The sequence below is a fragment of the Ovis canadensis genome, chromosome 24 (genome assembly GCF_042477335.2).
Source record: "Ovis canadensis isolate MfBH-ARS-UI-01 breed Bighorn chromosome 24, ARS-UI_OviCan_v2, whole genome shotgun sequence".
In the NCBI taxonomy this organism is placed as follows: Eukaryota; Metazoa; Chordata; class Mammalia; order Artiodactyla; family Bovidae; genus Ovis; species Ovis canadensis.
Genome location: NC_091268.1, coordinates 35,740,481 through 35,884,659, shown reverse-complemented (window position 1 = coordinate 35,884,659; position 144,179 = coordinate 35,740,481). Strand labels below are relative to the sequence as shown.

Genomic DNA, 144,179 nt, shown 5'->3' with positions numbered 1-144,179 from the left:
GTGGTATCATCTGCATTATCTGAGGTTGTGGATATTTCTCCTGGCAATCCTGATTCCAGCTTATAATTCATCCAGCATGCTATTTCACATGATGTACTCTGCGTAGAAGTTAAATCTGCAAGGTGACAATATACAGCCTTGACATACTCCTTTCCCAATTTTTAATGAGTCTGTTGTTCCATGTCCAGTTGTTGCTTCTTGACCTGCAAACAGGTTTCTCAGGAGGCAGGTAAGTGGTCTGGGATTCCCATCTCTTTAAGAATTTTCCACAGTTTGTTGTGATCCACGGAGTCAAAGGCTTTAGCATAATCAATGAAGCAGAGTAGATGTTTTTCAGGAATTCTCTTGCTTTTTCTATGACCCAACAGATGTTGGCAATTTGATCTCTGGTTTCTCTGCCTTTTCTAAATCCAGCTTGTACATCCGGAAGTTTGGTTCACATACCACTGAAGCCCAGCTTGAAGGATTTTGAGCATTATCTTGTCAGCATGTAAAATGAGCGCAATTGTGTGGTAGTTTGAATATTCTTTGGCATTGCCTTTTTTGGGGTTTGGAATGAAAACTGACCTTTTCCAGTCCTGTGGCCACTCTTGAGTTTCCCAAATTTGCTGACATATTGAGTTCAGCACTTTAACAGCATCATCTTTTTGGATTTTAAATAGCTCAGCTGGAATTCCATCACCTCAACTAGCTTTGTTTGTTGTAATGCTTTCTAAGACCCACTTGACTTCATACGCCAAAATGTCTGGGTCCAGGTTTGTGACCACACCATCGTGATTGTCCAGGTCCGACATTTTGTGTATAGTTCTGTGTGTTCTTGCCACCTCTTCATAATCTCTTTTGCTTCTGTTAGGTCCTTACTGTTTCTTTATTGTGCCCATCTTTGCAGGAAATGTTCCCTTGATATCTCCAGTTTTGTCAAAGAGACCTTTAGTCTTTCCCATTCTGTTGGTTTCTTCTATTTCTTTGCATTGTTCATTTAAGAAGGCATTATCTTTCCTTGCTATTCTCTGGAATTCTGCATTCAGTTGGGTATATCTTTCCCTTTCTCCTTTGCCTTTTGCTTCTCTTCTTTTCTCAGCTATTTGTAAGGCCTCCTCAGACAAAGGATGAGGCCTCCCCCTCCTTGCCGTCTTGTATTTCTTTTTCTTTGGGGTGGTTCTGGTCACTGCCTCCTATACAATGTCAGATCCCTCTGTTACAACAATTTTCAGGCGCTGCCCTCATCCTTTAGTTCACCTACAATTTCCAGGCTCAGGCCTTGTACACGATTACCAAGAACACCTGCACACTTTCTGAACTACACAAGTTCAGAGGGTATCATTCCCATAGTCTAATACAAATGTTATACCCTGGAATTATGTGATGTGGTGATACTAACCCTGTTTTTACTTGCATTTTGGATGTCTGCATTAGGAGTTTTGACATCTAATGGGAAATCTACACAAAAGCTGTATTTAAGAAAATCAAAGATCACTTGCATCTCCATATATTAGCTGTGCTTATTTTCGGCCGGTGGCATTATGATTCATTTCTATCCTCTTTGTGATTTTTCATATTTTCTGATTTTTCTGCAAGAAACATTATTCTGTCTTTAATCAGAGAACCGGGGAGACAACAATAAATGTTACATTAAGAAAAAAGTAAACGAAGTGTCTTGAGATTCTGGCAGGAAGGAGAGCAGACACCAGCATTTACTTGCAAGTGAGAGGCTGGAAGCAAGTGATGAGAGGATTTCTAATGAGGCCAGGAGTCCAGGGAATGTGTTAGAAGGGGACTGTGATTACCATCTGAATCTAACAATCTTCTTTAGAAATTACTAAGTGCATGGTGTCCTGGGAACACAGGGAGATGTGGAAACCAGCACAAGAGCAGGGTACATTGCCCTAGGAATGAGGATTGAGGTTTTGTTCCTTTTTTTTCCTCTTTCTTGGTGAAAGGAAGTGAACATAGGCTCTGAGCTTGGGAGAAGCTTGATTAATTGCCAAGTTGTGGGTAGTGAATAAAAGTTCAATTAGAATTGTGCTTGCTAATGAAATCCAAATGCTGAAGCAGGAAACTGGCAGAAGCAGCCTTGTTTTCTGAAAGTACAGACCAGGAAGCTGGAGAGGGTGGTGCTGGAGAGAGCGAACAGCTGTTCCCCAGGGCTGGAAGTGCTGTGGGTGAGAGTGCTTTCACTTTAGCCAGGGCAGAAACAAATTGCATTCAAGCCTGTGAGCTGTAAACCTTTTGGTACTTCCAAGACCTCATCTGCAAAATGAAGGTAAAACACCGTCTTCACAGAGTTACTGTAAGAATGAAGTGGTATGACATAAACTTCGTTTGTTTTTCCTTTTTCTCAAGCTAATTCAACATGTCAAGCACTTGTAGAGAAAGTACCTGCAGAAGGCAGGGCATTACGTGGGTTCTGTAGGGAGCAGTAGACAGATTGTACAATATAGCACCATGTTCTTTACGTGTATAATCTCTTTTAACATCACCATGATCCCATGAGATGAACATCTTTATAATAACTTTGTTTTTAACTTTTCATTTGGAAACAATTTTAAATTCACAGAAAGTTGAAAAAAAAATAGTGTAGAAAATTCCTATGTACCCTTCATCCAGTTTCACCTAACATTAACATCCTACATAATCACAGTTTGAGTCTCAAAACCAGGAAATTAACATCAGTATGGTTCTGTCAAATTTCCCCTAATGTTAGTCAAAGTGAAAGTGAAAGTTCCTCTGTCATGTCCAACTCTTTGCGACCCCATGGACTGAATTCTCCAGGACAGAATACTGGAGTGGGGTAGCCTTTCCCTTCTGCAGGGGATCTTCCCAACCCAGGGATCAAACCCAGGTCTCCCACATTGCAGGTGGATTTTTTTTACCAGCTGAGCCACAAGGGAAGCGCAGTGTTAGTCAATGTTTCTCCGAATGCCCTTTTCCTGTTTCAGAATCTAGTCCAGGAATTCCACATCGCGTGTAGTTGTTGTGTCTCTTAAATTTCTAAGTTACAGATATTCTGAGGGATTTTGGTTGTATCCATCTTGAGCAAGGAGTGAGGAAAGGTCATTTGATATGAGAAGGATCCACATAGCAAGTTTCATCTGAGATTAGATCAGTGTTGCTCAAAATGCTCCTCCTACCACTAGACATTCAGTTTACCTGTAGGGACCATGCAGATCCCAGAGGACCAGTTCAGACCTTCAAAATCAGCTTCTTTGGAGGTAGATTTCAGAAATCTGCACTGTAACTCGTTTCCCAGTGGTTTTATGCACATTAAAATTTGTAACCTAAAAGGAGGAATGTATAGGGAGGAGAGGAAGGAAATAGTGTTAACCATTTGCACGTTGGCATGCTCAGTCACTCAGCTGTGTCTGACTCTTTGAAACCCCATGGACTGTAGCCTGCCAGGCTCTTCCGTCCATGGGATTTCCCAGGCTAGAATACTGGAGTGGGTTGCCATTTCCTCCGCTAGAGGATCTTCCCAACGCAGGGATCGAACCCGTGTCTCCTGCTTGGCAGGCAGATTTCTTACCACTGAGCCACCTGGGAAACCCAGGTGGGATTCCCATTTACCTAAATCCAGTTTGTCTGAGCTCAGGGGTTATGTGCAACCTTCCCTGCAGGAGAGTTATACATGCCTGTTCTGAGTTCAGATAAAGCAGTATGTGCTTCTGGCAGTCAAATGTGAGCGGAAGTGACATCTGCCATTCCTCTTGATGTTAGGTACATGGTTTACCACATCTCAATAATATCCCAAGTAGAAGCTGTATTATCAGTCTGGGTCCTGGAATAAAGATAACTTGGAGCAGAGCTTCACTCAACCCAGGTTGAAAGTGTGGAGTGAGCAAGTGTGGAGTGTGCCCTTTGCTGTGTTAAGCCTCTGAGAACTGAGGGTTGTTACTGCAGCGGAACCTAACCCATTCTGATTGGTGGCAACTAATGTGAAACTAATTCACCTGGTTGCCTGTACATATAACTATCAGGAGATTTCCTTTGATTTGCCTAAGAGAATTTTTGACATAATTTTTAGTTTCTTTGAAATATTTTCTGAATGTGTATTAGTTTATTCTCATGAATATCTTTTTTCCTTCTGTCTGCTGAATAATCTTTCTTTAATGTGTATGTTTATCCCAATAAATATTTTCAGACTTGCATTATTTAATACAGGACTTACCAGATTCATCCCTTTTGATTATTTGTCTCCTTCTTGATTTTTTTTTTTTTTTTTTTGTGCTGTGCATGCCTGAGTGTACTCCAGGAGCTAAACCAAATTAATATGTAGCCTGCATTCTCTCCTGTTTAAGAAGGCACTGGCATTTTGACAGCAAGGATGAAGACACAAGATAGATGGGTTGAGAATTATATTGAATTCCACTCTATTTTATTTTTCAAAATACTTAATTCATAAAGGAATCCAGGGACTCTGAGACACAATGATACATATAACCTTACTACCAAATGTATGTATTACTAAATTATAAAATTTTGCAGAAAATATCATTAATGGCAAAAGTCATTAAAGGGTTTGAACATCTATTCATTTAACAAATATTTATCAAGTGCCTCAAACCTACCAGGGGGTACAGTAGGGAATGATGAGCGGCTGTCCCCATGGAGAGTTCATTAAACCTAGATGGTTAGAGGCAGGATTTGAGGCCAGTGGTATAACTGAGCCATTTATTTCACCCTCTTTCTAGAGCCTCAGATCTCCATTTGCAAGATAAGGCTGATCATAATTCACACGACTGTTAGAAATGGCTGAACTCATGCATGTAAAATGACACACAGCTGGCAGACAGCAAAATGCTTAAAGAGGGGTAGCCTTGTTGGCATTAGACACATTGGCTTAGAGTGAGGATACAGGGGCTTTGCACAGAGGTTACTTTTTGCGGAGAAGTGTAGCAGTGAAAAAGATGGTGGCACGGCCAAGGGTCCTTTGTTTAGCTCAGGGCACTGAATTATGCTTAGGGGCAGAGGGAGAATGAAAAAATATTGATGATTCAAGAGATGGGACCATCTGTGCAGCTAACTCTTAGAAAACCCAGGCTGGTGTGGAACCCAGGTTATAGGCAGACAAGTTAGATTCAGCCCAAGAGGAGGAGCTGCTTCTTCTAAGGACCAATCGATCTAGAACGAGAGCAGGAAGGGTTCCGCTAAGGATCACTAAGGGTCCTGAGCGCCAGGCGGAATTTGAGGGCTCTCAGTCGAAGGGCCCCTTGGTCTCTCTGGTGGGATGACACCGATGTAGCAGCTCAAGGCGTCTGGGGAGAGGTTGGCTGAGTAAGGGCAGCCCTCCTCTGGCAGCGCTCCTTTGCTTCTCTCCCCTTTCACTATCCGTCTGTCTTGCATAATTGCCTGTTTAAATGTCTGTCTCCCTGCTAGACTGTAAGTACCTGTGACCCGCGGCCTCCAGCCCAGTTCCGTGTTCCTGGCACAGAGCAAAAATCAATAAATGTCTGTGGAAAAACGCGCTGAATGAAAGTAAATTTCTTTTGGTGGCCCCAAAGAAACAGTGACCAACTCCACCTGCAGGTGGCGCTAGCTGAACAGGCAGAGGAGAGTGGGAAGGGCATTTAGGAGCCAACATACCTGAGAAACAGGAATAGCCTGAAACGCACTGGGGGCGGGGCTGGGGCTGGGACTGGCGCTGGGGCTGGGGCTGGGGCTGGGGCTGGGGCTGGCGCTGGGGTGATGTTAATGGCTCCCTACCTATGACCGAAGGTTCTTTCACTTCAGCTGGTGGTAAACCAAGTCGTCCTTATGCAGCTGGCTTTTGAGGCTGAAGTGATGGCTTTTATCACAGTGTGGGTAAGACAAAAGTCTTTAGGTGATTAAGACCATTGGCTTTGGAGGTGGACTATCCGAGTTTAAATCCAGGCTGTGAAATCCTGAGCAAGTCACTTAACTTCCTGGAGCCTCAGTTTTCCCTCTGAGACGTGGGCATGATGATACTTGTACAGACTCCCTTCCAGAGAGGCTACAGGGGCGGAAGGGGGAGCAAGGGGCACTGGGCTGCATGGCACAGAGCAGGGCGCAGGCACCTAGCGGTGATCAGAGGGTTAGGGTCGGGCTTTGTGATCTGACTTACAAAGATCAGTGGGCATCCTGCTCTGGCCCTGCCCACTCGGGCGGCGTGCGGGGCGGTTCCCCTGGGGCCCTGCCTCGCAGCTCCTGCAGCCTCTTCCGAAGATGGGGGAGCGGGCAGAAAAGATTCTGGGGCTTTCCAGAACCTTCACACACACACACACACACACACACACACACACACACACACACACCCACCCCGCCCTGATTGCGGGCTCGAAAGGAGGCTTCAGGGCTTGTGGGTCCGCGGCTTCCGCTGCTTCGCTCCTCCTCCTCCGCGCTGTGGCTCACAAAGTGGCCCTTTAAATGGTTTTTATAGCAGCGTAAAAGCGCCTGTGGGCGGTTGGGCCCCTCCCGTGACCGCGTAGTTGGTGGTAAATTGCCTCTCTTGGCAGAGGCAGCTGCGGGGAGCGGGCCAGGATCAATAGCTGAGCCCTGGGTCTGGGGAGGGGAGCGCTGGCACGCTGGGCCACCAACTCCCTGACTGCTGGCGCTGCCATGATTGAGGAGGGTGGGAAGGGTAGAGGGGTACGGGGGGAGTGAGCCAAGGCAAAGACATGCCCTGGACTGCTGGACTGGACAGGCAGGGCTGAAGCCAGGCATCCTCAAAGCCTGCTTGTCCTCCAGGAGGCTGGGACCCCTGTACCCAGGAGCACTGGGGTTGGCAGGAGTGTGTTGTGTTAGGGTTGGTAGGAATGGAACTTGGATCTTGGGTCTAAAGGCAGCAGTAATCCCCGTTATGCCCTGTTCCCTGAAGGCAGGCAGGGGCTGGTGTCAAGTTAGGAGACTGTCAGAATACCACAGTGGTTGCCAGCATGCGCCCTGGACTCAACAAGCTTAGGTGTAGGTGTATGATCCAAGCTTTGTCTCTCACTGCAGTTTTGGGTAAATGACTCATTTGGGTCTCAGGTTGCTCATCTGCAAAATGAAATTATTAGAGTAAGCTTCCTCAAGGTGACGTGCTCTTACAGGTTTGGCACATACAGTTCATTCCCAGTCTGCCCTGGTCTGCATACTGTGCCCCACCCCCCTCCCCACCAAATTCATTTGTTGAAACTGAATGCCCAGCATGGTGATACTGGGAGATGAGACCTTGGGAAGGGTGATTAGGTCATGAGGAGGGAGCCCATGTGACTGGGATAAAAGAGATCCCAGAGAACTCTCTCATCCCTTCTGCCATGTGAGGACAGAGCGAGAAGAGGACTGGCTATGAACTGAGAAGCTGGTCTTCAGCAGACACATAATGTGCTGGGTGCCTTGACCTTAAACTTCCCAGCCTCCAGAGCCATGAGGAATGAATTTCTATTTTTTATAAGTCACTCCGTTTATGGTATTTTTGTTATAGCAGCTAAAGGGACTAAGACAGTGACAGAGGAGCTTAGAGTCCGTTGGGTCACAAGAGTCGGAGGAGACTTAGTGACTAATCCAGCACCATAACCATGCAGGCGTGATCACGGCAGTCTATTCTGCTAAGCCTAGATAACCTCGACTATTTTTCCAAGTACCAGCTATTCAATCAAGGTTTGGTGCTCAGGATGAAACCTCCAGGCTGCCACTGACCTTGGGCCTTGCCAGAGCAAGTGCTTCAAGCTCCATCACAATTACACATTGCCTCACTTAAGAATGAATAACCCTGCAGTTATTGCAGATAAACATGTCCCAGGTTTCATTGCACTAGAGAAGTTTGCATCACCCAACACGTTGATAAATAAATGTGCATGTCTTCTCAGCCATTATTTAGAGGAAGATAATACGTCTTGGAGACTTTTCATCTGTAGAATTTAGTAAATTAAACATTATCAGTGCGTGCTCATTCACTCAGTCATGTCCAGCTCCTTTCAACTCCGTGGACTGTAGCCTGCCAAGCTCCTCTGTCCATAGGATTCTCCAGGCAAGAATACTGGAGTCGGTTGTCATGACCTTCTCCAGGGGATCTTCCCAACCCAGGGACTGAAGCCGGGACTACTGCACTGCAGGCAGATGCGTTACCATCTGAGCCACCTGGGAAGCCCCAAACATCATCAGACATTTATTTAAATGGAAACTCTGGTGTATCATTTGCCTGTTAGTATCAATTGTGATAATGTGATAGCTCATCAGATCTTGAGAATCAGATGAGATAAACTACGGTAAGTACTTGGCACAGTACCTAGAACAATGGCATTTGCTCAGTAAAACTTAGCTCTCACTAAGCCTGCAGCACATGCACTGTGAAGGTGTATCGTCTGCCTACAGTTAGGTTGTGCTACATAAACAGAAACTACTCTGCCCGATGCCATGCCCACACTCAGACCCTTCCCTTCCCAGGCCCACATTCCTGCCTCCCACAGGGTGCTTCTGAGAGCGTCTCTGGTAAATGACTTTCATGTGAATCCTCGTTTCAAGGCCTGCTTCTAGGACACCCAGTCTAGGGCAACCACCATCACTGGCAAATCCTGGAACCAGTCAGACTCCAAGCCAATTCAGCCTTAGAACTCAGCAGTGCCCTGCTCCCTGCTGGGCACACTCTCATCAATAATAGCTACACTTGTGCCAGATACTACACCAGCTACTTGATACATATTAAGTCAGTCCTCACAGTAACTCTATGAGGTAGATACTCTTACTTGCATTTCCAGATGAAGAAACAGAGAACCAGAGAGGTCAAGCAACTTGTCCAAGGTCCCACATAGAGTAAATAGCAGAGTGAATTCAAACCTAGGCAGTTTGACCCTTGTGTGTGTGTGTGCTTAGTTGCTCGGTCATGTCTGACTCTTTGTGACCCCATGGACTGTAGCCTGCCAGGCTCCTCTGTCCATGGGGATTCACCAGGCAAGAGTGGGTTGCCATGCCCTCCTCCAGGGGATCTTCCCAACTCAGGGATCAAACTCAGATCTCCTGCATTGCAGGTGGAGAGTTTGGCTTTTAACGGTACGCTAGTAGCCTGTCACTACAAAGCACCTGGGAGAATTCAGTAACTAAAAGACAGGAGTTATTTATTAAGCAACAAATCAGTTGGAAAGTGAATTATCCATGGCTTAGAAAATGATTTGTTTGGAGAGCAACCAAAATAGCCTTAAGAAATTTTGAATAAGATCAGGCAAAAAATAAAATACAATGAAACTTAGGGATTTTGAACAGTGAGTTTATGTATAATGTTTTTCTGGGGCCTTGCTGACCCTCAATTGGGGTCATCTCTGACCTCTGGATATCCTGGCTCTGGGATCCTGTAACCTAAATCAGAAATAATTCCTGTTAGGGCCTCCTGCCTAAAGATCCAGGTGACAGGTGGGAGGGCAAAGATGTGTATGTGTAACATCACCATCACACACACACACACACACACACACACACACACACACACACACCTGGGGGTGTCAGCTTTAGAAAACTAAAGGGGTCTGAGCTGTTTCCATGAGGCTTTGTTGTCTGCATTTCTCTTCACAGTGGCTGGGGTCATCTCATCTGGGTGATGGTCAAGAAGGATGGTGTTGTGGAGGTCACTCGGAGCTTGAGCTAAGGTGAGGTGGGCAGGCATAGAATGGGACTGGAATGTTCACGATGGCGTCTTCATTCACATGTTGATGCTAGGGTGGCTGACACATCTGGGTAGTGGGCAGCACCCCCCTCTCTGACTCTCTTTTTCCCATGTGACCTCTCTTCATGCCAGCTTTGGCTTCCTCACAGCATGGCAAATTCAGAATAATCTGACTTCTTATATGGTATCAGGCTTCCGCACAAGAGTACAAGCAGAGACTGTGCAGCCTCTTTAAAGGTTGCACTGTGAACTGGCATAGCATCACTTCTGCCAAGTTCCACTGGTCAAACCAGTCATAAGGGCCAGTTCAGATTTAAATTAAGGGGAAAATTCTCCAGCTTTCAACTGGAGGAGTGGCAAAGAATTTACCCTGCCACAATTATGTTGTAAAAAAGACATAAAGTTTTATCATTAAACTACTGGACTGTTGGGGTTGTTTGTTACAGCAGCAGGCTTATACTGACTGATACACTCTGTCATAAAGCAAGTGTAGGAGCTCACTGACATCTTTCCTCAAAAAGGAGTCCCTTCTCCAAAGATCATTTAGTAAATGAAGCAAAAATGAGAGAAAATGGAAGATACTGCACCAGGAATCATCTCTGATTCTTGTTAAGACATTTATTTTCTAAATTTCCAACTCTTTTTGCATTAAAGGAAAATACATTCAAGTGAGAGATATATAGACTCTTCTATTTGGTTTAAAGATAGTTTTCTTAGGGAAAAGTTAGTAGTCATAGTTGACTGTCCAAAGATAACCAAAATTGACTGTCTTAGAAGTAATAAATTTCTCATTACCTAGAGGGAACTGAGCAGAAGCTGGTATCACTGGGGTGCTGGGTGGGGAATCCAGTCAACACTTCCACCTCCGAGACTGGCTTTACTCAGATCCAGGGAGAATTTGGAGAGTTTGGTGGAATCTTTGCCCTCCCAAGAGACCTGTTAGAAACCTAAGCTCGAGCTCATCCTGAGAAGACAGCTAGGAAGTGTAGGCATTCATCTTTCTAGAAAGTTCCTACACCAGGCAATAGAAACTGGTGCTTGGCATTTGATAGAAATAATGCCAGTCTGCAGTGTGGTGGCTTTATTCTTTCAAGGAGTCTCTGAAATGCAAGAGAGAATGATGTGGGAAAGAAGCTGCAGGATGAGGTCAGCCCGTGAGGGTCCTGCCCAACTGTCTTGAGCTTCCAAAGAATCTACAATTTACCTCCTCCCTGGACCGCTTCACACTCCAGCACCGACAACCTGATCCAGCAGCGGGTGGGCGAGCGACCATCTTCAAGTCTTAGTTAAAACAAGCCATCAACCCTCAGAATGTCTAGGTGTGTTCCTGGAAGGAGAGACTGCCTGGGTGGATAGAACATGTAGACAGAGATTCTTAAATGGCTTTGGATGTCTTTGGATGGCTTCCCAAGAGGCAGTAGTGGTAAAGAACCTGCCTGCCAATGCAGGAGACATAAGAGACGTGGGTTTGATCCCTGGGTTGGGCGGATCCTCTGGAGGAGGGCATGACAAGCCATTCCAGTATATTTGTCTGGAGAATCCCACAGACGGGAGCCTGGCGGGCTATGGTCCAGAAGGTCGCAAAGAGTCAGACATGACTGAAGGGACTTCACACAGTGTTTGGATAATATTGTGGACAAGTATTTGCATTTTCTCCCTTTTCTTTCCTCCCAGGCAGGCAGGTAGCAAATTTGGCGTTTGGTTGCCTCTGGAGAGGAATGTGTCAGGGCTAAGGCCGAAGTATCCCCTGAGATTTCTGCCATTGTTCTGAAAACCTAAACAAGTTAAGGATGGGTTTGTGGAAGGAAGCAGAGCGGCTTGAGAGGCTCAGGAAAGACAGAGGGGGTTTTCCTCAGATTAAGAAAGAAAGATATCCCCCAGGCTGGAGTATGAGAGTGGCTAGCAGACCCGTGGAGCAGTGGGAAGACAGAATGACCCCGGGGAGAAATGGTTACATAATATGTCCAAGGAAATAAGACCAAAGGGACCTGGGCTCCCAGCATTGCCAGAGACCCCTGTGTCCTATGCCTGGGGAGAAAGCAGCAGGGCAAACTCCCTGCAGAAGGAACACACAGATGGAACAAGAGAGCTCTCGGAGGTGACTGATACCGGAAGATCCTGTGCCCCCAGCCTTGGCACTGTGTCCGACCCCAGATCCTTGACAGCATAGCCTGGGGTGAGCTGGGGGAGGGCTGAGAATCAGAGATGGAGGTCCCTTCCTGAACCATGAAGCTCAGAATGGGGAATACAGCTGAGCCTTATTAAGGGTTATTAAACCTTACTAAGGTTTTTTTAATAGGAGAAAATTAAACAAAAGTTTAATAACATGTATACATAGGAGAGATCCAGGAAAATGAATAACTCACCAACGTGGCTGAAACTCTCACCTTAAATTACTGTCTTCAGCTAAAGACAAAAGAGGATGTTGGGGGTAGTTGGGATTTTAAAGGGGAGGAAGGCAAGTCACATGAAGATGGAAAAGCAAATGTTTGGTAAACAAATGTTTCCTGGGATATGCAGAGACAGTGGAACACAGAGAACTTCTCTGTCTATCCCACCTGGTTCACACTATCGTTATCTTTGGTGACAGGATCCTTCCTGGACTAGCTCCTTCCTCTAAATTCTCTAAGGCAGTTAAGGAAAGGTCAAAGTTTCTTCCTGAGTCATCTTTTGGGCTAAAACAATCAAATGACCCACATGCCAAAGAGACTTTGGGGATGGCAAAGTTTGCTCCCCTTACAGCTTTTTCATACCCTCCTCATTAATGGATGTTAGTGAGCATGCAGCCTTCACACAAGAAGCAAACACTAGTTTCTACATTCAAGTGCTCTAAACTGTAAGAGATGTCTACTGCCCAGTTAGTGCAAAATGAAAATGCAGGATATCTTGTTAAAAAGCTATGAAGAAACATCCACAGCCACAGCAGAGTATTAAACCAACTTTCTTCTGAGCATTGGGCACTGTTGGGGCTGTACAGGTAACAGATTGATTACACTAGCCGTGCCAGTAAGGCTGGTTATTAAGAATAGAAAGGTGTGATCATTCTTGCAATCCTGACTTTTGATTCAGAGATTCGTATCAACTCTATATGTGTTATTGGTGAGTGGAGAACTTGGTGGTGGGGGTGATGATTAAGGGGGTGATGAGGGCATTTCCAGTTGACTCCGGGGCTACTGAGTCTGTGCCTGGCTTCCCTGGTGTCCTTGAGGACTTCTAGAGTGGTCGCCTCCCCCTGGGCTTCTGTATTCACAGTTAAGGAAGTAATCCATGCCTAATGATGCCATAAGCACCATCACACCTTCTTTTGTGTAAATAATGTCTGATAAAATGAGGTGTGAGCCTGCTGTTGCAAAGCACACTTAGCTGTTAAATGCTTTTCTTTCCACTCCATTGACTTTCCCTATTTATAGCTATTCCAGCAGAGCGTTTGTGTCATATTCGTTTCCTGCCAGCTGCTGGTTTCCTCATCTTAGTTCTGAAGGGAAGGACCTCCCTAGGACCACCCACTCCCCACGGCACTGACCTCTGCTTGGGTCAGAAGTCAAGAGAGAAAATGTTGGGTGAGGTCTCTTCTCTCTTCCCCTCTGGACCTGGCCCTGGAGCTTCTTTGCCAGCTGAGACAGAAACAGTTCCCTGACCTGGGTTTACCTGAAAGGAGAGTATTAAACAGCCTGGGATGGGAGGAAGTTTTTGTCTTGCAGAGAAGACATAGGGTGAGGGGGTAACAACTGATGTAAAGATGGGTGGCTTCTAAGGAGGATGGTTACAGACTAATACTGACACTAATATTAACAGTTATAGTAACACTGGCCATTAATCTTTATTGAGTCGTTTGCTATGTACTGAGTACCATACTGAGCATCTAAATGCATTATCCATTTAACCCCAACCCCACGAGGCAGGTCTTGAGTAGGCAGTATTGATCAGAGGGGAATCTGCTTATAGGAGGAGATAAGATATTGTGGCTGTTGAGTAGAAGTAAAATGAATTATATTTTGTGCATTTGGAGTGCATTTGGGAGAAACCATAGAGGTCAGCTAAGTTCTGTCTGGATAGAGACAAAATCAAGAAATAAGACATGTGAAACTGGGATGTTTTTTGTTCTTTGACCTCAAGAGTGCTTTTTAATCAAGTGGAGAGTTTAGGTTTCAGTCAAGACTGAATCCACACTGGCAACACTTCTGGTTGCCCAGGTAATAAGACTCACGCATTAGGATATTAACATTATAATGGGGAAAGTGCAAAAGAAATAAGTAGTAATTAAGGAAGGAGCTGTATGTGGCCGAGTTAGGACCACCTTGAGGGGAAATAGACAGTAGTTGAGGGCAGCAGGGAAACATTTGTGGATGTACCAAAGTTACCTTGAGAAAACGAGACTTGGAGCATGCTTCTGGCTTCTCCCCCAGCCCTTGGTGAAAATGGACTGGATAGAAAATCATGCACTTGCTTGTCCACATTGACTTCCGTTTTGATTGTTGGGATAGCTTCCTGGAGAACCATTTTCTTGGGAAAGAGTGAAAGGCCACCTCCTGATGACCGTGGCTCTGGACACTGAGGCCATGGCTGACCTGGGATCTGAGAAGGACAGCATAGAGTATCAGTCCTTGCCCTTGTAGGGCAGGCAGGCTCAGGGCCACCACCAGAAGTGATTTTGACAATCTGCTACTTAGATTTTTCTTCCTGTTCTTAGTAACAGAGGGTTGGGGATGTCCCAAAGAATCAGGGGACTAGACTAAGGTTCTGCAGTTCTTACTGTTGACATCACTGTGTAGATGAGGAAACTGAGGTTCAGCAAGGCTAACACAGGAGGTAGAACCCAAATGTTTCTGACCCTAGTCCAAGCATATCATTCCTTCTAGTCTTTTATCCCCCTTCTCAAAAGCAAAGAGACTGAAGAAGGGCCAAAAGGTGTAGTGGATTCATTACCAAAAGTGGTCACAGTCCTTCTCTCCTCTGGATTCTTTTCCCTTGCAAGATGGCTCTGAGGTTCCCCCTATCAAGAGGCAGAGTTTGTGCCCCTGCTCTGGAAACTGGGCTGGCCTTGTTACTCACTATGGAAGTGGTCGTGTGTCGGGTCTGAGCCCAGGCCTCAGGGGCTCCTCTGGGCTGCCATTCATTTCTTGCAAGCCTGCCACTGCCATGTGAAGTAGCCCAGGCCAGCCTTCCAGAGGGTGAGACACCTCACAGAGTAGAACTGAGGGTCCCAGGGGACTGCAGACACGTCAGATCACGTGTTAGCTGATGACCCAGATGGACGGATGGGCTCAGCCAACCCAGGGATTCACGAGCAACAATAAATGCTTATTGCCGTACACCCCTGAAGTTTTGTGGTTGTTTGTTATGCAGCCCTGCTGTGGCATTAGATGTCTAATACAGGAAGCTATGGAGCCTCCACCCTGAACTGATGCACAGCAGAAAGCTGGGCAGCAGGATGGTGAAGCAGATTCGGTGAGTCACAAGGACTCTAGGAATCTGAAACCCTCTGAGGATTCTGCACTCCGTGATGAATAGAACGGAAAGATATTGTCTAGTACTGGCCTCGGAGACATTGCCCCTGGAGAAAAAAAAGGAAACCGACATTCTATGCCAGGTGGTTTTTATAGTGTTGTTTTTTTTTTTTTCCATTTTTCCCTCACGTTATTTCACAGCAGAGTGAGGGCAAGGGACCTGCTCGCAGTCACACAGCTAAGATGTGGCAGAGTAGGCATTCTCATCCAGGTCTGATGGACTCAAAGATCACCTTCTTTTTAACTGACTCCATGTTCCATCTAGTCATTGAGCAAACATGTATTACACTGGGCCCTCTGCTGAAGTTGGGATTTCCTAGTTGAATGGTAGACAACCTCAGTCCCCAGAGAATTATGGTGTTGGGGAGCTATGAGACAAATCTATTCAGAGTACAATTCCCTTTCAGCAGAGAATTGCTAGGTCAGAGAGCTCTAGATTCAGGAATGTTTAATGGATGATGGTTTCCAGTAATGTGATGTCTTTGACTCCCCATCTTTTTCCTCATCCAGCCATGTACTTGGGATTTGGGCCCTGGTTATGGACTTCCAGCAAGACTGAATTCAGGGCTACTGTTCCAGAGGGTTTGGCAGTGCTCGAGAATGGACTATGGAGAGGGCTCTAGGGTTATCCTTGGATTAGACTTTGGTTGTGTCTGAATTGCCCTGGAAATTGTTGGGTCCTCACCTGGCTTGGATGTTGGCTAGCCTTGGAACTAAGTTTGTGCTCCGTTAGGCTCTGTACCTGGCTTTGAACACAGGGTTCTTGACTGAGCTGAATCTGAGATGGACAAGGCAGGGGGGCTCAGGGACACTCGCAGCTAGTGATATCCTGGCCCGCCCCTCCATGGTTGTCCTTTCCTTCTCTTGCTCAACCAGCCCCTAACATCTCATCTGTTGCATGGTCTTCCTCATGCTGACTAGAAGGCCATACTTCCTCCTCACCCAGGAGTAGATATAGAAAAGCCTGTTTTGAATGGTTCCTCAATCTATTTGCCACTTTCCCAAACAACTATACCACTTCCCTGACACTTGCTATTGGTGACTCCTGATTAATCTGTGTCCTCAAATCTGGAGCAGGAGAACTCTAAGGACAGATTCTGCTGGCAACATGCCAAGGTGGTCCATTCCAAGAGCCTGTGCCCTTGGGTTGAAGGAGCCAGGGACTACCCATGGTTTCCTTCTGGATGGCTAGAGCTGCCAGGCCAAGTACTGTGTGCAAAGCAAGATGAGCAAACCTGAGGACTTGGGATACTTTCTTAGATGGGTTTGTTTTATGGGGGAGGTTCCCAATCAGAAAAGTTGGCAGCTGCCCTGTTTCTGTAGGGTCCAGGCTTTCTACCCATGCTCAATATAAAGAGACAGATCCAGAAACAGGTTTAGCAGAAGGAGATGTCAAAACTGTAGGCTGGAGAAGACAGCACGAGTGAAGACAGGGCCACAGCTGGAAGCCACATTGAGAGAAGATAGAAGAGCAGGGAGATGGGAAATTTAATAATCACATTAAAAAATTAAACACCAGGCCCTAGTGGTTGTCGCTTTCCATCCGCTGAGATTCACAACACTTGACATCCAATTATAATTGTGGGTTCCTATAAAACAGCCCATTAACTGCAACTATAAATTACTCTAGCTTGTGTGGAGTAGGCTGCTGGCTTAGTAGCTGATACTGAGGATTATGGAAATTATTAACAATCAACAGTGTCTCTCGGAGTCCTCCTGCTCTGGGGAAGATGTTCAAACCCTGGAGGAATGAAGACAGCTGCTGAGGAGTCTGAAATGACACATTCTGGCGCAAAGGACAGCTGCTGTTGTCTTTGATGGAGGGAGGGCGTCTCTCTCTACTGCTCAAGTTGCCATCTTATTCCCTCCTGAGGACCAGGGGTGCAAAGACAGGGATGTACACCCCCATACCCACATCCACATCCCCTCCCCACGCGCGCGCGCGCACACACACACACACACACACACACACATTGTATAATTCCTGCCAACAACTCCTCCTGCTAAATGAAAAATCAACATACACTGTGGATCCAAAGAAGTACTTTAAAATTCTTCAAGAGCTTATTTCATTTCATTCTTTATTAGAGTGGGCATCCTCCCCTGCTGTCCACTCCTCCTTCTCCTCCAGGGCAGCACTACTTTCTATGACGGGCGGGCCAGCCAAGGCGCCTTGGGTGAGCTGTCTGGCCTCGCCCACAAAGTGGACAGGATGTGCTCAGCCCTGGTGGAGTTTTCTGTCAGTCTGTCTGCATCCATTTACTATCTTGCAAGAACTCCCCAGAACTTCTTGCCTATTCTTTCTTTTCTAAGGTTACTACTATGATTCTTAATTTTCACCACTTCAGTGGAATTTGGGGAAGGAATAGAGAGATAAACATGTAGGTTAAATCCACCCTCTGGAAACTAGAAGTTGTTCACTGCATTTTAAAATTAGATAAGTTGGGTTTTTTTTAAAGAGTATGTAATCTGAGTGACTGTTTTGCCAAATGTTTGACATATATTAATCTTTGACATTAATCTTCCTGAGAATTCTGTGAGGTGAGGACTACCATTAACAGCCCTTTTTATAGATGAGGAAACTAAGTCTTTTGGCTAAAACCAATGTTTCTTTATTACCATTTACAACCTGGGAACGACTGAAGGCGGGAGGAGAATAGGACGACAGAGGATGAGATGTTTGGATGGCATCACCAACTCAATGGACATGAGCTCAAGTAAACTCTGGGAGTTAGTGATGGACAGGGAGGCCTGGTGTGCTGCAGTCCATGGGGTCACAAAGAGTCAGACGTGACTGAGCAGCTGATCTGAACTGAGTGAATGCCTTTTAAAATCACAAGAAAATATGAAATAAGAATAATTCTTTATTCTTGGCTTACGTCTCAGCACAATCTTGATTTAAATTCCCGAATCTTAGTTTTTTCCTTCCCCTCTGTAATTTTGTTCTCCTTTTGCATCTTTAGAGAGAGAGATCTTGTCCATTCCTGGATTTTAAACAGAATAGATTCTGGCAGTGAGCGCACAAGATCCTTGTTTGATCTATTTGTCTCAGGCAAACGGAAGATGGGGAAGCTTGTATTTTTGTAGTTTTCCTTTGCTAGTTGGGGCTTTGGTTGCCTGTGGTGAGTAGGAAGTGAATTTCTGGGAGTCAGCATTGCAGGAGAGAAGTTTCCTGCTGGGCAAAGCAGTTTCCTTTCTGACTTTATTTTGGCAGCAGAAGTTAGTAGGGCATTGCCCTCTCCTCTAAGTGCCCTCATTAGGAGCTCAGTGCTGAAAGTGCCTCCAGTGGCTTGGCCTGCTGCCAGGGGACTCAGCTCCACAGGCCTGTGTCCTGCCCTGCCCCCATCACCCTGAGCTGGGGTTCTATGTGGACATCCCACATTATGTTTGTTGCTTGGCAAGATTCCTGTTTCCTGGGTCTGACCACCACCACCACCCACCCCAACCCACTTATTTTTATTTATTTGCCTGTGATCATTTCAGTTGAAATTTCTGAAGGAGTTAAAAGCATGTGCTTGACTAGTTATAATAAAAAATGCAAGTCTTAAATTTCCTTTTGAACAAGAAAGGGAACCAAAGGATAAACACCCAAATGTATATCTGGGCGGTGGAGTTTTGGATGATTTTTAGTTTTTTCCTTGGCAATTTTTCTGATCTCAGCTGGGAATCTATTATTTTCACTTAATAGATTTTTAATCTTTCAATTTCAAAATTTCAAACATATAAAAAAATAGCATAACAGACATTCATGCACCTGCCGTAGAAATTTAACAAATGTTAACATTTGCCCTATTTGCTGTAGATCTTTCTTTTTTACATTTCTTTATTTTATAGCCAAAGGTTTCACTTTAACACTCTGAGAAAGTTAACTTAGGCACTCTCTAAAGTTTTTCGGGAAATAACTTGTTTCTTGACAGTGGAGAGGTAGCAAACACTGTCAGTGGGAGGCCTGGTACCTGGCTGTCCAGGGACCCACATAAGATTCTGGGGTACTGCTGCTGTTGCCAGAGGCCCGAAGGGGGCAGTTGAGGGAGCAGACATAACTTTGCCTGGAAAGTTTTCTCCCAGTTCCAGAGTCTAGTGGAACTAGTCTAGTCTCCATGCCTGCCTTACAGAGAGCCTCACCACTCCAGGTGGGTTCTGCAGACTAATATCCCCTGGCGGTGCTTTTGCTTTTGCTGTTGTTGTTTTGGGGAAGTGGAAAATCCTTAGTACTGTCTCTTTTTTTAAAATTGTTTTGTTGAGATATAACTGTATTTCAAAACCTGCACGTGTTTCATTTACACAATTTGATGAGTTTGGACATATGCACATACCAATCCCACCATCAAGGTGATAATCATATTCATCATCACCTCCAAAAGTTTCTTTGTGTCCCTTTGTGACCGACTATTATATTACTGTGGTATGAACACTCACCATGAGATTTATCCGTTTAACAAAAGTTGAAGTGCACAGTACCAGAGTGTTTACCAAATGCACTGTTATAGAGCACATCTCTAGACTTGTTCATCTTGCATAATTGAAACTTCATACCTGATGAGCAATAAGACCTTATTTCTCCCTTCCCCACTGGCAGATTTTTAGAAGTGAAGAAATGCACGGTACTTCTCATATGTTCGTGTACGTAGGAGTCACTTGAAGATCATGTTAACTGTGGATTCTGACCCAGCAGGTCTGAAGTGGGGCCCGAGAGTCTACATTTCTGAGAGTTCCCAGGGAATGTGATGGTTCCGGTCTGCAGAACTCACTCTGGGTAGCAGAGCCTCCAAGAAGTTGCTATAGCCCCCAGACTGAAGGAGGCCACCCTGGTTATACACAGCTGGAATCTGTTCTCCTTGGTCACAGCCAATGTTGTACAGGTCTTTTTAATCTTTTGACTATCACCCTGCTCCTGAAGAAAACATCTGACCACAAAAATACCTTAGGTTTTGCTCTCAGTTTTGAGTGCCCCAAGTATTACAAATGATTATCATTAACTCTTTGAATAGAATCTGTCAAGGTAAATGCAAAGTGTAATCTATTCTAGCTAGAAAACCAAGATTAATTTCTTTGTCTCAAATCATTGTCCATTATTAGCATATCCCAAAGTGAGACGAATGCCTCATTGTTGGTATGTGAGAGAATTGTAGGTATCACATTGATAATTTTTTTTAATTTAAAATATTTCTTAGGATTTGAGGGAGCCAATAAAGTACAACCCTACTCTTTCCCCCTGAATTCTTTTTCATTTTTCAGTTGAAGTATAGTTGGTTTATAATGATTTGTTAGTCTCAGGCGTATAGCAAAGTGATTCAGTGTATATATGTATTCAAAGTGTATGTATGTATATATATACACATATATATTATTGTCCAGATTCTTTTCCCTTAGAGGTCATTATAAAATATTTAGTAGTTTCCTTCACTATACAGTAGGTCCTGGTTGGTTGTCTATTTTATATATTGTAATCTATGTATGTTAATCCCAAACTCCTAATTTATCCCTCCCTTTCTTTCCTCTCTGGTAACCATAAGTTTGTTTTCTATGTCTGTGGGTCTATTTCTGTTTTGTAAATAGGTTCATTTGCATCACTTTTATAGATTCCACATATAAGTGATATCCTATGATATTTGTCTTTCTCTGTCTGGCTTACTTCACTTAGTATAATAATGGATCCATCCGTTCACTTGAATTCTGAGCCAACTGAGAAAAAAAGATAAAGCACAAGGCAGATGAGAGATTACAATGACATTTTATTATGACAAAGGCTAAGCTGAAGCCTGGTTTTGTTAGCTTCAAGCATCCTTACTAATGCCCTCCCCACCTCGCTGGCATTGTGGGAAGCCCACATCAGGGAATGAGAGTCTGAAGAGCAGACCCACCTACCCAGATCACTGCCTGACTCCTGTTTGGGTGGAGCGGGAAGGAGAAAGAGACAAAAACTAGGATTTCTGATAAATTAGCTCCACATACCCAATCAAGAAATGTGGACTGAACTCACCCACCAGGTAAATTCTCACCCCTCTGGGGAGAGGAGAAAGGATAGACAAGAATCTAGGAGTGTTTTGTAGAAATTCCTTCTCTTTGAAATCAGAGAATGGGGAAAAGATAATTGCTGATAGTCATGATTGTGCTTTTGTATTTTAATTAGAATTAGTGGAGCTGATTCTCCATGTATGATAGAAATATAAGGTTTCCTTTGAAAATAAATTTAAGTGAACAAAAAGAAGATGATTAAAAGAGAAAGATTAAGATAATAATAGTACAGGTAATATGTGGCTATAGAAAAAAATGTATGGATGATGCTCAAATGTCTAAAGTTTGGGAAACAATTGGTCCAGTTGATATTCCCTGAAATCTCAGCGCCATTTCATCTTCAAAAACTGCAGATCAGGCTCTCCCATTCTAATGTTCTCCTAAGGCAGCTTTAACTCAGTTATTTGACCATTGATCACAGTTTGACTCTGTTTCACTCAATAGAGAGTGGTTAGAACAAATAAACTAAGACCCTTGATATATTATCGACTTTGATTTCATATATATAAATCATTTATGGGTCAAGTCATATGATCTTAATAGCATTGAGCCAAGGCTTTTAATTCTCTCTCCTCCTTCCTCCCTCCTTCTCTTCTCTCTCTTTCATTTTTTTTCCTAAATTCACTGTGAGATCGAATAGCAAATTCTTATTTTTTAATGGCATAAAATAAGACTGTGTCCTTCAATAATTTGATGCAGTTTCTATGTGAATTAGAAACATGGCCTATGGCCACAGGAAACAAGACCGGTATACTTTCATCCCCCTGGATGTCCAGGTTATAGTCACAAGTCCCAGGAGACAAGAGGAAGCAGTCAAACCTGTAGGCTAAATGGTAACAGGTAGAATGAGCTAAATGTGAATTATGCCAAAAAGAAAACCTGCATTTGGCAAAAAAAAAAAGAGAGAAAAATCTTGACACCCAAATGGGAAATATTAAATTATCCTACTCAAAAGGTTTATTCACTCAGTTACCTGGGAGCCATTCTGCTGCTGAATTTTCCCAAAAGATTAATTGCTATACGCTTGTACTCAAAATTGAAAGTAGTCTCCAAATGTGTTTATATGAGGAGTGACAGCTCCTCCCACTAAAAAGTCTCTCTGAGAAGATGGGTCATCTTATATTTGAGTCCTTATTATGTATCCAATTTAAAGGACATTCTCTAAATTACTGTATTTTGAACCCTGAGGATACCTGAAGTGAGCTGATTCAATGCTAATTTAAGATATTGTATAGGCCATTGGATGGACTTGGTAACAGAAAAGACAAAGAAATTTAACACTGATTCAATCATTATTTCTTGAGAGGTGAACTCACAGTACAAGTGTTAGATGTAAACAAGATTATCTTAAATGAAAAGTTGAATGATCGTGAGGACAGAATCATGACTCCATGTGTCCTGGGAATGGGTGCATGGGACTGGGAAACCACCATGGCAGAGAAGTGTTAGATTAATTCAAATGAGGTCTTGATGCCAACAATTAATGAGAAGAATTTAAATAATATCATTTCATGAAGATACCAGAAGGGGAACAAAGCAATATTTGGAATCCTTATAACTGTCCAGAAAATGTGATTTTAAATACATCTGAGGAAGTAAAATAATTGAGACATTACAAGTAGCTAGCTCACTATTTCCTCTAAATTTCTACAAATATCTATTGGGTCGAACCATGTAAGACTGCCATTTTTGCAAGTGAATGTTGGCATTTTCACATGGTTCAACTTCACAAACTGAAGTTGGTAATACATATGAAAACATATTATTGGGAACATGATGGGCCACCCAAGCTGTGGGGTCACTTTATATGCAGATAAGTACCCTTCAAGGTGAAAGAGGGACTTTGGAATTTTTTTAGCTGTGAAATCTTTAAGGTTAGGGCCATGACAATATTTTGGAGATTTACTGAATTTTTAATTAACTGAGGACCATTTAGGAAGACAAATTGTTGGCTTTGTCAGTAGTTATTTCAATAACATTTCATTTTTTAAATAAAAATTGTAGTTGTTTTCATTATAAATGATCACTTTTGTCCACCATTTGCCCAATTTCTTTATTAGGAGTCTACTTTCACTTGAAGTCATAGAATACCTGTCTTGCGTAGGCTCACTAGTGACATCAGCGGTGCCTCATTTGCCTGCAGCCAATGCCAGAGTCAGGTGACTGTGGCTCTAGGAAGAATGAAGTCATAATTTTTCCCTCTCAGGATTCGCCAGGCTTTATTCATCTATTCATTGAGACTAGCTATCATTTGCATCAATGGAACCTTGATCCCCCACAGAATCCTCTTAAAAGACTCATCATTCTTACTGTTTTGTGTTTATATCACTTTATGTAAGAAAATGGCTTCCCTGGTGGCTCAGAGGGTAAAGAATATGCCTGCAATGTGGGAGACCTGGGTTCGATCCCTGGGTCAGGAAGATGCCTTGGAGAATGAAATGGCAGTCCACTCCAATATTCTTGCCTGGACAGAGGAGCTTGGTGGACTACAGTCCATGGAGTCGCAAAGAGTCAGATATGACTGAGCGACTAACACATACTATTTAAGACAAATATGGGGATATTCCAGGAGTTACTGTAAAAGTGATTATCAAGAATATGTTTTATTGACCGCTAGCTCTCCCCTAGGAAATTGATTCTCTCTCCCTTGAGCTCACAGCATTAGGTCATATAAAGCACATCACCCATCCGTTGTTCTCTTTGCCTTGACTGTTCAGAAACTCAGAGCTATGTTTTAACTTAATCATCATGGAATATTTATCACAAACATTTCTTGGTATGATTCTATCTTTCTCTTGATAATTTAACGTCTGACCTGGAATTTTATGTTGATTCTTGCAGCAACTCGACTCTCCAAAGTTAGTTTAATTTTCAAGGGAAGGCTTGGGTCAAATCCCAAACCTTTGTTGCCAGAGACAAAACACTCAGGCTTTACGCTGATCTTATCTTCATTTCTCAGGTATTATTTTCCTGCACTTAAAGAATGTTAGCTAAAAGCCACTGCATGTCTTTTCTTCATTCCCAGGTCTAACAGCCTTTGTTGATGTCAAGTTCTTCCTAAAAGATGATTTAAATTTTCATACTGCAGCATAAGTCTCTTCCTCACAAAGAGGGAATTGGAGTGAGAATTGTACATTTGAGTCCTGGCTGTGAGACCCTAGACAACTAGCTTAAAAAAATCTTTGGGTGTCAATTTCTTCCCTCTGCAAAGCAGAAATACAAATCTTAGTTATTATAAAGAGAAAATTATGTAAAGTATATGAAAGGACTTTGTGCCCTTAAACAAGTTTATAAGTCAGGTTAATATCGTTCAAAGGCAGGAGAAAGATGAAGTCCTGTATAAATATCTTTGTTTCCCTGGATATTTTGCCTCTGCCATTTTATCTTCATGTCTCCATGTTACCTGGAGTTCTCTTGCTGGACCTTTGCCCAAGGGCTCTGAGTGGCTACAGCCTCTGGAAAGAGGCTTCAAGACTCTGAAGGTGGCATAAGGTGCCTTGAAAAGCCACTTGAGAAGCCTAGAATGGACCCCACTGGGACCGGTTTCATCTGTGAACCTGTAGTTCATCTGTAGTTTGTCTGAGTGAATTACAGGGCTCGTACTGGGCCTGACAGAGCCAGATGTCCAGCGTGGAAGGACAGGCAGGCCAGGGGCTGAGGAGCTGTTGCAGCCAAGCTGCAAATGCATTCTTTGTTTCAGGCTTAGTGGGGAAAAGAGCCCCTCTCCAGAAGCCCAAGGGCAGGACTGCAGGCAAGATGCCAGCTCCACTGGAGGGCTGAGCCTGCGTTAATCAGACTGGTGCTCCTCAGACAAGCTGAGGTGTGCTGGATGGGCCATGCCCACAAAGCATGTGTCAGTCAGCCGTGATCCAATTAGCCATGTGTCATCAATCATGTTGTGGTTAGACGTGGATCAGCCTGACACATGTCAGTCACACAGACTCGTCTCCCATCCTCCAAGGGACACAGGAGTGAAATAAGTGTCAGTCACACACATGCCCAGTGGGTGCGCTTCTGCCAAACCCTCTTCAGAGTGAGGGAGGGCCCCACCCGTGTGGCCCCAGCAGGAGGAAGGCGGATGTAGGAATTAAATAACTGCTGGCAGCTCTCCCATCCTGCCCTGCTTTTCTTTTGCCCCCTTTCACTCATGGTCTTGTCCTTTCTCAGGCCGCCTCTGTGTGTGTGTGTGTGTGTGTGTGTGTGTGTGTGTGTGTGTGCGCGCGCGCATATGCATGCAAGCAGGGGTTGTATGCCAAGTGAGGAAGGCAAGTAAATGGAGTTGCCTCTTACTCAGAGAGTGGGTTCTAAAGCTAACAAAGGCAGGGAAGCCAAATTGCCTGCAGAATTTCCCCAGTCTAACACTACCACTTTTATCTTCCATCATTGCTATGGATTTGTTTATTTATCCACTTGGACAATTAAGACAGTAGTTGGCTTGTTTTTAGGGACAGTGGAGGGTGAGGAATAAATAATAATCTACATCAGCATCACAATCAGAGAGGCGAAATGCTCACACGTGGTGATGGGCGTGGAGGGGGATGGAGGGGACGGAAAATCCCAGCAGCCTCTCATGGTCTCTGTCATGGAGCAAGATGACAGATAGAATTGCTCACACTGTTTGAATCACCTCTCCTCTTCTCTCTCTGACAGAATATAATTGAATTTAGGTCAATTAAATACTTGTCTGACGTGTCTGCCTCACATCATCAGATAAAGTGCAATCTGGCTTCTTTTAGAAGTGTTGAAAATATCACAGTCCGGTGTCCCCAGCTCAGGTCTCATCCAGGCAGTGGTGCATAACAAGAATCCAGGGCTCCTCATTTTCTCGAGTGCTTCCTGGTTGGGTAGGCAGGGAATGAGAGGTTTTATGGTGGTGGTGTGCCAGAGCTAAGGAGGCAGCCTCTGGAGAGACGGTTCAGGACTGCATCGAATAATGTCACATCAGTAGCTTGTAATTGCCTCCAGTGGGTGCATTTACACCCAGGAAATTGGCAAATTCTACAAAGCAGATATTCCCCTCATTGCCCACCATGCTCCCTTCAAAGAACTGATCTAGCAGCTGGAGATGCAGGCTGGGAGAAGTTGATTCTGGAGACATTTGCCTTGAGAGGTCAAGGGCAAGAGAAAGGGAGACAAACAGAAGGTCTCAAAGTGGGTGGTATTGGAAGATGGTTGTGGGAGATTTTCAAGACTTGTTGGAATATATCAGTAATCTAAGAGACAGATTTTTCAAATTGTTGGAGGCTATTGTTAGGGAGATTGTTAATTGCCTTCTCAGTATCCATTCTCTTATTTTTCCTTAGTGTCAAAATCCTGGGTTGTCAGGGAGGTAATATGTTTAACTAACAGACTACATTTTTTTAGGCCATTTTTCAGCTAACAGTAGTCCATGATATGTAAGTATAAGTTACTGGGTAGAATATCTAGGAAATCTCCTCAGATGGGGTTGAATTGATTAGCAGGAGTGTTTTTCTAACTTTCTTTTTACCTTCTTTCTGACTGAAACAGAGATGTGGTGGCTGGAGCACCAGCATCCATTTTTGGACCATGAGGATGCAAGCCAATGGACTAAGGATGATGTACTAGACAGAAGGCATCTGAATCCCTGTTAACAGAGCTGCTGTACCAGCACTAGACTGTCCAACTCCAGACTTCTTTAATTTGAGAAAATAAATCCCTAACTTATTTAAGCTACCGTTGTCAATAAAAAGCAGTCAGGCATACAGTTCCTAAATGGTACAGTCATATTTCCGTTTCATTCTAAGCTGTTTTGCAGGCTGAGGTGTATGTTTCCTTTCTTCCTTCCTCCTTTCCTCTCCCTTTCTTTCCTTCCTTCTTTTCTTGTTTCTCCCAAATTATAAAAGCAGTATGTTCTCCTTATTTATCAGGAAGCCAGTTTTATCAAGAACCAAATTCATTGTTCAAGTGTCAGAGGCCCCTTGAGGCATCTATTTATCCACCTGAAATGGTTCTTTGGCTCTCCAGGGCTGGGCAATGGGAGATGGAGTGAGAAATAGAGGACGTTTGTCTCCCTTAGAAGGCATCTAAGCAGACTAGTGGCTCATCTTATCCTGGAAAAAGAGTGGCTTTGCATTTCTGCCCTTAGTATTGGGTAGGCAGGTGTGGGGTCCACTCTGAATTCGTGGAAAAACTGAGACTAGCCCTTGAACTGGGATGTGGTGTGGATAGGCCTAGGGTCCAATCCAGTGACTGGAATTTAGCCCAGTGCCCTTAATCCTAGTTTTTGGTTGTCCTGACCTAGAAAATGTTCCTGCAACATTTCAGACTGGCATATAACATTCTTCTCCAAAGGAGGAATTCCTCAGCATTCTTTAAGACATGGCTCCACTGCCACTTCCTCCTCGAAAGTTCTCGTCCTCTTCCCTGTGTGCTCTTCACATAGTTGCAGCTTATTATGTTATAGAGCAATTGTTTATGTGACTCTCATCCTCATTAGTCTGGGAGCTCCGAGGAGGAAACAGGAACAAAAGTTCACACAATTGTGTATCCTCGGTGTCTGCCTAAATTGTTCAGTAAATATTTGCAGAACAAAAGAAATCCCATCAATTCCTACTTTTTCCGTATTTCATCTAGCAGGTTCTTTACCAGATTTGAGGACCAGACCCCATAATGTCCTTCTGGTTCCTGGGAGATGTAATGTCATTACAGCTGTGGTGTCTAATAAACGAGCTGAGATTTTATAATTGGAGATGGAGCAGGAAGAGGATCCATGTTCTTTTTCATGAAGTCCTTGCTGACTGTGTTAACGCCACCTTCCTTTACGCCACCCTCCATCTTGCATTTTCTCCAATTACCACACTGGACTCACTTGCTCACCTATCTCTCTTGAGAGGAATGCCTGGGTTGACTCCTGCCTCTGCTACTTGTGTGAACTTGACTTTCTTCACTTTGTTCAGCCTCAGTTTCCTCACCTCAAAGATAAGAATAATGTCAATATCAGTTACCACTTTTGAATGTGATTCTCAAACTTCACATGAATTGACATGTCTAATCCTCATAAAACCACTATGATTATTATTAGCACCTCTGTTTCACAGATGGGAAAACTGGCACAGTCAGCATCAAACAACTTGCCCAAGATCCCAGAGTAAGGGAGTAGTGAGTTCAAGTCAGAACTCAGACAGTCCCTGCTCTTAACCATCACGCCCATCTGTCCAGTATTTACTACGCTTTGAAACAAGACTTGCTTTGTAGGGTTGATAAGACGTGGAAGGCACTGCAATCACATGAGATGTTCCCTTCTAGTTAGCCTGCCTCCAGCTTCCCTGAACCAACAACCTCCAGGGCGCACCTGGAGCCTTCCCAATAAAGACTCCTTGCTATGGAAGTTTTTAAAAATATATATAACATTAAAAAATTTTTTTTAATTGAAAGATAATTGCTTTACAGAATTTTGTGGTTTTCTGTCATATATCAATAAGAATCAGCCACTGGTGCACCCATGTCCCCTCCCTCCTGGACCTCCCTCCCATCTCCCTCCCCATCCCACCCTTCAGCCTGTCACAGAGCCCCTGTTTGAGTTCCCTCAGTCATACAGCAAATTCCCATTGGCTACCTATTTTACATATGGTATTGTAAATTTCTATGTTACTCTCTCCATACACTTCCCCTTCTCCCTCCTCCCCTCCCCCCATGTCCATAGGTCTGTTCTCTAGGTCTGTTTCTCCATTGCTGCCCTGAAAATAAATTCACTATGGTGGTTTTGTGGCAGGAGGCTCTCTGTGTGTTCTCTTTTGGGCGACCTGCAATGACTTCCACACTCTTGTCATGCTAGTGGAAGGAGCCATCGTGAATTGTGGGCTCTAGGGTGGAAGGAGCCTGATTCTCTGGTATTTTGGAATTACTGTGCACCCTGTACTGTTAGTGAGAGAGAAAAACATGCTTCAAACACACACACACACACACACACACACACACACACACACAGAGGCCTGGAGGAGCCTTCTTTGTTTCAGATTTGAATAGCCAGACTTCATCTATTTAAACCACACTAATTTGAAGCTTGTGCAAGTTTGCCCTCAGGCAGCCTGGGTGAAAGGATATATTTGCACTGGATTAAAAATCAGAGTTTGCTGAACAGACCCATGTATACACCTGACTTCACTTGTTTAAACTAGGATTTTAAGGTACTTTCACATCTTTTATTTGCATATGATGATTGATACATTAATTACAATAGATCTTGACCTATTTATTAATACTTAGAGGCTGCTTGGTCTGGGAGGTCTGAGAATGCTTATAATGCAAAGAAATAAAGCTGCATTTGTGCATACAAAATTCAGAAATTTCATCAATTTTAATTCCTGATCAGGATAAAAAAGCACATTTCACACTTTCTTGGGTATTTCCTCTGGGTCCCAGTGTCATTCTGTCTCCTTCTGGCTACAATCTTGGTCAGGATCACAGGACACCAAATACTTTTGCAGGGGAATGTACAAGGGCAATTCATCAATGTCCATATACAACTCATTCTTCCTCTGGTCCCCAGAGGTTCAGTGCCCAGTTTCTGGGTGGTGGTAGCTCTCACTGGCCTCTGTCCCCCTTCTCCATGCCCATGGGGGATGCTTGGAACCATGGATTATTGGTACCATATTCTCAGTCATTTGATTTTCCTAAGTCATTTCCTAAGATGCTTGGGGTAGAAAAACGTACTAAGACACAGAGCTAATATCTCAGGCTTTTGTAAATCTTATTAAGTCAGACTCTTATTTTCAGGAACCTTCCATGGTGCCTGACAGAGCAGACAAAGGCCAAAGGGGCCCCTGGAGGTTCGGCAATCCTTCCCAGCTACCCGTGGGTCCTGTGGAGCTATCTGGCAGGTGTCCCAGGAGTCCAGTTCCATGGGACATTCCTGTCCATGTCACCAGGCTTCCAACATCCATTCATCCACTTACACATTCATCCCTCAAACATTTGCTGTGTGCCTACTAGATGCAGTCTTGACTCTCAGGGAGTTCAGGGTCTGTGGTCAAGACAGGCATTTATACAAGTAATGATAGTCTAATGGGATAAAAGCCAGAACTGAGATGTATACAAACTACCACGTGCAGAAGAGCAAGCAGATAACAGCTTGGTGGGGGACGGCTGCACAAATATCAAGCCAGAGACACGAGTGAGGTCTTATGGGAGCAGGGGTTTCCATTAGCTGGAGATGCCTGGGGGCAGGCAAGGCATGGATACAGAAAATGTCAAGAAAAGGCACACAGTTCTGTAAGACTGGAGCAGAGGGTGAGGAGGGAGAAGAAGGTAATCCCAAAGCTGCCATTGGCATTGTCCCAAGCACCATGCTGGAGGATTCAGACTTTATTCTGAGGCCATGGTACGTACTCAAAGCAGGCCTGTGAACGCAAATGCCTTACAAGGGTCACTGTAAAGCATTACAGTGCCTTACATGATGATGAGGGGGTCCATTTGGGGTCTGAAAAATTGAGGCGTGCAGGTCCCATCCGAGATGGCAGTCATGAAGCTGGCCAAGTCTCCATGTCACACTGAGTCAAGTAAGTTGGACAGAGAGAAGACAAATATCATTTGATATTGCTTATATGTGTAATCTAAAATATGGTGCAAATGAACTTATTTACACAACAGAAGTACAGTCATAGATATAGAAACGATCTTATGGTTACTGGGGGAAACGATAGGGGGAGGGATAAATTGTGAGATTGTGATTGACGTATATACACTGCTATATGTAAAATAAAGGACCTACTCTATAGTACAGGGAACTCTATTCAAATACTCCGTAATGACCTATATGGGGAAAAAAATCTAAAAAAAAGAGTGGGCATGTATATACATATACACATATATATATATGATTCATTTTGCTGTGGAGCAGGAATGAACACAACACTGTAAATCAACTATACTCCAATAAAAAAAAGATTTTAGGAAGCTGGAAATCCATATTTTATATGAACACTCCCAAGTTTGTAATGTGGGAAATTATTTCAAAATGTCAAGCTGGCCAAGCAAAAACGTGTCTGATGTCCTGTCAGCCTCTAGTTTGGCTTCATTGCAGATGTAAAGCTTACATGGACTCTATCAGACTATGTTTCAGGAAGAGGACGCCCTTACAGGTCTCCCCAGCCTTTGTCAGCAAGAACCTCTTCTCCTTCCCCTACCCCCTTGCTTCTCCTCTCAGTGCCCTCCCACACCATCCCCAGCACAGCCCCACCTTGCTGGGAGGAGCTGGAGGAATGAGCCATGCCCCAGGCCTGACTCACAGAGAAAGCCCAGCCATAAGGACACGAGAGAGCCATATTTATTTCACATGGACAAGCATGATTCCATTGCATGCTGAACATGAAAGCTCGCGTGAGGAAAGTACCCGTAACAGCAGAATTATGTGCTTTTGTCCACAGGGAGCAGGGAGAATCACAGGGTGGTTTTCAAAGACAGTTCCCTTTCAAGCAGAGTTGAAACCACAGGCTTTGAAATCACTGGTTTATTTCATCAGCAAAGGGTCTGTCTCCTAAGAGTGGCCAGGGGGAACACTTCCAGCTCCACAATCTCTGCAAGAGCTGCTAAGTTTAGGAGGACAAGGCTGGTCCCCCATCCATCACCCAGGGCAGCTCCAGAGAGTTAAGCTCAGAGGGGAGGTACATGCCACTTGGAATTAACAAGCCCACTCCAGGGTGGACAGTGACGGGACAGACTGCTGTGTTCATAGCAACAGAACCATCACCACTTACATGTATCAATAATCAGAAGATCTGTGCTTCCTAAAATATCTTCCCAAGGCCTCATATGGGCTGAAGGAAAACTATTAGGAACTGACCGGATGTGCCAGAAATAGATTTTGCCTGGACAGACTGGGGAGAGCTAGTGGCAGGCACCCACCCACCCTGGTCTCTTGGCCTTTAGCTGGGCTTCCCCATTCCAAGAGGATGGAACCCAAGAGGGAATAGGGGCTGGAGCCTGGATTCGCTGAGGGAAGAGGGTCAGAGGCTCTCAGGGCAAACCTCATGGAAGAGACTAGTGGAAGAGCCCTTGAATCTCAGTGGCTCATTCCCACCTGAAGTCCTGCCCAACAGTTTCATAAAATTTAATATTATATGGTCTATAAAATTCCCGGAGTTGGTCTATCACTTCAGGGTCGATCTGTACATGAGTTCTGCCTTTTGATTTGCCCAGGCATCGAGGCAGGAGGCTCGATTCTGTTTTTTTCAAGCAAGGGAATCCTTTGGTCTTGTTGAAGTAGAAGTGCTTGTCCGTGATGAGCCTCTTAATGCCCAGGAAGTCCTGGACGCGCCCCATCTCGCCGGCCGGGTCGGTGATGAGCCGCTCACCGCTGACGAAGTGGATCTGAGCCAGCGGAAAGTAACGCAGCCAGCTCTCCAGGTGCAGCGCATACATGCCGATGCGGATGGCGTTCCAGGACACGTCCACCAGGCCCAGCGTGCGGTTGCGGAACGAGAGGCCCTCGAACGTAGGGATGTCCGGCTTCTTGGAGAGCGTCTGGGTATAATCCGAGATGGCACGGGTCACGGGGTTCCGTACGACCACGATCAGCTTGGTGTCTCGGGACATGTTGAAGATCCGGCGAGGGGCCTCTTGAGTGACAAAATAGCTGGGGGTCTTTTCCAGTGTGATCTGACTCTCGAGGGTCCGAGGCATGAGGCTCCTGTGGGGCAGAAATGCACATGATCAGCCAGGGCTGTACTGGGGGCCTGCGGGAGATCACTTCCCTCCACCCAGCTTCCCAGGGGAGCCCGCCCTTCTCCTCTGTGACATTTGAGCCTCGCCTGTTCTCATCTGATGAAGCACCTGTTTTAACTCTTGTTGACCCTTTTTTCAAAGTCTCCAACAGTTTAAGACAAGAACCAATCTAAATGTCCATCAGTATGGGTTAGATACATGATGGAATAGCCAATTAATACAGTTGGGTAGAGCTGTGTGTACTGTTATGGAATGATTTCCAAGATTTAGTGCTTAAATGAAAAAAGGCAAGACAGCTTGTTTATCTGGGGAAAGATACCAAGAAACCAATAAAAGTAATTGCTTCTGGGGAGGGGCCTTGAGTGGGAGCAGAGCAGGGAGGTCAGGGATAAATGAGAATTACTTTTTATTGTATAATCTTTTACGCTGCTTGAAATTTTTATTGTGTTTATTACATATTCAAAAAATACAAAGGAAGCCACTGAATATTGTTCTGGCACAAGATACCTCTCCAAATATATTAAGAAAGTCTTTTGGGGAGAGGAAAGGCATGTTTGGTAGGAATAGCATGTGTTTTTGAAATGAGTTCTGATGTCTTTTCCGGCTAAAATACATCTGAACTATATCCCTGGTAAAAGACTGAAGAAGCACAGAATATCAGGGGTGAGATGGGTGGGGGGAGGAGCTCAGTCGGAAGCCCAGTAATGCAACCTCTTGCTCTCCTCTTAATTTCCTAGTTCTGCTTAAGGTTTAAGGGAGGATGGTAGGACAAGCTGATGTCTCCTTCTCAGGTGTATCTCTTTCAGGTCCTCATGAAGGGAAACACCTCTGGTTTCCAGTTGCTACTTCTTTCTGAAGGTTGTGTTTTACCCTTATTCAGTTTTTCTTATGTAGTGAAGGATAGAGGAGGCAGGCATGCTGCAGGTCATGGGGCTGCAAAGAGTCGGACATATGACTTAGTGACTGAACAATGATAGCAAAGTTTTTCTTAATCCTGGCTGCACATTAAATCACCCAAGAAAAAAATTTTTTAAAGGAAGATGGTTCTTTTGAGGTGCTAGCCTGCCATCTTCTCAATCAGTTGGCCCCCAAATAAAGTCTCTTTCTTACCCCTCATTTCTTAGATTCATTGGCTTGTCATGCAGCAAGCAGAGCAAGCTTGGACTCAGTATCAATTTGGCTTAGCCAGCCAGAAGACTTGCTGCTCATGGCTAGCTGATCCTGATCAAGGAATACTGGGGCAAGACCCTAGCAGCTGCTGGGACCATTTGTCCTGAGGTTCTTTCCTTCAAGATTCCCTGCAGTGGTCTGACTGCCCACAGCACTTGGCAGTTGAGAAAAGGTACAGGCAAACTTCTACTAGTTGACAGACTCGGATTTTGTTTGTAGAGATTCATTAACAACAAACCCAGCCCTGCTGAGATAGGTGTTTGTAATCTCTTCAGAAACTTGATAGCTTCCAACTCAGTTCAAAACTGAGTAAGCATCCAGGCGGAGAACAAGATGGCAGAGGGGTAGGTGGACATGGAGTACATCTCTCTCCACAGATACATCAGGAATACACCTTCGACACAGAAGTGCATGCAGAACACCAGCTGAGAGCAGACAGGGGTACCTGGCCAGCAGAAAATAATAATATAGAGCCACACAAAGCTCAAGATCAAGCTCTGAGCCTTTGGAGTGGGAGCACTGACTCCAAGACCCCAGACTACAAGAGAACTAACCCTAGGGGGTATCAGATAGTGAGAACTCACACAAAGGAAACCAGTGGAATACAAGACCCAGCATTGCCCAACCACCAGTAAGCACCCTGTGTAGGACGCTGCATCTAAACAACAAACAAAACAAAAACACAAACCCAGTCATCAGCAGACCGGATTACCACCTCACTCAGCCGTGCCCATCAGAGGAAAAACAACGAAAAACTCAGCACAAATCTCACCCTATAGGAAGCTTACACAAATCATTGGACTAACCTTAGGAGGGCAGAAACCAAAAGGAAGAAAGAATTCAACCTTGAAACCTGGGAAAAGGAGACCTCAAACACAGTAAGTTACAAAAAATAATGAAAAAGTAGAGAAATGCTACACAAATGAAGGAACAAACTAGTCCAAATAAACGAAGAGGAAATAGGCAAACTACCTGAAAAAGAATTCAGAATAATGATAATAAAGATGATCAAAAACCTTACAACAAAATGGAGAAAATGCAAGAATCAATTAACAAAGACCTAGAAGAATTAAAAAATAAACATGCAGAGACAAACAACACAATTAAGGACATTAAAAATACTCTAGAAGGAATCAATAGCACAATATCTGAGGCAGAAGAACGAATCAGTGAGCTGGGAGATAAAATGGTGGAAATAACTTCTGAAGAGCAGAATAAAGTAAAAAGAATGAAAAGAACTGAGGATAGTCTCAGAGACCTCTGGGACAATATCAAATGCACCAACATTTGTATTATATGGGTCCCGGAAGAAGAAGAGAAAAAGAAAGGGTATGAGAAAAATTTTGAAGAGATTATAGTTGAAAATTTCCCCAACATGGAAAAGGAAATAGTCAATCAAGTCCAAGAGGCACAAAGAATCCCATACAGAGTAAACCCAAGGAAAAACATGCCAAGACACATACTAATCAAACTAACAAATACTGAACAGAAAGAAAGAATATTAAAGCAGCAAGGGAGAAGCAACAAGTAACATACAAGGGAAACTCCATATGCTTAACAGCTGACCTTTCAGCAGAATCTCTGCAGGCCAGAAGTGAATGGCAGGATATATTTAAAGTACTGAAAAGGAAGAATCTACAACCAAGATTACTATACCTAGCAAGGATCTTATACAAAATTGATGGAGAAATAAAAAGCTTTTTCAGACAAGCAAAAGTTAAGAGAATTCAGTACCATCAAACCAGCTTTACAACAAGTGTTAAGGAGACTTATATAGTCAAGAAATACAAGAGAAGAAAAAAGATCTACAAAATCAACCCCAAACAATTAAGAAAATGGCAATAGGAACATATGTATCAATAATTACTTTACATGTAAATGGACTAAATGTTCCAACCAAAAGACACAGACTGGCTGAATGGATATGAAAACAAGACCCAAATATATGCTGTCTACAAGAAACCCACTTCAGCTCTCAAGACACATATAGACTGAAAGTAAGAGGATTGAAAAATATATTCCATGCAAATGGGAAGCAAAGGAAAGCTGGAGTAGCAATCCTCATATCAGACAAAATAGACCTTAAAATAAAGACTATAAGAGATAAGGAAAGACATTACATAATGATCAAGGGGTCAATCCAAGAGGAAGACATAATAATTGTAAATATCTATGCACCCAACATAGGAGCACCTCAATACACAAGACAAACACTAACAGACATAAAAGGAGAAATTGACAGTAACACAATAATAGTAGGAGGCTCTAACACCCCACTCACACCAACAGACAGATCATCAAATCAGAAAATTAATAAGGAAACACAAGTCTTAAATGATACATTAGATGAGATGGATCTCATTGATATCTTCAGGATATTCCATCCAATTGCAGAAGAATACTCCTTCTTCTCAAGTGTACATGGAACATTCTCCAGGATAGACCACATCTTGGGTCACAAATCAAACCTCAGTAAACTTAGGAAAATTGAAATCGTATCAAGCATCTTCTCTGACCACAACGCTATGAGACTAGATATCAATTACAAGAAAAAAACTGTAAAAAACACAAACACATGGAGATTAAACAGCACATTTCTAAATAACCAACAGGTTACTGAAGAAATCAAAAGGTAAATAAAAAAAATTTATGGAAACAAATGACAGTGAAAACATGACAACTCAAAACCCACGGGATGCAGCAAAAGCAGTCCTAAGAGGGAAGTTGATAGCAATACAATCCTATCTTAAGAAACAAGAAAAACATTAAACAGACAGCCTAACTTTACCCCTAAAACAACTGGAAAAAGAAGAACAAAACCCCCGCAAAATTAGTAGAAGGAAAGAAATCATAAAGATCTGAGCAGAAATAAATGAAAAAGAAATGAAAGAAACAATAGTAAAGATTAATAAAACTAAAAGCTGGTTCTTTGAGAAGATAAAACTGACAAATCTTTAGCTAGATTCATCAAAAAAAATAGAGAAGAATCAAACCAACAAAATTAGAAATGAAAAAGGAGAGGTTACAACAGACAAGGCAGAAATACAAAGGATTATAAGAGACTATTATGAACAATTGTATGGCAATAAAATGGATAACCTGAAAGAAATGGACAGACTCTTAGAAAAGTTCAATCTTTCAAGACAGAACCAGAAAGAAATAGAAATTATGAACAACCCAATTACAAGCACTGAAATTAAAGCTGTGGTCAAAAATCTCCCAAAAAACAAAAACCCAGGAACAGATGGCTTCACAGGAGAATTCTATCAAACATTTAGAGAAGAGCTAATGCCTATCCTTCTAAAACTCTTCCAAAAAATTGCAGAGGAAGGAACACTTCCAAACTCATTCTGCGAGGCCACTATCACCCTGATACCAAAACCAGACAAAGACAACACAAAAAAAGAAAACTACAGGCCAATGTCACTGATGAACATAGATGCAAAAATCCTCACAAAATTCTAGCAAACAGAATTGAGCAACACATCAAAAAGCTCATACACCATGATAAGTTGGGTTTATTTTAGGAATGCAAGGATTCTTCAACATATGCAAATCAATCAATGTGACACACTATATTAACAAATTAAAAGATAAAAACCATATGATAATCTCAATAGATGCAGAAAAAACTTTGACAAAATTCAGCACTCATTTATGATTAAAACTCTTCAAAAAATGAGCAAAGAAGGAACCTACCTCAACATAGTAAAGGCCATATATGATAAGTCTACAGCAAGCATTATTCTCAATGGTGAAAAACTTAAAGCATTCCCCCTAAGATCAGGAACAAGACAATCATGTCCACTTTCACCCCTATTATTCAACATAGCTCTGGAAGTCCTAACTACAGCAATCAGAGAAGAAAAAGAAATAAAAGGAATCCAGATTGGGAAAGAAGAAGTAAAGCTCTCACTGTTTGCAGATGACATGATAACATACAAAGAAAACCCTAAAGATAGTATCAGAAAATTACTAGAGCTAATCAGTGAATTTAGCAAAGTTGCAGGAAACAAAATCAATACACAGAAATCACTTGCATTTCTATTTACTAACAATGAAAAAATCTGAAAGAGGAATTAAGGAATCAATCCCATTCACTATTGCAATGAAAAGAATTAAATATCTAGAAATAAACTTACCTAAGGAGACAAAAGAATTGTACACAGAAAATTATAAGACACTGATGAAAGAAATCAAAGATGACATAAACAGATGGAGAGATATTCCATGTTCCTGAGTAGAAAGAATCAATATTGTGAAAATGACTACACTACCAAATGCAATCTACAGATTCACTGCGATCCCTATCAAATTACCAATGGCATTTTTCACAGAACTAGAACAAAAAATTTCACAGTTCATACAGAAATCCAGAAGACCGCAAATAGCGAAAGCAGTCTTGAGAAAGAAGAATAGAGCTGGAGGAATCAACCTTCCTGACTTCAGATTATACTACAAAGCTACAGTCATCAAGACAGTATGGTACAGGCACAAAAACGGAAATATAGACCAATGGAATAAGATAGAAAGCCCAGAAATAAACTCATGCACCTATCGGTTCCTTATTTTTGACAAAGGAGGCAAGAATATACAATGGGGCAAAGACAGCCTCTTCAATAAATGGTGCTGGGAAAACTGGACAGCTAAGTGTAAAAGAATGAAATTAGAACACCTCCTAACATCCTACACAAAGATAAACTCAAAACAGATTGAAGACCTAAATGTAAGACCAGAAACTATAAAACTCTTAGAGGAAAACATAGGCAGAATACTTGAAGACATAAATCAAAGCAAGATCCTCTATGACCCACCTCCTAGAGTAATGGAAATAAAAACCAGAATAAACAAGTGGGACCTGATTAAACTTAAAACCTTTTGCACAGCAAAGGAAACAATAAGCAAGGTGAAAACACAACCCTCAGATAGGGAGAAAATAATAGCAAATGAAACTGACAAAGGATTAATTTCCAAAATATGCAAGCAGCTCATACAACTCAATGCCAGAAAAACAAACAACCCAAACAAAAAGTGGGAAAAAGACCTAAACAGACATTTCTCCAAGGAAAACATACAGATGGCTAACAAACACATGAAAAGATGCTCAATGTTGTTCATTATTAGAGAAATACAAATCAAAACCACAATGAGATATCATTTCACACCAGTTTGAATGGCCATCATCAAAAAGTCTGCAGACAATAAATGCTGGAGAGGGTGTAGAGAAAAGGGAATGTTTATGCACTGTTATTGGGAATGTAAACTGATACAGCCACTATGGAAGGCTGTATGGAGATTCTTTAAAAAACTAGGAATAAAACCACCATATGACCCAGCAATCTCACCCCTAGGCATATACCCTGAGGAAACCAAAATTGAAAAAGACACATGTATCCCATTGTTTACTGCAGCACTATTTACAATAACTAGAACGTGGAATCAACCTAGATGTCCATTGACAGATGAATGGATAAAGAAGTTGTGGTACATATACACAGGGGAATATCATTCAGCCATAAAGAGGAACGCATTTGAGTCTGTTCTGATGAGGTGGATGAACCTAGAACCTGTTATACAGAGTGTAGTGAGTCAGAAAGAGAAAGATAAATATCATATTCTAATGCACATATTTGGAATCTAGAAAAAATGGTACGGAAGACTTTATTTACAGGGCAGCAATAGAGAAACAGACATAGAGAACAGACTTATGGACATGGGGAGAGGGGAGGAGAGGGTGAGATGTATGGAAAGAGTAACATGGAAACTTGTATTACCATATGTCAAATAGGTAGCCAATGGGAATTTGCTGTATGGCTCAGGAAACTCAAACAGGGGCTCTGTATCAACCTAGAGGGGTGGGATGGAGAGGGAGATGGGAGGGAGGTTCAGAAGGGAGGAGATACATGTATACCTATGGCTGATTCATGTTGAGGTTTCACAGAAAACAACAAAATTCTGTAAAACAATTTTCCTTCCATAAAAAAATAAATTAAAAAAATACACAGATGTCTGAGCCCCATTCTAGACTAACCGATTAAAAATATTTGGGGGTGGATTCTTTTCTGAAGCTCCTCAGATGATTTCAATGTGAAAATAAAGGGGAGAACCACCAATACACAATCACCCTTCCCCCACTCCCTATTTATTTGTTAAAAAACTGTTAATTTTCTTTATTTATCTATTTTTGGTTGTGCTGCATGGCATGTGGGATCTTAGTTCCTTGATCAGGTATCAAACCCATGCCCCCGGCATTAGAAGTGCACAGCCTTAACCACTGGACCACCAGGGAAGTCCCACCCTTCACCTGTTCTTAACACTGTGGCTTCCCCGACCCCACAGCAGGCAGCTTCACAGTCCTATGAATAGACACCTGGTGTCTAGTCTTCTTTGTCCCAGCCGCATAGTCATCTCTTCAGTAACCTGGCCTCACAGGTCTTTGGCCGAATACCTCCATTTTCTCTTCCCTTTTAGCAAACTCTTCCTCATGGCCTTATGTTAGGTTTTGTCCTTGGAACTGCCCTAATTGTGAAAAGGTTCACCTTGAAATTCTACTCTACGGCTATGCTGTGGATTGAATGATGATCTTCCAAAAGATACGTTCACCCAGAACCTATGAATGGGACCTTATTGGAAAAAGAGTCTTTGCAGAAGGAAATAAATTAAGGCTCTTGAGATGAGATCATCTTGGATTAGTGTTCCTTGTAAGGAATATCCTTAAAAGAGAAGAGAAGGAGAGAAGGGACACAGAGAGAAGAGGAGATGTGAGGATGAAGGCAGAGCATGCAGTGATACGTCTACAAGCCAAGAAATGACAAGCATTGTTGGCAGCCGGCAGAAGCCAGGAGAGAAGCATGGAATGGATTCTCCCTCAGAGCCTCCAGGATGAACCAACCCTGCTGACAATTTGGTTTTAAGGATTCTGGCTTCCAAACCTGAAAGAATAAATCTCCATTGTTTTAAGACACCTCCTTTCAGGGCATTCGTCATGGGGGCCACAGGAAATAAACACAGACCAAAACCTTCTTTCTTTCTGTCTTTACCATAGTCTCAGATTCATTGTACCTGATCTTCAAATTCATCTGATTTCACTTTCTTTTTTATTTCACTTTCTTCTAAACCTTCTCTGGACCCAGGAAGCAATCATTTCCATAGCGTCATCTTGACATCACCACCACCATTAGCCTCAGAGGACAAGTTATGCAGGGGCTCACTTGCCCACATGTGCTCTCAGATCCCTCCCCCACACCCCCACCCCCAACTCCGCTGCCTTCCATACAAACCTCCCATTTTCCCCTTGAATCTTCAAGTTCTTTTTGCAACTGAGAAGCTGATGCAACTAATATTTTGCATCTAAGCCCAAAGTCTGTAACAGACCTTGATGGGTTGAAAATTTTCATAGTATTTATTAATACTGAGGATATCATTCTTAGCAAATAATCCCAGGTGCACTTGAATAGTTTTCTTTGGATTTTCTTAGAAATCTGCCTGTATTATTTTATGATCTTGGAACACATTGTAATGAGGTGTTGGCCTTAATGACAGAGTAGATGAAATTACATATCAGTGACAGTGTATTTAAACTTAGGGACTTTCCAAGCCTTATGGGGGTATAAGGCCTTCAACACACAAAAAGTTGACCTGATAAGCCATTAAACATATCTCTTTGCAATATCCTTTAATACGCCAATGAATATCCAAGAGAGGAAAACAGGTTGCAGCATTTCCCAAGCTTGTCTGGCTAAGGAGCTATGCACTTTTGCCAGGAGCGCCAATTAACACCTCTCTCTGCTACCAGTTTGGAAACTTCTGACCTATTCCAGTGATCTTCAGGGTGTCATGTCACTCCCCAAGCTGTGCCTTAAAGTGAAGTTCCACCCTTCCTAATTGGCATATCAGCTACAAAACCAAATTACAGTTACTAAGGAAGACACAAACACCACACTGTAAGCAATCTCATGCACAGATCATCACACCATGAGCCAAATGTGCACTTCAAATTTTCTCTGTTCCATCAAAGGACACTTTATGTATTTCTTTCTCATTAGGTCACTGGAATAGAGGCCTGTGTGATGGTAACCCAGAAGGAGACCCTATGGATACACACCTCTTCGATCTGTGGTGGGGAGGGGGCATTAGTCTTTCCCTTAGGTTCATTTTTCCTTCTCATGCCATTGTTCAAATTTTGCTGATTTGTTTCCAGCTGCTAACAAACAGCTGAACTTCTCTCTCACCCGCAAAACCCTTTTAAGCTTCAGTCTTCTTTTGTTTCTGCATGGCTCTGCAAAAATGACAGAAAGTGATCTAACACTCACCAATTGGACTTACCTCCCATCTGTTATTTGAACCTGCTCAGCAACAATTTCCACCACATCTGGTAGTAGCCCCCAGATTTCTTTAAAGGAACCACTCCTACTTTGGATAAACTCTTAGCAGTCCAAGGAGAGGTTGTGTGAGTGACAAAAAATACATGATGAAGACAGAAAGTGGACTCAGTCTTCCAGCCAGACACAGGAGCTTGGAGGAGCCTCCTCAGCAGTGTCTCTTACCCAATCCCTCCGCTCTCTTGGTTCTTGCCCTTTCCCAGACCTGGTTTGCCCACCTTCCTCTGAAGTTCTATAAGTTACTGCACATCCTTCTAAGAAATTTTTTTTACTACTTGAAGTTAATCAGAGTCCATTTCTGTTGCTTGGAACCCAAGAATTCTAACGTGCCTTATACAACCTGGTTTCCTCTCTGTGGAAGCTATGCTAAGCTAAGCACCCCCACTTGGTTATAACCTGCATGAGGCAGGGCAGGGGCGCCTTACTGGCATCTCCCTCAAAGGCTACCCTAGCCGTGGCACAAGCCAGGTCTCCATCAGTGTTTCTAGGGCTCACGTGAAGCCAACATTCTAATCCAGATATGCACTTCAGCCTTCACCCCCTTTCCACATTCTCAGCTCTCCCCAAATCACTGCAAACCTTCCCAGGAGTCTGTCTCCCCTTTCTCTTATTCTACGTGATCTTCCTGGATGACCCCATTCCTCCCTAGCCTTTAGCATCACCTGGGAGCTGTTACTCCTCATAGCTCTGTAGCTGCAGCTCCAAGTTTCCCACACTCTGGACTGGACTGTCCAACTGTCTGTGGACTGGATACCTCATCTCGGTAACGATCTTGCCATTTTCCTCCCATGCTTACTTCTCTCTTTTGCCTGTTTCTGTAGATGGTATCACCACGAATCCACTCACAAAGCATGAAAACCTCACATCCTTCTTACGTCTAATGTCTGTCTTCAAGTTCTCAAGTCCACTCGCATCTCCTGGCCCCATTCACACACCTCAGGCTCGTGTCACTGTTCCTCTGACAACAGATTTCTCTCTGACCTCCATGCTTCTACTTTCTTCTCCCTTTCAATCCATTCTGCATTCTGTGTCCATCAGGGGAATCATGCTAAAGCAAATCCACACTCTTGTGTAAATGTGACTGATGGGAACCTCCTGTATAGTTCAGGGAACCCTACTCACTGCTCTCTGGTGACCAAAAGGGGTAGAAAATCCAAAAAAGAGGGGATATATGTATATGTAACAGCTGATTCACTTTGCTGTATAGTAGAAACTAACACAGCATTGTAAAGCAACTGTATTCCAATAAAAGTTTAAAAAATAAAGTGAATGAATGCAGTCACAGACAGTGATAAAATATTTAGATGAGTCAATACTGAGAGTTGTAAACATCTTTCTCCATGAGAAGATAGGCAAGCATCTGCCAAGAATGTTGGGCTCCACGTTTTTGGTGTTTGCATCTTTATTCATAAAATATCTACTGAGAATACAAAAAAAAAAAAAAAGCAAATCCAATCATCTCAACCATAAGCCATTCTTCTGAATAAAGCCCTTATTCCTTGACTTGGTACTCAAGGCTGCCGTCTACCTTTCCAGAATTAATCTCTTGCCGCCTCCTGGAAATCTGATGCTTATAACTATATTGAACACAAATTTCAGTCGCCAAACACATGCTGTCCTTTCATCTTTTTTTTTTTTTTTTTTTTTAAGACTCTGGACCATCTTTCTGGTCTCTTTAACCCTGACAAACATCTACTCACCTTTCCAAATCCAAAGGAAAAGTCACACCCTCTGTTAACACTTTTTAAAAAATAATTTCATGACACTTCCTGAATCCAGCTATTAAGACCTCATCCCATTGTGCAGTACCTACTAAGTACACATCCATTTATATCAAGAGATCATCAGCATTTGGGGCGTGTTTCTTATTCATTTTTGCCGTCTTAGCACAAACCTGGCACAACATAGGTGCTCAATAAATTGATCAAAGATCTAGTGTCAAAGGTAGGTGTCTATTGAGGGGTTACCTCGAATCCTCAGAAGCTGGCAGAAATTATGAAGCCTGGCCTTTTCTTGGCATTCTGGACCTGGGCAGAGGAAGGTTTCAGCAGATAGTTCTGGGATGAAGGGATCACTGTGCCATTTTAAAAAGTTCATCATGGCCACATGTTTAGGTTCATGAGCTGAGGGGGGATTCAAGCTCTGCTTCAGCCAAAACTTCCCAATATTAGAAGGTAAAATGAGAATGAAAGGAACGGATCTTGTGCCATTTCTGTTTTGCCATCTACAGTGTCCTTGGCCCAGGTTCCCTCTGATGTTGAAAGAGGACAGGACTGTGGCCATCTGTAGTGGGGAAGTCAAACTAGATGCAATAAATACCCCCACACATGCTGATGTGTGCCAAGTCACTTCAGTTGTGTCCAACTCTATGCAATCCTATGGACTGTTGCCCGCCAACCTCTTTTGTCCATTGGATTCTCCAGGCAAGAATACGAGAGTGGGTTGCCATGCCCTCTTTCAGAGGATCTTCCTGATCCAGGGATCAAACCCTCATCTCTTACGTCTTCTGCATTGGTTCTGCATTGGCAGGTGAGTTCTTTACCACTAGTGCCACTTGGGAAGTCCCATACCACCGTATCAGAGTAATTAAGTAAGACTCTCTGGGGGCGTGCAGAGGCCTGGGCACCTGCAACTTTAAAGCTCCCCAGATGATCCCAGGGGGCCCCCAGGGCTGAGAACCATGGTTGAGGACCGCATGTTCCTTTAGCTGCATAGCCTTCAATACAGTAGCTCACAAGTGTTTTCTCCTTAGAGGAAAAGAGTCTCCGTATATTCAGCTTCAGTGGGTTTAGGGTGCAGCCTAGGAGCCTACAATTTTACCAAGCCGCCTCCTCCATGACTCATGATCAGAGAAGCTTGGAAGCATGGTCTTAATAAAATACATCCTCGTAAAGTAATGCGATCACACTCATTGTTATCTAAGACATTAAAATTTTATTTGAAGGATATCTCTGCCCTCCCCCAGCCCAACCATAGATAGGAAGTTCCAAGAGAAGAGCACTGGTGTCTGTCTTTTTCTCGGTTGTACTGGCACTTAGTAGGTGCATAGTCAATATTTGCTGAAGAGGAAAAAAAAAAAAAAAAAAGGCAAGGCTTTGGTCTGGTGGATATCTGTGCCCAAAGTCCATTTTATGTCTTCTCCCCAAGGGAAAAAAATCACAGACTTCTGTGTCCCTTACCAAAAGAAGAAAGAAAAAAAATCCAAATACTGTCTTGTCAGCTTGAGACTCTCCGGAAATGGCATTTTCTGACCCACTCAGTAGAAAAGAGGCAGCTCTTGTCGCCCCACTGTCCACACGGGGACGTGGTGTTCGGGGCTGGCTTACCCCGATTATCATTGGAAGGGTTCACCAGAAGATTTCCTTTCCTGCTAAATCTGTGCACCCCATGAGTGTGCTCTAAAAGGCCTGGCTGCCTGGGGGACTTTGGTGATTTATTAGCTCCTGGCTGGGCAACCAGGCTCCTTGGGAAAAAAAAAAAAATTCATTGCTGTCTCCAGAGGGATAATTAGGAGCAGAAGAGGAGGGGAAAGTCTTTCCTGCAAGAAACGGGTTCTTCAAAAACTACACCTGCTAAACCCGCTCACCCTCCATGTGCTGGCCAGCGTAGGCACAGCACCGTGAGCACAGACCTGCAGCCCCTCCAGCATCTCAGAACCCCCTCCTTCCAAGACCTCGGCTCAAATCCTTACACTGATGTGACTTGGGAGGAAAACGGTGCGTCCACGCTGAGTCCCAGCTTGAACCCCATCAGTAATTCTTCACTGCTCACAGAATAAAGGCCTTAACAGGATTTAGGTGGCTCTACTTGATTCAGCCCACGGCCATCTTGGGCTCTGGCCAGACTGGACTATTCAGAGTTCTCCCCCGAAACTGCATTTTTTCATGCCAAGCGACCTCTGATGTGTTGTGGCCTCTGGGGGAAGCCTCTGTAGCTGGTCAGGCAGAACTTCTTCATGCCTTAGCCCTTAGCTCATCATCACCTCCCCCAGAGAGCCTTCCCTGACTGTGCCTTTATTATCTCCCTCTTCCCAGAAGTTAGGTATTTGTTATCCCTGATTCCATGGGACTCACTACAGACATAACTCATTTTTTACACATTATCTGTCATCACCCTAGAGTGTTAGGTCACAAAGGCAGGGCTCACCACCATCAAGTCTCTGGCAACAGTGCCTATCCTGGGCCTGGTAAGCAGTCACATGCTCATTCATTAGACACACATTTATTGAGCACCTGCTGTATGCCAGGATGCAAAGACAGGCATGATCCTCAAGGAGGTGACAGCCTTGTAAACCCGAGGGGTGAAGGGGGCTCTCCTTTTCCCAGTGTGAGGGGCTGATGGAACTTGGCCTCCCACTAGGGCTGGTGGCTTCCTCTTCTGCTAGGAGGGGCCAGGCCTGAACCCCATCTCTGACAGTCATCAAGGTCCCCATGGCCTGGGCAGTTGGCTTTCCCCACTAACTCATGTAAACAGCTGGCACCTCAGTCCAGCCTGTCTGGTGTCCTAGCAGTTTGGCTGTCTCCCAGCTGACAAGGCTGTTCTCACCTCTGCTCCGTAAGAAGGGAAGCTGATGTAAGTGTCTGGACACAGTCTCGTTCCTGGAGCATTAACCCCCAAGTGGTTCGGGCTCTGGCATGTTCCCCAAGGTGATGGCGAGAAGACAATGTAACCCTGCCTGCCTCTTCTACTGCGTGATAGCTATTCTTTCTCCTCTACTTTGTGAATTATTGAATTTGTCTTGAGTCCCACCAGGTGCCAGATGGAAACCAGATAGAATCCTCCTTGCCTCATACATCCACATGGAGATGTTTGGAGGGCAGTAGGCTACTCTGGCGGCTGGTTGTGAGTGTGGGATTTGAAATCAGAGAGCTGAGTGTGAGTTTTGCCACTTGTTTTTCCTGTGGTCATGTATGGATGTGAGAGTTGGACTGTGAAGAAAGCTGAGCACTGAAGAATTGATGCTTTTGAATTGTGGTGTTGGAGAAGACTCTTGAGTCCCTTGGACTTCAAGGAGATCTAACCAGTCCATTCTGAAGGAGATCAGCCCTGGGATTTCTTTAGAAGGAATGATGCTAAAGCTGAAGCTCCAGTACTTTGGCCACCTCATGCGAAGAGCTGACTCACTGGACTCATTGGAAAAGACTCTGATGCTGGGAGGGACTGGGGGCAGGAGGAGAAGGGGACGACAGAGGATGAGATGGCTGGATGGCATTACTGACTCGATGGACGTGAGTCTGAATGAACTCCGGGAGTTGGTGATGGACAGGGAGGCCTGGCGTGCTGCAATTCATGGGGTTGCAAAGAGTCGGACACGACTGAGCGACCGAACTGAACTGAGCTGAACCAGAAGAAATGGGCATGTAGGTCACTTCACATAATATCCTACACGTTCACCCATGCCATCCCAAACGGCAGGTCTTCCTTCTGTTTTTATGATTGAGTAAAATAAACCAAGCACAGAAAGGCAGATACTATATGATTTCAATTACAGTTGCGATCTGTGTGTTGAACTCACAGAACCAGAGAGTAGCATGGTGGTTGCTGGGGGCTGGAGATGGGCAGAGGGAAATGGGGAGATAAAGGTCAAAGGGTACAAACTTTCAGTTGAAGATGAATAAGATCTGGGGATCTAATGAACAGCCTGGTGACAAGAGTTCACATTCTGGTGTTACATACTTGAAATCTGCTGAGAGAGCAGGTCTTAACTGTTCTCACTACACACATACAAAAATGGTGACTCTGGGAGGTGATGGATATGTTAATTAACCCAATTGTGATAATCACTTCACAATCACTTAGCATGCATGTGTGCTAAGTTGCTTCAGTTGTGTCTGACTCTTTGCAATCCTATAGACCATAGCCCACCAGTCTGCTCTGTCCATGGGACCTTCCAGGCAAGAATACTGGAGAGGGTTGCCATTTCCTCCACCAGAGGCTCTTCCTGACCCAGGGGTCAAACCCCCATCTCTTATGTCCCCTGTATTGGCAGGTGGGTTCTTTACCACCAGTGCCCTCTGTGTCTACCATGATGATTTATACCAAAATCCTTATTATGTTGTACACCTTGAAAAAAAGGGCACCCGGCCTATACCAGCCAATACACACGGTCTGCTATGGACTGGATACTTGTGTCCCCCGTCATCTTCATCTCAAATTTATATGTTGATGCCCTAACTCCCAATGTGATGGTATTTGGAGGCAGGGCTTATAGTAATTAGTTCACAAGAGAGGGGGCCTTAATGCTCTTATAAGAAGTGACAAGGACCTACTGTACAGCACAGGGAACTCTGCTCAATATTCTGTAACAACCTAATTGGGAAAAGAATAGATACATGTATACATATAAATTAATAACTTTGCTGTATATATGAAATTAACACAACATTGTTACTCAACTATGAAAGTGAAAGTTGCTCAGTCGCATCCAACTCTTTATGACCCCATGGACTGTACAGTCCATGGAATTCTCCAGGCCAGAATACTGGAGTGGGTAGCCATTCCCTTTTCCAGGGGATCTTCCCAACCCAGGGATTGAACCCCGGTCTCCCGCATTGCAGGTGGATTCTTTACCAGTTGAACCACAAGGGAAGCCCAAGAATACTGGAGTGGGTAGCCTATCCTTCTCCAGTGGATCTTCCTGACCCAAGAATCGAACTGGGGTCTCCTGCATTGTAGGTAGATTCTTTACCAGCTGAGCTACTCAACTATATTCCAATGCAAAATAAAAAGTTACATTAATTTTTTTTTAAAGGGAGAGATGATCTCTCCCTCTCTGCCATGTGAGGACACAGTAAGAAGATGTCTTTCTGTAAACCAGAAGGAGAGTCCTCACCAGGAACCAAATTGGCCGGCACCTTGATCTTGGACTTCCAGCCTCCAGGCTGTGAGAAATAGCTTTCTGTTATGGAAGCTTCCCAGCCTATGGCATTTTTGTGATAGCAGCCCAAGCTGAGAGAGATGGGGTCACTGATGCCCTGGACATCATGAACAAGCTAATAGCTAAGATTTCTCATTCAGGGACCAGTGGTCAGATGCGCTGCTCTGTGTATGAGCCACCTCCCTTGGTCCTCACATTAACTCCACGAGCCCAGCACTCTCAGTATTCCTCTTTATGAGCTGAGGAAACTGGGACATGGAGAACTGAAGTCAGTCACCGAATCAACACAGCAAGTTGCAAAATCCGGATTCAAGCAAGTGTGACTCTAGCACTAGAAGAAAACGTGAGAATATAAAATTAATCTTGGCACGAGGACAGCCTTTCTAAGCACGAGACAAAACTCATGGAGGAAAAGCCTGCAAAGTTAGATACATAAAAAATGTAAGTCTCTGGGATAGAAAAATACCATAAATAAAATAATGGGAAAATGACTCACTGGAAAAACATTTGCATCATATGAGATAGGGAAACAAAGGATGATTTCATATATTTTTAATATCTATATATGCATTTATATTAGAGAAGGAAATGGCAACCCACTCCAGTATTCTTGCCTACAGAATCCTATGGACAGAGGAGCCGGGTGGGCTGCCATCCATAGGGTCGCACAGAGTCAGACACGACTGAAGTGACTTAGCAGCAGGAGCAGCATGCATTTATATATTTTATAAATTTTTCAAAGTCCTTGCAAATTAATAAGAAAAAGAACCAGCTGGTGGAGTAAAGGAACACAGGCTGTGAGAAGTTAATATCTAAAGAGTTACCGATGGGAAATAAAGTTAAGCAAAGATACTCCATCTCTGTTAAAATTATAAGACATGCAAATTAAAACTGAGATGAGATCATATTACTCACCTGTATGACTGAAAAATATACTTTTTAAAATTACAACAGTTGTTAAGACTTCCCTGGTGGTCCAGTGATTAAGAATATGCCTTCCAATAAAGAGGATGTGGGTTCGATCCTGGTCAGGGAACTAAGATCCCACGTGCTGTGGAGCAGCTCAGCCCACGTGCCACAGCTACTGTGCCACAATGAAAGATCCCGTGTGTCTCAGTGAAGACCTGACGCAGCCAAATAAATCAATAAATTATAACAAGTATTGCTGGCAAGAGTGTGTAGAACAAAGTTCTTGCCAATACTTTGAGGGAGTGTAAATCAATACATCTTTAGAAGGACAATTAGATATTATCTGTGCATGTGTGCATGCTAAGTCACTTCAGTCATGTCCAACTTTTTGCAGCCCCATGGACTGTAGCCCGCAAGGCTCCTCTGTCTATGGGATTCTCCAGGCAAGAATACTGGAATGTGTTGCTGTGAAGATCCCTCCAGGGGATCTTCCCGACCCACCTAATAAACCTGCGTCTCTCATGTCTCCTGCATTGGCAGGCGGTTTCTTTACTACTAGCACCACTTGGGAAGCCCTAGATATTATCTGCTGCTGCTGCTAAGTCGCTTCAGTCATGTCTGACTCTGTGCAGCCCCATAGACGGCAGCCCACCAGGCTCCCTCATCCCTGGGATTCTCCAGGCATGAACCCTGGGGTGGGTTGCCATTTCCGTCTGCAATGCATGAAAGTAAAAAGTGAAAGGGAAGTCACTCAGTCATGTCCAACTCCTAGCGACCCCATGGACATCAGCCTACCAGGCTCCTCCATCCATGGGATTTTCCAGGCAAGAGTACTGGAGTGGGGTGCCATTGCCTCTTCTCCAAGATATTATCTACCCAAAGGTAAAACACACATACCCTTTAACCCAGCAATTCCACTTCTGGAAATTTAACTTCACAAGTGTGTGAAGACCTGTGTGCAAGAATGTTTGTCGCAGTATGTGTGGCAGAGATGGGGAGGCATCCACCAAAGATCCCTGCCTCTCACTCCATTGTATAGCGCTGTCTCTAGAGGGTGGTGGCCCAGCCGAGGACTACATCTCCCAGCACCTCCTGCAGCGGGGCCCTGCGGCTGGTTCTAACTCTGTGACCTCCAGGCCCAGGTGTTTACAAAGTAGGTGTGTCCTTTTCATTTTGTTTTACATCTATAAGCTAAATGCCAAGAACTCTGAAGCCTTGGAAGGTTTAAAAGGGAGAAGGGGCATGAAGTCCACCCCTTTGGACTATTGTGAGCAAGACACACACTTTTCTCTTGGGGTTTGTTTGTTACAGCAGCTGGCATTGAACTAATAGCTGACTGTTTGTAACAGGAAGAGACCAGAAACAATCTACATGTCCATTGGTAGCAAGCTGGTTAAATAAGCTCTGGTGAAGTCAGACAATAGCTTGTTTTATGGCTGTGAAAAAATAAAATGGATCTATAGCTATTGACACAGAAAGGAGTCCAAGATGTATTATTAAGCGAACAAGAAGCAAGACGCAGAACAGCGAGTTCAGTGTGTGCCTATTTACCTACAAAATGTACACATAGATCCCACCATTGACATGCATACACCATCTCTAAAAAGATACGCTGTCAGCTGCTAACCGTGATTACCTTGGGGGACCCGGATGGCCTGTGGTGTAGAACGGGCTTAATTTTCACCTTGATCTCTCTGTACTCATTGGATTTTTTTCCCGTTCGTAGTTTTAAAAAACTAGCTAATAAATGTTAAGTTAAAAAGTCTCCATTGATCTTATTTAGGGAGAAGATAGCCAGCACGGAAGCAGTTTTGAGAAGCGAGGGGGAAGAAACATGTCTGGAGAAGCCGTGTCTGGAGGAGCCTGGGTGTGGGTTGAAAGCACGGATCTGTTAGGCTGGGAATGCACAGCTCTGCTCTCCAGAATCTGGGCTTGGAAAGGAGGAAGGATAACCGTGGGTGTTGAATGAATGGATTTTGCTGCTGCACCTACAGCTCCAATAAGTTTCCGGGCAACTGGCCTTCAATTTCTCAGGTGCCATCTGCGGGCTAGCCTGGCCTGACCATGGGGACACTATCAGGGCACCTGCTGGGGGTAATTCTGAGACTCTCACTTTCTCTCTCGGTCTGGGCTTAGCTCCTTCTCCACACCTAAGCCTACTTTCCCTTTGCCCTGGGAGTGGATCCCTAGTCAGCCCTTCCCACACTTGAATGTGCATTTGCATTGCCTCAGATTCTGATTCTATAAGTCTAGGGAGGGGGCCGAGATTCTGCATTTCTAAAATGCTCTGCAGTGAGGCTGATAGGCTGGTCCGTGACCCACAGTATGAGTAGCCAGGTGCTGGCCATCCTGGCACAAATTACATACTTAGTGAATGTTTATGCATGAAATGGGACTGGCTAATAGATGTTGGGGGACTTCCCAGGTGGCTCCGGTGACAAAGAACCTGCCTGCCAATGCAGGAGACGTCAGAGGTGCAGGTTTGCTCCTGGGTTGGGAAGATCCCCTGGAGGAGGGCACGGCAACCCACTCCAGTATTCTTGCCTGGAGAATCCCATGGGCTGAGGAGCCTGCCAGACTATAGTCCATAGGGTTGCAAAAAGTCAGACACGACTGAAGCGACTTAGCACACAGGCAATGGATCGTGAACTGTAGATGACGTGAATTCAGAAAACCAGATTGGAGGCCCAGCTTTCCCATCTCCTGGCCTTGTGACTTTCATAGCCGTTTCCCCAGCTCAATGTGCAGGTGATAATAAGGTGGACTTCCCCTGGCTGTTGTGAGGGCTAAGCTGGATGAACATGAAGGGGCCCATGTAAACCACAAAGTGCTGTACCCGCCCATCAAAGGGCTCCTCTTTCTCTAATTTCTCCCCATTAGTTTAAGTCTCTTTTTTTTGTTCTTTTATTTATTTAGTTATTTTTAAAGTTGAGATATAATTGACATATAACAGTACGTTAGTTCCAAGTGTGCAACATAATGATTCAACATATGAATGGATATTTTGTGAAATCACCATGATAAGTCTCGTGAACATCCCATTACCAACGCATAATTTTCTTTTCTTCTGATGAGAACGTGTGAGAGCTACTCTCTTGTGCTGTGTGAGTGCTCAGTTGCTCAGTCATGTCCAGCTCTTTGCGACCCCATGGACTGTAGTTCACCAGCTCCTCTGTCCATGGGATTCTCTAGGCAAGAATACTGGAGTGGGTTGCCATTTCCTCCTCCAGGGAATCTTTCTGACAACCACGTGGGATGGAACCCACATCTCCTGTGTTTCCTGCATTGGGCGGATTCTTTACCTCTGAGCCCCCTGGGAACTCTCTTAGCAACTTTCAAATATGCAATACAGTGTTATTAACTATAGCTACTGTGCTGTAAGATTTGTCTTTCTGATTTTCAAAAAGCGAATCATCTGTTTCCTCATGAACTCCCAATACAGCCCTATAGGGCTCCTTTTCTTCCTCAAATTCTTGAGAGAAATCTCAACAGCTCTGCTTCCTCCCCTCGTATTCATCCCCAACTTGTCACATCTGCCTTCTGCCTCCTCACCCTCTGAAGCAGCTCTCTCTGAGCAGTCCCATTTTGTCCTGGCCTTGTTTTGCCCTCTGTGGTATCTGAGGCATTACCCCAATCCCTACTTCTTGAGGAACATGTTCTTTCTTGGCTTTGAGAACACAATGCCTTGGTTTCCCCTTTACCCCGCTTTCCAGTCCTTCTCCTGACATTTCAGTTATTTTTCCTGTCCTTACCATTTATCTCTTTATGTCTCACTTAATGGCCCCAACAGCCACTAGTAACCCAGCAACACTCACATCTAATCTATGGTGGGGGTTTAGTTGCTCAGTCATGTCTGACTCTTGCGACCCCATGGACTGTAGCCTGGCAGGCTCCTCTGTCCATGAGATTCTCCAGGCAGGAATACCAGAGTAGGTTGTCATTTCCTTCTCCAGGGGACCTCCCTGATCCGGGAATTGAACCAGGGTCTCCTGCATTGCAGGCAGATTCTTTACCAACTGAGCTATCAGAGAAGCCCCATCTAATCTATAACTGAATCCAACTGGTAATCTCCCATTCAGTCTGTTCTGACATTGGTCCCTGCCAGCTTAGGGCCCATCACAGCTTCCTTTTTCATGGTCGGAGCTGCAAGGAGGAGCAGCTCAGCATCTTTCTTTCTGTAGACCCTGCTTGCCAGCATCCATTCTGAGCCAGTTTGCTCCACCAAGTGGCAGGGGTGGTGCCAAGGGGGTGGCTTAGGGGACCTTCATCCTCCTTGCAGCCTCTGGAAGTCAATCTAAGTGAACACAGATAGAGGGGAAGAAGGGAAAGTACTGCTGGAGAATGTTTGAAACCGGCAGGATGGCTCCATTACAAATACCTGATTCCTGACACTGGGGGCCTCAGCACAGCCAGCAATTCTGACATGTTCCTCTGGCCAACTCGCTCTCCCATTCTGCAAACAGCTTTTTCAGACCCTTTCCATACTCTGCCAGTGATCAAAGCCTGCCCTTTGCTGCCTCTCTCAGCAGATGAGTTTGCAACATACAGAATATAGAAACTGTTAGAATGAAACATCTTCACTATCCTGCTGCCAAAAACATAAGATTTTTCACACTGACCAGCCCCAGGTGGAGGATGGAGCTGGTCAACCCAGTGGCCTTCTGATGCCAACTTCACCGCCCTTCCCACTCCCCAGCCTGTGCATCTTCACCTCCATCTTCACCTCCCAGTGCTCCCTGCCTGCAGTGTCCATGGAGGCCCCACCTTCCACCCGTGCCTGGATCCATGCTAAGGACCTGTCTGCTGTCCCCAGCAGGTCTGAATGCATTCCAGGCATCTATACATGTCCCAGCCAAAGGCTTCATGAGTCAGTGAGTTTATCTTCTTTTTTAACAGCAAGCCTTACAATCTCACTCCAGAGCCTTCATGGGGTACTAAAATTTTCAGGGTTGAGAGCTGCAAGCCTGCCCCCACTTCCTGCAGCATAGCAGTGCCCCCTCGTGGGAGGTGATCCAACTGCAGCTGTTGGAAGCAACACCTCCTGCCTGGCCTCAGTTCCCTGTTGTCTCCCTGGGAGAAGTTAGCCACCATCAGGAGTCCTTTTCATTTTGTCTCCCAAAGAGACAGGTGTTTCAGAATACATGAATCCTAGGAGTTCCAAGGGTGAGCAGGGGCTGGCTTTCTGATCCTTCAGGGAGTAAGGAGAGCAATGTTGCTGTTGGCATTCAGTTATGTCCAACTCTTTTCGATCCCAAGGACTGCAGCATGCCAGACCTCCTTGTCCCTTACTATCCCCCAGAGTTTGCCCAAGTTCATGTCCACTGATGCTATACAACCATCTCATCCTCTGCTGACCTTTTCTCCCCCTGCCCTCAATCTTTTCCAGCATCAGGGTCTTTTCCAATGAGTCTGTTCTTTGTATCAAGTGGCCAAAGTATTGGCGCCTCAGCTTCAGCATCAGTCCTTCTAATGAGTATTCAGGGTTGATTTCCTTTAGGATTGACTGGTTTGATCTTCTTCTTGTTCAAGGGACTCTCAAGAGTCTTCTCTAGCACCACAATTTGAAAGTATCAATTCTTCAGAGCTTAGCCTTTTTTATGGTCCACCTGAAAAAGGTCTTAATAACCTGGATAACCACAATGGTGTGGTCACTCACCTAGAGCCAGACATCCTGGAGTGTGACATCAAGTGGGCCTTAGAAAGCATCACTACCAACAAAGCTAGTGGAGGTGATGGAATTCCTTCTTTCTTCTTCTTCTATTCACCTAGTTGTGTCCGACCCTTTGCAACCCCATGGACTGTAGGGTTAGGAATTCCCTGGAATTCCCAAGGCCAGAATACTGGAGTGGGTAGCCTTTCCCTTCTCCAGGGGATCTTCCCAGCCCAGGGATTGAACCCAGGTCTCCCGCATTGCAGGTGAATTCTTTACCAGCTGAGCCACAAGGAAAGCCCAAGAAAACTGGAGTGGGTAGCCTATCCCTTCTCCAGAGGATCTTCCCAACCCAAGAATGAGTTGAGCTATTTAAAATCATGAAAGACGAAGCTGTTAAAGTGCTGCATTCAATATGGCAGCAAATTTGGAAAACCCAGCAGTGGCCACAGAACTGGAAAAGTCAGTTTTCATCCCAGTTCCAAAGAAGGAAAGCAATGCTCTTGGGCAAAAGCCCTGGGGACTTTTATATCCAATGCTTAGATATCATCCAGGTCAAAGATGCACTTGTATGGTTACTGAGTCAATAATACTTCTATAGGCCTCGCCCAAACTGTGCAAATCTGGGTTCGTGTGCAGGCAGTGGTGTAGAATGGTGTACATTTCAGTTCTGGAGGGTGTTCAGGACACCCCGCAGGATGAGCTAGCTGACATTCTCAAATCCATCAGCCCTACCCTCTCCTGCCTCCAGGCCTTTCCTGCCTAGCACAGTTTCCCCTGACTCGTCCATGGCTCAGTCCTTCTCATCCTCAGGTCTCTGTTCAAATGTCACCAGTCTCAAATGTCACTCTATAAACCCCATGGCTCATTTCCCTCATTGCACTGAGCATGATCTGTAATTCTCTCGCATATCTGTTTATCTATTGCCTTTCCTCCTAGTCAGTCTGCACACCCCATCAGGAAGGGATGCTGTTTCCTTGCTGAGTGTGGAGTCTCAGTCCTTGTCACTGGGACACACCACCACAGGCAGCCAAAAAGCATGTGACGCATGCTTGTCAAATGAATAACAGGAGAAGAAGCAAAGCCTAAAGCAAGAAGACCTGGGCACCGTGAAGAAATGGAGCAGCCCAAGCTCTTTAGAAAGCATTTCCCAGTGTTCCATCACACATCATCTCTGGTGTGCAAGTGATTCGTGGATGAAAACTGTATTTTTAAAAACACTTTTGTGTTTGTTTTAATGCATTTTAGAAAATTAGAACTAGAACATCTAGAACATTTAAACATCTAGTTTAAACTAGAACTAAAACTTTAATTTTCTTACTTAGGATGAGGCTTAAATGTGTAGTGAGCATAGAAAACGTGACTTGATCTGAAGACAAACACTAAGTAAATAATAGTACAAATGGTATACGACTATTGGGGGGAAAGGTGATACTAACAATGACAGAAGTTTGGGAACCTCTGGCTCAGACAATGTTATTTTGGCCAAAGGGAGTCCAAGCCAGAGTAATGTAGACAGACTCATTCAACAAATAATGATTAAGTACCCATATTTGCCAGCCATTGTGCCAGGCGCTGAGGCCATGGCTCTAAGTAAGACAGATATAGCCCTTGCCCTCATGGAGCCTCTGGTCTGGTGGAGGACATAAGGAACAAATGGGCAAATATACAATTACAATCCAGGGTGGGGGGAATAAACAGCACGCATAACAAGGGACTGAGAGGTCCAAGAAACCCCAGAGTGGACATTTGAGCAGAAGATCAACAGATGAGCCTTGGCTTGGAGAGAAAGACCATAGGATGGAATGAAAAGACAATAGGGTAAGACAGAAACAGGTATAGATGAGGTCAGATGGTACCGCGGATAAATCTAAAAATGCGTTAGCAAACCACACTGACAGCAGTCAAGAGGACGCCTAACAACGTAGAAAATAAAAAATCAGAACAAACTTGAGCCTGATCTTGGGCTTCTCAAGTTAAGATCCACAAGACTGAATGGATGAGAGAGGCGACGTGGAAGAGGAGAGGTGATAGAGTAGTCATTAGCAAAGAATAGTTTGGGATGTTATTGAAGAGGAAGCCAGAAACAAATTGAATAGAGCTACAGACAAAAGATTTCACTAAAGAGGCATTTCCAGAGGTAAAAGAATGGGCAACGTGGACATACCAAAAGGTCAGCTTAGTCCACACAAAATAAAACTTACATCCGTGAATCCATCCATCCATTCATCTATCCATCAATCTACCCTTCAGCTATCTGTACAAACATGCATCAGGGCAAACATTTAAAATTATATGGAAAATGCAGAAGTTCTATAAGTATTATTGATATCCAAGCTAGATAAAGCAAATGAAACAGCTTTTCTACAAATTTAAGCCAGAGAAGGACTTTAAAGCAGCATTAAATGCTAGAAAACACAGATCATCATCCATAGTTTTTAAGAATATTTATTCACTAATTTATTTATTTGACTGCACCAGGTCTTAGCTGTGGCATGTAGGGTTTTTCTTTTTCAGTTGTGGCATGCAAGCTCTTAGTTGAGGCATGTTGGATCCAGCTCCCTAACAGGGACTGAACCCAGGCCTCCTGCATTGGGAGTGTGGAGTCTTAGTCACCGTACCACCAAGGCAGTCCCCTCTATAGAGTTTTGTGGAAAAAAATGTGACTCCAAATACTTAATATTTAGACAATTCACTTGTGAAGGCGAAAGAAAAGCATTATAAGTTTGAAAAGCATTCCACCTCATTCTCCAAAACGTTTTCTTAAAAGCAGTGATCTGAGAGATGGTGTGAAGAAACTGGGAACAGGGGAAGCTGTACATAAAAGGGCAGACTAGGATTGAACAGACTATGGGGTCCAAACAACTAATGCATTTAGCACTGTTTCTTTCTTTCTTTTTTGGCCATCCTATCGGCATGTGGGATCTTAGTTTCCCAACAAGCTATCAAACCTGTGCTCTCTGAAGTGGAAATGGGGACGCAACCAGTGAACCACCAGGGAAGTCCCTGTTATCTCTTAATAGCAATATTTTTCTTTAAAAATTAGATGTAAAAAGTAATCATCTATACCTCGATAGAGTTAAAATATTAATAAATAATTTGATCAATCAAATTCAAAGTCCAGGGTTAAATCACCTCAGACTAAGAGATTGGCAACAGAGGAAGAGAGGGAGGGAAGGGGCAGAGGGTCTCCCCTACTCATTTGCTCTATTAGAGAAACATACAATGAAGAATTACAAACAGGACATGCATCTTTCAAGGCACTAGAAAATAAAAAAGCAAATTAAGTGCAGCTCATATTAAGAAAAGAGACAGGAAAGGAAAGCAAGGAGAAAACAGTCAAAATTGTACAGCAGATGACAGAAGTGCAGAAGTAGGACTGATTGTGTTAATATTAAAAATCACTGGAAATAGGCTAAACCCCATAATTTTACAAAATGACAAGAATTTCTCATTTCAACATAAAACCTAGTCAGTCAAATTTGTGTTTACAAGACCACCCCAGAACACAAGGATGGAAATATTTTGTATGAAAGTGGAGAGGTTCAGATACAACAGGAGAATGCCAGTCTAAAGAAAGCGAAGTCAGGTTATTAACATCAGAAAGAGTAGAATCCAAGGCAGAAGACTTTAAATGAGACAAGGGGCAGCATTTCATATTGAGAAAGGTTCCCATTCATGGTAGTACTTCCATAGTCATGGGAGCTCAAACACAGTGCTATCTCTCCTCCTCTGTCACTGCTAAATCGATCATGAAGAGATAGAATGCATAAGGTCAAAATATCGAGAGAATGGGTGAAGAGTTGGTGGCAGACAATGAAGAGAGGCTCGCTTGTGGAAGAAGGGAGGCTGACTGGGGAGGGGTGTTGGTTTTGGAAGAGAAAGCTGAAACTTCAGTGGCTGCAGGGAGAAGGGGCATCACTAATGACAAGAGAGTGGAATCTTCCCACAGCTCTGGAACTGGAGGCACCAGGGACCCAGGTGGGGTGATAGGTGTGGGCAGAAGCACAGTCAATGTTAGAACTCTCTAGAAACAGTAACTAGACTTGCGGAGCTCCTCTCCCCCAGCCCTACAGCCAGGTTGGAGCCACTTCTCCAGCAGGGCAGAGATGGAGAGATGATCCTTCTTCTGAAACAGGCAGCCTCCAGACATTGTCAAGGTGAAGCGGGGGGGGGGGGGGGGGGGGGGGAGGGGGAGAGGGAGATACCTGCCAGAATGCTGACAGGCAGCTTATCTACCTCAAGCTGACAAGTGGAAGCTCCCCCTTAAGAGAAACTGACCAGTCAAGATTCCAAGTAATATTTACCAAAGCACAATTTATTAAGAGTAAAGCTGCCATATCCTGCTGAGATCCATATCATTACATGTAATACAGAATCATAACTCAGTATAGAAATAGGTCATAAGAAAAAAAAATGATCCTCTCAACAGATTCTGAAAAGGCACTTAGTAAATTCAAGATCCATCACTAATTAAGAAAAAAATTACCTAAGAAACCAGGAAGGCTGTATCTTCAACAAGAGACAGAATATACATCTTAAACCCACAGGGACTTAAAGGATTAAATAGTATCAATAGCTAGCTTTTAAAAAGAAGTTTTATTGACATATAGTTGATTTACAATGTTGTGATTTCTGCTGAACAGCAAAGTGACTCAGTTATACATATACTCCTTTTCCATATTCTTTTTCCATTATGGTTTATCATAGGATATTGAATAGAGTTCCCTGTTCTATACGGTGTATGCCTGCTAAGTCGCTTCAGTCATGTCCAACTCTTTGCAGCCCTTTGAACTACAGTAGCCAGGTTCCTCTCTCCATGGGATTGTCCAGGCAAGAATACTGAAGCGGGTTGCCATGCCCTCCTCCAGGGGATCTTCCTGACCCAGGGATTGAACCCCCGTCTCTTATATCTACCTACCCTGGCAGGTGGGTTCTTTACCACTAGCGCCAACCTGGGAAGCCCACTCATTCTATTCAGTAGGATCAGGACCTTGCTGTTTGTTCATCCTATATATAATAATTTGCATTTGGTGTCCAAACCCAATATTTCCCTGTCCTCCCCTTCTTCTTGGCAACCACAAATCTGTCCTCTTCAATAGCTAACTTTGATTGAGAGCCATGTGGCAGCCATAGTTCTAACTATTTTCGTATCTGTTATCTCATTTAAACCTCATCACAGTATCACTAGGTAGGTATTTGTATTAACCTTACAAGGAAAGGAAATTTGAGGAAATTTGGCACAAAAGAATAATCTGCCAAAGACCCAAAGCACTGATCAGTGAAGCCAGGATATAAACCCAAGTGTTTTGACTCTAGTGCCTGTGGTGGAACCTCCGGGCTATGAATCTCATTAAAGTCAGGCAAGACAAAGATGCCTGCTAACACAATTAATATTTAATATTGTTCCATAATTTATAGACAGTTCAATTAAAAGTTTAATAAATGGAGAGATGGGAAATCATAATATTAGAAAGACATCCATACTTCTCAAATTAATCTATAAATCAAGTGTAATACCAATCCAAATCCCAAGAGGATTTTAAAAATTGAATTTGACATTACAATTATAAAGTTTCTTTTGGATGAATAAATTAAAAATAAGAGCCAATGCATTGTGTTAGAGGAAGAATCATGGGGAGGAAGCTACAGTGTCATACAATATATATTATAAAGCCGCAGTAATTAAAACGGTGTGGTTCTCAGAAATAGGCAAATGGATTTATAGAACAGAATACAAAATCAGAAATAAGCACAGCTATATAAGAAACGCATGATAAAGGTAGTATTTCAAGTCAGTTGGGAAATTATGCATTACTGGGACTTTGTTAGGACAGAGTCCCAACATAGCTGGAAACAAAGCTTAATTGATTAAGCCAGATTTCCTCATTTACATGTACACCAATATTAATTCAAGATAAATGAAACATTTCAATGTTGAAAAGAAAACAATGGAGTAAGAGATTAAAATTTCAGTAAGAATGTATATATTCTTGAGACTTGGAGAGACTATTACCATGATATCAAAGAAGAAAGCAGAAGTTAAAGTTCTGGGGAATTCCCTGGCGGTACTCAGTGATCTCACTGCTGGGGCACTGGGTTTGATCCTTGGTTGGGAAATCAAGATCCCACAAGCTTTGAGATGTGACCAAAAAAAAACTTAAAGTTTTAGAAGACAAAGAAGGTAACCACAAGGGGAAATAAAATGACAAAAAAAAAAAAAGCAAATGGTATTCCAAATAGGATAGACAAATATTTAATATATTTAATAAATATAGTTTTATAAATCAGTAAGGAAGACACCCCAACAGAAAACTGAGAAAAAGACAACGGATTCTCGAAAGAAGGTATAAAACTAGTAAAATATAAAATACTAGTGGTAAAGAAGCTTCCTACTAATGCAAGAGACAGAAGAGATGAGGGTTTGATCTCTGGGTCTGGAAGATCCCCTGGAGGAGGAAATGGCAACCCACTCCAGTATTCTTGCCTGGAGAATTCCATGGACAGAGGAGCCTGGCAGGCTACAATCTATGGGGTCACAGCGTTGGACATGACTGAAGCGACTCAGCAAGCAAAATAATAAAATTCATTAGATAGCAAAGAAACACAAATTCAATCTAAATAAGATAGCGTTTTGAAACTACCACAAAGTTAAGAATTATTTAAAGTTATCCATGGTGCATAGAAATATGCACCCTTATACAATTCTAGGGTTTCAAATAACTTTAAGTTTAATGGAAGACACTTGTTAGAACTCAGCCTGTTGAAATGTTAAGATATTTACTGAAAGATTTATATTATAAGCATACTCAACACATTCTTCTTTAGTTAAAGTGGTAAAATAATGGAAAGAACTTATATGCACACAATACAATATTGATTAAAAAGTGATGGTATATGCATTTTATGAAACGCTATGCTGCAATTATGAGCAAAGTTTCAGAAAATGTTTAAGATAATGGGAAAATGCTGGTGTTAAACTGGTAGGCAAAAAAAAGAAGTTAGAACTTATCATATTACACATGGTAAGTGGTCTTTGTGTGTGGGTGTGTGGATATCAAAAGGGAGGACATAGTTAGTTAGATACCCCTGGATAGTCTGTTGTTCTCTAAGTCTCCCAACTATGTATAAAAATATGATTTGCTGTTCTTAATGACTTTTCCTGAAAGATGTGTAGATAGAATAGCCTGCTCTTCATTTGATAGTCATACAAGTTAAGTTCAGTTACTTAGCCGTGTCTGACTCTTTGCGATCCCATGGATCACAGCACACCTGGCTTCCCTGTCCACCACCACTCTTGGAGCCTGCTCAAACATGTCCATTGAGTTGGTGATGCCATCCAACCATCTCATCCTCTGCTGCCCGCTTCTCCTCTTGCCGGCAATCTTTCCCAGCATTAAGTTCTTTTCCAAGGAGTCAGTTCTTCACATCAAGTGGCCAACGTATTGGAGTTTCAGCTTCAGCATCAGTCTTGCTGCTGCTGCTGCTGCTGCTAAGTCGCCTCAGTCGTGTCCGACTCTGTGCAACACCATAGATGGCAGCCCACCAGGCTCCCCCGTCCCTGGGACTCTCCAGGCAAGAACACTGGAGTGGGTTGCCATTTCCTTCTCCAATGCATGAAAGTGAAAAGTGAAAGTGAAGTCGCCCAGCTGTGCCCGACTCTTAGTGACCCCATGGACTGCAGCCCACCAGGCTCCTCCATCCGCAGGATTTTCCAGGCAAGAGTACTGGAGTGGGGAGCCATTGCCTTCTCCGAGCACCAGTTCTTCCAGTGAATATTCAGGACTGATTTCCCTTAGGATTGACTGGTTTGATCTCCTTGGCTCTCAAGAGTCTTCTCCAACATCACAGTTCAAAAGCATCAATTCTTTGGCACTCAGCTTTCTTTATAGTCTAGCTCTCACATCCATATGTGACTACTGGAAAAACCATAGCTTTGATTAGATGGACTTTTGTTAGTAAAGTAATATCTCTGCTTTTTAATATGCTGTCTAGGTTTGTCATACTTTTTCTTCCAAGGAGCAAGCGTCCTTTAATTTCATGGCTGCAGTCACCATCTGCAGTGATTTTGGAACCCAACAAAATCAAATCTGTCAGTGTTTCCATTGTTTCCCCATCTATTTGCCATGATGGGACCAGACACCATAATCTTCATTTTCTGAATGTTGAGTTTTAAGCCAACTTTTTCACTCTCCTCTTTCTTTTAAAAAAATTTCTTTTATTTTATTATAATTTTTTAAAGTTTTACTTTACAATACTGTATTGGTTTTGCCATACATCAACATGAATCCGCCGCAGGTGTACATGAGTTCCCAATCCTGAACCCCCCTCCCACCTCCCTCCCCATACCATCTCTCTCACTCTCCTCTTTCACTTTCATCAAGAGGCTCTTTAGTTCTTTGCTTTCTGCCATAAGGGTGGTGTCATCTGCATATCTGAGGTTATTGATATTTCTCTGGGCAATCTTGATTCCAGCTTGTGCTTCATCCAGTCTGGCATTTTGCATGATGTACTCTGCATGTAAGTTAAATAAGCAAGGTGACAATATACAGCCTTGATGTACTCCTTTCCCAATTTGAAACCAGTCTGTTGTTACATGTCTGGTTCTAACTGTTGCTTCTTGACCCAGATCTCTCAGGAGGCAGGTGAGGTGATCTGGTGATCCACAGAGTCAAAGGCTTTAGTGTAGTCAATGAAGCAGATGTTTTTCTGGAATTCTCTTGCTTTTCCTATGATCCAATGGATGTTGGCGATTTGATCTCTGGTTCCTCTGCCTTTTTAAAATCCCTCTTGAACATCTGGAAGTTATTGGTTCACATACTGTTGAAGCTTGGCTTGGAGAATGTTGGGCATTATTTTGCTAGTGTGTGAGATGAGTGCAATTGTGCGGTAGTTTGAACATTCTTTGGCATTGCTTTTCTTTGGGACTGGAATGAAAACTGACCTTTTCCAGTCCTATAGCCACTGCTGAGTTTCCCAAATTTGCTGGTATATTGAGTACAGTACTTTCACAGTATCATCTTTTAGGATTTGAAATAGCTCAGCTGGAATTCCATCATCTCCATAGGTTTGCTCATAGTGATGCTTCCTAAGGCCCACTTGACTTCACACTCCAGGATGTCTGGCTCTAAGTGAATGATCACACCATCATGGTTATCTGGGTCATTAAGCTCGTTATTTTGTATAGTCTTTCTGTGTATTCTTGCCACCTCTTTTTAATATCATCTGCTTCTGTTAGGTCCATACCATTTCTGTTCTTTATCGTGCCCATTTTTGCGTGAAATGTTTCATTGGTATTTAATTTTCTTGAAGAGATCTTTAGTCTTTCCCATTCTATTGTTTCCCTCTTTCTTTGCATTGCTCACTTAGGAAGGCTTTCTTATCTCTCCTTGCTATTCTTTGCAACTCTGCATTCAGACAGATAATTTTCCTTTTCTCCTTTGCCTTTCATGTCTCTTGTTTTCTCACCTATTTATAAGGCCTCCTTAGACAACCATTTTGCCTTTTTGCAATTCTTCTTCTTGGGGGATGGTTTTGATCACTACCTCCTGTACAATGTTACAAACTTCTGTCCATAGTTCTTCACGCACTCTGTCTATCAGATCTAATCCCTTGAATCTATTTCTCACTTCCACTGTATATTCATAAGGCATTTGATTTAGGTCATACCTAAATGGTCTAGTGATTTTCCCTACTTTCTTCAATTTAAGTCTGAATTTGGCAATAAGGAGTTCATGATTGGAGCTAGTCAACTCCCGGTCTTGTTTTGTTGACTGTGTAGAGCTTCTCCATCTTTGGCTGCAAAGAATATAATCAAATTGATTTTGGTGTTGACCATCTGGTGACATCCATGGTGACGTCCATGTGTAGAGTTGTCTCTTGTGTTGTTGGAAGAGGGTGTTTGCTGTGACCAGTGTGTTCTCTTGGCAAAACTCTGTTAGACTTTGCCCTGCTTCATTTTGCATTCCAAGGCCAAACTTGCCTGTTACTCTAGGTATCTCTTGACTTCCTGCTTTTGCATTTCAGTCCCCTATGATGAAAAGGGCATCTTTTTCTGGTGTTAATACAAAACCCTTTCCAATTTTGCTCCCAAAGCATTTATAAATTCTAAGTAGGAAACTTTAGTAGAGGCATATGGTCCATTTCAGTGAAACAACTTATAACAGCAATTGCAAAGAAAAAAATGTATACATGCATAGGTTTATGAGATGATGTGGAAGAGCCTAGGAGGGGGACCTCCGAGAAGAGAAACCTGAGGGTGAAGGGCTGGGAGGAAACTCCATTTTCCTTTGTGTATCCTATGATTTTTTGTCAAGTGTATTTTTGTTTTGTTTTGTTTTCAATGGAAAGTGCAGAAGGGGAAAAATAGGCATTGGAACCAGACATGTCTGAGTCTGAGTCTCTGTTTTCCCACTTACTTGTGTACAGCCTTGAGCAAGTCACTGACCTCTCTCTGAGCCTCAGTTTCCCTATTAAAGGGTAGAAAATAAGCCTTACTCTGCAAAATTGTGGAAGGGATTGATGGTTATGCATGAATTTCCCTGTGTGTTGGCTGGTGCATAGTAGGCACTTGTTAGCCATGGTTATTATGATTAATCTTGTATCTGCCTGAGATTGTATGCAGAGCTGAAGCAGAATGCAATTATCCAGGTTGGAACAAAGCCAGGATACCTGAGTCTTGCAAAACATGCTGTTGAATGTTCAATCAAGATATGTAAGTACATACAGCCGCAGAACATACCCAGTGCTTTCCCCCAGGGTTTGGGAAGTAAAATGCATTTTACCATGGCACATCTGCTCGTTTTTTTAAATTCCACAACTAATTAACCAGAATCCTCATCAGCCATCTCCATGTGGATTAACTAAACATGTCAGCAAACCCTGACCCTTTCCTGTTAAATACAGGCGATTTCTTCTTCCCACCAGTGCCTCCAGCAAGATGCTGAGTGCCTGGAGAGTTGAACTGCAAAATCTAATGCTCATTTAACCCACTATAAGGCATTTCTCAGGTGGTGCTAGTGGTAAAGAACCTGCCTGCCAATGCAGGAGATCTAAGAGACACAGGTTTGATCACTGGGTCAGGAAGATCCCCTGGAGGAGGGCATGGCAACCCACTTCAGTATTCCTGCCTGGAAAATCTCATAGACAGAGGAGCCTGGCAGGCTACAGTCCATAGGTCCCAAAGATTCAGACATGACTGAAACGACTTAGCATGCATGCAGGCACTTCTCACACAGTAGGTCAGTTTGATAGTTCTTCAACAGTAGGAAGGCACCATATCTTAGTGGTTAAACCCACATAGTCTCTGGAGTTGGTCTGACATGGCTTCTATTCTGCTTGATCACCTCTTAATTGAGAAATCATGGGTAAGTTATTTAACCTCTGTAAACCTCAGTTTTTCCATCTGTTAAGTGGGGCTAATTATGGTCCCTACCTCTTAGGATTATGGTAATAAATAAGGGTGAGGACAGATGAGCATTAAAGGTATTTCGCACAATGTCTGGCACAGCCCCCGAAAAAATTTTTAAAAGGACAAACAAAGAAGTATGTGCTTTTGCATTATGAGATTCCAAGGAAGAATCCTGTCCTCACACAAGCAACAGGGAAGTCACCCACTGAAGGAAGATGTATGAGGCTGAGTTCTCTGTTAGGAGCCCTGTAATGACCAGAAAAAGCATCACAAAGAACATGTATATTGTCCACTGTGTTGTTTATAAATAATTTGCTTATTAAATATCCTCAAAGGAAAATGTGAGAAAAACTGTTTAAAAGTATGATTGCATTATGGTTGAAAACATTTTCTTGGTTTTCAATGAAAAAGAAATAAAGCAATGTTCCTTTAAGAAGGAAATCCTTTTAGAAAATCCTGAAGTCTGGTTATTACTACAATTATCTAATGTTGCTGTTATTGAGTCGCTAGGTCATGTCCATCTCTTTGAGACCCCGTGGACTGTAGCCCACCAGGATCCTCTCTCCATGGGATTTCCCAGACATACTGGAGTGGGTTGCCATTTCCTTCTCCAGCAAATTTCTTCACCCAGGGATCTAACCCACGTCTCCTGCTTTGGGAGGAGGACTCTTTACCACTGAGCCACCAGGGATCTCTCATACATCAACGTTTTTTAAAGGGGTGGGCTATCATATAAATGTAACTAATTATTATTTAATTCCAAGCACTTATGTGAAAAGTAGTTTTCTGATTAGCAAGGTGGTAAAAGGAGAGATGTCAGAAGTTTTTTGTTTTTTTTTTTTTTTCTGATTGTACAAGATAGTTATGGAGAAGACATGGATTTTTCCTTATTATATCTTGACACGGAGTCAGGCAGTCATTATTTAACTGCTATTAAACCTAAGAATCAGGGCTTCTCAGGTGGTGCTATTGGTAAAGGTTTGATCCCTGGGTGGGGAAGATTCCCTGGAGGAGAAAACGGCAACCACTCCAGTATTCTTGTCCGGAGAATCCCATGGAGAGAGAGGAGCCTGGCAGCCTATGGTCCATGGGGTCACACAGAGTTGGACACAACTGAAGCTACTTAGCAGAATCTTGACACGGGAGAAGGCAGTCACTATGTAACTGCTATCAAACCTAAGAATCAAAAAATCAAACCTAAGAAAAGCCATGGCTTCAAAGGTAGCTCTTTAGTCTGTCTTATTTTTAAAGAAATATTTTTTGTCAAAAGTCCATTATTTCCCAGAAAAAATTTACAAGTTATTCCCCAAATCTCAGATCGCATCCCACCTCCTAGCTGTTTTAAAAACCCGCGGAATGCATCCAGCACGACCCCAAAGGAAACAATTTCAGTGCAATGATGAAAGTTCAGGCCTGAATTCTGATCCAGTCTCCATCACTCACAATCAGGGCACATTGAACAAAGCACTCCAACTCTGAGTCATTTTCTACATATAAGGAAGGGAGAAAGTAACATATTTGTAAAATGGATAATTTAAAATGTAACATTAATGTTAAGTGTCAGCTTGACTGGGCTAAGAGATGCCGAGATAGCTGGTAAAATGTGATATCTGGGTGTGTCTGTGAGGGTGTTTCTGGAGGAGATTCGCATTTGAATCCGTGGACTCAGCAAAGAGAGTAAATTGCTCTTTGCCGCCAAAGTGCTAGGGCATCATCCCATGCGTTGAGAGTGCAGATGAACAAAAAGATGAGGAAGGGCAAATTCATTCTCTTCTTGAGCTGGGACATCCCTCTTTTCCTGACCGCCCTGGAAGTCAGGGCTTCTGGTTCTCAGACCTTCAGGCTCAGACTGGGATTCACACCATTGGCTCCCCTGGTTCTCAGGCCTTCAGACGTGGACTGGATTCCACCACCTCTCCCAGGCCTCCAGCTTGCAGACAGCAGATGGTGGGACTTTTGAGCCTCTGCAACCACGTGAGACAATTCCTATAATAAAACTCCTTTTATACATAATCTATAAATATCCTATTGGTTCTGTTTCTCTGGAGAAGCCTGGCTGATACAGTCTCTCATGGGGCTTCTGTGAGGGTTAAATAAAGTGTATTATAACGTGGCTGCACAGTACCCTACATGTGACCATTGAAGGATTTGAGGGAGCAAGGCCACCAGCTGCAGGGCTGGGCAGGGCAGGCAGAAGACTGAAGGTAGAATGAAAAGTTTGAGGTCACCACTGGGGGACAGAGAGAGGGGATCACAAGGCTCACAAACCGCTCGGAAGTGCTCAGGGCTTTCCGGAAGTGTGGGATCCATAACTCAACACTGGCATCAGCACCAGTGGAACATATTTCAAAAGTGAGGAATAAACCAGCAAAGGAGAGCGGAGCAAATGTCTACCTGCCTTCTTGCGTGCGCGCCCAGTTGCTCAGTCATGTTCGACTCCTTGCAGCCCCCTGGACTACGCCCACCAGGTTCCTCTGTCCATGGGATTCTTCAGGCTAGAATACTGGAGTGGGTTGCCATTTCCACCTCCAGGGAATCTTCCCAATCCAGGGATCAAACCCATGTCTTCTGTGGCTCCTGCATTGGCAGGAGGATTCTTTACCACTGAGCCACCTGGGAAGCCCTTGAATTCCTGAGTTTTCATTTTTTCTTAAATTTTATGAAGCAGAGGTCACATTCTGGGCATAAAAGTGCCTGCATCAAGTCCATGACCCAAAGTTGTGCAAACTGTCTCTTTCCCCAGGGGTTCCAGTCAAGGGAGAAACAGGGTGGAATCCAGTTGCCACCAGGTTTACTAAGTGTGTCCTGTGCAGCTGGTTGACCGGGAGTGATGCCTGTTTTGCAGGAGGTGGGTGGTGACCCAGGGCTTCATACAGGGGGTCCCCTTGACCATGGTTTGAACCAAATGTGGCTCCTCAAAGGCAGGCTATCCAGGCCCCATGTCCAAGGGAGGGGTATGAACCCCCTTACCTTATAGCTCCCTTCCCCTGTATTTTCCCAGAAAGGGTTTCGCCTATTAGTATCAGAGAGGGTGGGGCGGTGGGGGGAGAAAGAGAAGCTCTATTTCAGTTTGTTTATTGCTCTAAAGCATCTGTTACTTTGCTATGTTGTGCAGGGAAACTTGGCATCTCATATTCATAAACCAGGCTGTTTTGGGTTTAATTGTGTAGCTGCTGCTGCTAAGTCGCTTCAGTCATGTCCGACTCTGTGCAACCCCATAGACGGCAGCCCACCACGCTCCCCCGTCCCTGGGATTCTCCAGGCAAGAACACTGGAGTGGGTTGCCATTTCCTTCTCCAATGCATGAAAGTGAAAAGTGAAAGGGAAGTTGCTCAGTCGTGTCCAACCCTTAGCATGGACTGCAGCCTACCAGGCTCCTCCATCCATGGGATTTTCCAGGCAAGAGTAGTGGAGTGGGGTGCCATTGCCTTCTCCATGGACTGAGTTAGCCTCTGAAAATTTTTCTTGTATTTGAGGCTTAGAGGAAAAAGGGTAGAGAGGCTTTCTTCAAGCTATTTCTCACAGACCCTTAAATTTAAAAGGCAAAAAATGGAGAAGCGATTGGTACTGTGTCCTATAAGAGTGAAAAAACACAACTGTCTATGTCTGAAGGTGTATCTAGCAATAAAAATGGCAATCAAGGTAGATGTAGAGATGGGTCAAATCCTGCCTAACTTCTCACAAGGGATAAAGCTGAGAGTAGATACTTTCCCCTCCATTTTACAGATGGAAAAACGGAGGTAAGGGAAGTTACCTGAGGTCATCCAGCTCAAAAGTGGCAGAGGTTTGACCTCAGCTCTGTCCAACCCAGTGCCTGCCTTGGAGGGTGAAGCTGCAGGACCTGGGATCCAGGGAGGAGACATGAGATGCGAAGCCCCTTCTACTACAGAGTGCTGGCCAATGGACCAGGGAGACTTCTTGTGTCCTCTTGGAGAAGCATCATGAATAAAGCCTCTACATTTCCTTCCGTCTTGGCAGGAGCTTCAATTTAGAGTCAGATGAACTTGGATTTGAAGCTCAGCTCAACATTTTACTAGTATGTTCTTAGGCAAGTTACTGAACTTCTCTGTTCTTCTGATTTCTTATCTCCAAAATGGAGATGATAATAGTAATAGTTCAGAGGGGGGTTGTTGCAAGGATTAAGTGAGATAATATAATGAGATAGATCACATGAAGCCCTTAAGATGGTCCCTGACATGTAATAAGCACTTTGTGTTAGATGTCAAGATTAATTACATGATGACATTTGGGCCAAACATGGCTCAGCTTCCTTCCTGACCCTGTGTTTCTTCCTCTCCCCGTCTCTGTGATTTGCTCAGAATTGGAGCCCTTATCCCACCTGGTGCAGGTCCCACCTGTTGCTTCAGGAAGCAGGTCTGGAAACCACTCTCTGGCAGATCCAGAACCTCTCTGTGGGGTGCTCCAACTTTTCCTGCAGGTTCAAGGACTGGTGGGAACTTTTGGAGTGCCTGCTTTTGGTTTTGTGTTCAAGATGCATTTTTCAAGCTAGCTTCATCAGGAATACAAGTAGAAATTATATTTTCATTTCTACCTATATCTGTTTTTAAAATTTAGTTTAGAATCAGGAAGTAAACAGGGATGTGATGAAATGCTAACCTCTAATCTCAACAAAAGGGAAGCATACAATTCAACTATCATCTGATGTTTAATCCTTAAGCAAAAAAAAAAGGGGGGGGAAACCCAGTTAAGTGGTTATTCCAGCCATTCTAGTGACTTCCGAAGATAGCTCACTTCCTTATTATTATTATTTTATTATTATTTTTGACGGTGTTAATTGTGATGCCTTGAACTTCCCATCTATCATCTATGACACAGGCAGGCCTTTCAGGAACAGCTCTTCTGGAATAGCTTTTCAATTACTTCCTTGACCTCCACAGAACTCCTGAACTCAGGGAATATTAATCAGTGAGAACTCCCACGAAGGCCTCTGTCTGAATCCAACACCTGGCCCCACACAACGGCCTTCAGCACCCAGTGCTGGATGCTACACCCAAACAACAAGCAAGACAGGAACACAAGCCCATCAGCAGACAGGCTACCCACAGACACTCCAAAATGCACCAACTCACATAGCCCTGCCCATCAGAGGGGAAAAAACTCACCTCCACCCATCAGAATGGAGGCACAAGTCCTTTCCAACAGGAAGCCTACCCAAGCCACTGGACCAACTTCACCCACCGAGGGCAGAGACCAGAAGCAAGAAGAGCTATGTCCCCACAGCCTGGGAAAAGGAGACCTCAAACACAGTAAGTTAGATAAAATGAAAAGACAGAGAAATACCATGCAGATGAGGAAACAAGCTTAAAAACCCGTAAGACCAAATAAACAAAGAAGAAATAGGCAAGCGGCCTGAAAAAGCATTCAGAGTAATGACAGCAAAAATGATCCAAACACTTCTATCTTAGAACTCTTGGGTCCAGGTAAAACTGTTCTTTTCCCTCAACCCTTGTCCACTAAACCAGTTTTTTAAAAGTTTCCTCCGGCTTCTCTGACATATCTGACTCTCTTTTAGAGAGTATGAAACCCTCTGCCTTGCTGGGCTGATGTGCTGGGCAGCAGCTGCCTGATGCAGGAAGGCTGGGGAGCATCCACTAAGTGTCTTCTGCCACTTTCTCTCAGCCTGTGACTCTCAGAGAAGGAAGCATAAATGGTCAATGTGTTTAGGAATTGGCATCTTTTTGCAGTTTATCATATTCTGCAAATGCTATAAAGTGATCTGAATTTGCCCAAAACGGAGCATATGGTTAGCAGGATTGTTGCTATGGTCTGGGAATCTTAATGCAGCTGAGTTCACCTCCCTCACTGATCCCTAAGACTCTCTTTGGAAATCCCACATATGCTATTTTTTAAGTGAAGTCAGAGACAAAGATTTTCATGTGAATGTTCTCAATTATAAAATTTTGGCACGTGTTTTTAAACAACATCAACAGCTACTGAAAATACAAGAAGAACCAAATCAAATGTGTTCCCTGACACTGCAGCCTACTGACGGCCAGTTTACAACCTGTGTACCTTAGGCCACTGGCATCTTCTTGCTTTGACCAGATGTTTATGAAAGACCAATTAAGGGCCAAGAACTTGAGAAGATGTTTCAAGAAAAGAAGCGTGCATAAGACCCACAGTTCTTGCTACTGCAGATGCTGCAAATAAGTACATTAAGGCAAGAACCTAAGGCATCAGTTTCTGAGATGCTATGAAGTGTCTTCAGCTTCACAAGGTCACTGAGAACTTTCTGTCCTCATTTTGCTGAGTGGTTACGATTTTACCACGGAAGTCAGCTGCCCCTATGCAAATGTTTGTTCCTACTCCTGTGGGCTTCCTGAAAGCTGTCCTTTCTCTCAGCTTGGTGTGACTTGATACTTTCCACTCTGACATGGGTGGACATGCATTCTGGTACCCTCTTTAGAGCACAGAGAGGGCTAGTAACTGAGGGACACAGAGGAAAGGGATAGAGAGAGTGCAAGGGCAGAGCCTGAGAGCAGGCCTTAGAGCCTGCGGTGTTCATGTGGTTCCTGACATCTGCCCTCCTGACAGCACCGATGTCTGCACTGCCCACCAAGAGTAGAGCACCCGTGAGGGAAGGGGCCCAGAATGGCACTGAGCACCTGTTAAGGTCACAGAATCACCAGGAGCCCTCATGTCTGCTCCTCCCAGCAGCCCTACAGAGGCCATGTTTTGCTATTCATATTTTGCAGGTGAGCACACTGAGCATAGATGAGGTGACCAACTCTTTGCAACCCCAGGGACTGTATAGTCCATGGAAGTCTCCAGGCCAGAATACTGGAGAGGGTAGCCGTTCCCTTCTCCAGCAGATCTTCTTAACCCAGGGATCAACTCAGGGTCTCCTGAATTGCAGCCGGATTCTTTACCAACTGAGCTATTGGGGAAGCCCAAATTCTTTCCTGAGATCATAGAATTAGCAGATGGCAGAGCTAGGATTGAACTGAGGTCTGTCCCTTTGTTGCAAGTTACAGAAGCTCAGCTCAAACAATAAGGGAACTTACGGCCACACACACTTTGGAAGTTCAGTGACTCAACAGGTTTTAGGCGCATCCAGATCTAGAGATTCAAATGTGCCATTGGGATTCTATCTCCATCACTTGGCTCTGTTGTCCTTGGTATGCTGGCCTCGTGTTGCAGACCGCTCCCTCCATGTGACTGGCACAGATGTCCACTGGCACAGCCTGAGATCCCAGAGGAAGAGAGACTGATTTCTACTGGAGTCCATATCATATCATAGGGATGTTCTGATTGGATCAGTTTGAGTCACATGTCACCCCTGAACAAACCACAATGGCCCAGGGATAGAGTTGCCTGATTGGCCAGCTCAAGTCATGTGCCCAATCAGCTGACAGGGTCCGATCTACTCCTCATCAGTATCACATGGCACAAGGTGAAATCAAGGTCTCCTACCAGCCAAAGAGGGGAGTGGATGCTGGGTAAGCAAAACCAGTAGAGATTGTCTATACTTCTCATCACTTCATGGCAAATAGATGGGGAAACAGTGACAGACTTTATTTTCTTGGGCTCCAAACCCACTGCAGATGGTGACTGCAGCCATGAAATTAAAAGACGCTTTCTCCTTGGAAGAAAAGTTATGACCAACCTATACAGCATATTAAAAAGCAGAGACACTACTTTGCCAACAAAGGTCCATCTAGTCAAGACTATGGCTTTTCCAGTAGTCATGTATGGATGTGAGAATTGGACTATAAAGAAAGCTGAGTGCTGAAGAATTTATGCTTTTGAACTGTGGTGTTGGAAGACTCTTGAGAGTCCCTTGGACTGCAAAGAGATCCAACCAGTCCATCCTAAAGGAAGTCAGTCCTGACTATTCATTGGAAGGACTGATGCTAGAGCTGAAACTCCAATACTTTGGCCACCTGATGAGAAGAATTGACTGATTTGAAAAGACACTGATGCTGGGAAAGATTGAAGGCAGGAGGAGAAGGGGATGACAGGATGAGATGGTTGGATGGCATCACGAACTCAACGGACATGAGTTTGAGTTAACTCCGAGAGTTGGTGATGGATTGGGAGGCCTGGCTTGCTGCAGTCCATGGGGTTGCAAAGAGTTGGACACAACTGAGTGACTGAACTGAACTGAGCTGATACTTCTCAGATGGCAACCCACTCCACTATTTCTCCTGGGGAAATCCCATGGACAGAGCAGTCTGGAGGGCTACAGTCCTTGGGGTTGCAAAGAATCAGACACAGCTTAGCAACTAACAACAGCAACAACAACACTTTTTAATATCAAAGCTTTCCCCACACATTTTTATTGGAAGGAAGACAAATCAAGTTAGGAGACTCAGCAAATCTGAGCCTTTTCTCATTCATTTGATTACTCTTTAATATCTAGGTTGGCAGAATGTCCTTAAATAATCCTGGAGGCTGGACTCTATGATGTATGGAGCTTTGTGGGAGCTTAAAAGTGGGGGTGGGTTTCCTTGTTCTCTCTCACCATGACCCATCCAGTCCACGACTGGCAATCAGGAACCGTCTCCCAGATCAACAGCCCCTAAACCTGTCTGGGATGCTTGGCCCTGGAAGATTCCCCGACCTTGATGGCCAAGATGAAAGTGGTTACCTTACCCACTCTGGGAGCCCAGAGAAAGATTTCAGACTCAGACATATTTGGAGGAAGGATTCAGCACTGGAGCTGCTACCTCCAGATTAATTTACACTCTACCGGTCCCCAGAGAGGCTGACAGACTGATGGATGGCAATGCCTGCTGGGTGTGCAGCCGCATTAATGCTGCCACAAACTCAGCTCATTAGCTTCGAGTTCTTCTCCTTCCTCACCACACCTTGGACACAGTTAATCTCACGTAAAATGGGGCCGGCTCCTAGGGGCCACGTGTACTCCACAGCGGATCCCTGGGGTGGACGCCCAGCTCGGCTACCAACACAGCAGAGGGTGCTCAGTGCCCTGCCTCCATCCACCACTGCCTTCATCCTTCCCAGGGTATGGTGCGGGTCACACAGGACGCCTGGCAAGAACACACTCCACACAAGGAACTCAATTACCACAGTGACAGTTCCGAGGACAAAACTCAGCATCACAGTCCCTCCCTGCAGGGGATTAGGCACATAATGGCTTCTAAGTCTACCAGACGCTAAAACTCTTGCTCAATTGTGTTGGAATCCAAAGAAATAATCAGTCAAACTGGTCATTTGCTCAGAAAGCAGAGCCCGAGAGTGTAGGCAGAGCCCAGGTAATCTGCGTCAATGGTGCCAGGACTGTCTACACAGATAACATTGGCTCTGGCTGAGGAAGGCTGGTGCTCAGCTTGTGAAAACAGAGCACAAAGTGGCCAGCTGGATTTTTCACCTATTCTCCCCAAAGACTGTGGCAGGAATATATAGATAGGGCTTTGGGCAAATGCCAGGAGACCTTCTGCACCCTCCCCCCTCCCTTCTCTGACTTTCTCTCTCACCATTTCTCCTCTCACTCTGCTCCAGGTTCACCGGCCATTTGCAGTGGAACACGCCGGCCACATTCCCACCTCAGGGCCTTTGCACGTGCCGTTCTCTGCATGGAAAGCTCTTTCCTCAGAGCTCTACGCCTCCCCCACCTTCTTTAAGTATGTACTCAGAGCACCTTCTCAGGGAAGACCACCCTAAGCACAGTTGAAGCACCTTCCCCCAGCACTCCTTACCTGCATGTATTTATTTTCCTCTGCCTCGCCACTCTCTAACATTCTCTATAATCTACTTATTTCTGTTGTTTGGATCATGTTATCCCCCTACTTGATATCCTCCAGCAGTTCTCCACGGCTCATGGGTCACTCACAGGTGATGCAGATGGTCCTTAGGCTCAGCATTAATTAACATCGAATTGTAGACCAAAAAGTTTAACTCCTGCCACTCTCCCCTGCTTAGTCAAGGACAGAGCCTCAGTCGATATCAGCATGTCTCCAACATGTTCTCCATCTTTAACAAAGACAGAGCAAGTCTCAGGCTCTAAGCTTTCAGCAGGTGACAGAATTAAAGAACATCATTTTGTTTTATTTATTTATTTGACAAATGATACCAGTTTTCCATGCACCAGTGATAAAAAGTTTACTTTCCAAATAAATTTAAGTAGAAAACCCAAGTACCTGATATAAAGAAAACCATGAAGGGGCTACATGACAGAGGTTTAAGAAATTGTAATATATACAACAGATTTGAAATATCCTTCAACAGTACACTCAGTCTTCCATGATCTGGCCCTTGGTTCATTTTTAGTTTCTTAGATACTCTCCTCATGGACTTGACCCTGGAAATGCAGGAGCATTCACGATGCCCCTGGCATTCTGTGCAGTTTCACACATCTGGATGCTGAATGGGCCTCCCAGCACTGTCTCTTGGGTGAATTCTAACCATTCAGAAGTCAGCACCAGCATCACCACCTCTGAGAAGCCCCTTGCTATCCCTCTTTTCAACACAGAAGTTATCCTTCGCTCCACTCTTGCCTGCCTAACTTGTATACCTGTACTGTTGCATGAATGTTACATGGCAATGTTATACTGTTACATGGCACTTGTTTAGACAAGAGTTCCTTGAGACAGCAGAGACTGCCCTCTTCATATCTACTATGTACAGTGGCCAGTACACATTGGATGCCAAATAAATGTTGCATGAAATACCATCTCATGGATACTCCACAAGATACCCTGACTGCCTGGCACTTGGGGTTAGGGATAAGTCTGGAAGGCAATCCAAGCTGATCCTGGCCTGCACCCTCCTCAGGGTAAGTCATGACCTTAGGACTTCCCCAGATTCCACTCCTCTGTCCAGGTGAGACTCTCCCAGCCCAGTGCATCCTCCCTGGTACACTGAGTCCCCTGGCCAGCTGGCTGTGTCAGAGGGACCTCCATCTCCCTGCCCACTTATAACCATGTGCAAAGTCTTCAGAGAGAATCACACTCTTGATTTCTCTCACCACCCTGTAGTCATTCTTCATGTTGATTTAATTAGCTGGCAAGTTTGGAAGAAATAACCAGCCATACTGTGGTCAGCAACCTTCCCCAAGCCCTGCCAGAACTAGCTATCCCCCCTAAAGGGCACTGCCACTCCTCTGGGCCATCAACACCAAGGGACAGTCTCTAGGCGATGCCCAGAGCTACAGCCTCAGCTCAGCAGTGACCAGGTGTGAGTCTAAGTCACCAGGGCCAGTGGCACGCTCTCGTGACCACACTCTCAGCCACCTTCATCAGTGACACAGCTGACCTTCTGATCACCATCTGTCTGCCTCTCGACTCAGCTGGTTCTGAACTTTCGGAAGGGAAGAGAAGAATGCAATATTGTTCTCCTCCCCATCAGTTCAGTTCAGTTGCTCAGTCGTGTCTGACTCTTTGTGACCCCATGGACTGCAGGATGTCAGGCTTCCCTGTCCATCACCAACTCCCAGAGCTTGCTCAAACTCATGTCCGTCAAGTGACAACGGTCAGTGGGGTAAAAAGTAAGTCTACAGAAGCCAGAAGTCACTGGCTTAGGCAGAGGACCTGGGCTTGAGTTGTCAGGGAATCTGGAGCCAGGACTCCTCTGGGGGCACTGTTGGAAGACTGAAGTGTTTACCTAAACACTCATGCCAAAGCCCCAGAGTCCCAGCCCCTTGGAAGAGATCTGATTCACATGAGAATCCTGCCATGGCAAGAACCCACGCTTCTGGGTTCCCTTGTCCCCCTTTTCTGCTTTCATCCTTCTGAGCCCCAATTCCAGGCACTCATGGCCACCTCATCCTCCCTGTCTTTGGCATCCAGGGATAGCAATTATGGCCATGAGTCCCAGGGTCAGACCAACAGGCTAGGGTTTCCTCAGCACCCCTTCCACTTACCACTGGCTGGACCAGCAGAGTGACAGTATCTCTTGGGGTCTCAGTTTCCCCTTCTTTAAAACAGCGATAACAATGATACCGACCTGCAGGGTACATGCTCAGCAAGGTGCCTGGCACACAGCAAATTCTCTGCCATTGTTGGCTGCTGTCATGATGGTCCCACTAGGGCATGTTTCTGCAGCCTTGGGCCTCCCTCATCACTTCTTGTTCATGTTTGGTATTGACCCTCCTACTGCAGCCATAGAGCCCTGCCCACTGCCTCCACCAGCCCTGGGGGAGCCACCCCACATGGTACAAGGATCAGGCAGTTCCCAGATTGTCCAGATACTGGGAAAGTTCTGGGTGTAAACCCTGGTGAGTATCTTTGGAAGACCTGAGGGACTCAAGACACGGCCTCTTTGGTGCCAGTGGCCTGGGGATATAGGACCTCAAGATCTGAGGAGAACCAGGAGAGCTGTCATTAGTCCCACTGGTTCAGCTTTCCGGGACCTGTGGGTACAGCAGGTTCCAGTACTTGTCCTGACGGCGACAGCTTCCAGCCCCAGCAGCTGCCTCTGCCAGTTCTCAGCAGTGATGTTCACAGTGAATAATGCCCTTTCCCAGACAGCATATGGCCTTGGCAGAGTCTGGGATTCAAGAAGCACCGACTCGCAGCCATCTGGGCTCACTGCCCAAACTACTCTGGCCAAGTTAGGTCACCCAGGGCAGCATGGGTTGGGGGACCTGAATGAGTGAACCAGGCTTGAGGGGAGCAGAACACGGGCCCCACTGGAAGGCTGGCTGGTGCAGTCATCAAGGAATAAATTCTCCCAAGTCCAGGAACATAGAGACTGGGAGTGAGAGAGGAACACTCCCCTTCCAGATTTTTCCACCTACTAGAAGTCAAGGGAGTAGCTTTCCAGGTTGGCTTACAGTCATTGTGAGATTGACTGTTTGCAAAAATGGCTACGGTAACTCCTCTTCCTGTATGAACCCCTATGGTAGAGCCCCGCCCACAATGAGTCTAAACTTAGCCATGTGACTTCCTTTGGCCAATAGGAGAGCAACAAACATGAAACGCAGATACTTGAAAATCACTGGTACACGGAAGCTTTCCCTCTTGCTGCTTCCGGATCCCTGTGGCCACCATTCAGTGCTCCCAGGTTCATCTGCTGGAGGATGGAAGCCCATGTGGAGATGGGACACCTATCATCTCAGCTGTCCTGGACCAAGACACCAGGCAGCCCGGTCAACCCACTAGTTGACCACAGATGCATGAGTGAGTCCAGCCAAGTTCAGGTGAGCCGGTCCCAGACCAGAAGGACTGTTCAGGCTAGCTCAGGCCAAAACGCCAACCTGCAGAATCACTGAGCTTAATAAATGGCTGTTGTATAAGTCACGATGTTTTGGAGTGGTTTGTTACACAACAAATGGAGACACATGGATTTTGTGTTGTCAGAGATAGCTAGATAACTGTGGCTTAATCCAGCTAGACTCTGGCACTTCTGTTCAGAACAATCCAGAATGACTGTTTAAAACATTCAAAGAACTAGGGAGCGATTATGGATTCAAAATGACCTGTACCAGAAAGAAAAAACCATCTCCCATCGCTCCATTGCTTCCAGTCTAGTTGATCTGGCTCCCAAAAGTTTTAGTTTACTGTAAATTACAATCAGTAAAATGGTCCAAGAAACTTGCCATTAAAGTAACATAGGATTTAATGGACACTGACATGCCTACCATGTGCCAGGCTTTGAACCTGGTGTTTTAAACATTCTCAGTTTCATTTGCTACCCTCCTTCCCTGCCCACTTAATAACCTATGAGACAGATTCCGCTTCTGCAAGTTATGAAGCCAGGGCTCAGAGAAGAGGCATGTTTTCCCTGGGAGTGGAGGAGCCAGGGTTTGAAATCTGCTCTGCCAATTCAAACTTTGAGGGTTTTTCTGATAGCACAGGATCCCCATTCCAGTGAACCTTTGTTGACCACTACTTAGGTGCCAGGTCCTTTTCGGAGTGCTTTACATAAAAAATTTAATCCTCAACTCTAACCCAATGGGGTAGGAATACTGTCACCACCACAGTATAGATAATGAAACTGAGGCATGGAGAGCTTAAGAAACATGTGCACAGTTATACATCTGATGAGTGGTCGACTTGAAGCCAGGTATCCTGCCTCAAGAGCTCATTTTAGCCAGGTTGTTCCATGTTAATGACTGAAAGTCTGGAAGTCATTATATAAATAATGCCTTCTAATTTTGCCTCTCAGAAACTAACCAACACCAAGCAGGGAAGCAGATTGCCTTGCAAGTCCATGTTGTAGATTCTTTGGGATGAAGTTTGGGAGAATCTTATACTCTGGGGTCCAGAGCTGCCCCCTCCTCCATCCTCAACCCCCTGCCCAGTGGAGGGTGCTAGAGTTGCCAGTTCAGGCATTTCCATGGATCAGGCCAATAACTGGTGAGTCACTGGGCTGGGTAGGCTGGTGGGAACCCTTGGCTGCACATCTCATGTAAAAAGGAAATCATTTTTCCCAGCTGATTGTTAGCAAGCAGGAATATGGGTCTACTATTCCTTAACTTTCCCATTTTTCAAGACAAGCCAGAGATTTAATTTTTTTTTATGTGTTTTCATTTTTTAAGCTGGAACCCAATAAACATTTTTTTCCTCCCAAAACATGTGAGCCAAACAAAATTTCTTTGAGCCAAATATTGCCCAAGAGTAGCATTTGCTATATTTGGTAGAAGAGATAAAACTCAGGGTAAATGACAATAAAAACCAGAATGAGTTTAAGGGGGAACTTATCTCCTGGAAAATAAGTCTAGAATAATCATTTTTAGGGTCGATAAGTGAAGTGAAGGGTGGATTATTAAATAGTCTTTCACTTGGGTTTATCTCCAGGGCTGCCACTTGACATCCTAATACTCAGTTGACAAATCACAAGACTGTCCCATTTGTGTGCACAGAGCAGATTTACAAGCAACATTCTGAAATTTTCATCTCAGAGAGTCTGGTGTGCTACCGGCTCTTTGGGTATCTACAATAGTCTACAGATCTCGTTTCCATCAACAATAAACACACTGTCTGGGGAAGTACAGGCACTATCTGCAATCATTCCACTGGTGCCCAACAAAATGTCTATATGCCTGGTCAGTTCCCTGCAGGGCTATTCGAGGCCTCTCTGCACCTCCCAGGTGAGCCTAGTCTGGATCTGAAAGTGAATCCTTGTCCCTGCCAGCATCAGAGTCTGAGCCACACAGATTTCTAGCCCATGAGTATTGCTCTCAATGTAAGAGTCTTGCTGGCTTCCTTGGGGGACTTTGCCTCCAAAACCCAGCCCCCTATGGGTGGAAGGATGTTGGACTAGGTTCATTTATTCACCAAGTGTTTAGTGAGCACCTACTGTGTGCAGGGCACCGTTCCAGAGTCCAAAGGTAGACTGAACAAAAGAGACACAAATCCTTGCCTTCACAGAGCTTGTATCATGGTGGGGAGGTGGACAACAGACAAGATGAACAAGCAAAATAGCATGTTAGAGAAGATAAGTTAGGAGAAAAAACAAAGCAGAGACATGGATGATGAAGGGTCAAAGAGGTTAAAATTTTACGAAGAGTGTCTGGGGATGGCTTTACTCAGAAGAGGAGAGTTTTACAGCAAGTGACAGAGGGGGCATGAGGCTCTTGGAGGAGAAAGCTTTGCAGGTGGGGCCAACACAGGTGAATGATCCCAGAGGTGGCCCTGCATCTGGAACAGTGAGAAAGCCATGCTGCTGGAACAGAATAGCAGGGAAGGAGGCCAGAGGGACGAAGAAGAAAAGGCTGGATGTAGGACATGGGATGCCATAGCAGGGCTTTGAGAAGCAGAGCAGTAACCTAACCTGACTTATGTTCAAGCAGATCTCACAGGCTACAGTGCTAGAAACAGACAGAAGCGAGCAAAGGGCAAAAGCATGAATCAGTTGAGGCTACTGACAGTCATTCACAAAAGAGATGATGGTGGCTTAGCAAGAGAGTGTGAGAAGTGGTCAGACTGGATACATCCAGATCCCCAAATTCTCGATTATTACTGCCATTGCAAGTTTATTGGGCATTCCTGGTGGGCTTTGCTGGACCCCATGGATCCCCTAAAACTCTACAGAAGGCTGTTCTGTGTATTGTATATATCTGGGAGGGTCAGCACAGGACAGTACATTCCAGGGATTGCAAACTGCAGTCAGATGGCCTGAACTCAAATTCTACATGACCTCCTTACTCTCTCTGTAACCCCACACAAGCTTTTAAACCTTAGTATCCTCCCCTGTGGGCTTCCATTGTGGCTCAGCTGGTAAAGAATCCACCTGGAATACAAGAGACCTGGGTTCAATCTTTGGGTTGGGAAGATCCCCTGGAGAAGGGAAAGGCTACCCGCTCCAGTATTCTGGCCTGGAGAATTCCATGGACTGTATAGTCCATGGGGTCACAAAGAGTCGGACACAACTGAGTGACTTTCACTTTCCTCACCTGTAAACTCAGGGATATTAATAACCATGCCTACCTTGGTTTCAAGAATTGAAGGCTATATTTGTAAAACACTTTGTAGTAAGTATTCAATATACATTAGCTAATTTTATCCAGTTTTTTTTCAAATGTCAGGAACCCAAATAAGGTTGAGTCTAAGGCCTTGCCTTCAACCTGATCCAGATCACATCTGGTATAAAAGAGCTCCTTTTGTTCCTCTGGCTTCAATTTTTAAAAGGTTGAAGATCTTGGGGTTTTAGCTTAGGCGTGCCCTATAATCTTGTATCAGGAAACTGAGTCTCAGGTAGGCTAAAGTAATTTGCCATAACCTCCCAAGATTACAGAGCTAGAAAGCGGCAGAGCTGGGTTTGAATCCACAGCTCTCTAATGCTAATCTTTCTTTATAATACCATGCTGCTTCCTGAATGTGATGAAGACTTTCTCCTCAAAGATTTGTCCAGCAAGGCTGATGAGGGAGGTCTCTGATGGAAGGCAAAGTCAGAATCAGCCCTGCCTTAGAGGGCTAGTTCTACAGAGACCCCCTTCTCCAGCTTCATTGGGCTTCTCTGTGCTCTTCAGTTCAGTTCAGTCACTCAGTCCCGTCTGACACTTTGCGACCCCATGAATTGCAGCAAGCCAGGCCTCCCTGTCCATCACCATCTCCCGGAGTTCACCCAAACTCATGTCCATCGAGTCGGTGATGCCATCCAGCCATCTCATCCTCTGTTGTCCCCTTCTCCTCCTGCCCCCAACCCCTCCCAGCATCAGAGTCTTTTCCAATGAGTCAACTCTTCTCATGAGGTGGCCAAAGTATTGGAGTTTCAGCTTTAGCATCAGTCCTTCCAAAGTCTCTGCTCTTACAACAACATAAATCTCAGCTACAGGTCTTGCTGTGTAATACCTGTCAGGACAATGTTAATTTCACTGTGAATCCCACTGCTGTTCAGATGATCACAAACAAGTCCATCAAAAATCCTCAGGGGACAGCATTTATAAGTGATTTCCCCTGTAGACTGTACCAGTGGAGCCTCCTAAAACTGCTGTTTCATTAATGGGCCATCTTCATACTTGTTAATGTCTAATTACTGACACTAATGGGCTCATGTATTTTAAAAATGAAATTATGGGTTTTATTCAATTAGGAAAAGCACTAGATAAACTGCTGAATAAATCTAGCAAGGGACACAAAGGACTGCTAGTTAAATAGGCACCTCCAGCTCATGAGACCTCAGAATGCTGCAGCAGCAAAATTAAATCCAAAAAGAAACAAATCAATGCCCAGGATTGTAAGACAGAGTACAGTTGTGGATGAATTCATCTTTAGATTAACAACAGTCCTGGGTATGGCCCAGGCTCAGAAATGGATCTGAAACTTAACTGCTGCTGACTGTAAAATATATCCTGACTTGGCATTGTCTGGGTGATTTACATGGAAATAACACATCAGATACGTAAGAAGGAAAAAACAAAGATCCTGTAAAATCCCACCATGCAGAAATAAACATTATTAACAATGTGTTACACATTCTTCACACTTTCTGCGTTTCTATTTGTATGACTTTGTGTGTATATTTTCAAAAAGTAAACAGAATTACACTAAATTAATGTGATGTTCTATAACTTTCCAGAACTTGTTAATAAATGAAGGACAGGGAAGCCTGGTGTGCTGCCATCCATGGGGATACAAAGAGTCAGACACAACTTAGCAACTGAACAACAGCAATACAATGGATAATATTCCATGATAATAGCTTACATTTATATACTTCACTTCTTGGTTGTATAGTATTTCATACCCATCTCCAATATTGGCTATTTGTTTGTTTGCATTTTAAAATATTCAAAAAAACTATATTAAATATCTTTGAAGTTAAATATGCATCTACCCTTTATTTCCTTGAATTTGTTTTCTAAAAAGCAGTTTCTGAATGTGGATGAATCTAAGACTTTTCAGCAAATGGCCGAGTTTTCTTCCAGAACAATTAGACCAATTGACAGTCATAATACTACCTCAGGAGGATATTTTCACATTTCCTAATTTCATCAGTGAAAAAGTACTATCACTATTTTACTTCATTTTTTTTCCCACAAAATGCTACTGAGTTGAACACTTTTCTTTCATTTGTAGATTGTCCATTTGAATTTCTGCTTTACACATTCTTTTTTCATGCTCACTGCCCAATTTGTTATTAGAGCCTCTATCTCTTCATTATTTATATGTTATAGATCTTTACCAATTAAGGACAGTTAGTGCTGGACTATTTGTGTTGCACATATCATAATCTACTTTAACTTCTGCTTCACTTTTATAAATTTTTTAGTGTACAAATGCTCTTACATTTTTATATAGTCCAGTTTCTTAATACTTTCCTGTATGTTTTCTGTCTTGGTGTCATGCCAAGAAAATTCTGACCATTCCATAGCCATAAAGTGGTTTTATTTTTAGCCCTTAACTCTGTAAGCATGTTGAGACATTTTGATATACATGAGGGAAGAACTATCTTCCAAATGGCTACCCAGTTATCCCAATACAATTTCTTAAATAAGTTTTTCCCACTGATTCAAGTGTCACATTATTATATAACAAGCTCAAATATTTTATGTATTTTTTATTCCACTTCATTGATCTTTCTTATAGCAGTACTATACTTTTAATTATTATAAACTTACATTATATTTTAATACAATCTTATTCTCCAATTCAAACTTTTCTCCAGTGTTCTCATCAATCTCCAGATGAACCTTAAAAGTCAAGATTTTTCTTTATATTGGTGTTTCCATTTAATTGAATGAAAGGAAGAGATTAATTTGAGGAGAGTTGACAGCCAGGTATTTGCCATGCCCTCCATCATTCAGGTCTTGGCTTACATTATCTAGTAAAGTTTGATACTTCATACACATTCTTTCTGGGTGTTTATTTAAGTATTTAGCATTTTATTTCTGTCATAAACAACCTTCCTCCCTGTGTAATATGTGGAACAATACACAATATTCCTAACTGGTTATTGTGTGTGTGTGCATGTGTGTAGGTATCTTCCCCTCAGCCAACCTCTTTGAAACCTTCTTATTAGTTTCTAGACTATCGACTGATTCTCTGGTTTTGTGGGCAGACAATACCACCATGAAAAAAAGGTGACTTCTTTTCAGAATCTGTGTCTAGTTTCACTTTTTTCTTGTCTTATTGCATTGGCTACACCTGCCAGAATGATAGTAAATAACTGCAGTGGGCTTTAAATGCCACTTAATCATAATGTAGAAATCTAGTCAGATAAATAAAAAACACTATCCACTAGTCCTAATTTAGAATTTTGTTTTCAGAAATGACACTGATTTCCATCAAAGCCTAATTTAAAAGCCATCCAACTGATTGTGAATTTTTCTTTCTTTTTACCCACTAGAGTGCTTTAATCATATTATGAAGCCATTCCTAATAAACCATTCCTGGAATTCTTGGAAGAAATTCTATTTGGCTACAATAAGCACTCCCTAACAAATTCTCTAGGTATATATTTCTTTGTGTTAATTTAGCTGGATATTATTTGTTCCTTTATCATTCAGGTTTTCTGCATTTGTGCTCAGAATTTGGTATCAGCGAAATCCAGTTGCTTGTTAGTAAAATAAACATTATATTTTTATACATCTAGAATAGCATAAATTTTCAAGTTCCTTGAAGATTTGATTTAATTCATACATGGAATCTCTTTGGTCTAGAAGCTATTGGGGAGACATTATTTTCAAATACATTCCATGGTTGTTAGTGTTTTCGGTTTTTCTCCAATCTTCCTGAGTTAATTTTCTTCCGTAGAAAACAATTTGCTCAAACTAGGTTTTACCTTTTAATAAGTAAAACATATATTTTTTAAATATAATATTTTTAAATCTGCTGTTTTGTCTTTCTGATATTGGGCATTCAAGTTTTCTCCCCCTACCCCCAACTTACCTATCCAGAGATCTATTTCACACTTCTTTAAAAAGCAGCACTTGGGTTTACTTATTAAGCACAGTGTATTGAGGGCCATGCTCCTAGAAGAAGTAGTAAATGTGTATGTACTCAGTCACTGGAATGGATATGCCCAGGGCTGTCTGCTCATCTACATCTCCCTTTCTGCAAGCAACCCCTTCACTTACAGCAGTGGCCCCTGCAGCCATGTTTGTACTGAATAGCCTGACTTCCTAATCTGGACTGGACCAGGTACAGGGACACTTGTCTCAAACTACAGCTAAAGTTAAGCAATCCTGGGAACTTGAAACTGAGAATCACACATACTAGTTAACATCTGCCATTTGCTCGAGTAGGTAATTACTGCCTTAGTTTCTGGCTATAGTTCTTGAGGTTCTGTCATCTTGCCTATATTTGGTTCTATGAAATATCCCTATAACTTTATAATAAATCACTCTTTTCTGCTTGCTTTTTTCAACTGGATGATACTTGATTCAGATGATCACTGAGTCCAACAACCATCACATCACCACCTCCAGAAGTAGAGAAATCATATGCTGGGCATGTTGGTGTGGCCTTGACTGAAGGGACAGTGTGACTCAGATGATGGGCAGTCCCTCTATATTCTTACTTTGGGGGGCAATATTTACTTATTACTTATTTATTTGGCTGCACAAAGTCTTAGTTCCAGCACGCAGGATCTTCGATCTTCCTGGAGGTGTGCAGGATCTCTAGTTGTGGCAGGCAACCTCTTAGTTGTAGCATGCGGGATCTAGTTCCTTGAACAGGGATCAAACCTGGGCCCCCTGCATTGGAAGCATGGACTCTTAGCCAGTGAATAACCAGGGAAGCCCCTTATCATCTTACTTTTTAAGTTTATGGGTTATCTTGAGACTTCAGCTTCCACCTGATTTACTAAAAGAACGTTTGTGCTATATATTTATAGTCACTCGGGTATTGAGAGTTTAGTTAAGCTACTCCATGGTATTGCTGCCTTGGTTGACATTCATTTTGTTTGGTCAAGTGACCAGTGGGGGCCTTAATCTGACATTAGACTCCACATGCAAGCATGCGTCCCAGATAAAAGCTCATAGAGTCATAAGCAAATGTAGGCTCCTCGTATGACTTCACCAGCAGCCCCTCACCCTTCCCAAGGCCTTTCCTTGTATGCCCCTTAGATAAGACACATGTGGAACTTTTCAAAATCTTACTCTTTCTACTTCACATTGACCGTCCGGCCTTAGCCTGAGTTCAGTTCAGTTCAGTTCAGTCGCTCAGTCGTGTCCGACTCTTTGCGACCCCAAGAATCGCAGCACGCCAGGCCTCCCTGTCCATCACCATCTCCCGGAGTTCACTCAGACTCACGTCCATCGAGTCAGTGATGCCATCCAGCCATCTCATCCTCTGTCATCCCCCTCTCCTCCCTGCCCCCAATCCCTCCCAGCATCAGAGTCTTTTCCAATGAGTCAACTCTTCGCATGAGGTGGCCAAAGTACTGGAGTTTCAGCTTTAGCATCATTCCTTCCAAAGAAATCCCAAGGCTGATCTCCTTAGCCTAGGAATCCCAAATTACTCCATACATGGCCCCTAAAAGAGGCGTATTTCCCAGGTCCTATCTCTCTCTCTGCCTGAACCCTACCTTGACTTCCCCATGTGGCCCTTGGAGGTGTGTCACTACTTCCTCCAGGACTGATGAGTAATTAACTTCCATTTCAGTTTCTCTTGTGGCCTTCTGTTGACCCTCCTCACTGTCCAGCACCCTGTGCTCCAGGTAACAAATGTGTATTTGTAACAAAGTCTTAAAACCTGGTCACATGAGCTCTGATGAGGGGGGCTTTCTGATGAGTGAGGAACCCTACCAAGCTCAACAGAAACCAAAACCAAAAGGGTTTAAATGAAGAGAGAATTTTTTTGCCACAAAATGGAAACACACAGACCCTACTGGATCTGAGGGTTCGGATGATGTCCCGAGTTTGCCCCCTCTCTGCTCCTCCCAGTCACGACTCCCTGAAAGTCTTATCCACGTGCCAGGGCCCAGCATCCTATTAGCCCAGTAAGTTCAGTAGAAAAATGAAGTTGTCCTGATGACTCTGGCAGGAAAGTCCTGCCACAGACAGTAATGGTTCAGCTGGTACCCTGAACTAATCACCACGGGGAAGGGGGCTGGACATGCAAAGATGTGTGAGACCTGGAAGTGGACGTGGGGACCGAGATGCAAAGAGCACACCCATGACTGACAAAGCCAGATGGCGGCACAGAGATCTTGGGATTCCTGCGGTGGGGCGGAGTGGTTAATACATTGCAGAAGGCTTGACAACACACCTTCATCTTGAGGGCCCAAAGGCCTTCTGCCCAAGTGAGTTGTCACCTGTCAACTTCAAGTTGATGAGAGTAGGAAGCTTGCACCAGGAAATTCTCAGGATACACTGGTATTGGCAGGTATGTTGAATTTTTTATTTGGCCACCCACACACTGTTACTTTTGTCCCACTGCATCTTTTAAGGCATCCCAGGACACAGAAATCAGCATCATCTGCTTTCTCTGCTTTTCTTACCAAGCTGATGGGGAAAGTAATAAAACCTAGCTAAATGGGGATACTGTAAATTCAAAAGGAAGCACTGTCATTTTAGCCAGGGCCATTTAAAAAATTGTACTTGAGTATTTCCTCAGCATCCACTGTTTTCCAAGCTGCGCTAGGTGCAGAGGATATTGCTGCTAAGTCACTTCAGTCGTGTTCCACTCTGTGTGACCCCATAGATGGCAGCCCACCAGGCTCCCCCGTCCCTGGGATGCTCCAGGCAATAACACTGGAGTGGGTTGCCATTTCCTTCTCCAATGCATGAAAGTGAAAAGTGAAAGTGAAGTTGCTCAGTCGTGTCTGACTCTCAGCGACCCCATGGACTGCAACCTACCAGGCTCCTCTGTCCATGGGAGTTTCCAGGCAAGAGTATGGGAGTGGGTTGCCATTGCCTTCTCCGGCAGAGGATATTAGTATGGAACAAAACAGACCCATTTCCTGCTCTCATGAGCTGCCTCTTGCATCCCCATAAGAGATGTTCCAAACCTTTACTCTCTTTACTTCTCGGCTGTCAGCCTTGCTTAACTCCTTTAAAGATGAAAGCCAGCAGCTATACCTTGCTATCCCCTGAACCCCAAGCCCAAGAACATCAGAGACACGTAAGAAGACTGGTTCCCCAGCCAGCTTCCTGAGAACAGACTCGGATACATGAGGACAACTGTAGAAACCAGAATAGGTGTCTTGAGTTCTTTGTCCAAAATGATCCAACAGTCTAGGGCAGGTAAGCTCAAATGCTGCAGGAGCCAGGCAGGTAGCAGAGATGTGTGAGATGGGGAGTATAAGACAATTGGTGCTAAACAGCTGGGATTACAAGAATAACAGGTGCCTGGGTAGTCTGCCTTTTAAACACTGCAGGAGGCTAATCAACCCCCTTCAACAAATCCACAGGCTGCATCTAGCTCCACATCCTACCAGTCTGCAACTGTTGCTGCTGACTCTCTTCAAAGAAACTAAGGAGAATCCTGCCTCATGAATGAGAAACATAGCCACACCAGTTACCTTCAGATCCTAAGACAAGAATGCCTAGTAGGCCTGCTGGTGCATTCATTCATTTATTCATCTGATGAATGTTTCGGTTCAGTTCAGTCACTCAGTCGTGTCCGACTCTTTGCGACCCCATGAACCGCAGCATGCCAGGCCTCCCTGTCCATCACCAACTCTTGGAGTTTACCCAAACTCATGTCCATTGAGTTGCCATCCAACCATCTCATCCTCTGTTGTCCCCTTCTCCTCCTGCCTTCAATCTTTCCCAACATCAGGGTCTTTCCAAATGAGTCAGCTCTTTGCATCAGGTGGCCAAAGTATTGGAATTTCAGCTTCAGTATCAGTCCTACCAATGAACACCCAGGACTGATCTCCTTTAGGATGGACTGGTTGTTTACTGAGGACCAATTGAGTGCAGGGTGCTGTGGTAGGATTGAAGCTACAGTCATAATTGAACTCCCCCATCTCCCAGCCCATTTCATAGAGCTCACATTCCCAAGGTAGGGATGGAGAGAGAAGTCATGGAAATTAAACAAGTAAGTGAAATATATCATGAAGAAAACACATAGATGGGAGAGTCTACTTTAGAAAGGTCTCTCCAATGGATATACTGACCTCTGGTCTGAATGATGGGAGGGAATCAGGACTGGGGAGCAGAGAGCTCACTCTAGGAGTCAAGTGCAAAGGCCCTGAAGCAGGAAAGGAGCTCAGGGGGTTCAGGAAGCAGAGGGGACCCCTGTGGCTCTAGTGAGGGCTGTGTGAGCCAGGGGCCACAGAAGTCAACAATAACCAAGATCTTGGAGGCCATGGTAGGAGTTTCGTGTTTTATTAAGCTCCATTGACCCACGATTCCAGGAAGGAGGCTCCCTCCCCAGCTCTGGACTAAAAACAAACTCGTATTCGGATGATGGTGCAGATGCCTATCTACCACCAAGAGAGAGGACCGAGGCTGCTCTGAGGATCCCAGTTTCGCTGCCACCTCACCTCCCAGACATCCCAGGGCACAACCCAGGCCCCTCTGAAACAAAAACCACCTGCCCAGCAGGTACATGTCAACATGTTCAGCAGCAGCAGCCAACTGGGTTCAGCCACAAGCTGAGACAAAGGTAAGGAGGAGGGTGCCTGCAAGCCTCGTGTCACTGATGGGGTCCCAGAGTGGGCTGGAGTTCTGGGGGCCAGAAAAGCAACATGCACATCCAAAGTCCAGGGCAAAACTAGGGCTGTTTCATCCATTCCTTCCACAAATATTTACTGGGAGCCTACAATGTGCCAGGGGTGGTTCTAGGTGCTGAGGACAGCAGTGAACAAAACTGATGGTAATTCCTGCCTAAAGGGAGAAAGAGACTCCCTCAGAGTAAATTATATAGAGAGTGGGAGGGGGGTTCAGGATTGGGAACATGTGTACACCTGTGGCGGATTCATGTTGATGTATGGCAAAACCAATACAGTATTGTAAAGTAAAATAAATAAATAAAACAAAAAATAAAATAAAAATAAAGATGGATGGGGGCAAAAAAAGAAAATAAAGTGTGGAATCAGGATGGGGAGTTCTGATGTGCTTGGGGTCGGGGAGGATGTAATTTTAAGTAACATTCAGGGGGAGTCTCGCTCAGAGTGAAACAGAGATTTGAGTGAAAGAGGGAAGCAAGTCACGTGGCTAACCGGGCAGAGCATTCCAGTACAAATAGCAAGTGTGAAGGGCTTGAGGCAGGTGTGCTGGATGTTTAAGGACGAGCCCTGTGGTGGGCTGTCGGGGTGGGGAGGAGGCTGGAAAGATCTGGGGCACATCATCAAAACTCTCCGGGTCTGCAATCACTTGGAGGCTCACTCTCCTCCTGCCCACCTTAGGTCAACCACCCCTCCCCCAAGAAACCTTCCGACTAGTAGAAAGTCAGTCTCCTTCCTTGGAAATAAAGCATTTGGTTCCTGCCATTTCACTTGGGACTGCTCAGTTTCTGCCAGAGATTAATGTTTGTAGGTTTAATGTAGCCATAAATCACAGGCTACAGATTGCTGGAGTTTTCCATCAAGACTGGCAGTGGGAATTTTGAAGGGAAGTAGAGACTTCCTCTAAGTTGGACTAAGCCAATTCTGCAGTTGTAGCGAGGTGGATGAACCTAGAGCCTGTTACACAGACTGTAGTAAGTCAGAAAGAGAAAACAAATATCATATATTAACACATATTTACAGAATCTAGAAAGATGGTGCTGCAAGGCATTTGCAAGGCAGGAATAGAGATGCAGACGTAGGCAATAGACTTGTGGACACAACAGAGGAAGGAGAGAGTGGGATGAATTGAGAGAGTAGCACTGAAACATATACATTACCATATGTATAACACACTGCTAATGGGAAGTTGCTATATGACACAGGGAGCTCAGCCCAGTGCTCTGTGCTGCCCTAGAGGGGTGGGGGGTGGGGGAGAGGTTCAGGAGGGAGGGGACATATGTGTACTTATGGCTGATTCACGTTGTTGTATGGCAGAGACCAACACAACATCGTAAAACAATTATCCTCCAATAAAAAAAAAGGAAGTCAGCTTTGACAGGAGAAGACCACTTTGGCCCCAACAAGGAAGTCTCTGAAGCAGGAGGGCAGGCAGCCCAGAAAGGCTGCCAGGAGATCTGGCAGCTGGAACACCGACCATAAGAATGAGCAGTAAATTACTGATTCAATTACATTTTTCAGTAAAGAATCACAGAACATGTACTAAATTCAGTTATCTAGCCTTCTGCAAATTTACGAGTTCCCAATGTCTTTCCCCACATATCCCTTTTGTGCTAAGAATTATTAGAGGCAGCCTGCATTGTTTGCAAACAAGAACGTGTACCGCGAATGTTACAAAACACTCTGTGCTAGGGAGTGTGAAGGGTCAGGAAGGGTCTTCCCTGACTGTGGGTAATATTTGACTGGGATCATTAGGTAGAGAGGCAAAATCGGAAACCAAGAACAGAGTGGGTTTATCATATTTCTGATCGGCAAGATTTGGGGTTCTCTTTATTATACTGAAATAGCCCTTTACAAGGAGAAGGCAATGGCACCCCACTCCAGTACTCTTGCCTGGAAAATCCCATGGATGGAGGAGCCTAGTGGGTTGCAGTCCATGGGGTCACTAAGAGTCAGACACGGCTGAGCAACTTCACTTTGACTTTTCACGTTCATGCATTGGAAAAAGAAATGGCAACCCACTCCAGTGTTGCCTGGAGAATCCCAGGGATGGGAGAGCCTGATGGGCTGCTGTCTATGCTGTCGCACAGAGTCAGACACAATTGAAGTGACTTAGCAGTAGCAGCAATCCATCCAACGAATTCATGTACGTCATTGCAGAGAAGCCCAGCAAGGAGGGCATTTCCCTCTTTGTGCAATGCAGAAACGGGCTCAGAGAGGGAAAGGAGCTTGTCTAAGGTCACACAGTACAAAGCAGGGACTTGAACCCCGGTTGTCTGAGGGCGACTTTAAAGCTCTTTAAAGGTACTCTAGCCTCCTCACTAAACTGACTGCCTCCCCAGAACAGCTCACTCCCCCTGAAACAAGAAATTGATTCCAAAATAGGCCTTCTTAGAATTACATTTATAATAATATAGTAATCTAATTATCCTATACTTCATAATTTGAGAACAAAGAATTTCGTTGTCTCAGCAGCTGAATTTTCTGGTGGAAAAATAAGCACAATCCACACCACGAATGCAGGTGCTTACACACCCTCCTTGACAGCCCACTCGTGCTCGAGAGGGCCCAGCGCATGTTATTCTTCTAACTTTGGTGTCTAGCCCCACGCCCAGCACGCTGGAGATGTCAGGAAAGGTTTGTATTTTATTTTATTTTTATCTTTTTAAATATAAATTTATTTATTTTAATTGGAGGTTAATTACTTTACAATATGGAACACGTGATTTTTTATTTTTTATTTTATTTTATTTTATTTTTTGGTGATCAAGCTTGCTTTCATTTATTTTTTTTAGGAAAGGTTTGTAAAATGAATGAATGAACGACAATGGAAAAAGCTATCCTACCTACTTACGAATCGCTCACATCTCTCCTTCAGCTCCCCTCCAATGCACCGAGTGGCTTATTAATTATGGATGGAAATGGAAGCTCTGAAACAGAAACCGACGTGGGTATAATCACACCCTGTGTTTGCATGATCATAAGTAGATTATTAAAAATGGATAAGGCAGCCATAATTGGGCTTCAGCCCACCAGAAATCTTAGAGGAAGCAGATGGAGCATTTGGGCATTTTCTGTGCTTTAATCTAAACCAGCAGAAAAAAAAAAATTGATTAGAAGATTGTCTTTCACATTCCATTATTGATGTCCGGGCTATCATTAGCAAATGGGTCGCTGTAAGAGCTTTCCCCAGTGCAGAATCAGAGACATGGGGATTTTATTTAGAGAGAGTTAAACTTTGCTCTGTTTGTCAGGCCCTTTTGAGAGTTTGGGCATCTGGCCAGAGTTGTAAGTGAATTTTTCCCCAAACACATTTTCCTTTCATTTGAAACGGGGCTGGAAAGGAAATGATATTAACGCATTTTCCACTGTTTATGCTTTAAAATCATCTCAAATACTCATCTAGAGGCTCCAGTGGAAATAACAAGAAGGCTTTCTTAAAGGGAAATCATGCAAAGGCTGGGAGAAAGAAAACGGTGGCTGGATAACACACATGCAGAAAGATGCCAGAAATGTGGAACAAGCAGACTTCCTATTCATTTGTGTGAAAAATCACAACTGTGGAAACCCAAGTTAAAAGTAAATAACACGTAAATAATCAAGGAGGAGCAGTTCTTGAGAGCTTACATCATTGCCAAGTGGTCATATCGACTCATTTTATCCTCCTGAGCGTGAGGCAAGTGTTACCATCTCCACTTTACAGAAGAGAAAATAAGAGCTGACGGTTGGAGGAATAAAGGAACAAAGGCCAATCTGAACGCAGCCCTGTCTGATCCATGTCTCACGCACATCCACTGTTGCTGTACAGATGTCAGTCATTAAAATCAATATTATTTTTATCACTGTACTCAGGAAATCTCACAGAAAGTCATGGGTATGAGGGCAAACTGAATTTTTATTATACAAACAGGTATCATTCAATCTCTCTAACTTTCCTCACTTACAAAATGGGGTTGAGGGATTTCCCTCGTGGTCCAGTGGTTAAGAATCTGCCTTGCAATCCAGGGGACATGGGTTCGATCCCTGGTCAGGGAACTAGGGTCCCACATGCTGTGGAGCAACTGAGCGCAGGAGCCACAACTAGAGAGTCCACGTGCTGCAATGAAAGATCCTGCATGTGGCAACTAAGACCCGAGGCAGCCAAATAAAGAAGTATAACATGGAAGTGATGGTAATATATACCTGCAGAGTTGTACGGATTAACTGATGTAGCTAATGTTGCTGCTGCTGCTGCTAAGTCATTTCAGTCATGTCCTACTCTGTGCAGCCCCATAGATGGCAGCCCACCAGGCTCTCCAGTCCCTGGAATTCTCCAGGCAAGAACACTGGAGTGGGTTGCCATTTCCTTCTCCAACGCATGAAAGTGAAGAGCGAAAGTGAAGTCGCTCAGCTGTGTCTGACTCTTAGCGACCCCATGGACTGCAGCCTACCAGGCTCCTCCGTCCATGGGATTTTCCAGGCAAGAATACTGGAGTGGGGTGCCATTGCCTTCTCTGGATGTAGTCAATTCTAGGGTATAAAATACCTAGGGCAGTGCCTCATATACAGAATCACTGAATAAAGGGTTGTTATTGAGACTATGTAGCATCTGTTGAAATGTTTCTACTCTTCCATTTGAATGACATCCTGAGGCATCAGCTGAAAGCTGCAAAAACCTTCAGAAATGACCCAGCCCTGCTCCCTCATGTAAAGGCCCAGAGGAGAGACTTGACATGCCCAAGGCAGAGAACAATCAGGGCTACTGCTTTCTGGGGCACTTTAAGGTCACTACTGATTTGATGACATGTCAGCTACCAGATGGAAGCAGATATGAACCTCTCCTTTTCTTCCAGAGCCTAATCCACCTACCCCAGAATGGACTTCCCACCACTTTTTACCACCAGAAGTGCTCAACAACTAAGAAGAAAGAGAAGCTTCCCTGGTGACTCAGACAGTAAAGAATCTGCCTGCAGTGCAGGAGATCTGGGTTCAATCCCTGAATCAGGAAGATCCCTTGGAGAAGGGAATGGCAACCCACTCCAGTATTCTTGCCTCAAGAATCCCATGGACAGAGGAGCCTGGCGGGCTACAGTCCATGGGGGTCACAAAGAGTAGGACATGACTGAGCGACTAATTTTTTTTTTTTTTAAGGGATGGGAAAAGCTTTGGTTTCTTAGGGAAGGTATATGTTTCAGGGCCAGGCAACAAGAATAATCCTTTATCAGCAATGGGATTTCTATTTCTGGAAATGACACAGGATTGAGGATTTACATACTTAAACATGCAAAAATAAGCTAGAGAAACTGCACCGGGACTAGTAGCTTCAGAAAAGCAATTACAGCTTGTAGAAAGAACCGCTGAGTAAACTATACCTCTCGACGCCTACCATTTGCTGTCAGCCTGTAAGGTACCTTTGGGCTTCCCAGGTGGCACAGTGGTAAAGAATCTGCCTGCCATTGCAGCAGATGCAGGAGATGTGGGTTTGATCCCTGGGTCAGGAGGCTCCCTTGGAGTGGGAAATGGTAACCCACTTTAGTATTCTTGCCCCAAGAATATCATGGGCAAAGGAGCCTGGTGGGCTACAATCCATGGGGTTGCAGAGACACAACTGAGCATGCATGCCTAACCAATAAGGTATCTTTATGCAACAATACTTCTATCTGTTGGGAAACCGTAAAAGTTACACAGGTCTATGTCTATGACATGACTTGGGATCCTTTAAAGGTGGCATGGTTGTACAGTACACGATCTACCCAATTGTACATCACCTTCTTGCTGGGCCAGTTCACTACTTGCCACTCTGAGGAAGGAGAGTGGTTTCACAGAATTAAGTGGAAAAGTCTACAGTCGGCATCTATTGTTTGTGCCACTACCCTTCATTCACTGTTTTTTATAGTAACACTAACCCAACGTTTCTTTTGCAGGATTCGCATGGGGCAGATTCCAAACCCTGCTTGAGAAATGGGAATATCCCGCCTCTTAGATGTGATGAGTGGTTCAAAGGTGAGCATGTGATCCAACTGAAGCCAATGAATCTACAACCAGACATTTCCTGGGAATGCTGGGAGAGAAGAAAACATTCTTTTTGGTGTATTCAGAATTGTGAGGATATGAGGGCTGAAGCTGCAGCAAGCATCATGCCTCTGCAGGGAGCCTGAGAATGAAGTCAGCACACAGAGAAGAGGAAAGACAGAGGCTTGATGCATTTTCCTTGTACCAGCCAGATCTGAAGCCCAAATGACCCTTGAACTTTTCAGTGATATGAGATAAAAAGTTCTCTTTTGCTCAAGCTAGCCTGAGTTTGTTTTAATGTCACTCGCACACAAAAAAGTCCTGAGCCTTATAACCCTCACTGGTTTTGAGAGGTCTGGACTTCTAGAGTGTTTGAAGCCTGTGCTGGTGGCCTGGTTAATTGTGGAGAAGTCACAGCGCAGTGCTAGGACCATCGTGGCCTCACCTTCCTTCTCTGCCCCTCAGGGTACTCAATCCAGGAACCTGCAAAATCTTCCAGCTCAGGATCCACGAGGAGGAAAGTCATAAGGAGAAATCACTGCTTTCTACTTGGGAGGAAATGCCAGACCTGGATGGAACCCTCATGAATTACAAATGATAAAAAGGTGAAAGTATTGAAGCCTACGAAAACTGCATCATAAATGGACAGAGCACAATTACGTTTTTGAAAGTGATTTAGGGAATAGAAGTAAATTCCAATAGCATTTGTTCTGTGCTTTTAATAAAATTGAAGACAAATGCAGACATCATGAAATAAAAACATAGACAAGATGAAAATGAAAAGATATGAAAATGATTCTGGTGTAGAGGCAGAGAGAAATCAAACCATTTAAAAATGCATTAGATAAGTGTCCATTGACAAATGAATGGATAAAGAAGATGTGATACATACACATGATGGAATATTGCTCAGCCTTTAAAAAGGATGAAATAATACCATTTGCAGCAACATGCATGGACCTAGAGATGATCATATTAAGTGAAGTCAGACGAAGACAAATTACATATGATATTACTTATATGCGGAATCCAAAAAAACGATGCAGGCGAACTTGTTTACAGAAGAGAAAGGACTCAGAGATTTAGAGGTGGGCTTGTGGCTGTCAAGGGGGGAAGGTGGGGAGGAGGGATGTATTGGGAGTTGCTATTGGTATAGCCACACTGCTGTATATAAAACAGATCGTCAACAAAGACCTCCTGTATAACACAGAGAACTATACTTAATATTCTGTAGTAATCTATATGGGAACAGAACCTGAAAAAGAATATATATATGAATATATATATATATATATATATACGCTTTAAGTCACTTTGCTGTACACTTGAAACTGGCTTCCCAGGTGGCACAGTGGTAAAGAATCCCCCTGCCAATGCAGGAGATGTAGGTTCAATCCCTGGGTCAGGAAGGTCCCCTGGAGAAGGAAATGACACCCCACTCCAGCATTCTTGCCTGGAAAATTCCATGGCTGGAGGAGCCTGGCGGGCTACAGTCCATGGGGTCATGGAATCAGACACGACTGAGTAACTGAGCATATATGCACGCCCGAAACTGACACAACATTGTGAATCAACCATCAGTTGAGTTCAGTTCAGTTCAGTTCAGTCGCTCAGTCGTGTCCGACTCTGCGACCCCATGAATCGCAGCACGCCAGGCCTCCCTGTCCATCACCAACTCCCAGAGTTCACCCAGACTCGCGTCCATCGAGTCAGTGATGCCATCCAGCCATCTCATCCTGGGTCGTCCCCTTCTCCTCCTGCCTCCAATCTCTCCTAGCATCAAAGTCTTTTCCAATGAGTCAACTCTTCGCATGAAGTGGCCAAAGTACTGGAGCTTCAGCTTTAGCATCATTCCTTCCAAAGAAATCCCAGGGTTGATCTTCAGAATGGACTGGCTGGACCTCCTTGCAGTCCAAGGGACTCTCAAGAGTCTTCTCCAACACCACAGTTCAAAAGCATCAATTCTTCAGTGCTCAGCCTTCTTCACAGTCCAACTCTCACATCCATACATGACTACTGTAAAAACCATAGCCTTGACTAGACGGACCTTAGTAGGTAAAGTAATTCCAATATAAACAAAGTTTAAGTGCACCTGATACAGCAACAGCTAAATGAGCAATGCAGAAAAGCAACTTAGCGACAATAGGGCAAGTGTGAAAACATTGCCAAGGATTCAGAGGAAGAGGATCGAGATGAAAACTGTGAAAGGTGGTAGATAGCAAAGACAGGCACAGTGATACAGCACCAAGAAAACTCGTATTTGTGAGTGAAGTGAAAGTCGCTCAGTCATGTCTGACTCTTTGCGACCCCACGGACTACATAGTCCATGGAATTCTCCAGGCCAGAGTACTGGAGTGGGTAGCCCTTCCCTTCTCCGGGGGATCTTCCCAACCCAGGGATCAAACAAGATGCCAAAGCAAACATAACAGAAGCAATGTTCAATACGAGAAAATGTTTCTTGAGTTAAAGAAAAACCAAATCTGTGCTTCAAAAGAATGCAAAAATCATATGAGGAAAAAAAAATCATAAAACACAGAAAAACCCTGATGTATATTCCAAAGTTCTAACTTTAAGGAAAATGACCTTACAAATATTCAGGGGAAAAGCTTATCTATAAAGGACGAGTCAGCCTGGCCTCAGACTTCACCTCTGCAACATCCGACAGAAGACAATGTCGAGTTTTGGGGGTTCTGAAAGCCTGCAACCCCAGGTTTCTATAAACACAGCCAAGCTGCTGTCCCCATGTGTGGCAAAAGGGAATCTATTTTCAGCTATTTCAGGCTCTGAGGGTTCAATAGCCACATTCTATTGAAATAATACTCCAGCCAACCATTGGCTGAGCTAAAATACAATTGTGAGACCATATGCGTCTGTGCTTATAAACTGAAAGGTTGGATGCAATGGAAGTTTTTCTAGGAAAAGATAAATTACCAAAATTGACTCAAGAACAGTCAACCTGCTTAGACCAATTAGGGTGCCAGGCTTCTTGCTCAACCAGACAGGAGGCCTTGGAGGTTGCCCCGTCTCAGTGGATTTTTATCTGCTTTGGCTGCCAGCAGCAGGGAGATGCCCTCTATAGAACTTTGCTGTGCAAGGCAGCCTTCCAGTCTTGGAGGAAAGTCAACCACCACATGGGCTTTGGCTTTAGGGATCTCTGCTTTCCCATGGCGTCTTCCCTCCTCTCAGGATGGGGAAAGTGAGGCTGCCTTCCAAGGCACCTTCAGACCAGCTTTATCAGTAACCCATCTGGCAGGAAACCCATGAAGTTTCTACAAATAGGTGAAGCTATTCTTAAGATTCCGAAGAATAGCAAGGAGAGACAAGAAGGTCTTCTTCAATTAACAGTGCATAAAACTAGAAGAAAACAACAGAAAGGGAAAGACTAGAGATCTCTTCAGGAAAATCATAAATATCAAGGGAAATTTCATCCAAAGATGGGCACAATAAAGGACAGAGCAGTAGAGACCTACTAGACGCTGAAGAGATCAAGAAGACATGGAAAGGATACATGGAAGAACTGTATAAAAAAGATCTTAATGAAAAGGATTATGATGATGGTGTTCTCAGTAAACCAGAGCCAGTAAACCACTCCAGAATTGGAGTCTGAAGTCGAGTGGGCCTCAGGAAGCACTGCTGTTAATAAAGCTGTGGTTGCGATGGATTTCCAGAGGAGCTATTCAAAACTCTAAAGGATGATGCTATCAAAGTGTCGCACTCAATATGTCAGCTAATCTGAAAGACCCACCAGTGGCCACAGGAATGGAAAAGGTCAGTCCTCATTCCAGTTCCCAAGAAGGGTAGTACTAAAGAATGTTCTAATCATTGGACAATTGCACTCATCTCCCATGCTTAAAATCTTGCATGCTAGGCTTCAGCATTATGTAAACCAAGAATTTCTAGATGTCCAAGCTGAGTTTAAAAAAGGCAGAGGAATCAGATATCAGATTGCCAACATTTGCTGGATCATAGAGAAAGCAAAAGAATTCCAAAAAACATCTACCTCTGTTTCATTGACTATGCAAAAACCATTGACTGTGGATCACAACAAATTGTGGAAAGCTCTTAGAGAGATGGGAATACCCGACCATCTTATCTGTCTCCTAAGAAACCTGTATGCGAACCAAGAAGCACCAGTTAGAACCCCATATGGAACCACAGATTGGTTCAAGATTGAGAAAGGAGTCCAACAGGGCTGTCTGTTGTCATCCCGTTTATTTAACCTATACGTTGAGCACATCATGGGAAATGCCAGGCTAGATGAATTACAAGCTGGAATCAAGATAGGTGGGAGAAACATCAACAGCCTCAGATATGTGGATGATACCACTCTAACGGCAGAAAGCAAACAGGAATTAAAGAGCCTCTTGATGAGGGTGAAGGAGGAGGGTGAAAAAGCCAGCTTTAAACTCAATATTAAAAATAAAACTAAGATCATGGCATCCGGCCCCTTTATTAATGGCAAACAGAAGGGGAAAAGTGGAAGTAGTGACAGATTTCCTCTTCTTGGGCTCTAAAGTCACTGTGGATGGTGACTGCAGCCATGAAATCAGAAGATAATTGCTTCTTGGCAGGAAAGTTATGATAAACCTAGACAATGTGTTGAAAAGCAGAGACATTACTCTGCCACCAAAATCCCTATAGTCAAGGCTATGGTCTTCCCAGTGGTCATGTATGGTTGTGAGAACTGGACCATAAAGAAGGCAGAATGCCAAAGAATTGATGTCTTCAAACTGTGGTGCTGGAGAAGACTCCTGAAAGTCCCTTGGACAGCAAGGAGATCAAGGCAGTCAATCTTAAGGGAAATCAACCCTGAAAACTCATTGGAAGGACTGATGCTGATGCTGGAGCTCTAGTATTTTGGTCATCTGATGCAAACAGACAACTCACTTGAAAAGTCCCTGATGGTTGGAAAGAGTGAGGGCAGAAAGAAAAGAGGGCATCAGAGGATGAGACGGCTGGATGGCATCACTGATGCAGTGGACATGTACTTGGGCTTCAGGAGATGGTGAGGGACAAGGAGGCCTAGAGTGCTGCATTTCACAGGGTCACAAACAGTTGGACATGACTGGGCAACTGAACAACAAAATTCTTAATATCTCAAACCAATGCCTTGGCATTAACAGACACACACTACTATATATAAAATAGATTAAAAGGACCTACTACAGAGTACTTTGGCTACTTCATGCAAAGAGTTGACTCATTGGAAAAGACTCTGATGCTGGGAGGGATTGGGGACAGGAGGAGAAGGGGATGACAGAGGATGAGATGGCTGGATGGCATCACCGACTCGATGGACGTGAGTTTGAGTGAACTCTGGGGGTTGGTGATGGACAGGGAGGCCTGGTGTGCTGCGATTCATGGGGTCACAAAGAGTTGGACACAACTGAGCGACTGAACTGAACTGAACTGAACATAGCACAGGGAACTATATTCAATATTCTACAACCTATAATGGAAAAAAATTTAGAAAAGAATAAATATATGTATATGTATATATATATATATACATACACACACACACAACTGAATTACTTCGCTGCACACCTGAAACACTATAAATCAACTATACTTCAATAAAAAATAAAAATTATAAAGAGATAAAACCTATGCAGATTTCCCTCCTATTGTGTTGATCGTCCTGACAGGCATGGAGGGAAAGAGGAGGACTTAGATGTCCATCTTCTTCAGAAGCCCTTAACCTTCTCTTTTACACATTCAAGGACTCCTGAAATAATAGTGGTAGAAATGCTACCAAATCTTTCCTCTTCCCTGTGGATGAAGCTATTTAAAATCCTCTAAGTAATACACTCAACCACATGTAAAAGAATATTATGAACGGAAAGAGGCCAGACACCAGTGAATAAATATTGCATGTCACACTGTATGATTCCACCTCTATGAAGTTCAAGAACAGATAAAATTAATTGTTGATGATGGAAGGCAGAATAGCCATGGCCTCTGTGGGGTAGTGATTGCCTGGAACGGGGCACAAGGGTACTAATATTTTGTTTTCTCTTTCTCTCTCTTTTTGCCACACAGCATGGCATGCAGGATCTTAGTTCCCTGACCAAGGATTGAACCCTCATCCCCTGCAGTGGAAGCGTAGAGTACTAACCACTGGACTTCCAGGAAAGTCCATAGGGGACATTCTGAGGGGACAGAATGTTCTAGATCTTGATCAGGGTAGTGGTTACACTGGTGTATATAGATATAAAAATGGATCAAGCTGTACCCTTCAGATCTGTGCATCTTACTGCATGAAAATTATACATTAACTTTTAAAAAAACCCTTTCAAGTAGGTGAGGAAGACGAACTGGTATAAAACAGAACTGCATGTTCGATGGGTTAAAATGTTTCTGTAATTTCTTTTTTAAAATTTTGTTTATTATTGTACTAGGTCTTCTGTGCATGGGCTTTCTCTAGTTGCAGCCATTGGCAGCTTCTCTTGTTGCAGAGCATAGGCTCTAGGCACGCGGCTCAGTAGTTGCGGAGCACAGGCTTAGTTGCTCTGAGGCATGTGGAATCTCCCTGGGCCAGGGATTGAACCCGTGTCCCTTGCATTGGAGGGGAGATTCTTATCTACCGCGCCACCAGGGAAGTCCATTTCTATAATTTCTTTTGTGCACATTAGTCAGAACCTGATTCTTTTCTCAGTCTGAAAACCAAGATTACATAAAAAGATCCTGAAGGATATAGGGACCAAAAGAACACTTTTAGTGTTTTCTGAAAAAGTACAGAATGTATTAAGTTTCTTGGGGATACGAGTCACCATCGAATGCACGTATTCATCAGGACTGGAGAGTCTAGCCTGGACTGATGAGAGAAAAGGCAAGTTTTTCTGCAAGAGAAAACAAGCATTAATAACCAGCTGGAGAAAATTCTTCAGACAAATTGAATGTGACAGAGAGGGGAAGGGGCAGGCCTTGTGAGGCAGAGAGTCATTAAGGGCTTCAGGAGGCAAGAAAGAGGATGACATGAAGCTTGAGGGAGGCATCTTAGGAGCCGGAGGCGGTGCCTTTCTTCCCAGGAGGTAAAATTCCAGGCTGATCTGCTGGACTGCCCTTTGTCAGGGCAAATGCCCGGGAATCAGACCCAGCAGGGAGATTACAAAGCCTAGCTGGGAGGAACCGTTCATGAGCTTGCCCCATAAAACATGCTTTTCTCATTTGCCATCGTATCTGTCATTTATTACCTATAATAGAGTAATAGTGTTGCTCAGTCGTGTCCAACTCTTTACCACCCTCTGGACTGTAGCCCGCCAGACTCCACTGTCCATGGAATTTTCCAGGCAAGAATACCCGAGTGGGTTGCCATTTCCTACTCCAGGGAATCTTCCTGACCTAGGGATTGGACACACATCTCCTGTGGCTCCTTCATTGGCAGGCATATTTTTTTATCACCACACCACCTGGGAAGCCCTGTAATGCTGTATTAAAAACCTCCTCCTAAACTCAGAGGTTTCAAATAGCAATCACTTATTTTTGCTCATGTCTACAGATAGGCTAGGAGTCAAGGTTTCTCAATCTCAGCACTGCTGACATTTGGGGCCACATAATTCTTTGTCATGGGAGCCTGTCCTAGGCTTTTATGGGACATTAGCAGCATCCCTGGCCACTAGCCGCTAAACGCCCATAGCACCTTCCTCTTAGCTGTGTCTCCAGTCATTACCAAATGTTACCTGAGGGGCAAAATCACTTTTAGTTGAAAACCACTGGTCCAGGTTGAGCTTGGGCTGGACTCACCTGGGCAGGAGTCTAAGTCCAGGTGTCTCCCCTCCTTCAAGGACTGTTGGTTATAGAAGCACAAGGGAGCAAGCCCAATGACACAAGCACATTCGAACCTCTGATCATGTTATTGGGTTGGCCATAAAGTTCATTTGGATTTTTCTATAACATCTTATGGAAAAACCTGAACACGCTTTTTGGCCAATTCAATACCTCCACTAACATCCTTTTGAGCAAAGCAAGTCACAGGCCACCCAACACTGACAGAGGGGACACAGGAGTAAGGATTTAGGGAATAATAATCCAAACTAATCCAGCCATCAACACCATCATTGGCTGATAATTGTTAGTCTATTAAGTTCTCTGGGCTTTCCTAGTGGTTCCATGGTAAAGAATCCGTCTGCCAAGAAGGAGACTCAGGTTCAGTCCCTGGTTTGGAAAGATTCCCTGGAGAAGGAAAGGGATACCCACTCCAGTGTCCTTACCTGGGAAGTTCCATGGACAGAGGAGCCTGGCAGGCTACAGTCCATGGGGTTGCAAAGAGTCAAATATGACTTAGTGACTCAACTATAACAACAAATAAGTTCTTTACCTTTTATCTTAAGTTATCCTAGAGGACACCCAGGGAATGTGATATAAGAAGCAGGGAGTGGAGAATTCTCATGAGTCAGGGGAATATGATTACATCCTCCTTTAGGATGGGTTTTCATTTTTATTCTTCAATCTATGTTCAAAGGCTATCTCACTCCAAAGAAGAGAGAGCTGGGCTGCAATGGCGAAAAAACTCACTTTGACTTGGAATTGGAAGACCTGAGTTCTAGTCCTTGTTTTGCACTCACTAGCAGTTTGATTTGGGGCAAGTGTTTTGACTCTAGTGAGACTTTAGTTTGCTCAGCTATAAAATGAAGCTATAACAGTTTTTACCCAATAGGGTCAATATAAGGGTTAACTTACATAATGTAACTAAAATGCACATGGTTGAAGGCCCCCAAGATGACTCCATCAGTTCCTTCCTCCTATGTACATGCTGCTCCTCTAGAGTGAATTGAGGCCTCATTCCTTTTTGCCCTTGTGTCGAGACCAGCCTCAGTGACATGCTCAACTACCAGAAGCCAGCAAAAGTGAAATTCTAAAACTTCTGAAGCTAAGTTATAGGAAGTCCTGCAGCTTCTGCCTGGACCTCTCAGAACACTTGCTGTTGAGATGCTTCTTCTCAGAACCCGGTTGTCATGCGGCTAGAAGCCCTAGCCAGGTGGAGGGGTCACACATCATCCCTCTGGTTGACGACTCCAGCTGAGCTCATGGCCAACAGCCAGCATCACCTGCCAGCATTGTGAGTGACCCCTCTTGGACACGCATCCCAGGAGAACCCTCAGATGGTAATGGCCCCAGCTGACATCTGACCACAACTGCATGAGAAATGCTGTGTAAGAGCTGCTTGGCTGAGCCCAGTCATTGCATGGAACCATGAGAGATAGTAATACATTATTGGTTTAAGTGACTAAGGCGTTGTTTGTTACCCAGTGTCATGCCATTGTAAGGTATTATTTCAGAGCTATATCACACTGTATCACTCCTAGGGGAAACACCACACCCATTCAGCTCAAGCATAGTTATTATGGTGAACAAGAGCTTATGACACTCAAAAGCCTCTTACTCTGATAATACAGCATCCACTCTTTGCTTTGAAGGAACCACTGGTTTGGGAAGAGGGTGCCTATATGGGGGTGCCAGTTTTAAAAAATAAAATACAGGATATCCAGTTAAATTTGAATTTCAGATAAACAATGAATCTTTTTTGTTTGTTTGTTTAGTTTAAGTATATCTCTTGAAATTGTTGGGATTTACTTATACTAAAAACAAAATTCTGTGTTTACCTAAAATCTAAATGTAACTGGGTATCCTATATTGTATTTTATGTGAGCAAAACGCTACTCCCAAACCTGGCCCTAAAATGGGGGGATGACTACGCTAAGTTAATAATGCATTGTATTGCCGTGGCCACGGTTATCACTTCAGGATGGCTGTATTATTCAATCCAGGACAATCGGCAAGGGACTTTTCAGAGGGTTTGTGGGAACTATTTGAGGGGACCCTGTTTCTTTTGTTGAAATGGGATCTGTGTTGACGTGAAGCCCTGAACTGCCACAATCTGAGGGTAGATATAACCCAGAGGAAGCAGGCCCAAAAGACAGGGCATAATGGCCTTGTCTGTGCCCTGGATCAAGCCTTTCCTGAAGCTGCTGCCAGGTAGAAATGTTAGGAGGCCATGCACACTTTTTGCCACATTCCCTTTCTACTTCTGTGGTGACCTTGGAAGCCCATGTTAAGACGAAGTCTCCATGAGCTGGTCCCTCAGTGACAATAGGAGATGGTGCCCTCTGCTGACACTTCAAGGACAGGTAGCATGAGCAAGAAACAAACCTCTGTTGTGCAAAGTTTAATGATTATGTTGGGGTTGTTTGTTATGCAACATAGCACCTAGCCTATTTAGTCTGTCTAAGTCAAGTTAGAATGAGAATTAGACAACAAAATGGTTGGTATTCCCACACACTGAAGTTGAGCTGTAACGTTTCCATATGGTAAACATTTTAGTAAAAGGGTTTGTTTTTTTTCTCCCTCTTAATTTATGGTCTTAGTATCTGAGTGGGGTGGCTTATTTTAAAGAGACAGAGGACTCAATTATTTCAAAGAGGTAAGTGTACCTGTCTGTGAGCTCCTGCTGACTGGTAGTGATGAAATAACACAAATCGGGGAATGGTAACTGCCAGAAAGTGAGGATCTCTGCTCAGCCTGCTATTTAGGGCATGTTGCATGGTTCACATCCCTCTCTGTGCAATCATTCCCGTTTTCTAGATGAGAAAAGCAAGGCATAGAACAGTTAAAAAAAGAAACCCACCCAAATCACAGTGAGTCAGTTGCATTGTCCAAAAATCTGCTGGATTTAAAAATGTTCAAAATGTGAAAGCTTTTAAAGACTTTCAGGTTGAATGCAAGATTTTAGAAAGCAGCTGGATAATTTTATAGTGTGTGAAACCTGCTGCTAAGATGAATGCAATCAATCTAAAGGCCTCGGAAAATCACCACAGTCCACAGTAGAGTGTCAGGGTTTCTCGACGCTGCGGCAGGCGTGGGGATAATCATCTGGCCTCATGTTAAGTTATGGTCTCTCTAACAGACAGCAGAGAACAAAAGGGAGAGAGAAATCAACTTGAACACACAGAGTACTTCTCCCCAAGACCAGTGGGGAGGAAGGTGAGTGAGAAGTCACAGAGTCATCAAGCCTGAAACAGAGCTGGGAAGTGGGATGGCGGAGGCGTGTGTAAGAGCAGAGACTTCCCTTCTAAAGGTGCTCAAAGGAGAATATTACAACCATGCTCAGAAGCAACCGGATGCTTTAAAACAATGCTGTGCAGAAGCTACACTGAAAGCCACTATCTTTTGCCCCAGTCTATGTGAACATCAGTCCATTTCTATTCCAAAAATCTTGCTAGAACCTCTAGGATATGCTGGAGACTATAGCAAATATAATCAAGGAGAGGAGGCTAGGATTTACTGAATATCACAGGTTCTGTACTGGGACAATGATTCAAATTTCCTCATTTAGTCCTGGTAATAATCCTCAAAGGTCTTTTTGCCCCTGTTTTCCAAATAAGGAGACTGGGGCTCAAAAAGATGACATGACCTTGCCCAAGGTCACACAGTCAAGGGCAGAGGCTCACGTGACCCCTAGTTCATCCTCTTTCAACTCCATCTTGCGGCAGCCATGTAACCACAGGTGAAACACACCTCCTGCAACTGAAGAGCTTATCAATGATTTGGAAGGAAAGGACACATATTAAGATCATAATGACAAGATTCCAGAAAACACACAAGGCTGGCCTGAGCGGGCAAGAATTCAAGGAGAAAATGAGACTCCCAACTGAACAAATGTTTCCTTCTTATTTATTCTTCCGAACATCATGTGTTGAGAGTTAATCACACCCATCCTCTGTGGCTTGTCACCATCATTGGTCTGTGACAGCCCCTTTCCTATGTATTTATTAATTAATGTACTCGCTTTTCTCCTCGTTCCCTTCTCCCAGAAGCAATCAATCCTCATATATTTCTTGGGCATCTTTTTGCTTGAGTATGTTCTTGCAAAATGTATATTGTTTGGCATGCGGGTTTAAAAGATTTACATAAATGATATTATGCAGAATACCTCATTCCTTTTCCTCACTCTGGGCTCGACTGTTAGGGTGTATCCACGGAGCTTCATGTCTATCTAATCTGCTGATGCCAAGAGCTGCGGCAGACTCCGGCTATGCCTCCCCATGCCTGCTCACCCGCTTTCCCAGTGATGGACACTGAGACTGTGCCCAGCTCCCCATCTCTAGGGCTACACTGCAGTATCTTTCCTTGCACATGTCTTTTTACGGAGCTTTGTGAGGCTGTCTTTGGTCTATCTGCCCAGGAGTGGAACTCTGGAGTTTGATATGTTTAATTTGACAGTCATGTCAGATTGCTGTTCAGAATTACACCAGTCTGCCTTTCCCCTTCCCTGAGAGTTCTTATAACCTCTTATCCACTCTGACACATGGCATGTATCTAATTTTTCCTAGTTTAATAGGTGTGAAATGACATCTCAAATTACCTTAATTTTAATATCTCTAATTACAGATGAGTTTATACAAAGCATACAGTCTTTTTTTAACTGCCTACTGTGTGCTTGGCACTGTGGGTGATATGGAACAAGCAGGTGACATGGTTGAGGATCTCACTAAGATTTCACAAGGGTACAAAGTAAGACCAAGGTTACAACGGAGGCATTAAAGGTGAGAAGACAGAAGGGTTTGCAATGAGATTGAGAACATCACTGTCCAACACTGATAATATATTGGCAAGCGCTGATTGAACCTCTTGGACCAACGCAGCAACACATCTGAAGGACCAATTTACGTCTGACCATCCTGAGATGAAATCAGACAATTAGAATCTTCTGTTAAAGAGAGGAAAACTCAATTTGAAAAGACTGGGACTTTACCAAAAGGTGAATTTGCTTTATCAAAAAGCCTTATCTTCAGCATCCTACTAAGTTGCTAATTATGTTGCTAAAGAAATACAGCCATAATTAAAGAGACATCATAAGGCCCCACAGCAAAGTAGCCTGAGTTAACATGGACTCTCCTATCAGTAGAAATTGTGGATAAACTATTACAGTAATAATACATAGTTGAGTTCACAAAAAAGAAAGGGAAATCTCTGAATGTAGACATGAAGAGAACACATAGAATGGTGCCACAGTGGCCCATAAGGGATAACAAACCACGTATAGGCCTTAGCCGACGCAGGTGTTATGCCCCAGAAGACTGGAGCTGTGACCCTAAGCTCATGGGAGGTGGTTACCTGGACTCAAGATCCATGTTTAGAGCTGTGAGACTTGCAAGGGTTGTCATGGTTAGGAAGGAAGATGAGAAATTCTTTCCAATGGCTCAGGGGACCCGTAAGGAACTTTGTCTTTATTCAGGGTCTGGGGAGAAAAACTGAAACCCTGAGCTTGTGTCAAGCATGGTGCGGGAGTCTCAAAGCAAGAAATTAACACAAAATTCTGTCCCAGTGCAACAGAAGTAAATGTAAAGCCACTCAGTAGAAACATTTCCAACCCGGGATACGTGGTACTCATACAGCAGAAACGATCCCCACTAAGATGAGCTCAAAACTTTAAAATTTTAAAAAAAAACACATAAAAAAAATCATCCATCATAAATAATGGAGAGTCAGATGATATGACAAAAAGAGATGATTAAAATGCATTGAGATGACTGAAATGCATCTCTTTGAGAGATGAGAGAAATGCATTAGAAGGTGTAACATGTGTCTAACAGAAGGACCTAGTGGGGAGAAGAGGGAACAGGAATGAAAAGAAAACACTCAGAGATGTTGGCTTGAGAATTTCTCAGATTTGCTGGAAAGCATTAATCTTCAGGTTTAGGAAACAAAGTATGTTCTGATCAAAAGGAAGCAAATCCATACTTTAGATACATTGTAGTGAAATTACAGAATATCAAAGAGATAGTGAAAAGCAACCAGAGATGAGACATACTTGCCTGTAAAGGAATCACAACTAGATTCAGAGATTTCTCAACAATGCCATGATAGTTCAGAAGATGCTGGAATTATATCTTACAAGATCTGAGGGAGAATCACTGCCAACCTAGAACTCTGTAGCGAATTAACTATTAATCAAGGGTGAAGGCAAATGAAGACATTTTTAGAAAAAAAAGATATTTTTTCCTCAATCTCAATTCTTTAATAAGTCCTACTATTGGTAACATAAGCAAGAACAACATTTTAATTAAGTACACACTAATTACACTAGCATAATGCATGTCTGTTACAGAAAGAAGAGTAATAGGGGATATTATGAGATTCAATCAATCACCACTGTAAATAATTCGAATAGTAAGTTTCCAAGCAGAGGAAACCAATAACTAGTAGGTTACTACCACAGTATAATTTTCAAGGAAATATTTTTAGAAAAAGTTATTGACAAAATTTACTAGTGAAAACTACCGAAGGGTGGGCATACTTGAGTAAATAGCAAGAAAACACAGGAGGAAGAGGACCCTATGGATAGATCTACAGAAGTTTCCTGTTTTGTTTTTTTTTTTTTTTAAAGAAGGTAATAATGGTAACAGGATGTAGGCTGGTAAAATAGTGATAGGTCCTAGACTGTCAAATTAAAATTGTGTTAGTCCCTTAGTCGTGTCTGCCTCTGCGATCCCACGGACTGTATCCCGCCAGGCTCCTCTGCCCATGGAATTCTCCAAGCAAGAATACTGGACTGGGTTGCCATTCCCTTCTCCAGGGGGTCTTCCCGACACAGGGATTGTACCCGGGTCTCCTGTATTGCAGGCAGATTCTTTAATGTCTCAGCCACCAGTGGAAGGATAACTTCTAAAAGAGTATGTGTTACAGATAATGTCCAAAGTAGTTGAAGGAGAAGAGTCAGCATGGCTATGAGCTGGCTGACGGCCTGGAGCCAAGGAAGAAATGTGAGGCGTGCCCCTGTAGAGCATCCTCATCCACTCCAGAACCACAGACATCTCTCCTAACAGAGTGAGGCAGGTTATGAGGGGAATGATAACTGCCCCATTCTTTCTGGCTTGGCAGCTGGACAAACTCACTGCTCTTTTCCCTGGGGAGCCAGAAGCCCGTTTTCACCTCTTATATGCACTCTGACACCATCAAAGAATTCCTATTTTGTGAGCTCCTTTGGGTAATTGCAAAAGCAGGCCACATCTCTGAAATAATAAAGTTTCTTTGCCAAGCAAAGAATATGTAGACCAGGCTAGAGGTGACCTCCTTGACACGAGTACAAAGGAAATGATGCAGGTTGAATGCAACTTAAGAAGCCTTGGGGAAATCTTGTGTTCCTAGACACCAGGCCACTCTCACTGGGCAAAGTGACCTGCAGAATCTCTGATTCCACTCGGTTCCACTTACCTTTGTAAGTCAGGTGTCCATCGCCATCAAAACCAAAAGCCGGAATTGATTTGGTGTCAAAGATGGCACACGCGCTGGCCCACAATCTCAGCTGCTTATACCAGCTAAACGCTGGCAGCAGCAGCATTGAAATTTCCTTTTGAGTAAGTGAAAGGCTACTCTCCCATCTTATTTTGCACAACTCTGAGCATCTAGAAGCATTTTGCTTCTAGAAAATGATCATTTATTTTACATTAAAAAGCTGAGGCAAAAAGACATAACCTTTTGCAAGGATCACATTCATAAGTGCATGGCGTTGAAGGCAGTCACTTTCCACTGCAATAAGATGAATTCTGCAAAACATTGCATGTACATATTTATAAATTTGAGGGGAATGGAAATATAGTTTTCATCATGCTCTTAGAGACATTTATGAGCAAAATGAAGTTAGAAGCACCTAAGATATGAATTCTAACTAACAGGAGGGACGGGTGGGGGCATATTGGGATCTTTGGGTGAAAGGGGGCAAACTGAGTATCACCTTTAAAAAGCATATTAATATGCTACCTTGAGTTGGAGAAAAGAGTGGAATGACTTCCACCCTGGAAAGAAAATTTCACATAACTCATAAAAGTTACCTATGCAACAGCTTTTGTGCGGAGAAGAAAACAACATTGAGAAATACTGCTCTAAGGTGTGATTTAACTTATCAAATGTGATTGACAGGCCATGCACAATTACAACTCTTCTAAAGCTATAGGCAGGAAGAAATATTGTTCCTTTCCTCCTTCCACTTTTGTTCTTTTCAAGAGCTCCTTCCAGGTTTCCTGAGAAGCTTTTCATTCCCTCATGAGTCAATAGTGCAGTGTGGTTTCAGTGGGTGCCCTGTGAGCGAGGCTGAGTCCTGCCCTGCTCAGGTGGTACAAACACTCATTGATTCATTCAACAAACAGGTATCCATGTCATACGGTGCCAGGCCCCATTCCAGGCACAGAGGAGATGGCCAAGGACATGGTTTGCAGTAACGCACAGGTGTTTAACGACATTCAGCGCAGTGAGGGAGAGCCACACAGGATTGCTAAGGGACGCATTGTGACATTACAGTTCAGTGCAGCTCACAGATGGGGTGGCAGGGCTGCCTGGTGTTGTGCAGGGATGTGTGGTGCTGGGAGCTCCTGGTTGGACAGTGAAGAGCAGCATCACGTGGGGCTGGGCAGTGCTGGGACTGCGTGTGGTGGAAACGGTAGGTCAGCATCATCGTGCCTGAGCCCCAGGGTAACGAGACCAAGGCAGGTTCTTATAGGAATAAAAAGCACTTCTTGGGCTCTTTCCGAGGCTGCGAATGGCAGCAGAGCACACATCCCAGCAGACCCTGAACCACCCACCCCGCCACCTGGAACAAGGAAGAGCTGGATCTGCAGCAGTGGCCTCCTGCCTGCACACGCCATTGTCCTTTCAACAAATTATCTCCTCTCTCAATCCTGCTCTTACTCTTCTCGATGACCCTTGCCCTTTCATAAATGCAGCTCCAGGAGCCTCCGCTGCTGGGTTTCAGCAGCCGTGGACACATAGTAGATAGCTTTTCATAACGACTGTTTTCCCCAGCAAGCCCAAAACTCTTCTGCTACAACACACCTGGACTGAACTAAACAAGGATGTCAAAGCAACCAAAGAGGCAATTTATTGTTTATGATTTTTAAGGATTCATCCCACAGCTGCCATAAGAGATAGGAGCCTCTGCCAACGGTCAAAAAAGCCTCTTTGATCCAACGTTACAGACGATATTGAATATGAAGGTTGGTGCCTAGTAGGTCTGCTGGGAACATATTCCAGCGGAATCCAACATGGACCATTCAAAAATCCCAGGCCATGGGATTTTGCATCCCGAGCCCCAGCTGCATGATGGACTCTCCCCGCTTGCATCTGTGCCTCTGTCCACTGTCGTTCCCGCTTTCAGGAGTCATCTCCAAAATAGATCACCCATCTACTTCTGTAGTGAAAGGAGAAAGGCCACCAGGTGCATGAAAGGATAAAGTAGCTCACAGATCAGTGTGAGAAATAAGAGTAGACATTAAGAAAGCAAGACAGTTGCTACAAGAAACAAAAGCAATATTAGAAAACCACTGGCTGCATTCTCAAAAAGACTCAAAACACACTACATCTGTTCAGCTGTGGAGAGGGAATAATCTGAAGTCAAAAAGGAAAAGAATGGAAAAAAGGAAGCAATTGGTAAAATGAATGCAAAAAAAAGGAGATGGGACTCCAGATTCCACATTTCTAGCTACATATCAGTGACTAAAACAACTTAAGAGACATCCTAGAATTCAGAGACAAAGGGAAAGTGATAGAGAAAAGCGCTTTAGAGGACAAATCTGTAAAGTTTATTAAGAATTTAATGGGAAATCCAGATGAAAGGTATTGATCAGAAAAGAAGTGCTAGTAAGTAGCAAGTTGAAACTCAGATAAATCACACCTAAACATATCCTGATTCAATGTTTTAACTTAAACGACAGAGAAAAATCACAAAGCATTGAGATAGGGAAAAACACCAACCTACCAAAGGGCTCAAATTAAAACACTAACTGAAAAAAAAAATTATTGATAAAAGTTTTCCAACTGGTTGAGAGACAAATAAAAACAAACAACTAGTGAAAGGTAAAAATTCATGGAGAAAGGAAGGTGAAGACATGGAACCAGTAAACAGAGACTTACGCTACAAATGGTAATGAAGCTTATGGACACTATCAAACGTAATATTTGAAATAGGAGGTACATCATATGAGATGATTTAGTAATAATTAGAAGTAAAGTCCTTGGCAACAGTAGTTGTCATTCTGCTCTCACCCTCCATGGTTCCTTTCTATAGTTCACAGGTAAGCTTTTTATTTTTAGTTGTTACACTTTAACTCATTTATCAATTATTTATGCTGAACCTAGCACTTCTGTGATTCATCAGCAGAGTTTGGGAAATGATACTCACATAAGCTCAAGATATCATGGTGAAAGTTATTTTTAAAGTAATGGTAAAAAGTATATTTAAGATACACTAAGTGCTCCAGTACTCTTGCCTGGAAAATCCCATGGACAGAGGAGCCTGGTAGGCTGCAGTCCATGGGGTCACTAAGAGTCGGACACGACTGAGTGAATTCACTTTCCTTTTCACTTTCATGCATTGGAGAAGGAAATGGCAACCCACTCCAGTGTTCTTGCCTGGAGAATCCCAGGGACAGGGGAGCCTGGTGGGCTGCCGTCTCTGGGGTCGCACAGAGTCAGACACGACTGAAGTAACTTAGCAGCAGCAGCAGCAGCAAGTGCTTTATGGGGCTTCCCAGGTGGCTCAATGGTAAAGAATCCCCCTGCCAATGCAGGAGACATGAGTTATATCCCTGGATTGGGAAGATCCCCTAGAGGAAGAAATGACAACCCACTCCAATATTCCTGATGGGATGATCCCATGGACAGAGGAGCCTGGCAGGCTATAGCTGATGGGGTTGCAAAGAGTTGGACGTGACTGAGCACACAGGTATGCAAGCGTTTCATGAGGATTAAATACAAATTCACTTTTATCCAGTTCTTTTTAAGCATTACAAAGATGCTTGAGCCCTGTACAGATTTTCTTAAACCTTCTGGATCTACTCTCTTTGTTTCATTTCTAGCTTTGCCTATTTTTGCTCTTTTTTGTTCTTGATTAAATACCACAGATGTTTGTCTATTTTATCGATTTTTTTAGAGACAAAGTTCTTAGGGTTTTTCTGTTTGTTTGTTTAAACCAATGTTACTGTTTTCCTAGATTCATGTTCTGTTTTTATCATTTCAAAAGATTTCTTCCTTATTTCTTTACATTTGTTTTATCATTTTTCTAACCTTAGAAGTGGGATCCTTAGCCAATTCATCTTCTTCATTTAAAAGAACTTCTATACAAGGAAGAAAGAGAGATGCAAATATAGAGAACAGTATTGTGGATACAGCGGGGGGAGGAGAAGGTGGGACAAATTGAGAAGGTAGCATTGACGCATATACACAATCATGTGTGAAATAGAGAGCTGGTGGGAAGTGATGATATACAGCACAGAGAGCCCAGCCTGGTGCTCTGTGACCAGGGGGGTGGGATGGGTGGGGGTCGGCAGAGGGAGGCTCAAGACATGTATATAATTATGACTGATTCACGTTGTTGTGTGCCAGAAACCAACACAACACTGTAAAGCAATTTTCCTGCAATTAAAAAATAAATTTTTTAAAAAGAAGCTTGGTTGCTGTGGAGTAGGGCTTTGGCTCTATCTGACTGGTTTCTGAGTGTACACATTATCATTATTTTCTACATATGGCACAATTGTAGTCTTGAAATTCTTCATTTACCTGAGTAATTTAGAGGTGCAGTTGTAACTCCCAAGGTTATCCTGTTGTGATGTACAAGACACAGCAATAGAAATGTAGCATTTAGTAACACAGAGGGACAAAGAGAGGGACTCAAAGGAATCAATGTCAGGCGCCTCCACGAAGTGGAGATCAGAATGTGGGGAGTCAGGCAGTGGGCTGCTGTTTTTGTGCAGAGCCTTGTGAGATCATTTAAGTGTTTAGAAGAGGCTGACCTACGACTTTGACAAACATTAAAACCACAAAAGTAAGTGCAGTAAAATACAAGGGAATCGTAACATGACCAGTTGGGGCAGGGAAGGTGGGAGTCATGGTGTTCTAAATTATTCTTTGTTAAGGCTTTGTTTGGTCAGATATAAAGCTAACTATTAAACACAGAATTAGCTTGTATAACTTCCAGCCCAGTGGAAGGAAGAAAAAGAGGAATAAAGAAAGCGCCAGTAATTCGAATAGCAGAGAGTCGGAAAAGGAAGGAAAAAAGAAACTGAAAAATGAACAAAATAAATGACAGTAAAATCCAGATAGATCAATAATCAGAGCACACGTGAAAACGTAAACTTTCTTACTGAGAGATGATTTTAAAAAGGGAGCCCTCCTTCATTGTTGGTGGAAATGTAAATTAGTGCAGCCACTATGGAAAATAGTACAGAGTTTCCTCAAGAAACTAAAAACAGAGTTGCCATGTAATCTGGCAATTCCACTTCTGGGTATGTATCTGAAGAAAACAATCATTCAGAAACATACGTGCACCCCTATGTTCATAGCAGCACTATTCACAATAGCCAAGGCAAGGGAACAACCTAAATGCTCATCAACAGAGGAGCGGATAAAGATGCAGTGCTCACAAATAATGGAACACCACAGAAAATTCCATGGATGGAGGAGCCTGGTGGGCTGCAGTCCAAGGGGTCGCCAAGAGTCGGACACGATTGAGTGACTTCACTTTCACTTTTCACTTTCATGCATTGGAGAAGGAAATGGCAACCCACTCCGGTGTTCTTGCCTGGAGAATCCCAGGGACGGGGGAGCCTGGTGGGCTGCTGTCTATGGGGTCGCACAGAGTCGGACACGACTGAAGCGACTTAGCAGCAGCAGCAGCAGCACTCAGCCATCAAAAAGAGTGAAACAATGCCACCTGCAGCAACGTGGATGGGCCTAGAGACTGTCTTCCTGAGAGGTCAGAGAAAGACAAGCACCACATGCTACCACTCATATGTGGAATCTAGAACACGACTCAAATGAACTTACAAAGCAGAAACAGAGTCACAGACACAGAGAAGAGACTTGTCGATGCCAAGGCAGGAGAGGGAGGGGGCAGGAATGGACCACGTGTTTGGGATGAGCAGATGCAAACCATTATATATAAAATGGATAAACAACAAAGTCCTACTGTATAGCACAGGGAACCTGTGATATATATCCTGTGATAAGCCATAATGGAAAAGAATATGAAAAAGAATGTACATATGCGTAGCTGAGGGGCTTCCCCGGTAGCTCAGTGGTAAAAGAATCTGCCTGCAATGCAGAAGCTGCAGGAGACGTGGGTTTGATCCCTGGGTCAGAAAGCTCCCCTGGAGGAGGGCATGGCAACCCACTCTAATATCTTGTCTGGAGAATCCTAGAATCCCACGAACAGAGGAGCCTGGTGGGCTATAGCACGTGGGGCCTCAAAGAGTCAAACACAACTGAGCGACTAAGCACAGCACAGCAGCATGGATAAATAAATCTCTTTGCTAAACAGCTGAAATTAACAGAACATTGTAAATCAACTACACTTCAATAAAATAAAAAAAATTTTTTAAGATGATTATCAAACTAGATGAAAATATAGAAGCTGGCCAGATTCTATTCCCCCACCAGAAACATGTCTGAAATAATATGACACGACAGGTATGATGGACCCAGAGTAAGCATCATCAGTCACTTGCATCCTCTTTTAAAAAGAAAAAAAAAGAAATCCAACAGGAAAAATAATCAACAAAATAATTGAACAAGTATATACAAATCTATAGTAAGCATTTTAAAATAAATATCAAAGTATTCACATTAAAAGGAGAATGCTTTCATCTGACAAAGATCAAATAGATTGTTAATAGGGTTGACAAGATTGTGGGGAAAAGCCCTTTTAGTCTCTGCTAGTGGAGTATACAGAGAAGGCGATGGCACCCCACTCCAGTACTCTTGCTTGGAAAATCCCATGGACGGAAGAGCCTGGTGGGCTGCAGTCCATGGGGTCGCTAAGAGTCGGACATGACTGAGCGACTTCCCTTTCACTTTTCACTTTCATGCATTGGAGAAGGAAATGGCAACCCACTCCGGTGTTCTTGCCTGGAGAATCCCAGGGATGGGGGAGCCTGGTGGGCTGCCGTCTATGGGGTCACACAGAGTCGGACACGACTGAAGCAACTTAGCAGCAGCAGCAGCAGTGGAATATAAATGCCTCACCTATACAATAATAAGGGTAGAGCAAAGTTGGCAACTGGTATGAAAAACTTTCCCTTTATTAAGCAAGCTTATTTTCAAACCCCAAATTCCTCTACAAAAGTTTTCTCCTGAGGGGGGAAAGATTAACAAACTTTTGCTCCTACATTTTTTTATTATCAAATACTAAAACGTGGGGACAATCTAAATGTCCATCCATAGATTTGGTTAACAAACAATGGCATATCTATACAGCTAAATGCTATATAAGCATTTAATTTATTTTTATTCATATAAGCATTTTAAATGATTCTATGAATCCACACTTATTGTCATGGAAAGATACTCATGTCTAATTGCTAGAGCAATTGGTAAATGTGGTAAAAGGCAAAATTCTAATAGTAGCTATAACCAGCAGTACAATTTTAGGTGACTTCTTAATTATTTTACCAGTTTCCTAAGTTTTCCACAATGCACAACTTTTAATTTTTCAAAGAATGTATTCACATAGCTCAGAAAGTAAGAACAAAAGATGTGTAGTGAAAAGTCTCTCCCCTCCCTCTGTCCCCATCTACTAATTTCACCCCCAGGAAACTCCTGTTATTAGTTTCAGTGTATTCTTTCAGAATTTATTTATGTATAAATAATAAAATTTGAATATATATTATTCCTCTCTTCCGATTACACAAAAGATAATATATGGTTTTCACCTTGCTATTTTTTAACTGAATAATAATATAGCTTGAGAACTTTGCTTATTAGTTTCATTTTTCTTTAACTACTATGCTGAATTCTACGACAGGGGATGTATCTTTGTTTGCTTACTTATTTACTTACAGATGAATTGCAATCAGCAAAAATAAAAGCATTTATATGCGTGGACAATGAAAACAGTAGCAGATGTCAGATATCTTCATGTGTGCTATGATCATCATCATATTTGAAACTGGTTAATATGAATATCCAGAGCTGACCATGGAAACATCCAAACAGGCCAATAACCATGGGATAATGGTAAGGCTGCTGCCGCTAAGTCGCTTCAGTCCTGTGCGACCCCATAGACGGCAGCCCACCAGGCTCCCCCGTCCCTGGCTAGGAAACACAAATCATCTTTTCCTCAGGGGCCAGCACAGAGTAAGAGATGCTGGAGGGGTGGATACCTCAGACACGTCTGGTGCACACACCGCCTGCTCCACTGTGATTCGCCCCCCATCACTGCATCAGTTTACTTCCTGGCCACACCCCACCTTGCGACCACCCTCTCCAGCTCACAGTTCCTGAGTTATTGCAGCTACTTCCATGAATTCAATTCACACTTTCTAGAATGCACAGGCTGGCAGAACTCACATTTCTGCCTTCAGCCCAGGTGGTTTCAGCATAACTGCCCAAGCAATGTCTTCCTCCCCTAATGAAAAGACCCCCGTTCAAACTAACAAGGGAAAACTGGGGTTTGTGAAAGGATGCTGGGGTGGGCTCAGCCAGAATTTAATGGCTTCTCTCTTTACTACACATGATCTCTGTGTGCACTTTCAGATGCCATGTTAAGAGAGAACACGACTGGAGGCCCATCTGTGGCTGGGGAGTGAAGTCTTGTGGGGCCTCTGGGAAGCATGGCTTCTTCCCCAGGTACTGAGAAGAGGGAGCTGGGGACATCTTCAGTCCAGGGCAGTTCTGGGGGTGCTCTGGTGGGAGAAGGTGCTTTGGGAGCTTTTTGTCCCTGCTGCCTTGGCTGGGGTGGAGGGAATGGGGAGCAGGGGTTGCTTCTGGCTCCATCCTCAGGCGGTCTGGTGCTCAGGTCAGACCTGCTGTTGGTAGATTGTGAACTGTTTTGTTTTGGATGCCTCTTCCTTTGTGGCTTGTGATCCATTTTTCTCCATCCTATATGCCCCCCCCCCCAACTCTTCCCAGGACCTCAGCCAGACCTTCTGATCCACCAACAGGCACTCTAATTATGAGATGCATTTGCCACTGCTACCTTCTCCATGTTCTGACCTCAGACCTTTAGGTAGAAGCCTGGTTGCACCTCTGTGCTGGCCACCAAGGCTCCAGACCACAGTGGAAACTTCCGAAACTTAGTGTCAGCCTCCAGCATCATTCAGAAGTGTGGGTGCAGGATGAGGAAGATTTAAAGGCTACCCACTTTCTTGATTCTGCTGCTGCTGCTGCTGCTGCTGCTGCTGCTGCTGCTAAGTCTTGATTCTAACTCATAACAAAGATGGAAGTTACGGAAGTTAGGCTCCCAAACACAAGGGAGCAGGTTCTATTTGATAATTAGGAACCAGGGCTAAAGGATGTCCTCCAGGAGCTAAGTTCTATAATCATGGATATTTTAAAGATAAAGTTTTATTTTTAAATTTAGTCTTTCATGCTCCCAGCGCAGGGGGCATGGGTTCGGTCCACAGACAGATGAATGGATAAAGAAGTTCTGGTACACATAGACAATGGAATATTACCCAGCTATAAAAAGGAACAAATGTGAAACAGTTGAGCTGAGGTAGATAAACCTAGAAAGAAGTAAGTCAGAAAGAGAAAGAAAATATCATATATTAACTTATATGCAGAGTACATCATGAGAAATGCTGGGCTGGAAGAAGCACAATCTGGAATCAAGATTGCTGGGAGAAATATCAATAACCTCAGATATGCAGATGACACCACCCTTAAGGCAGAAAGCAAAAAAGGAACTAAAAAGCCTCTTGATGAAAGTGAAAGAGGAGAGTGGAAAAGCTGGCTTCAAGCTCAACATTCAGAAAACGAAGATCATGGAATCTGGTCCCATCACTTCATGGGAAGTAGATAGGGAAACAGTGGAAACAGTGTCAGACTTTATTTTGGGGGGCTCCAAAATCACTGCAGATGGTGATTGCAGCCATGAAATTAAAAGACACTTACTCCTTGGAAGGAAAGTTATGACCAACCTAGATAGCATATTGAAAAGCAGAGACATTACTTTGCCAACTAAGGTCCATCTAGTCAAGGCTATGGTTTTTTCATTGGTCATGTATGGATGTGAGAGTTGGACTATGAAGAAAGCTGAGTGCCGAAGAATTGATGCTTTTGAACTGTGGTGTTGGAGAAGACTCTTGAGAGTCCCTTGGACTGCAAGGAGATCCAACCAGTCCATTCTAAAGGAGATCAGTCCTGGGTGTTCATTGGAAGGACTGATGCTGAAGCTGAAACTCCAGTACTTTGGCCACCTCATGTGAAGAGTTGATTCATTGGAAAAGCCTCTGATGCTGGGAGGGATTGGGGGCAGGAGGGGAAGGGGACGACCAAGGATGAGATGGCTGGATGGCATCACTGACTCAATGGACATGAGTTTGAGTGAACTCGCGGAGTTGGTGATGGACAGGGAGGCCTGGTGTGCTGCAATTCATGGGGTCGCAAAGAGTCGGACATGACTGAGCGACTGAACTGAACATATATGTAAAGAATCTAGAAAAATGTTACTGATGAACCTATTTGCAAGGCAGGAATAGAGAGGAAAACATATAGAGAATGGACTCATGGACACAGTGAGGAAAGGAGAGGGTGGGACGAATGAGAAAGTGGTGCTGACATATATACATTATCATGTGTAAAATAGACAGCCAGTGGGAAGCTTCTGTATGCCACAAGGAGCCCAGCTTGGCACTCTGTGATGACCTAGGGGGTGGGATACAGGGTGGGGCATGGGAGGGAGGCTCAAGAGGGAGAGGATATACACATAATTATGACTGATTCATGTTGTACAACAGAAACAACATTGTAAAGCAATTATCCTCCAACTTAAAAAATTAATTAATAGAAAACATCACACAAAAATAAATTTTATCTTTAAAAATATTACACTTTAAAGTATACCTTCTATCAGTGTTAAGCTCTATGGATTTCAACACATGTATTGATTCACGTGACAACCACCACAATCAGGACACAGAAGGGTTCCATTCCCTGCCCCTGGGCAATTCCCTTCTCTTCCTCTTTATAGTCACCCTCTCACCCTGTCCTAAACCCTGGCAAACACTGATTTGTTCTCCAGCATTTTAGTTTCATCCGTTTAAAAGAGTCATATAAATGCAATCATACAGTATGTAACCTTTCTTTCAATTGGCATAATGCCTTTGGGCTTTATTCAAGTCACAGCTTTTTTTTTTTTTTTTTAAGAACAATAAATAAAGTATTTACATAGGCGATTTAGATTGGAATTCTAAAGAAACTTTGGGTAGCCCTCAGATAATTGGTCTTATCAAACCCAAAGTCCAGAAAAAAAAAAAAAAAGATACAAAATTGGTCCAGAGAAAAAGATCTAAAAATACTGCATAGCTGGATCTTTTCCTTCAGTTCTTCACGTCTGCATTTGCTTCTCCCATGATGCCCCATCAATTTGCAATTTAAATTGAAATCACAGCTTTTTCAACCACCCAGACTTTGTAATGTCAGCCAGCCCCTCCCAAGCTGTTGATGGACGACGACAGCCAAGTGATAAAGTAATACAGTGACATCAAAGCAAGAGGGATCCAGGTGGGAAGGGCAGCATTTCCCAAAGTGTGAGATGTGTAGCACTAGTGGTTAAAAAAATGCTTTGGTGGCACATAGACCTGACTTTAAATGCCACCTAATCACCTCACTACAAAATAATCATCTTCCCTTTTCGTTCTATTCAAATCTTCTGATTACAACATGGAAAAAGTCTTAGGTGCTAAGATATTGTTAACACCTCCTGAATAGGTTTTGATCTCTCTCTTTAACAGAAAAAAAAAGAGGCTGCCACAGGCAGAACGTGGCACAGGCAATAGAATCCGGCTGGAATCTATCTGCATTGTTTGGCTTTTACTGCATTGGTTTTTATGACCACTTTCTGTTTCTGGCAAGTGATGATTCTCACTTAAGATGAGATACAAAGTTTCATATTTAAGTAAATGGTTAGAGCAAAAATTATGAGTGGACCTTAACACCATGTAAAGGATATAAGACTCTGACACGACTGAGCGACTGAACTGAACTGAAAGGATATAAAAGTATTTGTATATGGCACCTACATGACTGAAGATTGGGAAACGACACACCAGATTTTAGACAGAACTTTGCTGACTCTATGATTGGAGAGGCTCATTGACAGATCACTCCAGAGGCAGGACAAACCTGGACGATTGATTACACGGCTATTCCATCAATGGTTCATATGCACAGGCTGTCAATACTGATCATACAACCAATCCCAACGGAGTTCCCTCCACATCAAAGCTCTGCTTGGCTTTAAAGGGAATTGTGTCAGAGATGATGCAATTCATCCTTCTGAAGGGTGGCTACATTCTCCTCTCCATCATACTCATCTCCCTCCAGCCTCCTCTGCACCAGCGTCCCAATGTTTTCCTGCTATTCTACAGGTGCCAGCGACTGATCAAGGCTGGAGAGCAGTCCTTCTAGGCTGATCTTTATGGTCCACCCCTGCCCATCCATTAGCCTCTCCCCAAAACCAAGACCTTACTCTCCAGGTTGGGCTTCTACCTGCACCAAACCACCCAGTCTTAGAGGCACTCACCTGTGCGAGCTAGGTAGCTAGGTCATCTCTAAAACATGAATCTCGCAGCATCTCCATTCTATCCAGGTTCCTAAAAGCCAAAAGAAGTGTGTAGAGGAATTGAGAGGTCTGAGCTGTTCTGAGTATGGCACCGTGAGCTGGGGACAGCGACCCAGCTGCCAAAAATGTCTATCCCCTGAAGAAACAGTTTGGAGCAGTGACAACATCACAGACTCAAAATCCTCAGGGGTTCTGTGGGTGTGTACAAGAATGACAAAAAGAAGCAGTTGGGGGACTTCCCTGGTGGTTCAGCGGATGTGAAACCAATTGTCAAGGCAGGGGACATGGTTCGATCCCTGGTCCGGGAAGATCCCACATGCCTTGGAGCAACTAAGCCCGTGTACATAGAGCCCACGCTCTGAAACAAGAGAAGCCACCACAATGAGAAACCCTTGCACCACAACTAGAGAGAATAGCCCCCGCTTGCCTCAACTAGAGGAAGACTGCACAGTAACGACCAGTAACCAAGATAAATAAATTTAAGGAATACTTAACTTGCAACTTTAAAACATATTTAAAGAAAAGAAGCAGTGGGGGTTGCTGGCTCCCTCCCTGGGGGTTAGTTCTACAACCAGATGGGTTTCTGCAACCTTGGGTAATCCTGGCTGCAGATTCTTCTCCTCCCCATTGGCCCAACAGGTAAGACCCCAGCTTTCCTCACCTTGACAAAGGTCCACATTATGCATTTTGTCTTCCAGTCACGCCCATCGGCTTAGTGACGGTCATGCCTCCTCCAAGCACAATCCAGGAAGGGGGACCCTCAACAGTATGACACATGACAATGAATCATGGCAACAACACAGCAGGTAGGAATGCTTGACATCCTCATCTTACGGGGGGAAACCGAAGCTCAAGAAGGTAGCAGCTAACCCCACAGCTCACCCATGGCCAAAGAAGGATTGCAAAGTGGTACAGCCTGCCTCTAAGGCCCACCCTGCCAGCACGGCGAGAGGACAGCTTCTGGGTAGCATCCAGCCCATGAATGTGTTCTGTTTGTTCCTCAAGGGTTCAATAAAAGTTCTGAATCAGTAAGACACAATTATAAATTGAGAGTTCACATTTTTAAAAAACAAATATCACTTTTCATAATAGGTTAGAGGTATCTTTTTAAATATTTATTTATTGCCTGCATCAGATCTTCATTGCATCATGTGGGATCTTTCATTTGGGGCACAGATTCTCGCAGTGGCGTGAAGGCTCCAGTAGTTGCCGCACATGGGCTTAGTTGCTCCTCAGCATGTGGGATCCCAGTTCTTCAACCACGGGTTGATCCCATGTCCCCCACATTGCAAGGTGGATTCTTAACCACTGGACCACCAGAGAAGTCCCTCACATTTTTTTTTTAATGCTATATTTCAAGTTTTGTTTTGTTTTTCAAAAAAGAAAAAACCTTGAAGATCTTGCAATATTAGGATGGCAAAAAGTCTTCTGGGATGGATTAACTGGACAATTGTCCTCCCCCACTTCTCCTCCCCGACTGTTCCACACACACGCTCAGTTGTCTCGACTCTTTGCAATCCCATGGACTGTAGCATGTTGGGTTCCTCTGTCCGTGGGATTTCCCAGGCAAGAATACTGGAGTAGGTTGTCATTTCCTACTCCAGGAGCTCTTTCTTGCCCGTGGATAGAACCTGAATCTCTTGCACTGGCAGGCAGATTCTTTACCACTGAGCCACCTGGGAAGCCTATTGTCCTTGGTAGCAAAGAAGAACTGAACTAAGTCAAGCCCTTTACCTCCTGGCAAAATGACTGCCAGACAAAGATTTGGCCAAGATGACCAAGAATTTCTGGTTAACAGAGATTTTCTTGCTAGAGAAAATAGCCTTAAAGAGGACTTAAAGTGGGAATTTTGCCACCACAGAACTTTGCAATGACTTAACTCATTTTTCACAGAATTAATAATTCAGATCCCACACTGTTTCAGCCAGAAGTGGCCATAAACTGCAGAGAGTTTAACCAACCACTTCTAAAAATGGGGATTAATCCTGGGAAATGCTACCTCCACTTTAAGCCATCTCACTTGAGGCAAATGAAAGCTGTTAGATGATTTCATATCTTCATTAAAACCATCAAAGCAGAAACACACTGCATAGAGGTTGCCAAGGCAGAGAACATTTCCCCATGCTCCAGCAGCTTTGGGGAAGTTGGGGAGATACAGATCCCGATTATCTTGTGGGAAGGCATTACGGTGTTCAGTTCTGTTTGAAAGAAACCACACAGAAGCCCCCCAAATCGAGCAGCACCATCAAGGCAGCTCCCTTGCCAGGCATGTTGATGAGGCTGGAACAAGAATGAGAAGCTGGGTGATACCCACACTAAGTGACACGTGCCTTTTCTGGGTTGGAACAAAGCTAGTTCAATCTTCAAAACTCTCAAGAGGTTACCTAAGAACACTGCATTTATAAATAGGGCTTCCAAGACCTCTAGAAAGAGGGACTGCCATCTCTCACCAATTCGGGGGTGACCCTGCAGCCTCCAAGCTACAGTAGAACATGGCATTCCTTTCTTTGCTTAGCTCAAGGACACCTACAGGTAGACATTTGACTTGTCAAGCCAGGAGCTGTACTGGGAAGTACGTTAGGTTCAGAATCAGCCTGCTGTCCATTGTAAGGGTCTGAAAGAGAGCAAACCCTTAAGAGGTGTCATCACCACCACCATCATCACACTGCCATCTTCCCTGACTCCTCTCTCACACCGAGCCTCCGTGAATCCATCAGCAAAACCTGCAACCGCACCTTCAGAAGATACCCAGCACCTGTCCACATCGCACAGCTCCACCATTACCACGGCAAAAGCCTCTGCTAAACATCCCAAGAGATCTTTTCAAAATGTAAGTCAGATCATAAGACTCCTTCACTCCAAACCCTCCAATATATCTCCCCATTTGCTCGGAGTAGAAGCCAAAATTCTTGCAATGTTTTGGAGAGCATTTTGGCAGTACATATCTCCAGCCTTTAAAAAAGTTCTTCACTTGGACCTAGTAATTTCGCTTCTAGGACTCTGTGCTAAAGAAAGAATTAGAGACCTAGGCAATGGAGCATTACTTATTAATATATAGGAAAAAAATTGGGGATCAGCAACTAAAAGTCCAACAAGAGGGGAATGTGTAAACCCTCCGTGGGACCACATGACAGAATGAAACCCAGATGCTGAAATCAAGGTTTGGAAACATTTAATTGTGTGGGAACATCTTAACTGATGGAATGTTAGACAAAGAATGCAGGACCAAAAAATTGTGTTTATATATCTATGTGTGTTTGTGTGCTAAGTCACTTCAGTCATGTCTGACTCTTTGCGACCCTATAGACTGTAGCCTGCCAGGCTCCTCTGTCCATGGAATTCTCCAGGGAAGAATAGTTGCCATTTTCTCCTCCAGGAGACCTTTCTGACCCAGGGATCGAACCCACGTCTCTTACGGTTCTTGCATTGGCAGGCGGGTTCTTTACCGTGAGTGCCACCTGGAAAGCCCTTTATGTATCTGTACTATGGTCTCAGTTTTGTTTGAAACAAACAAAAGTCCCAGTTCTGCTGCTCCTTGGCCAGGCAGCTGGGGTCAAATCTTTGAGTCTCTGAGAATACCAGTTCATTCAGCTCTCAAAGTGAGAGGGGGAACATTTGGATCCCGCAGTTTTCACTGTTGCATGGCACAGCGTATTTTTTTTTAAAGTAATAAATATATCATATTAATAAAAATTTTGTGCAATGCCCTGTAAGGCCCCAAATGGGGGCCTGGCCATCTTTTGAGTTTATTTCCCATCACTCCCCTCCTGGTGTGGCCAGTCCAGCCGCTTGGCCCCTAGATTTCCCTCAGTCATACCAGCTCGCTGCTGTCCTCAGAGCCTCTTCATTTCTTGTGCCTCTGCCAAGAGTGCTCTTCGCTCAGATCACACATGCTTTGCCCCTTAACCTCCTCCAGGTCTTTGCTCCAACATCACCTTCTCAGTGAGGCCTTTCCTAGCCTGCCTGTCCTGAACCGCAGTGTCCCCTCCTGGCCACTGAGAACTCGCCATCCTCCACCCCTCAAACTGTCCCACAACCCTTATTACCATCAGACAGAGATGCAACTTGCTTATTTCTTTTGTTTAATGAATGATATTTCTTTTTTGCTTATTTGTTTAATGAATGATAAGCATGCTTGTATTAATTTTTTAATTAATTTTTATTGGAATATAGATGCTTTACAATGTTTCTACTGTACAGCAAAATGAATCAGCCATACACATACATGTATCCCCTTCATTTCGGCCTTCCCTTTCAGGTCACCACAGTGCATTAAGTATAGAGTTCCAGTAAAGAATCTGCCTGTCACGCAGGAGACTTGGGTTTGATCCCTGGGTTGGGACGATCCCCTGGAGAATGGAATGGCTACCCACTTCAGTATCCTGGCCTGGAGAATGCCATGGACAGAGGATCTTGGCAGGCTATACAGTCCATGGGGTTGCAAAGAGTCAGACAGGACTGAGCAACTTTCACACTCCCGGTGCTCTACAGTACACTCTCAGTGTTACTATCTTCTACATAGTATCAATAGTGTATATGCGTCAGTCCCCGTCTCCCAGTTCTTCCCTCCCCCTTTCCCCCTTGGTGTCCATACATTTGTTCTCTACCTCTGTTTCTCAGTTTCTGCTTTGTAGATAAGATCATCAATACCATTTTTCTAGATTCTGCATACACATGTTAATGTATGATATTTGTCTTTCTGTCTTACGTCATTCTGTCTGACACTCTCATGTGGTACATATATATGATGGAATATTACTCAGCCATAAAAAGGAACAAAATTGGGTCATTGGGAGAGATGTGAATGGACAGTTCACTTATTTCTTTACTGACCATTTCCCTCTTACCCCACAGAAAGTAAGCACCACGGGGCAGGGATGTTTGTCTGTTTTTTTCTTTTCACCACTCCCTCCCAGGGACTGTAAGTGTCAGGCACTGCAGATGCTCACTAAATATCTGTTGAAGAGGTGGCTGAGTTCTCAGCACCATATCCTGCACTCTCTCAACCAGCCTCCCAAGACCCACGTGTGAAAAGCCTAATGAAGGGCTGGGACCAGTCTCTGGCCTTGGAACAGGCTCACCCATTCCTGAGCATAGTCACTCAACAACTATTTATGGAGCCTCTACTATGTGCCACTCTGGGGACACACAGCCATGTACAAGACAGACAAGATTCCTGCTGTCCTGGAGTTTTGGGTCTGGTCGGGGAGATAGCTAGTAAAAAGGAAAAGGAACAAGACCATTTTGGATTGCAATACAAGGAGTATTGTAATGTAAGGAGTAAACAAAACAAAATGGGGAAAAGAGATAAAGGGTGATGGGGAAGGTAAGTCAGCTAAGACTGGGTAACAAAGGAAGGCGTTACTGTCTTGTAAGTGACATTTGAGCTGGAACCTGCACGATGAGAAGCAGCCAGATCTAGGATGCTCTGGAGGGAGAGTGATTCAGGTGGAGGAAAGCCAATGCGAATGTCCTAAAGCTTAGGCCTCAGCTCCCCAGAAAGTCTCTGACCCACCCTGAGTGATACCACATGCCAAGAGCACTTTCTCTCCCAGCACATCTGGCTATTGGATTTGTCTGCCCCTTAGTCAAGGTTATGGTTTTTCCAGTGGTCATGTATGGATGTGAGAGTTGGACTTTGAAGAAGGCTGAGTGCCGGAGAATTGATGCTTTTGAACTGTGGTGTTGGAGAAGACTCTTGAGAGTCCCTTGGACTGCAAGGAGATCCAACCAGTCCACAGTCCATTCTGAAGGAGATCAGCCCTGGGATTTCTTTGGAAGGACTGATGCTAAAGCTGAAACTCCGGTACTTTGGCCACCTCATGAGAAGAGTTGACTCATTGGAAAAGACTTTGACGCTGGGAGGGATTGGGGGCAGGAGGAGAAGGGGATGACAGAGGATGAGATGGCTGGATGGCATCACTGACTCAATGGACGTGAGTCTGAGTGAACTCCGGGAGATGGTGATGGACAGGGAGGCCTGGCGTGCTGCGATTCATTGGGCCGCAAGGAGTCGGACATGACTGAGCGACTGAACTGAACTGAACTGAACTCTTTAAAGGACAGTTCTTTCTTCCTTTTTTCTAGGATTTACCAGTGCCTGGTGTGTGTGTGTGTGTGTGTGTGTGTGTCACTCAGTCATGTCCGACTCTTTGTGACCCCGTGGACTGCAGTCAGCCAGGCCCTTCCATCTGGGCACAAATACTGGAGTGGGTTGCCATTTCCTTCTCTAGGACGTCTTCTGGACCCTGATATCAAACCTGCATCTCTTGCATCTCCTGCACTGGCAGGTGGATTCTTTAACACAAGCGCCACCTGGGAAGCCTGGTATATAGTAGGTAGTCAATAAATACACATAGAACTAAAGTAATTTGAAAAAAAACACTTTATTTTTTGATTTGACTGTAATCAGAGGTAAAATCGTGGGATGACTGTATTTAGAAATAGCGTCTCTATAGGGCCAGCCCCTTTACTGCACCCTGCAAAGATCCCATCTGCCCATTGAGACCCAAATAACATACCACCTCCTTCAGAAATCCTTCCAAAATTCCCCCAATTGGATCTTATCTCCTTCCTGTGCTATTATAGCTCTGTTTGCATCTCTCTAATGGTTCCTACCATCAGCTGACTTGAGTAAAAATCTTCCATGAACATTTCATAACCCATCAAACTGGGAGGAGCCCAGTCTTGTCCGCCTCTGGGTCCTTAGAACTCAGATCAATGAAGGAATGATGAGAAAACCAATGCCCAGTAATGACAGCCAATACTTGGACCCCTTCCACATGCCAGAAATTTTCTGAGCACTTTTTTACATGATATCACTCATTCAGACCTCACTGCAACCCTATGAGTAGATGAGAGGATTGGTTCCTACATGGAGATAGAACCAGGGCACAGAGGACCCACTGGTTAGTGGACCCATACTCAGTGGTAGAACCGAGATTCCAATTCAGTCATTCTGATTCAAGAGCTCGAGTTTTTAATCACTGAATTAAAAATGTCTTCTGATTTCCATTTTAAGTTCTTCTCATCCATGTACTCAGGGCTGCCCTCCTTCCCTTTTCCTGTGTGCCACGAGGCACTGCTTCAATGCCAGCTCATTTGTCCACCAGCCTTAGGATGGATCTGGAATTCCTTCACCAGGCAGTGAGCTAGCTCCTGGACCTGGAAGCCCTGAGTGAGCAGGAAGCCCTCTCCTCATCAGAGTTGATGACTATCTGCCCATCTGAAGGCAAGCTTGGGGAGCCCTGCTATCACAGACACTCTAAATGGCTTCTGTTGACAACATATGGGAAATTCTAGGGGCAACTGTCCCCAGTGGAGCTCCTTTTGTGCAGCTAAAAAAGTATGCAGAAAGACACGACACTGTCTTCCCCTCTTTATTCAGCGAGATCAAACTATCTGAGAAAGAAGAGTGACACCCTGCCCGACCATTATTTTTAAGTCTCACATCATGCGTCACAGAGGGAGAGAAAAAGAACTTTGCATCCTGAGATTTCAAAAAGACATCCTGTTCCACATGAGCCTCTAAATTGAAGAAACAAAAAAAGCTCTGAACCCCTTTTACATACATTGGCAAGTCCCTAGTGGAAACAACTTTGACTTTTGCAACACTGATGCCTGCAGGTATGTAATCACCATGGAGATTCCACCAGTGAGGGCAGTGATGAAACCAATAGTAAACTGGTGAGATATTGTTTTTTCCTTTTTAATACATGCTATAGCCTTTATTCCGGAGAAGGCAATGGCACCCCACTCCAGTACTCTTGCCTGGAAAATCCCATGGCTGGAGAAGCCTGGTAGGCTGCAGCCCATGGGGTCGCTAAGAGTCAGACACGACTCAGCGACTTCACTTTCACTTTTTACTTTCATGCATTGGAGAAGGAAATGGCAACCCACTCCAGTGTTCTTGCCTGGAGAATCCCAGGGACGGGGGAGCCTGGTGGGTGCCGTCTATGGGGTCACAGAGTCAGACACGACTGAAGCGACTTAGCAGCAGCAGCATACCCTTTATTCAGGGAATCCTGTTCCTCTGAAGGCTAGGCTACTTTGTAAATACTGCAAGCCGCAATACTTTTCTGAATGCTCATATTTGTTCTGAGTTTTCCTTTGGCTTGTCTCTTTCAATCATTAACACATCAAAGGAATCTGAAAGCTAGAAACATCTCTGGATTTACTTACACCGGATTTTCTGCAAACTCCGGCAGTGTTTCCTATGATGTCGGGGCATACCCCATCTCAGTAATTTTAGATACTACACAGACTGACTAAATGTCACTCAGTCGCATAGACAGAAAACTTATGATCTTGTCCACTTCGCTTTCATTCATTCTGATTACATCAAGGAGAAACGTTTCACATTGATATTAGTATTTATTTAACTGCTCTTTTTAGTATCCCCCTTCTCTTTTGAACAAAGATAAAGCATGCTGCAGGCTTGGAACATTTTAACCACTTTCACTAGCAAAAATTCAATTGAAAATAAATAAATTGTTTTAAAAATGAAAAAAAAATCAATAGCATTTTTATGTTTTCAATCTACTTATTTTTACAATTACTTCCTAATTACGGCAAGTGATTCTGGCTTTTATTTAAGGTGGTTTTCAAATAAATTTGTGTTTTAAAATGATGTATTTCAATTATATTTGCATAATGGATGTTAGGTTTACAAATGCAAGCACCTCTTTTGAAGGATACACAAAAACCGATCTCGTGATTGTTTCTGGGAGGAGGAACTGCGTGGAAGGGGAGATGGGGTATGAAGGAGGAGAATGGTTTTCAGGGAAAATCCTCTGTCACTTTTTGAAGTCTGTATTACGGGAAGATATTATCTATTCTATAAATGTACACATGGCAGAAAATAAAGCCAGTTCTTTATGAAAAGTCAAAAATTTTTAAAGTGCTAACTTTAAAGTATTACGAAAATAATAGAGGTCATGCCAGGTTTGGGCAACTATGAGGCAGTACAAAAATGTCTGAAGCCTGGAAAATGCTACCCTAAGAGGGCATGGACTTGATGCTGCCCCTCCAAGGATGTCAATGAGAGGTCCTTGGGCCTTCACCCAGAGTGGACACCTTGGTTATTTTTACTTGTGGGAGCTAGTGACCACAGACCCTGAGAAGAAACCACGACTAGTGCCGTTGATTTCAAAGCTTAGGAAGACACTCCCAATGGACTTGTGTCCAGGAGATCCCGTGATCCTCAAGCCTCAGGTAACCCAACCAGTCTATCTAACCCATGATCCTTGGAAGCACATGCTCAATAATAATCCCTTGCCCCTGTCTCTGCACCATTATCCTCTGAGGAAGCTGGGTGAGTATAGCATTGGACCAACAGCCCAGCTGTGTAGCTTGACAGGCAGCAATTACCTCTGAAATGCTAAGTTATTTCCATCACTGGTGGCTTTTACCCACCTCATCAAGCTGCCCATGGACCACAAAGCATTCCAGCCCACCAGTGCAGCCCATTAAGAGAACAAAGTGGCAGCAGAGCCGGCCTACAGCAGCTTGGCACTGATTCTGGCAAATTGTAGGCATCTGACAAATAAATGGATTAACCCGCCCTGAGGTCAGCTCACAGGGCAAAGAGTCTCACAGGTTTAGGCAGATCCTTCCACCCTGACTCACTGCCAGCAAGCCTATCTACCTCCCCAACTTCCCACCCCCACTGCTGAGCCCTCGCTCATAGAAACAGCCCCCACTCCAAGCCCGCAGAGGATTCTGATCAATGGGAAGCTGTGTGCTTCTGTCCCCGCCCCACCCACTCGGTCACCCAATCATTCAGGAGGAAGGCAGTGGAGGTCTAACCGATGAGAAGAAAATTATTCTACTGTCCTGCACACCAGATGCAATGGAACATAGGCAAGCACACCTGTTGAGCATCAACCCTGCCCTGACTTTTCAGGGACCCTTGGGATGTGACTCCAAATATCTGGGCAGAACAGCAGCCAGTGAAGAACATGCCCGCCAAAGCATCTTGTTCTCTCCTGGTGGCCATCAACTTGCACATTCCCTCATTTCAGGACAGGCAGAAGAGAGCATAGGTAGCAATCAAAAGTCTAAAATGACTACAGCTCAGGCATTCCCTGGTGGTCCAGTGGTTAGGACTCCATGTTTTCACTGCCAAGGGCATGGGTTCAATTCCTGGTCAGGTAACTGGATCCCACATGCCACAATTAAGAGTTCACAGGCTGCAATGAAGATCAAAGATAGAACATGCCCCAACTAAGACCTGGCACAGCCAAATAAATAAAGAAATATTTAAAAAATTAAAAAATCAAGTGGGTACAGCTCCTTCACAAATCAGAAGGCACCCCTGCTGGCTGCAGACAAGCAGGGTCTCAGGGGCTCACTGATGGGTCAGGCGTTTGTCACCTAGTTGCTGGTCCTTTGTAAATTTCAATGGACACCAGAGCAGAGGGCACCTCTGGGAAAGTGAGTTTCCATCCAATATGGAAGCATCATATCTCATGGAATCTAGACCCCATCAATCATTAGACTCATCCTAATTTCAGAGGTGTTAAAAGGTGAAAAAAGCATGTGTTTCTTAGGCTCTACGTAATATTTTAATATCCAAACAGACTTTACAAAGTGTGCCGGTAGAATAGCACTAGGACCTGTCGGGGTCTTTCCCCCTTTAGCCACATACCAAAGGCCATGAGGAAAGCCCAGTCTTCATTCCAAGCTCTTCCACTGTCCCTTCAAGCTCCAGGGGGATGCAAAGCCAGCTCTTCAAAAAGCCTCCTTGAGCGATGACAGTTCTGTTTGCTCAACCCAAATGTCCCCCAGTGCCTGACAAGAGCTGTACATGTGCTGGAACTAACTACTATATCTCTGGCTGCAGCGAGGCTGACAGAGAGCTACAAGGCGGACGAAGGATTTATGAACTCAGCGGGTTCATTTAATCAGCGTGTGTGACATCCTCCTAGACCAAGGCAGGAAAACCCCTTATGAAGACGTGTCTGCAGACACTGGAGTTGTACATGTGGGTGCCCACGTGAGAGCTCTGCATGCCCACACATCTGCGCACACTGGACAAACACAGGTCATCTGTGCCCAGTGTCCATCTGTCTGTTTCAGGTGGTAAAGCCTCCCGCGTTCACTGCTTCTCTTGCCTGCTGCCTCTGGTTTTATTTCTTCTTAAAGTTTGCCTTTCTGGAGTTTGGCTTTGCTGCTGAAACTTGATTCCCTGATTAACATCAGCTAGATAAGGTGATAGACCTTACTCTGGGCTTTTAATTCTCTGTTTCACTTATCTGTTGCCTCCAGGGCAAATGCCCTGTCTTCTTTGCCTCACACTGTCCCCCGAACACCACTGCTGCTGAACAAATAAATAACCAGACTTGTAGAGTCTAAAATTTACAGAACAGGCTCATCTATCACAATTTTGACACCAGAGCACAGAGTCAATTATCACACATTAACTTGCTCTTGTTGGCATTTCAATGCATTTAGAGAAGATTCACTTCCTCTTCAGACTGCCTCTCCCACCCCCATCACTGAAAACTAGCAAAACAAACACTTTACACGAAACTCAGCTTCCCCTAAGACCATAAAAACTACTGGACAATGCACAGCTTACATCTCTTTATGAAAGATGAAGGCTGCGAATATTTGTGAATTCTGTCTCATACTCAACCTCTGATGCATTCCCAAATATAATCTTAGATTGAGAGACACATTTTCACATACATCATCAGACATCACTCTCTTTTTAAAGGTGAGCAAACTGACACCCAGAAATGAGGAGTGACTTTTTACCAATGCAGAAGGAAGGAGAGAAGGAAGAGAGGGAGGAGAAAAAGGGCAAAGCAGAGCTAAAAGTCGAACTTAGGGCCAGGACCCTTCCCAGTCTTTCACAACTACTTTTCCAGCAATTAATTCCTCAGTCCCAGGTAGCAGTAGTGGTAGGGAAAGAAGCTGATAGTTTTAATACTCATAGTACCGACGATGCTAAAAGGAGTGTTGGTAGTGAAACCGTCATAGTAATAGTGGTGATAGTGATAACATTACTGCCTTATCTTTATATAGCAGGAAATTTTCCAGGACACTTTCATATACAATGTTCCATTCATTCTTCAAAACCACCTTCTATGATAATGGTTACAATAGGCATCATCCTATGACAAGGAAGCCAAGATTCAGGAAGATGACTCTGCTTCCAATTACCCAGCATAGGGGACCATCTCCTGCTTCCTGACAGCAGGTGCTATCCTGGGTCCCTTGTCAGTGTGGTCTCACTCTGCCTCCCTGTCCAAGCAGCTGGTTGACCCCACCCAGCACACCGAGCTGCTACCTGGAGGAGCCAAGTGGGAGGGGGAAGCTGGCCAGGTGCAGAGAGGAGGGGAGCTTCAGGGATGGAATCTCAGAAAAATATCTCAGGGGAGGGATCCTGCCACAGAATGCTGGCCTCTCCTAGGGTGGCTGGAACCCAGCCAGTTCCAAGAGGGGGTTCAGGCCAGGGGTCAGGAAGGTGCAGATTCTGTCTCCCGGTCTCTGGCCGATGGTGTCTCTCTGGCTGTATCATTCTGTCTTCAGGCACTGTTTGTCAGCTCCACTTACCCACAAAAAGAAGTCTGTCCTTTGATTCTTCCATTGTCTGTCTGATTGGGGCCTCCAGACCCCAGAAGTTATCCCCAGGGGCTTTGAGGAGATCCACTGCCTGCCACTCTGCAACTCCATCTTTGGAAAACATGGGCCGCCACAACAGGCATAAGGGCTCTTTGGCCATGTCTACCTATTGGATGCTGGCTTTTTGGTGGCAAGCTGTGCAGAACAGTGGTTAGAGTACTTGGCTGGAAGTGCACATACACACACAGTTTACATGTATAAATCTTTGTGGGACAGGGCATGCTAATGACTTTTGGTCCCAAATTTCATCTGCTCGCTTTGGATCCCATTCTAGATGCTCTCTTTTCGGGTTGCAGTTTTCCCATCTGTGAAATTACAAAGGCAATGGGCAGAGACAGAAGCATCTTATCACCTGCCATCCTAACTCATGGACTTCAGGAATAAAGTGAGAACATGAGTTTTAAAAGAAACCAGGTAATTCCATCATTTCTGCAATTAATGCGTATTACTCGAGTGATAATGAAGAATAGGACACATACAGAGAAATGTTCTGGAAATTACAGAAATAACATCCAAATGGGGCAGTATGACTTTATATACAGAAATGACAATCTGTACCCAAAACCCTGGTCTCTGGGGGTGCAGATTTGCAGCCCCAAGAAGCACAAATCACACAGCCCCTCCTGAAGCTGTAGGCTTCCAGCCTTCCTGGGGAGGTGACGGGGGTGAGGCAGTTAGTACCAGACATGCAGGCTAAATGCTCTTTTAGAAATATAAAGGGGGAAAGGGATGGTAAGACAGACCCTGGGAAGTAGGGGGGAGCAGAGAGAGAAGTGGAGCTGTCAGCATGCTTGATGTTAAATAAAACCTACCAAGACTCAGCCGAGAATTTTAGCAGAATCCAAATGTGCTATATTAAAAAAAAAAGGCACGGCTCCCATCTCTAAGGTTCACAGCTAAGCTGGCTTAGAATCACACATGCCAAGGTTAAAAATAAAAAGCAGCCATCCCTGAATGACACGGGCTTGGAGAAGGAAGGTAGGGTGTTTGGTGGTGGAGCACAAGAGAGGGCGTGCAGAGGCTGGGTGCAGGGAATAGGTGTTTACTGGAGGGCTCAACAAAAGCCAGTGCTCAGAATTGTGCTATTTTGCACTTAAGAGGCACTTCACTTTGGCAAAGGGTTTCATAATGATCCTTAGATTTTCAATCGAGGAAACCCTGCAGTGTAAGAGTGTGGCCACGGCTGACCCACGTCACACTCTGCTGCCGTTTGATGTGTTTGCCTCTCCGACTCTGGGGTCTGGCTCTGACGCTGTCCTCGTGTACTTCGTACCTCCAGGTGGGATGCCTGGGGTGGGGGGTGGGGGGCGGTCACAGCTTGGAAAGCAGCGACGTGCCATTCTGTGCCATTCTCTCTATTCCAGTGAGCCAACATAACGGTGCTGGGGCCACCCACAGGCCAGCCGTCCCCTGCTGCTCGCCACTGGAGATGGGCTGTGTGTCTGCCTCCTGAGGACGGGGCATGTCCCACCCCGGCCCCTTAAACCATGACCAAAGCTCCCAAGCAAAGGCGACAAGTTGGCCCTGTTGCCCCGATTCTTACAAATCCAGGGTTCCATAAGTGAGGCCAGTGGGGTCCTCCTTTTAATGAAGTTGTCCTTTATCCAATATGGTTATGACTTTCTACCCCCTAAAGTGTTTACTTTAACATAATTATCTTAAAGAACAGCCTCAGCTACTGTGTCAGCTACCATATTACCCACCCACCCAGTTTCATTACTAGGCAGACATTTCTAGCAAGTCTTCAAGGGGTCAGGTGAATGGTGAGAATTCTGTAACCCAGGTGTTATGGGGAGCCCATACATTACAGCACTCCCAGGGATGCCCTGCTCAGCTCACACATGGGCCAGCCCTACACCTCAACACCATACAGGGCTTGGGAAGTAGATAGGCATTTAATAGTGGAGGCTGCTACCTTCCAGAAGCTTCAGGCTATCCCCAGATATCACCAGCCTGGGTGACTGTCTTCCCTGACAGTGCAGTGGGGGAGTGGACAGTCTGCTATGACTGGCTGCCCCCTGTGAACCTAGATAGCTTCCATCTGAGGTGCCCACCAGTATTTCGAATTCTATATCTTGGCTGCTGGCTTAGAAACACCGCCCAGTGCAAAGTGTCCCTGTTACACTTTTCAAGCACTTAGAAAGCCCTTGCGAGGCCGAAGGGTCAGGGACCTTTCCTGCTAGTTGCGATGGACCAGAAAACCAAGGCTCAGTGAGTTTTAGGAATTTTCTCAAGCTAAGCGGCAGAGCCAAGACTCACATCCAGGGTCGTTTGCACTATTTGAAAACATGAATTCAGGGTCAGAGCGCCTGGGAGTCTCAGACCAGATACAGCAGCAAATACCTGGAGCTGAGACCGAGGCTCCAAAAGAGACCTTTCTCCTGCGGACACCTCAGGGGCCTTCCCGTCATTTGGCCTGAACTCCGGGGACCTCGCCCAAGCGCAGGACCCTGCCGCGAGGGGGCGCTGTTCGGACTGTCCCTTCCCTGGGTGGGTCAAGATGCCTGGAAAGTTGAGGCCAGGCTCAGGAGATGGCTGCGTTGAGGCAGCTCCTGTCCTGGCTGCCCCTTCCCCTGGCACCCAGCTTTACCCCAGCGTCTAGACACCGAGCCAGCCCTCCAAACTGGCCCGGAGGTCAGGTCAGCGATCTCCCTTCCCCTCTGGCGATTCCAGAGTCAACTGCCCTTTGCGCTTCAGGAAACCGGAGCGGGTCTACACCATCACTGGGAAGTTCTGGGTAAATCCTTCGGTTAGAGTTCCCCCACGTGTCAGTCGGAACCCACATAGCCAGCCGAGTTAAGGGGATGCGAGGGCGCAGGAAATGGCCCAGAAGACGGGGCCGGATGGAGCCCGGGCGCACGCGGTGGGGCTCCCCTCCTTACCTGTACCAGTCCAGCCCGCGGCCGTAGTTCCTGTCGAAGAAGTGGGGCTCGGTGCCCAAGGCCCGCACGTCCGGGTGCACGCGGATAAACTCCAGCACGGCGCGGGTGCCCCCCTTCTTCACGCCCACGATGAGGGCTTGGGGCAGCCGCTTGGTACCCAGCTTCGGAGAGCCGGAGTGGTTGGACCCAGAGAGGCGAGGGGAGGGCGCGCCGGCGGCGGGCGCGCTGGGAGCGCCGGGCTCGCCGGGCGTCGGGCCCGAGGGATCGCAGGGGCGGGACTCCTGGAGAAGTTTCTGGCCGCCCGCGCCGGGGCTGCGGAGGCAGCGAGGGGCGCCGAGGAGGCGGCTCTGGCCGAGGTCGTCGCAGCAGCACAGGAGGCTGTAACACAGGTAAGTGCAGGAGAGCGAGAGCGTGAAAGCGAAGAGCAGCCTGCGCGCCCTCCGCGGCTGAGGTGGCCCCGCGCGGCCCAGGACCCTATAGGCCATGGCTCCATGGGCCCGCGCCGGGGGTCATGGTTTCCGAGGGGGCGCCGGCGGCGGAGCTGCTGGGGCCCTGCGGCCGCCTAGAAGGCTCGTGCGGCGCGGCCCGGGCCACGCGGGTCTGGCGTAGGGGGCGCCGTCTTTTCCAGGCGCTGCCGGCCCGGGCGCGCACCGTGCCCCGGGATCCCCGGGGCGGCGGCTCCTCTGGGAACCGGCGGCGGCGCCTCCGACATCCCCGCGTCCTGGGCGACGGGGCTCCGGCTAGCGGGGAGGCTCCCGGCGCTCCTCGGCTCTCACGTGCGCCGGGCTCGGAGCGCGCCCAGCGCCGGAAGCCCCATCCCGGATCCTCCCGGCTCGGCGCCCCGAACGCTCGGCGGCGGTGCGGGCCGGCGCGCGGGCCGGACGGTGGCGCTGGCGCCGGCCGCGTTCTGACTCCTCGAGAAATGCCGAGCGGAGCGAGCTGCCGGCTCTATTTAAGGAGTCGCCTGACGTCAGCCGCGCGGGTCCCCCGAGCCCGCGCCCCGCCCGGGGACCCGGCCCGCCCCCTGCGCCCCTACTCTTTACCCCTTCCAGGGACACACCACCCCGGGGCCTCCCCACGCAGGCCTCTCCCTAAGGAGCCCGGGCCAGCTGGGGTGGTGAGGGTGTCGAGGCTTTTTTGCTCCTCCGGGAGGCTGGACACCCTGGCCACGCGGGCTTCCCGACACCCGTGGGTGGGAGCCCAGGTCGAGATTGCGCCAACATCTAGACCCAAACAGAGACCCTGGCGCACACGCAGGCACCCCGCGCTGATAAAAGGTCCCACCACACTGACATACGCATGCACGCACCAACACAGGTACACACGTACCTGAGCGGGACACACCCCCCCACAGCCCTCATGGGGCAGGGCGGGAGAAATCTAACCTGGGCATAGAAACACCCACAGGGACACTCCCTCTTCCGCCCACCCCCTTTTCCCCCAACGGACACCCAGAACCCCGAATCGGACGTCGTGTCGGGTGCGCACGCAGGCGAGGGACTGGACACACGCTCTAGACGGGAAGGTGGAGGAGCCGAGCGTGAGTGAGATTCCGTGACTATTCGGGAAGCTCCTTAGCCCCCCGCGCGCTGACTCACGCCAGGCGGCTCGCTCTGTCTCACACCCATGAAGCGTGCACCCCCACCCACTGTCACTCCACCTCCCTCTGGGCCTGGCTGGAAAGCGAGTCCCAAAGGAGCGGACTCAGCGCGGGCGGCGGGCGGGTCCTCTCAGCAGCCGCCCCCTAGCGGCAGGCCGCTCCCGGGGGAAACTGACCGGGGTCCCAGAGCATCCCTGAGACCCAGGACGTCCCCCAGTGGCCCAGGGAGGAGATCCAGGAGCGGTTCCTCTTCCAGTGAGTTCTGCGTGACTGCCGCAGGACAGTTCTCATGGACTGTGCCCAGAACAGGCCTGAGTGAGCAACCCCATTACTGCCCTGAATGACCGCACTAGTTGCAGCGGAACTGTTCATCAGTCCTCAATGACCATACCCAAGAATGAAGCTAGGCTGTCACTCCACAGCAATGCCATGTCATCCTGTCCAGGTGTTCACCAGGTGAGTACCCCATGAAATGTATGCGTGACGACCATCGCTCCCACTGCACCCCTCTGAACTTTTTTCAGGGTTCATTCTTCAGAAAATAATCGGGTCAAGTTCTGTGGACCTTAGCCCAAGCCAGGGAATATTTTGACACCAAGCCAGTCCCACCCCTAAAAACCTTAAGCCAATCCCTCCACTACTACCGTTTTCTTCAAGCACTGGGCATGTGTTAGCTCATTTAATATTCACCACGACGTACGAGATTGTTGCCATTATCCTCACATCATGTCACTTCCTTAATCCTAACATTTATTGAGTGCTTTTTTGTGCCAGTAACATACAAATCATTTGGCATGCGCTACCTCATCTATCTTCAGAGATAGGTACTGTTATAATTCCTAACTTACAGACAGTGAGATTAAGGCTTAATGAACACATATTCAGTAATTGACAGAGCTGCGATGAAACCCAGGCAGTCAGATTCCAAGATTCAGGCACTTAGATACAGTGCTTTGCAGTTTCCTTACTTCCTTTGACCCATTCCCCACATAATTCCATCCTAGATCTGAACTAATTTGTCGGTATCACTTCTGAAGTCTGACACCTGGGACCGAATTCCAGGTGTAGATTGAAAAGCTCAACAGACTGAAAAGTTCAACAGGACACCCCCTTCCTTTTGTAAACTCTGTTTCTAGGAATGCCACCCATGGCTCCATTATCTTTTCCTTGTAGCCGCATCACACTGCTGACAGCTCAAGCTTGCAGCCAAGTAACATCTCTAAGTGTTTCTTACAAGTGCTGCTGATTAAGGCACATCTGCCCCATACTGTGCTTGTACAGTAGACTTTTTTGGACTTAGATCCTTACACATTTGGCCTGATTAAATAGTATCTTGATCT

General features: G+C 44.4%; 1 protein-coding gene across 1 annotated transcript; it reads right to left on the bottom strand.

Annotated features, from left to right (window-relative positions):
• Positions 1 to 31,380: 31,380 nt before the first annotated feature.
• On the bottom strand, positions 31,381 to 142,166 carry HS3ST2 (heparan sulfate-glucosamine 3-sulfotransferase 2). The gene is made up of 2 exons (XM_069570346.1): positions 141,240 to 142,166; positions 31,381 to 32,764 (listed from the first exon to the last, which is right to left on the bottom strand). Exons 1-2 carry the CDS (start codon positions 141,722 to 141,724, stop codon positions 32,146 to 32,148), a joined length of 1,104 nt encoding a protein of 367 aa, XP_069426447.1. The 5' UTR covers positions 141,725 to 142,166; the 3' UTR covers positions 31,381 to 32,145.
• Between the last annotated feature and the right edge of the window lie 2,013 nt (positions 142,167 to 144,179).

Bases quoted from the DNA above. Each gene is read 5' to 3' on its own strand.
- HS3ST2 (XM_069570346.1), bottom strand. From the start codon at position 141,724: ATGGCCTATAGGGTCCTGGGCCGCGCGGGGCCACCTCAGCCGCGGAGG. The intron at 32,765-141,239 runs GTAAGGAGGGGA...TCTGCCCCACAG, and splicing joins CGCGGGCTGGACTGGTACAG to GAGCCTCATGCCTCGGACCC.